This window comes from Coloeus monedula (assembly GCF_965178545.1).
Source record: "Coloeus monedula genome assembly, chromosome: 10".
NCBI classification, from domain to species: Eukaryota; Metazoa; Chordata; class Aves; order Passeriformes; family Corvidae; genus Coloeus; species Coloeus monedula.
Window position 1 is genome coordinate 23,908,383 of NC_138790.1, and position 144,179 is coordinate 24,052,561.

General features: G+C 41.9%; 1 protein-coding gene across 1 annotated transcript; it reads left to right on the forward strand.

Annotated features, from left to right (window-relative positions):
• Positions 1 to 24,880: 24,880 nt before the first annotated feature.
• Positions 24,881 to 65,894, forward strand: SI (sucrase-isomaltase; the record flags this gene model as incomplete). Its single annotated transcript, XM_082288251.1, has 47 exons — positions 24,881 to 25,001; positions 26,273 to 26,346; positions 30,463 to 30,583; positions 30,664 to 30,773; positions 31,439 to 31,590; positions 32,903 to 33,074; positions 34,398 to 34,497; positions 35,124 to 35,236; positions 35,769 to 35,894; positions 36,358 to 36,489; positions 36,647 to 36,766; positions 37,351 to 37,464; positions 37,690 to 37,774; positions 38,373 to 38,490; positions 38,865 to 39,036; positions 39,622 to 39,738; positions 40,193 to 40,347; positions 40,625 to 40,709; positions 41,452 to 41,508; positions 41,877 to 42,001; positions 42,366 to 42,454; positions 43,647 to 43,696; positions 45,001 to 45,171; positions 45,657 to 45,806; positions 47,059 to 47,265; positions 48,092 to 48,246; positions 49,233 to 49,401; positions 50,264 to 50,360; positions 50,772 to 50,884; positions 50,966 to 51,091; positions 51,812 to 51,940; positions 52,045 to 52,152; positions 52,250 to 52,312; positions 52,576 to 52,707; positions 53,299 to 53,383; positions 54,281 to 54,419; positions 57,696 to 57,829; positions 58,348 to 58,382; positions 58,474 to 58,590; positions 59,802 to 59,950; positions 60,452 to 60,536; positions 60,631 to 60,687; positions 61,316 to 61,440; positions 61,645 to 61,733; positions 62,985 to 63,034; positions 64,311 to 64,481; positions 65,832 to 65,894. 47 exons carry the CDS (start codon positions 24,881 to 24,883, stop codon positions 65,892 to 65,894), a joined length of 5,427 nt encoding a protein of 1,808 aa, XP_082144377.1.
• Between the last annotated feature and the right edge of the window lie 78,285 nt (positions 65,895 to 144,179).

The following is a 144,179-nucleotide window of genomic DNA, read 5'->3' on the forward strand; positions in this document are numbered from 1 at the left end:
CTGTGCTGCTCCTTCCAGGGACCTGTTCCCACTGCTGGTGATTGAAATGTGTGGTCAGGTCCTCTCTGTGGTGACCTTTGATGAGTCCCTTCATGTGGAGGAGCTGCAGCAACTGGAGATTTTGGTGGCAGCCATGGAATTAGGAGCTGTCCCAACAGGATCTTCCCTGGGATGTGAAGGCTGATAATGGTGCTGGCAATTTTGCTGCTGTCACTGAGGTGAGACGTGGGGAATTTATTGATTGGGAAAGAATTCTGGCACTCTGGGTACTCATTTTAAGAAAGCAAAGCAAACACCCCTAAAACTGTTGGACCAGATGATCTCCAGGTGTCCATTCCAACCCCTACGATTCCATGGAAAACCAAAATGTGTTCAGTCCTAGGGGATCACCAGGGAAGTACAAAGATGGGGCTTGTTTGAAAAACTGCCTTGTCAGAAAGGAGTCTCAGGCTTTTTAAATCCCTGTCCCAACCTGAGGACAATCCCATCTACTTAAATCCCTCTGGGCCCTTGCCATCAATGACAATATTCTCCTACCCTTTAAAGGGTTTTAAAGGTTCAGTGAGAGGTGGGTTAACTTAATAACCATGTTTTTACCAATTTGTGATCCAAGAATTTGAGAGAATGAGAATTCTCCTTGGAAAATGGGAAGGTTGTGTAACAATTTCTTCCCGTTTGGCCATATGATGGATTTTTCTCCTTTAAAGCTGTCCTGTATTTGTAGTAGAGGTACCAAAACTCTACCAAGCCACTATTTAACATGATTCAATACTTTACCCTCTGTTTTTCCCCATGTATTTAGGATTTCCCTTCAATCCTATTGGTTTCCCTATAAATTGTATTTTCTTCGTGCAACCTGCCTTTAATATGGACCTGACTTTGGCAACTTACACCTGGGGATTTTGAGTTTACAGCACAGGAATTAACAGTTTGTAATCTTTGTCTGACCCACACTCATCACAAAGACAGGGAGCTTGGAAATATTTGTGTTTCTCTTCCTGAGGTGCTGCTTATAGGTAAAGACATAAAATTGTTGCTGTATTTCTGCGTTCCTCACATGAATAGGCAGAACCAGTGGTTTCTGTGTCAAATGGTATCTTAAAAACCACAGGGACTAAATAAAACAGCCTATGGTTTGCTGTTTAATTTTAAAGAAGTTTAATTTTAAGGAAGTTTAATTTTAAAGATTGCAGTTTTTATCTGCTGCCTATCCATGGCCCCGAAGAGGGGAATGTGTTGGGTTTGGCTTTTCTTTCTCATGCAGAAAGAGGGAACTTCTGTCTTATCCTGAATAACACCTAAAACCCAATGAAAGGATATTGTGTTTTTTTTTTTTTTAATGAGAACTGGAATATGCAAAGAACCAAGGCAGGATCTTGGGTCTTTTCCTCTGTTTCCATGGAAGTCCCAAGCAGGACATGGCCCCCCAGAAAATATCACAGTCACAAAGCAAGTACAGAGCTGATCCTGTGTGAGATATGAATCTTCATCTCCATAAATCCTGATTAAATCTCCTTTGTGTTTTGGTTGTTTTTATCTTAAACTTGGGAAGAGGGACATCTGAGGAGTTCTGCTCAAGGGTTAGGTCTCACTGCCTTAATATCAGTTTCAGTGTCACTGGAATGAATGAAAATCTGGTCTATGCTTGGTTTTGATAAAGATGCAATTGACTCCTTTAGATGGGGATTTGCTCATTTTTATTCATTATGGTGAGTTTCTTTTTTTAAGTTGTTGTAAACTAAAGGGCTTCTCTGATATTTTGGCAGTTCTGCTGAAAGCAGATAGCAGTTGAAAGGGAAAAAAATATTTAGCCCTACATTTCCTGAAAAATTGCCCTTAAGGAATTTAAGCAGCATCCCAGGAGCATTTTACAAAAATGTCTCTTCAGATATTCGCGTAATATTTCATCGAGAGCAGTGTCACATAGAGCATAAAAACAACATTCTGAGTAATGGCAGGGCTGAAAGAAAGGATTCTGTAATGTCCTCCTCTTTCTAAAGGGATCTTGGTCCGTCTGCTCCAGAGGAATTTATCAGAGGCAGCAAGAAACCTCTACTACGAGGCTACACCAGGAGTAAAGCTGCTCCTCTGTGAATGTGTTAAATCCAGGGAGTTAGTAAAAGATGGAACCACGTTTTTAGGGAAGGATGGATAAGGAGCTCTGTCAGCTGTAGGGATAACCAAGTTCCCACAGAGCTGCTGCTTTGGCAATTTTAGGGGTATTTTTTAGGGTGCTTCTTGCATTCTGTGCACTATGAAAGTATTTGCTGTCACATACTGGCCAGGGACAGTAAAATACCAACTTTTGGTGGTTTAGTTTGTTTGTTTGGGGTTTTTTTAATTAAAAAAAATGCTCCTAGATGTTGTGCTTGGGAGGAAGCCTTGAAATGAGCATGGTCAGAATCGGTAAGGAGTTCTGAGGAATGTCTGTGTAAACCAGAAGCATCTTCAGGGCATTATTTCACATTTCAGGGTGTTAATCCTTCATCAGAGCGAGGCAAAGCTCAGGGGTTGCAGTGCAGGTTCAGTGGCGCGGGAGGGAGCGTGGGAACGGAGATGCCACACGGAGCTCTTGCATATCTACACTTTGGAAAATATTTAAGATCAGATCTGTTGTCAAAAGAAGACAAAAATCCTCTGCTTCAAAAAATAAATATTTCATTTGAAGATGAAGTCTGTTGTGAGGAGAAGACCAAAGCCAGTGACATATAAAGATTTCATGTTTCAATTATCGCTGAACTTCTTCCCTGGAAACTCTTTTTCCATGATAATCCTTCACCTTTTCTTCTTATGCATCTGACCTTTATTTTTAAAGTGCCTTTCAATCTGTTCATGTAAATATAAAAATTGGTAACTCCTTGTTCATTCCTTTCTCATAAATTTGATTGTCTTACAACTATTTCATAGAACAAATCCCAGAATGGTTGGGGTTGGAAGGGACCTTAAAACGCATCTTTTTCTGCCCCTTCCACTGTCCCAGGCTGCTCCAAGCCCCCTCCAACCTGGCCTTGGACACTTCCAGAAATCCAGGGACAGCCACAGCTTCTCTGGGCACAGGTATTCCACACTTTCTTAACTAAAAAGAGCCAATTTCTCTGAATTTAACTCCGTTTTATGAGGTTAAATGCCCTTAACCAAAAGCTAAAAGCAGTGGTAGCTGCCAGTGTGTGTATTGATCTGGCTGCTGAGATTAGTTTTAATTAGTTTGATTGCTGGTGCACAGTTCAGTGTTGATGGTTCTGGGTTGTTCTCTGAGCCAGCACAGCCCCTTTGGCTCAGCACTCCTTGCTCCACTCTGCCTCGCTAAAAAAAAGGGATTTGGGAAAACCATGAGGTTTTACAGCAGTTTAAGGCTGGAATCCATCTAAATATTCTCCCCTATTTCAATTGGGATTTCAGCAGCAATCAGTGCAGCTCTGGAGGCTGTTCCTTCTGCTTTCACTGAGCTGCACCTCTGGTGACATCTCAGGGGCTTGTGCACAGGATCTGTTCTCCCACCTCACAGATAAGACATTTACCCTGTTACCTCTGTCTTGCTTTCCCACGTGGCCTGACATCTTATCAGAGCTCCTTAGAGGTTATGGTAAATTCATTTTTAACAAATCAACAACCTCAGCAGAATATTACTCCTAAAAGAGGAGAAAAAATGCAAAAAAAGGCCCCCAACGTAATTTTGTTTCTTTTCAGGAATTTTAGTAACCTGTAAGAAACTCCATGGTTCATCTCAGGAGAAAATTGTTCTCTGTGTGTAAAGTGCTTTGCAAGGAATAAAGTACATTTCTCAGTGCTTGCCCACTGGTGTAATCGTGCTGTAATCTGTGCTGGGTGAATTGTCCTGAATTGGAGATTTATTTCACGTGGTCCTTAGAGAGTGTTTGGTCTAAACCCTGAGATTAGGGGGCACGATTTAAACTATGAACTATTTATAAATGTTGCTAATTTAATAAATTAGGGATGTAATTTACTGAGCTTTTAAAGCTGTCACTTATATTTTCCTTTTGCCAGTGGGGTTTCTCTAGGCCTGGATGGGCAAGAGGAATTTAGAGGGCTGGAGTTCACCCTGATCACCCTCTTCTGCCTGGTGACAGAAACATCTGTGTCCTCTTTAGATTTTAGCATCAGAACACCCCGATCAAGGATCAGGAGACTGTGGGAGCAGAAAAACTGTGTGGGAAAACCCCTATAACCATAAAATCCTGTATTGGTTCCTCAGAAACCACTTCCTTCCAGGGATGTGATACAGAGCACCTGCTTTACTTGTGTAATTCCATTCACACACAGGGGACTGAAGCAAAAAAGCTTGGAGGTGAAAATGGCAGAAAAATAAAAATTACTGCTTATACAAAGCAAACACCTTGGTGTTTTAGTAACACTGCCCATCCAGACCAAGATCTGCAGATTTTTTCCCGTTTCTGTAATGAGCAGGAGTTTCCCTGAGCAAAAAGCACAAGTGCAGATGATGCAAAGAGGCAAATGTGGGGGAGCGTGTCCATCTGAGCCCAGGGCACATCCCTGCACTTCACAGTTCCAAACAAACAATCCCCAAATTGTAAAGGAACTTCCCCTGTAAGTGACTCTGGATGTAAAACATTTAATGGACTTTGGCATTGAATTCTCTCATCCCCTTTAGGTTCTAATAAATAAATAAAAAAATAAATAAGCCAAACCCCCCAACCCACAGGTGCCCAAGTGCCCTCAGAGAGGGGAAGTGCCAGGATGAAGGTGCTCATTAAATCACCCAGGAATGATTACCTGCCACGGGGCTGGGCCACGTGGATTAGCAAGGCTTTGAGTTTAATTAATTAAGGGTTACTTTTTGCTCTTCTTAGCATTCTTTTCTTGCCTGGAATCCTCTGTAATGATTGATTTGCAATTATAGAGGGCACAGAAGATGGACTTGGCAGTCAGCAGTGCCTGACTGATGAAATAGGTACAGGGAGGTGGGTAAGACACCTGTGGGACCATGTTGAAACAATTCTCTGGGATATTGTCTCTGGAAAATTTTCCTTAGGCCTTTGTTTCATTTCATAAAAGTACATTGTGGTCTCTAGAGAAAAAAATTACAATGGTGCACCAAAGCCCTTAATTAGCCAGGTAATTAGAAAGCCTGTGAGCTTCCATCATTATTTGTCACACTTGAGCCCCCAAAAGAGAGTCACTCTAATTATCTGTGTGTTTATTTGTTTAAGGACCTCTTTAGACATAAAATTTTAGTGGTGCAGTCATGAGATGATGATTAATATTGCTATAATGAACAAATAATCATATATAATTATGTATTAATAACTATCTGCAGTTTTATCACCTGAAGTGATAAAAACCCTTAAAATTTGAAGTGTAAAACCCTCAAAATTAATGTCTGTTTGTGTAAAGTTGAGAAAAAGTTGTGCTACTCTCCCTGTGTGTCATGTCTGTTAAATGTCACAAATATCACACAAAAGTATGGCAAAAAAAGAGTTTCTACTTGAAACTACAGGAAGTGAGTGGATAAAATGATACTCCTTTGAAACTGTGTATGATGTCTATAAGCACCAAGGTATTTTGGCATCTCAAGGTAAGCAATTTTCTCTGCTTTCAGGAAAAGGCTGCGTTCCTGCAGATCCCTGTAAGCTCTGGGTTTAATGAAGCTGAAAATACCCTTCAAATCTAAGGATCAGCCTCATTGCAGTTGCTCCCTGCTTTAAATCTGCTTTAACTCACAATTGCATTCTATTTAGGAATGTTTCATTTAAAAAGTGATGGCTGATGGAAACTCAAGCCACTTCCAAGTCTGATGCCTTTGCCAAAGAGAAATAATCAAAATCTAAGAGGAAAATGAACATTATTAACTACAAAAAGAATGAAATTTAATATTTTGAATGTTCCCGTGAGTTGCGGGTGACCCTTTCCCAGGATATTTGATGTTGCTTAGGAAATACAAAGTGGTTCAAGCATTCTGGTGGACTTGGCTTCCTCGGGGGTGATTTATTTTATCACTAAGAAAGACATGACCAAAATACCATTATTCTGCTCAGCTGAAAGGAAATACCACATTTTAGTGGTGGTGTGGGCTGTGGAAAAGATCCCTGTGGATGTTTCCCACCATCCATCAGGAGGAGATGCCCACTGAAGCCTTTTTTGGCACCATCAGGGACCACAGGAGGAGTCACACCTGAAACTTCACTGGCCAAGCAAGTCCAGAGTCTGCTTTTCTGTCACAGCTTTCCCCAGTCCTTCACGTAGAAAAAAGGAGTGAAATTAAGCTTGGCTTAAATATTTAAAACCCTCATAATCTTTATTTGGAAGAGGAATTGTTTGTCTCTAGTGAACGGGGAAGGTAAAAGGTGCAAAATTAAATTAAGAGAAGAAAAGTTATTAATGGAATTGACTTTTGCTGTGTGTTCTGTGAACAACTGTAAAGGGGAACCTTGGTGTGGTCTGTTGGTACAGACACATTCACTCATCTGGACAGATACATACACACATCTCTGAATCTATTTTCAGCACCCACTTCCTACTCCTTAAAAGTTTAGCTGTTGCTTTATGCAGAATTTGCCCCTGGAGAGGTGGCAGCCTTCAGATGGAGTCTGCACCATGTTAAGGATCACATTATTGCTTAAAACTGAGCTCACCTAAGCTTGGTTTGCTCCAGAGCTGGCACACAGCCACAGTTTCTCTCCTCCTGAGGTGATGCCAGCAAAGGGCTCAAATCAGATCTTGTTCCTTTTCCCCAGCACACAAAAGCTGCCCCTGATTTGCAAAATCTGATGGAACAGATTATTTCTGGATTGCCTCCGCCTGCTCAGACCTCGGTGTGTAATCAGTGATTTGGAATTTGTACCTCTTACTTCCAGACACATTTTCTGGGATTTTTTTCCTGAGGGAAGGTTTTACCACTGGGTTGATGTGGGGTGAGGTGAGTGCTGTCTGATGGAGCTCCCAGGGGAGAGCTGTGGTTATATATGGAGTGAACATCATCAGGAGCTAAATTGTTAATTAATTAAGCATGAAAGAGGCAGATAGGTGCTTCTGCTGGTGAGCCATGGGGATTTATGACTCTTTAAGGTGTCCTTCCTGTATTTTGGTACCTGTCTCTCCCCCCAGAGCTGGCAAGGAGGGGTCACAGAGGAAGGTCTGTGCTGGAAGAACAGGAATAGGATAAAAATTGCTGTGCTCAGCCGCCTCCTCTGGAAAATGGATATTCCTGGCTCTGCTGGTGGACTCTCCACAGGACCCAGAGGCTCCTGTTCTTGTCTAGATCCAGCTGGAGTCAGGAAAATTGTGGTTCTAAATCAGCCCCGTGTGTGACTGCGCTAAACACACACATCCCACTCACCCCCACTCCTGCTCCTCGTGTCTCCTTCTACCTGCTCCTTGTTTTGAATATATTTTTATTTTCTTTGCAAATTTGATGGCTGTGGGGAATTCAGCTTGAGACACTAATTATGCACTGTCAGGATGTAATTACTAAAGAAGGCAGTGCAGAGCATGATTTGGTGAAACATCATGAAGTTAATTTGGTTTTCAGGACCAAAGTCTGAATTAGCTCACATTTTTCTCATGATAAACAAGGTCTGTTATAGAAATAATCACATTTATTTCCTGGCTTTGCTAAATATTCCACTTATAAACTGCCTCATCTTAACAATTACTGTGTTGAGGTTTGAAGATGATTTTAAGGGAATGGCTCCACTGAATGTAGACTCATTAAGATAAAATAACAGTGAACCAAGTTAGGCTGGTTGCAAACTGCTCATGTTCTGTTCCTTGTTCATTTGAACTGAATTTGCTTCTTCAGGAGAAAAAGCACAACTCTTGCAACAATTGTTAACAGCTCTAAGGGGTTTTATTGCTAATAATAGCAACAGAAAGGAATTAAAGAAAAATATTAGCAAGGAAATGAAAAAGCAGCAATATTTCCTTAGATTAGACATCAAAATTATTGCCTTGCAGGATGAATAGAAATATAGATTAGATGTAAAATCTAATCTATGGTGAAAGGGGATGGAAGCACCTCTCAAGTTCTCCTTGATGAGCACATTTATTCTCCAGAAATAGAGCTGCAATATCTGCCAGCTCTCCTGGAGATCCATCAGATCTGTTATCTATTTATTGGGGAAACTCTTGTTTTAATGGAAAATAAAGGAGAATAACGCCAGGAAAACCAGAACATATAAAACTGGGAAGTGTCAGGACTTAAATTTTTGTTGTTTGTTCTATTTTGAGGTGTTTCAAGTTCTACCCACGATATATTTTGAAATATTCCAGAGCAGATCCTGTTATTAGCTTTTAACCAGCTTGCCCGTTCCCTCCATTATTTTAGGCAATGGATAACTTATATGGAGCCCAGACTTTCTTCCTGTGTTTGGAAGATGACACTGGAGCCTCCTTTGGTGTTTTCCTGCAGTTTAAGGAATAAGAACAGCTACTCTGACTGAATTCTTGTTGCAATATTATCATGTAAAAATAATCAATGCTGCAATGTTATGTGCATGTTTGATTTATCATTCTGAAGAAGTGGCAGAGCTCCTGCAGACAGCTGTTCATGGAGAGGTTTTGGCCAACCATGCAGGTGCAAATCCAGGATCCCGATTTGTGCATTTTTACTTTTTCTCCAGTACAACTCACCCTCTTCTAAATACTTAACCAGTCCAATTTCTCTGGTTTATCCTCCAGATGTTAAAAATTACTTTTATCCTCACTCACAATTTTATTTTCACTTTTTCAAGGTCCAAGGCTCTGACTAAACCTCCATTAAAACAACCTTGGGATCCCAAACTTCTCCTCCCTGGATGTGGACATTGGAAATCTCAGCTTAGAATTCTGCACCCTGGAGGAGAAGATGCTGGTGAGGTTTTGTGCAGTCTCTTGATGTGACAACCACAGAAAATGCCAGAAAGCAACGCTCTCATACTCAAGAGGTGAAGTGGTGGCAATATTAGAAAATTAATTGGAAAGAAAAGAAAAAATAATGGGAAAACTTTGTGACTTTCAGCTGTTTAACTCCTTTTTCTTGTGGGCTACACCAATCATATCTCCCAGGAAAACTCCCAAGCCTCTGCTTTTGGGAATTTAGGGAAAGTTAGGGATGCTTTTAAGAAATAGAGCAGTGGTTCAGCTGATTACTGCTGCCATAAACACGGCAGGCCTTGGGTGGCCGCTGTGTGTGGGGGGGACAGCTCGAAGGGCTCCTTTGGCCTAAAATAACAAAGCCATTACTGCCCTCACTGCTGCTGCCAAACAGAGCAATAAAACATTTGATCAGTTCATAGCCTGCCCAAAACTTACAGGTTACGGTCTTTCCAGGGAAAACGTTTGCAGTTTACTTGTGGTGACGGGATTTGTCTTTTCAGACACAGACAAAAAATGCCAGATTGTTTGACCTCACTTTTGTATTTCTGTTTCCCAGTGTTGTGTTATTACCTCTCTTATGTTTTCATGGCATAGATGATGAGGATTATTTAGTACTATGGTATGAAAAAATCCTTATTTAGGGTATTTTAGAGGATTAACTTTGAGCTGTAGATCTACTTTTAAGATGGAATAACCGTATGATGAACAATTAGTACACGCTAAAAAAGCTTAGATCAGTAATTTTTTTTTTTTAAAACCAAGTGGAAAATTTGGGTTTTTGGAGAGTGACCTAAGGAAGAAAGGAGTGTAAGGGAGCTGTCAGTTCCTCAAAGAAATAATGGTGTGAGCAGAGCCACCTTCAGTTACTCTAACATACACTTAACCTTTGTAAATTCAGATATAATTTACATTCTTTGTTCCTATGGAAAGAGGATTTCTGGCCAGAAAATCTGTTCTTAAGGTTAGAGTGGAAAAGCAATGAACAATCTTTCCTCTTGACTTTGGTGGGCCTTTTCTGGAGAGCTCAATCTGTGCCAAATGTCACTACTCTGCAGAGATTTGGGTCAATTGAACACCAGGGGAGCAGAAAGTGCAGTTAAAGGTCTATAAAATGTATTATCTAAACCACAAGAGAAGAGAGAAAATACTTAAGAGAGTCTGACAATGTCAAATGTTCCAATGGCAAATAACCTCCCACATTGCCAATGAACAGGGAGAAAGGAAAAGCTTTAATTTGGTTTCTGTTAGGAAAGGGAAATCCTCTACCACAAGGGTTAGGATAATAAACTGTTAGTAGAGCTTACAACAATGAGATCTCCTCCAAATCATATCAGAAGTTGAGGAAAAAAATGATATTCTTTGAAAGATGGAAAGAAATATTGTTAGAATTATGAAAAAGTAGAATTGCATCTTCAGCTGCCCCTTCTGCCTCTCCCTGGCACCGTGGCCTGCAAGGCTCAGCCCCTTTGTGTCACCTTCACGGTCACTGAGGGACATTTTAAGTCAAACCAACTCCCCTGGATTGAGAGGAAATCCTTGAATTGCACAGAAATTTTTGGTTCATTTGTGAACTTAATTGTTTGTATCCACACCAAGGAGCTCTTTCCAAACCACAATCCCTGACGTGAAGTTCTTTAATGCCTGGTTTATTTATTAATATCCCACAGCTCTCAACATGTGGGAGCAATGTGGCCTGGGAGGGTTCTGAACCTCCGAGGTGCCTCCAACTAAATTATTCCATGTTCTTCTAGATAAAATGTCCATTTTGGGCCTTTACCATAGGAATGAAATCCAGAATTCTGTGCTGGCTGCTCCTGCACCAGCAGCAGCTGAACCTGATGAGCTGCTCTGGTTTTGGCGACACCAGGTGAATAAACAAGCATTCATTAGCAATTAAGCTGTGTGGAGCAAGCACAGATTCCTTTGGAGAACGAGGCAGGACTGAGGGGAAGCATCCAGAGGCGGAAGGCTGATGGATTAACCTACATCAGCTCATCCAACCACGGGACACCTCATGTGAGTGTTTCTGTTCAGCTCTAGCAGGACACTGAAATCATTTCGATCGTTTTGATCTCTGATAAATAGGATGGAATTCCCAGTGGGTGCTTTAAGGATAATTTGTGTGAATAAAGCCAATGGAGAGGTCTCATTTTATGTTGCCTGGATATCTAAGGGGGTTTGAGTACATCCCTTTATTATCCTTTCGCTAGCATTTATCTATAGACTAAAATAATTGAAATATTTCTCTGTCTTGCTTGACTTTATTTAAGTATGGGCATAAAGTACTAATTAGCAATTATTTATTAATGGTTTATTAAAGTATTTCTAGTCTCACTGTTGTACTCTGTTATTAAGAACAGTTTCTCAGGAATTTTCAGGAAGTTCTCTTTCAGTTTTTTATTTCTATGACTGATATGCCTTTGTTTGAAAAGATTTGCATCATCTTCTAAATAAGTAAATACTCTCTTCTTGTCACCTTGGAATTCCCAGAATATGTTATAAATGAATATTCCATGCCTGCATTCCTATGACCAAAACTTGCATTGGTTTATTTAAGATGCCTGAGTGATCTTTCTTTTTCCTCTGGTCTCTTTGGTTCTTCATTCCAGCTCCAGACAAGCAGGAAAAGAGTTTATTTTGAGTTCAGCAGTTTTAAAATCACTGATCCTGCACAGACACGATTTACAAGGTACATTTTAAAGTCAGTTCACCCAAGTCTGGTCCTAAAGAAACTCACTTCTCACCCAGCTGGGAAGGAATTCTTGGTGTTCCAGTTCTGAGGGCTTCATCCCTATCAATGTTCTGTTGGAAAAGTTTCTTTGCTGACTCACATTGTGAAATGAGGTGGCCCCGGTGCTGTTGCTCAGATCCTTTAATTTGGATGTAATTACTCCAAATTATCGAGCATTTCCCTGTCCTGACACATTCCAAGAGAGCGAGCTGCCTTTCTGGCAGAGGTGTCTGGGATGAGCCAGGCACTGAGGGTACCTCTGCATTGCCAAAGGAGATCCCAGAACTCAGATGTTCATTCCCAGGGCAGAGCAGAGAGCAGGGTTTGGATCAGCTGTTGCGAACAGTAATTGCTCAGCAAGAGTCTCATAATTACTGTAATTAATGTATAACATACGTATTGTTTCTAGGTGATGCTGGGCCTGCCTGGTTTGTTCCTAGGGTTGAATAATATTCCTGGTTTTCCTTTACACTTCACATCGAGTGAGAGAAAATGAAGATAATTGAGCCCTCCTGAAATTCCCATTATTGAAAAAACTCTGTTCCCTATTTGAAACAAATCAAGTACCGGTGGAAAGGGGGAGGGGTGACTTTTAAAATGCAAAGTGTGAGAGGAAAGCTTTACTTTTCAGCATTTCTTTTCCCAGTTCCAAGGCAAACGTCATTATCTGTCCCTCTGAATTGTCCCCAGCCTGCTTTAGATAACGCCCGATCTAATGATAATGGAGCTGGGCTGTTTCATTTACAGTTCAACGAGTGAGCAAGGCGCAGATTTTCTGTGCAGGTCTTAACAACTTTATTGCCCTGGGTAACTCCCAGGTTGCTGTAATGGAGTTATCAGGGCTGTTTGGATTTGTGAGAGGATGCTCCACTGGCAGCCTGCCAGCACAGCCCTGCCAGTCAAGGCAGGGCCGAAATTGCTGACAGGACAGGAGGGAATGTCTGATCCCTGTCAGCCCAATCTGATGGGATTTGGGCATTGCAAGAGGGAAATAATTTAACACTAAGAGAAATATTACCGTCTTTGCTGTGGACTATGTATGAACTGAAATGCAGTGAAAAACTTCCTCCTGTTTGCAGAGGTGCCGTAACAGAAATCACTGTGATAAATTACACAGCTTGTACAGATATCCTTGCACTTAAATTTTCAAGAAAAATGTGAGTTTTAAAAAAATGTCTCTATATCAGCTCCCAAGTTATTCTTTGCTGCCAGGTGAAGAAGCACTTGTGCAAATGAAGACACGTTGTAATAATAATTTATTCTGGTAGTAAACCTTCCAAGCAGGAAAGACCTTCTACATGCAAAACACATAAAACCCTGTAACTGAAAAGAGAACATCAATATTTTATGTAACCTGGTGTCACTTCATTTCTCCATCTGTGAGACACAGGAACTTCAGCATATCACCTTGATGCTGTTCTTTTGTAATGAGGTTTTTGCATGGCCAGAACTCTGAATGCAGGAACCATTTGGAGATAAGTTCAACCTTTCTAACATGAACAATTGCTTTCCATGGATATTTTGGTTCAATCCTAGAGCAGAGAGCTGCCACCTCAACAGCAAAACACTTGAGCTGTGCTCATCCCTGAGCAGGCCTACACGTGACATTCACTGCCTTCACTTCTGAAACTTTAGCTGCCACTTCCAAAGCATTATTGGCACAGAGAAAGCAAAGAGAGGCTGGAAGTGTTGGCTGGCACCTGACAAAGGAATAAAGGATCCTGGAAAAGTTACTATTTGTCCTGGAGGAAATAATTGTGGCACATTAGTCTGGTCTAATTGCTGCGGTAATTTAAATGACTTATGTATCTTTGCTGTAATTATGGTGTCACTAAAGCTGCAAATCCTATAGAAAAATAAGCAAATAGTGCCTTAGTGAAGCAGCAGCTTGGGCAACTATGGAGCTCTCATTGGAGAGAAGTGGGATTTAATCAGGGCAAGTTTCTGACTTGTTTTGTGTTTGGTTTTTGCTACAGTGATTCAGGGTGCAAGGGGATTGTTCCGAGGAAGTGGAGCAGAAGTGCATCCGCACCAGACAGAGAAAGGTGCTTGTATCCCTGCTGCAGCAACCAGGAAGCAGAAACTCCCATGAACTGAGTGATGTATTCAATCATTTGAGGAATGGAGTTAATTGTTGAATAGGCATTAGCTATGTGACCATCAGCACACCAAAGGGAGGCGAAGTGTAAGGAAATATTTTTCTTCCAGGTGTGAGGTTCAGTCTCTCTGGAGTATCACATAAATTAATGAGTTATCTCCTTACACTGATTTACCTTGAAGTTTTACTTGGTTTTATAGTGTTGCAATCAGATAATTTTTAAACTTTCAGACAGGAAGTGATATCTGTGACTTCTTCAGAGACTCCAAGTGTCAGCTGTGTCTTCCCTGGAAGTGTTTTACCCATATTCCAGGAATTGCAACCAGAAAGGAACAAGGGTGAGTCCCAGTTTCGATTTTATGCCCACAGAGGGGCAGCTCTGGGATTTGGACACTTGAAAGAAGTATGTTCTGACTTTGCTAAGACTGAATCAAATTCCTGCATATTTTCTCCTCTGGGCCATTTGGATTTCAATGAGCAGGGCTAAAATGGAGATTTTATGGCAAACATGCTTAAAGAAATAGAACTGACCTCGGTGCTCTCAGCCCTAATTGCCCATAATTACATAACAAATGAGAAAATGGGGCAGTGGAATAAGATGCTGGAGTGAGACTCAGGAATTTCTGTGCTTTGCACATTTGCCACCATCAGATATTGTAGTTCTGTTAAAAGGAAAAGGAAAGAATTGCCTGAATGGAGGCTAAGGACTGGAGTGGAGAAAGCTGTCAAACAAGATAACTGGGAAAATAAAAGAAAGGGAAACAGCACTTCTGTTCCAGGGAAAGCTTCAGGTCTAGCAGAGTGGAGCTATTTAGATGGCAAATATCTAATGGATTAAAGCCTCCTTTTGAGAGCCGGGTGCTTTATCTCAGAGCACACACCTTCCACAGGCCTGGGAAAGCCTCAAAATGCAGATTTGGGGTTATCATGGTGCTTCCAGTGTTAGCCACTTTGCCAAGGTGTTGTTCCATACCTTTCCTAAAGACTGGGAGCTCTCCTGCCGTCAGTCACTGGTGCCTCAGACCCTTGCTGCGAGGCCGGGACCAGGGGGCTGGTGGATGCTGCACAGGGGGACGTGTCACGCCTTGGGGACACCTTGCATTAAACGTTTTTGCAGCATTTCCCCACAGTTTTTATCAGCTTTTCCCTTTTTAGTTCCCTTCTTATTGTTTTTAGTGTTGCTTTCTCCATGACTGAAGAATAAATGAATGGAGGTGCTTAAATAATTTGTTGAACAGACATTTGGATTGTCTCAGTTCTAAACCTCTGCATGGATTTCCATCCTCATGGTTCGTGCCTGACCAGGGCAGCTCCCTGATCAAGGACTCCTAAAGGCAGCTGAAAGAAATGTATATGAGTGTGTTTATGGAAATCAACGTGTACAAGAATTGAGGAGGTGTCACTCCTATGGAGAATCTTCCAAATAGGAACAGAAGTGCTGAGGTGTTCAACCTTCCCAGTTTTCTGACAGAGGGAGAGCCCCAACCTCTTCTGTTGCTGGGATCTTCCTACCCTGCCTCTGAAATTCAGCATTCTGTTAAATCTCACCCAGAACTTTAGAACTGTTGTACAGAACCAAAACAACAACAACAAAAAAAGAGTTAAAAATGAAAAAGTGATGGAAGTTGATTTTTGGATGGGAAAAATTAGTTTAAAACTTGCTTGATCCTGAGTTTAACCCTTTTCTTTGGAGCATTCCCCTCATTCTAATTGCAATAATCACCAGGTAGTGATATTGATTTGCCAATATCTCAATTTTTTTGACTCAGACAGTAAAGCTCAAATGATGCAATTAAGTGCCTATTGTGTTATTGCTTCAGCCTGGTACAAATACCAGACAACCATTATATTTCAAATTAGGGGCATTACAATTTTTTCTAACAAAAAAGGATCAAAAATTCCTTCTATCCATGAGTCATCATTGTCACCAATTGTCCTTTGCTTTATTATTCTCCCATGTTTTAATGGCATTACGTAACTCTCTTCATCAAGTTTTTGGGACATTTATGTCTATCTCAGACATTTTTGTGCCACAATATTATTTTCTCTATCTTATTTTTCACCTCTATCTCCACCTGAGTGTTTGTGGCCAGTTCATTTTTGATGATCCTGTGGGTGATCCTTGTGGGTGAATAATAATTATTTCTGTCAATATTATCGCAGTGGTTCTGGCATTTATTTTTATTTTATCATTGGGATCACTTCCCATTCCTTTGGGATCTGTTCCACCAGCTTCAATTCTTCCAAACCACACAGAAAAATGTTTCATTTAAAAAGGTGCTTAATTTATAGTAAATTAGATCCAACAGCCTGTAACAGTACCCCTCCATCACTCCTTTCATTGGCTTTCACATTTCCTTTCCAATAAATCTGGATGTTATGGGAAGTTTTATATTGCTATGGTAATGACTTCATTCTCTTTAATTTATTGATTAATTTTTGTGTTAATTTGGGTTAATTATATGTGTATTATCAACTGCAGTGAAATCCTTTATGCAGCTCTAGTAAACTTTCTAGGCAGCACAAGGTCACTGTAGTAGTCCAGTGTTCCTTCCTTGGAGCACAGTTTTCCTGGAGTGAGTGCTGCTTTGGGAATTCTGTGGCGTTCATAAACGATTCCTTCCTTATCCATCTTTCCTTAAAAATGCAGTTCAATATTAGCTGTAAGGATAAATGTTTTCCAAGGCTCAGCAGAGCTCCTGCTGTTGAGTTGGGAATTTAAGGGGTATTTTGTGGGGGGTTTCTCACTGCTCACGGTGAAATTCATTACCAACACAGCTTTAGCATAATCCATAATTTTCCTGTCTGCCCAGGGATGGTGCAGGCACTCCTGTCTCCAAGCTTGGCTCCTGAACTCTTACCATCAAAGTTATCCTGCTCTTAGGGAAAAACGTTATCAGTGCTCCATGGCCACTCCTGCATCCTGTGGAAACACCAATTTTAGGCTGGAAAAATGCTGGGACTGAGGTTTTTCCCTTGGTTTGGCTGGTTCCCCGCTCCTGCATTTCCATTGTCTCCCCTCCCTTTTCCAGGAGTCTCTTCTGCTGATCTTGGGGACACCTCAGTGTCCATTTCTCTGCTGATCAAGACTGTTCAGTCCCCCCTGTGCGCCTTGGGGTCACTCAAGCTGTAAAATCATTTTTCTGCAGGCTGGACAGGGAGCTTTGCTCTCAAAGCTGCCTCATAAGAGCAGAGAATTGCCTGGTTCACGTAGATTTCTACCCCAGACTGATTCCCAAGGTATTTTCCTCTCTATTTCATGATATTAAGTAATGACAAGAGCTTGAGTCAAGAATTTCACTGTGGTGTTTAAAGGAGAGGAGTTTGGATGAGAGAGCAGCTGAGAGTGGAAATAAATGGGCACAAATGCTGGGAGATTTGTCGTGTGGAGAGGGTAAACACCTCCTAAGGACGAGGTAAATAAATTATCACAAGGTAAATATTAATGGGATAGAGCAATGCCAAAATTTCTGGTGACAGAGATATTAACCTCACATGAGCTTCAAGACATAAAATCTTCTGGTTAGTGAGTGATGGTGTTAACACCTCAGGGTGTCGAGGGAAGGGATCTCTGTGTCTTCCTTGAATGTGGAAAACTTGCTGATTTTGGAGCTGCTTTTTAAGAATTTTCAGCTTCTGTGCCTTGATGGGGTTTTTGTGTTTGTTGTGACAAAGTCAGCCCAGTAAAGCCTCCACACCTCCACACGGACCTTTGCATTGCTTGATGCTTCCACTCTAAACTCACCGGGGCTCAGAGCCTGCACAGGACCATCCAGTGGGCTGAAGAACAGGATCCCATTTTGTGATCTGGACATGTGCAAGAGGAGAAAGGAGCAGCAGCCTCCTGCTGAGCACAGCAGATCTTCAGAGAGGGGAAAACAACTGAGAGCCAGTCAATGCACCCAGATTTACACTGGGGAGGGCTGAGGGTTCTCTGGGGTGGGTGTAGGTGCAGCTCCCTCTGCACTGGTGTCTGCAGAAGGTGTGAGGAACAACACCCACACACCAACACTCACAGCCCTGCTGGCCCCCGAGGCTTTGTTCAAAGTCTGGCGCTGTCTGGTGCTTTCGTTCCCACTCCCACTTAAAATATCATTAAAAACCCCCAAACAAACAAATCATCCAGCTGCTCTGTTTGGAGAGAAAACCTTGGAACTGGTATGATCAGAATTGGCAAGGATTTGTGTAAGAAAGAGGCATCTAATGGCATGGTTTAACATTTTTTCATGAGGGATTGGAATCCTTCATCCCAGTGATACTAAAAAAGCCCTGGGTGCAGGTTTAGAGGTCACTAGAAGTTGAAATTCCGTGGAGGTGACAGTGACAATGAAGGTCATGTGTCTGTGAGCTTTGAGTGTCCCACACCTTGGATGGTGTCAGGATGAGCTGCTGGGTTCTGCCTCAGGAGTGTCCCTTGCCCAGACCAGCCCTCCCGGGCAGCACTCCCTGAATTACCACACAAAAACAGGTGTAAGGAAATCACTTTCTTGGCACTGATGTTGTTCACATCTCTCAGTTGTTATTACAAATATCTGAATATTAAACATGCTCCTGAAGCTCCTAAGCCTTTAATCCTTTTGTTTTCCTACAATAGCCATCTATTCTTTTTCATTGGTATGAAATGCAAAACTGAATAACATCCAGCAGTATCATGTCTAAATAAGCAAAAAGCTGGCGAGGAATCAAGAGATAATAAAGGTGGCTGTGCTTTGTTTCCTGCTCAGGAGCAGCAAGGAACACAGGAATTGGCTGGAGGACCATCTGCAGCAAGGACAGGGAAAGTCATGGGAGCAGCAGAAAAGCTCTGACAAAAAAACTGCAAAGGGTCAAAGCCCTGATTTCATTAAGCAGCTCCTTTCAGAATTATCTTTTCCTCTCTGCAAAATCTGTCATTGCAGCTTTTGTTCAAGAAAAACAGGAGAAAACTCAATGGAATAGGTTAGGAATGGTGGATAATGAAGTTAGGACTTAATAAGGTGCATTTTGAGTGTTATTTATTAACTGGAGTTTTTTATTCCCTTTAGGTTGTTGTCATTATTGCAGATCAGTAATTTCACCTTAAAATGCTTTCTTTTAATTATTATTATTACTGCAATTATCAACCTAGCTATTAACCTTCATTTAAAAATAATAACTAAAGTTCCTGCTCTTCCTGGTTGTAAAAATATGCATATTTACAAGCCAAGAAACTAAGAGTCCCCAATTTATTGTGGTGGGTTTTTTTCTTAACTAGCATTACAAAATCCATCAAAGGCTATTTTGGAACTGCCTGATGCACGTATGACTCAAGGAGTATGACTTTGGAGCTGGCAGGCTCCTGGGCTTCCTGGTGGTCTGTGCATATGTGTCTCCAAACTGGCACGAAGAGGTGGTTGTGTCAATATTTATTTTTTATTAGTGAGCCTTTGGGCAGCCTAAGTACAGAGGGGTGATTTAGGTTCTTAAATCCAAGACACTCGTTTGCCCATATTTGAATTATTGAAGAGTGTCTGCTTTAGTTAAGCACATCACACGTGAATTTATCCATTTCTAGAAGGCACGAAATTAATGACGTGCCTTGGGAGGTTTAAGAGTTCTCCCTGTTTTTAAGGAATCAAAGGAGAAGGAAAGACAGTCTTTTTAAAGGGATTTAAAACCTGATACAAGCTCTTTTAACCAGTTCTTCAGCTTTTCACCAATTAGGTTTCATAGGAAGCAATACCCATTTTTTTATTCAAAACTTTATTCAAATTTAACTTGAATATTAACCTTGATATGTCCCTGTTCAGAAAATGTCTCTGATGTTTCTAGGTCTGCTAGCAGGAGTGAAAATTCCTTTCTTCTGGTACATTCCAGGTAGGAAGGGACATGGAAAAAAAAATCACAAAAAGCTGAAGAAGTTGAGAGAAGAAAGATTTGAGAGTAAAACCTGAGGATCATTCCCAGCAAAAGGACCCCAAAACCAGCACCCGCAGAGGGCTTGGTCTGAAAAATCAGTGCATTGTGAATTCAGGTATTTGAGGAGGAAGGATAATTGCTAACGAATTAAATTTCTTTCTGCTTGTTTGGGTTTTTTTTTTTAGCTTTGCTGTGGTTGGTGTTTTCTTCCAACTTGCAAATGAAGAATTCCTTTCTCTCCGTTCTGCCCAAAGCAGAGCTGGGACGATGCAGCTGAGAGTCACTTTCAACTTGGTGCATTATCAGGAGCCAGCAATTAGCTGGAAGCAAACATTAATTGTCCTTTTCCCCTTCATTTCCAGGCAGTGAACTCTATCCTGGAGTGAGCATTGTCAGCTGCAAATGCCAGGTTCGAATCTCTTGCTTGTAGGACACTTTCCATTTTGGAATATCCCTGATGTTCTCCCAGTACACCTTACAAAAATCAAAAACAGCTGATAGATTTTGATTAATTAATAATGTCAGGCACATTTTGATATTTCCACATATTTATGCATGAGTGGCCAAAGGAAAAATATTCTTTTTTTTTAGTGCAATCTTGTAGTTTCTTTGTCAGCTGAGAAGGTAGATAATAAATATTGGCAATACATAAGACTTGGCTCTGCTAAGAGCTACCCTTGCTATCTTGAGCAGCAGCAGTTATTAATTTTCAGACATAATCAAGTGATTTATATTCATGATTATGGTTCAAACCATCCTGACACTTGTTCCTTCTACATCAGACACCTTCTCGCTTCGTGCTTTCTGTGTTCAGCAGCGATTAAAATAAGAATGAGAGGGTTTGGGGTTTTTTAGGAGTATTGTTACAATGTTTCTCCTCTGATTTCAGGTCTTACCCACTGAGTCATCACCTGAGCAGTGTGTTCTGCACTGACTTGCAGTAATTACTGTATTTTAGAGATTCCCAGCAAGTCATTTCCTCATTTGCATTGAGAACTGCAAAATTTATTCCTCTTTCTGTACCCCATAGATCCACTGGAATTCTTATATTTGTGATCATTCTCATGATCACTGATATCTAATTGTCGCTGGTGTATAATTTGACCTCATAAAAATTCATAAATAACACATAAAAATTCGATTTTAATTTTCATTACCTCTGCCATACTTTGTTGGATCAAAAGTGGTATTGGAACGAGGATAAAGATCATTGTTTAGCCGTAAAGAAACATATTTACTTTCAAAATATAGTTTCTGTGCAATGTTTATTTGCATTTCTTCCAGAAGAACTGCACATACTTTGAAAATGAACTTCAAATATGTTCTGCTTTCCCACTGCAATGAAATGACTCAGCTGAATTATTTCCCTGTTTGGTAAACAAAATCAAAATATTTTGGTTGTCAATTACTATAAAATGAAAACTGCTTTTGTCTGAGACGGAGCTCACAGCATCTGATCTTGAATTGTGATGTGCTTTGGGAAAATGACACAGCATGGGATGAATCCAAATTCATTCTCTCCAGAGTCTCATTGGGGGAAAATCTGTTTTCAATGCATTGGTGAGGCTTCACAGCTCCTTGTCTTGCTCAGTTGAATGTCTGGAGGAGACTCCAGGCCTCTGAAAACAGCTCAGCCTTTTTCCTTGCTTGGATGTGACCAGCGCTGCCCTGGAGAGCTCCCAGTTGGGAGAACTGGGATTGCAGGGTGGGTTCAGCCATGCAAACGTGGAATGTGGGAAGCAGGGGAGTGTGTTCCCACTGGGTCTGTGCCAGATGTCCTTCCATAATAGTAATTATGTTCCTGGCTGGACTGGTAACTGCAAACAGATTCTTACAGGAACGAAGGACTGAAATTTAACTGTCACTTATATTAAATATTTGATACCAAAGCAGTGAAAAAACACATCTTGTGAAACTGTAGAAAAAGTATAAAGTATTTCTATTTCCTAGCGTGGTCCCTTAGCTGAAACCCCAAATATTATCCCAGCTGACTGAATTAATACAACCAGCTCTGCTCACTCTGCCCAGCTCAGGAGCTTTGCAAGTTGTGTGTGATTTAATTAAAAATGGACCTGTTCAAAGCAAAGAGATAAATGTCTCTTCTTAAATGACCGCATTTTTAACAGTACCTAATTTCCTAGATTGCTTTCCTGTGCCATTCTCTCCAGCCTAGCCTGTACCCCTGGGCTTCTAGCAATTCTTCTTCCCAGCTTTTTGTCAGAAAGGAATCAGCTCGGAATTCCTGGGAACCAAAGCAGGAGCCAGCAGAGACCATGCTGCTCCAGCTCTTCTTTTAATGGAGTTCTCATTGTTTTTACGGCCTCTCAGTGTCCCTGACTGAGGAGCCTCCCCCGTCCCTCCTCCTTGGAGTTCAATATTACACCTTGCCCTGAAAGCCCCGTGCTCGATCTCCTTTGTGGAGTAATGAAAACGCACTCAGCTGGGAAACCTGCTGGGAAACCCTCCCTGGAGACCTTTGTGTTCCCTGCTTTTGTGCTCTGGAGTGGCAGGGAAAGTGTTCCCTGGGTGATGAATGACAGAGGTTTGTGGCACCACCAGTTCAGGGAAGCACTTAAGCAAATGGTTTTATTGATGGCAGGGAGATTGCTAAATGGAACCCACGGAATATGCTGTGCTGGGCCCAGAGCTTTCCTGGAACAGTTACGTGAAATAAATAAGCTTTGGAAAACAAATATCCATCAAACAACCCCCTCAGGCTTCCCTAACCATTATCAGCCTCATAATCAACACGAAACCATTATTTTTGTCTCAATAGACACTTACAAAGCAGAGTATTCAGCAATTTTTAGCAGTGTTTCCAGAGTTTACTTGGACATGGGGGGTGTTCCCATGGAAAGGAGGGCTGAGATTGGTTTGGAAACTCTGCCTGTTGTTTCCCTGAGTCTCTGGGAGTGGTGGCATTGATCTGAGGGGATGGATGGATGGATGATGGATGGATGGATGGATGGATGGATGGATGGATGGATGGATGGATGGATGGAAGGATGCAGGAGACCCCCAGTGCTCTGGATGTGCATTGATTTTCTATCCTTCAAGTGCTGACTGAGGAAAAGGGGCCCATCCTATCTGTGCTTCCTCAGGAAATATTCCAAATTTCTCATTCCTGGGCTCCACAGGCAGAGCTGAGGGAAGGAGAAATTGGGATAAATTCGTGAGCAGTACAAAAAAATACAAGTGGCCCTTCTCAGCCATTTCATTATTATTGAAAAATTACTTGTAAATGCTTCAATAATATGAATTGAAAGCTTGCTTTTGGAAAATAGGGATTTAATGTTAAAATCCCACCTATCATTTGTGAGAAAAAGACAAAACCCAGTTAGGTGTGAAGGATTCATATTAAGGTTATGATTGAAGCCTCTTTGCTATAAAATTTTAACATTTCTGTGTTAATCTTTCATCTTTTTCATCTGCTTTTGACATTTATTAGTAGTATCCCATGAAATCTGTTTATATTGATTTAAGATTCATATTTTATCATTAATTCCAATAAAAATTTTAATGGTCATAAATTTGATTCTCCCCTGCAATGAGTTCAGCAGCTCTTTCCCTCATTTGGGAAAGTTTAATGACTTCCTGTGGTGATTAAAGCAGAGATAATAGACAAAGAATCTGAGAGTTCCATGAAGGTTAAAGTACCAAAGATACAGAAAAAGAAGAGATTAAAAAAAAACCTAGTCATGCAACTGGATGAGCTGACTGGCATTTTATGGATGTTTATCTCTCCTTTGCAGAATCTGATGCTTCATATTAAACAAAATATTATTAATTAACCAGCCATTCCCCAGCTGCAATAATCCCAGTGTTCAGTCCAAAGAGTGTCTGCAATCTGCCTGTAATTCTGGCTGTGCCTGCCATTGGCCCAGGGCTTTGCAAACACAGCTGAGAACTGATAACAGCAGCTCATAAAACCCCTGGGTTGATGCTGGACTTCACAGTGAGGAGCAGCAGATGAAGGAACCACAGAAACTTTAAGGTATGGCATTTGTTTTATTGCTTCCAAGGTTCTGGAGATCTTTGCCTTGCTGGGGAGTGCTCATCACACAACAGAACTTAAATTTATAAATTATAAATACTTATTTCCAATGTTTAAGGGTTTGGAGGGAGACCATGTGAAGAAAGAACTGAAATTCAATGAGATAGGAGGCTTTCATGGCAAGAATTGGAATGAAATCAACTTTTCAGATAAATGACCATTAGGTTTTTTAACTTTTAGTATGGTAACATCTGGGGCAACACAGCAAGAGGGGGCTTTTGGCTTGGATAGAGGGAGGCTGATGGGTTAAAAATGGCACCAGGAGCATACAATGGCTTAAACTGTTATTTCACACACAGAATAGCTTATTCTGAAGTATTTTTCACTCCTGTGGGTCATCACTAAAACATATAAAAGTGTTCTGATGTGCCAGTGTTAATGCACGTGTGCTCCCACACTTTCTCAACTAAACAGAACCAATTTCTTTGTATTTGAGATTGTTTTATGAGGTTAAGTGCTCTTAACCACAAGTTAAATGCAGTGATAGCTGCCAGTGTGTGTATTGATCTGGCTGCTGAGATTAGTTTTAATTAGTTTTAATCAGTTTGATTGCTGGTGCACAGTTCAGTGGTGATGGTTCTGAGTTGTTCTTTTAGCCAGCACATCCCCCTTGACTCAGCACAATTTACTCACCAAAAAAATACAGAAGGAATTTGGGAAAAACCTCGTGTTTTCCACAGCTTTTTTAAGGCACTGACTCCAGTGACTTATTTCCCATATTTCAGCAGCAGCCACTGTGCCATGAGCTTGTACACAATCTGTTCTCCCACTGTACAAATGAGCAATGTGCCTCTGTCTTGCCTTCCCCACGTGTCCTGGCCACACCCCCAGAGTTTATTTGAGCTTTTCTCAGGTATATTTTTAGCAAATCACGTTCCTCCCTTGTAAGAAAGAACAGGCTTGTGATTGATCTAAGGGAAAAAAGAAAGAAAAGGAAAAAAAAAGGGGAAGAAGATTTAATTTCTTTTCTGTTTCAGGAATTTTAGTAACCTATAGGAAACTCCATGGTTACTCTCAGGAGTAAATTGTTCTGTTTAAGTGATTTACAAGAAGCAAAATACATTTCTCAGTGTAATAATTTCATAATCTGCACTGGGTGAATTATCCTGGGCTGGAGATTTATTGCACATGGTCTTTAAGAAGCATTTTATTTAAGCCTCAGGATTAGGTGGCCTGGCTTAAAACCTGAATAATTTACAATTGTTGCTAATTTAATAAATTGGAAATGTAATTTATAGCTGTTCCTTGTGTTTTGCTTTTACCAATGGCGGTTTTTCTGGATTTCTAGATGGGTAAGAAGTTCAGTGGGCTGGAGCTCACCCTGATCATCCTCTTCTCCGTGGTGGTAGTGATCCTCTGTGTCCTCATTGGGCTGCTGGCCACGGGACAATCCGGACTGAAATCTCCAGGTAAGTGCTTTCCATGGCTGCTGGAGGATCAAAAACCCTGAGTAGGATCTGCTCAGCTCTGACTCAGGGTCCCTGTTCTGTGCTTATCTTTAGCCATGGCCAGAACTTCCTATGGATGATACAATCAAAGTCACCAGCCATGAATGTAATAAATGGTGTGACTCAGGATTTAATGTCATGAAAAAGCTTTTATCTCTCCCTCCCATGACTGGGCTTTCTTTAGTAACGTAGAGCTCAGATAATTTCAGTTTTTCTTTTGAGTATAAAACAAGGTGACAGAGAACAAACAGTTTCTCTGATCCCTTCTTTTTGTGAAAGCAGCCAAATTGTGTGGAACATACATTGCAATCCTAAAATCCAACAGTGTTTCTTGCTAATTGATACATCAGAAACCCCTTGTGTTCCAGGGATGTGATGCAGAGCACCTGCTTTACTTCCAGCTCTGTTTTGTGTGAGTAATTCCATTCACACACAGGGGACTGAAGCAAAAAAGCTTGGAGGTGAAAATGGCAGAAAAATAAAAATTACTGCTTATACAGAGCAAACACCTCGGTGTTTTAGTAACACTGCCCATCCAGACCAAGATCTGCAGATTTTTTCCTGTTTCTGTCATGAGCAGGAGTTTCCCTGAGCAAAAAGCACAAGTGCAGATGATGCAAAGAGGCAAATGTGGGGGAGCGTGTCCATCTGAGCCCAGGGCACATCCCTGCACTTCACAGTCCTTGTCCCAGACATAAACAATGTTCCCAAATACATAAAGTAACCTTCAGTGCTCCCTTTACTCAGCTAAAGCTGCCCATGCTAAATTCAGTCCCACAAACCTGAAATCTCAAGGAGCATCTTAATGGAGCTTTGAGGTGCTTTTCCCTGATGCTCCCACAGCTCCTGGGGGAAACTGGGGCTCTGGGGAAGGAGTGTAAGAAAATAAAGTTCTTCCAATTTATAGTTTTGCACATATTTTCACATAAAGCAGAGCCTGTTGGCCCACAGGAGTCACTGAAAAGTGGACTAATGAAATAAAGTTATCAATATCACCCACATGCTCAAAAGCTTTGAGGTGAAGGTGTCACGTTTGAGATAGTTGTGCACCATGTTCCAAAGGTAAGAATAAGCCACAGAAGCAATGGTTTATTGTGATTTGAACCCATGTTGTTGTTAGGGGCTCCAGCTGGTGAGAGACAGCCAGCAGAAGTGCTGAGTTCAGAGGGAATCAAGTTATTCCTGCAGTTTAGGGATGCTGATAATAACCCATTCCTTTATTTCCCTGACAGACTTTTACCCACAATGTCAGAACATACCAGTAGCAGAGAGAATTGACTGCATCCCGGATCAATTGGCAACACAGGTCTGGAAACATTCTGGAAAATAATAGAAAACAGGTTTCATCCATGAAACCTCCTGTGTGTTTATGAAAATGTAATTTGTCTCTACTAGATCAGGTATTTTCTTAATATTTTTTAAATCTGTGATTTCCCCAACATCTGCAGGGGAGTTCAACTCCTCTACCACCACTTCAGCCCATGGACAGAGGGTCTGATTTGGGGAGAGGTGGAAACAAAATTGGTCGGACATCAAGCAGTTCAAAAAGTCACTCTTGGTTTTTAACAACTTTTTCTGAACAGTTTCATTTGGTGTGATGGTCAAAAACTGGCATTTATAATAATGCAGAAATGATGGGCTTTACTGAGATGTGCAAGTTTAGAATGTACAAGACGTGGTCAGAGTTTCCTTTCAGACCCAGTTTGGATCCCAGTGTCCTCCTCCCCTGGTTGGGGTGTCTGAGAGAGCAGAGTATGGAAAAGACCTTTTGGCTGAAGAATCTCTGAGATAAAATTCCCAGTGAAAAGCATCACCTGAGGCTGGATGAGGCTTGGAGCAACCTGGGATGGTGGAAGGTTCCCTGCCCATGGCAGGGGTAGAATGAGATGAGCTTTGAGGTCCCTTCCAACCCAAACCATTCCATGATTTTATGATGCTCTTTACTTTTCAGTGCTTCCACTTTGAGAACCTTTCCGTAATAGTTAGCCTGGAAACACTATTATTATTTTAATTATTATTATTATTATTATTCATCTTCATTATGGATTTTCTTGTTTTCTGGTGGATGCCTGACATCCTTCTTTGATTTGGGGACAGGCAGCTTAGGAGAAAAAAACCAGTGTGGGTTACTTCTGTCATTCACAGAGGTATAAAAATTGTTCACCAGCTGTCTGAACCTCTGAGGGACTTCCCATCTAATTCCAGAGCTGGCCGTTGTTAAAGCCTCTCATGCCACGGGTTCTGTTATAATTTGTAGTTCAATAAAGTCCTGCAGGGGACAGGTTAGGAAAAGTTCAAATCACAGCCTGTTCCTCGACTCCTCAGGTTCCTTCCCTGCCCCAGGAACAGGCACAGCACTGCAGGAGAAGCCATGCAGATCATTTAAATCTGTAATTGCTGCCTTTGAAGCAGTCACCCTGTGTTACGTGCTGCACCCCTCAAGCAGGGAGGGAACCCAGGGTGCTCTGCTTGCAGCTGCAAGGCTGAAGGCAGGAAAGAATTGAAAACAATCAAATCATAGCTCCCAGCAGAAGAGTAGGTGCAGATTGCAACACTGAGGGTGCCTGATCTGGAATTTGGGGTAAAAGGAATGATTCCCGAATATTAGTGAAGACCAGGCAGCAGATTTCACAGGATTCGAGATAAATATCACCTTCACTCTGTGCTGTGAGGTGCAGGGTCCCATCCCAGTGGTTCCCTTCACTCCTGTGTACATTTTTCCTGGAAGTGATTTGGGTGTGTCAGGCCACACAAATGCAGCAACCTGTGAAACCACAGGTACCTGCATCACTCTTCTGCAGTGGTTTGTATTAATGGTTTTCGGAATAAAGAGCAGCAGGGAAAATTAGGATTCACCTAAGCTGATCTGGAACGTTTAGTGTCTGCCTTGATTTCCTGAGTCACTGAAGATATCCAGGATGGAGCCAGAAAATGAGTAGGATTGCAGAAAATAGAAGAAAGAAAATGAAAGGGGGGGGGAAAAAAAAAAAGGAGGAAAGAAAGAAAAAAGAAGAGGAAGGGAGGAAAAAATTAAGAGAAAGGAAGAAAAGAAGAAAGAAAATAAACAGCTATTTTTCTATCTGATCATATGGTTGGTGAAGATAGAGATGCTGAAAGAAGGAAGGTATTTAGTAACTGTTCACTGCTGTGGAACATTGCCGGGAGGTCTGATCAGACAGGCAGAACACACCAGTAAAACATGAATTCCTCTGAGCAGAGCTCATGCAGGCCAGGCTGACACCTCTGCCAGCTCATGGAAAGGGGCATTGTTGGTTTGATTTTGGGTTTTGTGCTTTTCTTCCCAAACTACCCTGCTGGTAGAGGGCTGTGTGGATGCACAGAACAGCACATTTTAGTTCAGCACGTGGCCAAGCTCTTTGAGTCCTTGGTGCTCAGTTCATGCTGTGCCCCAGTGGAAACAGTTTCCTCATATCTAGGGCTGTTCCCAATTAAGCTTTGGCTTTCCTGGGTGTTGGCTTTCCTATTGTGCTGCTTTTACAGCTCACAGGCTGGGATCACATCTTTATTTGTAGCAGATGATTGCTTTTACAACAGGCTCCCCAGTGTCTCTGGTGAACTCTGCTCCTTTCTCTGTGCCAGGCCTAACCAATGCTGAACTCCTGTGTCTACTTCCTTGTGCAGAGAGCTCAATAGGCCACCAAAATAGAAATCTGCCTGGATAAGATCCAGCTGGAAAAATATCACTGGACTGTGAAGTAGCCGCTGAAAATGGCTGAGAAGTATTCATGAGAAATGGCTGGGGAAAAGAAAAAGGTGCTTAGGAAGCTGGGAATGTGGATGCTTGAACTGCCAGGTTCTAGGAAAATCAGTTCAAGTTATTCTGCTTTTTATGGCATGATCACTGGTCTAGGGAGGGATAAGAGGATGGAGGTAGCAACTGTTCTTTTATATTTAGGATATTCCCCTATATATGAAGGAAATGAAGTCAGGGAATGAAGCTGTGATCTCCGCAGCCTTGGAGGGCTTGGTGCTTCCTCTCCTTTGCAATAGTTTTTAAAGGGGAAATAAGGAGTTCTCCTGGTGGCCTCTGGGGAGGTGGGAAGTGAGCCTGGGTTTTTCCCAGCCTTACAAAGGGCTTACACTGCTTTGTGTATCAAAGGAGGGAAAATGCGTCCCTACATCTCTCCTCCAACCGTTTGTCACTTGGAACCTGATGGAAATGACAGCAAATGTTTTTCTGATGGGATAAATCCATTACAAACAGACACACATTTACCTGTTTGGTGAATCTGGGGTTTATTTTGGGTGATTCTGAGCCATTTCTCTGCTCGGTAAAACCACTATCAAATAAATGTGCAGACACTCCCCAAGGCGGTGGCTTTGTGAGCTCCCTCAGTGCTTCCTTCAGCACCTGCCTGATTGCTGGGCTGGAGCTGCCTTATCTTTTATCTGTTCAGAGCCTCTGAAAATAATTTGAGCTGCATTAACCAGGTTGGGCTCTCTAACCCCAAAACAAGGACAGCAGCAATGAAGCTTTTGGGTTGTGTCCACCTATTTCAAGCTGCAGAAAATTTTAGATATTTATCACAAACACCAAAAGCATTTGAGCACAATCAGATGAAGGCAGGAAGAGCTTCTGGTAGTGGACAGGTGGAAAGTGAGGTTTTGAAGGTGTCCCTGTTGGATTTGGATACCTGAGATCACTGATGGACATTGCCCTTCACCCTCAGTGAAAGTGGTTGTTCTACCACTGCCCTTTGCCCTAAGTAATGAATGGGGGTTTAAAGGAGAGAAACTTAGTGATAAATTGCCCAAACCTTATCTCCAAACATAAACCTCACACACAGAGCACGTGAACAAGTTAATTCCCAACAGCAAAGCAAGGGAATTTCAGCTTTATAGTGAATGGGAGTGTAAAGGTTGGTGCCACTACACTGAGAAAGAGGCTTGAAACAATAGGCTTATTTTTTTTTAAAAATTGATTTGTCTCAATTTGAGGTTTTGTAGAAACGATTGGAATATTTCTGATACTAAAAAAAATCACATTAAGATGTAGATATTATACACAGTGTTCAATTATGTATATATAAATATTTATTAGATATAAATTTCAGCCCCTCTCCAGGGCGTGACTTTTGGCCAGACTCTGCTGCATCTGTCACAGCTCAAATGGCTCAATAATTCTTTTGAAGTGTTCATTTTACCTGTGGATCTTGTGGTTTTCAGAATGTACATCTAATAAGCAAGTTTACTCTGAATCCAGAAAAAAATCCTCTTTTGTGAGTTCTGTGCCACTGAGTTCACTTACAGAGTTTTTCAAAGAAGGACTTGACCTGAGTGCAGAGATTGTGAAGGTTTCTGGTGTTTGGGGTGAAATGCACTCCGTGTGCACTTTAGCTGGTTTAGTATGGATTTATTTGTGTAAGCCCAGCTGATCTGTGCCCCTCCTGTCCTTGCTCAGAGCACCTGCTCCCTCCGTGGCTGCTGCTGGAGCCCCCAGAGCGACACCAGCGTGCCCTGGTGCTTCTTCTCCCCCAAACACGGCTACAAAGTGCAGGGCTCCCAGAAATCCACCCAGGCAGGTAAGCTCTGGGCTGGGTTCCCCCAGTTCCCAACCCCCTGATGTCCCATTGCACACAACACCTTGTGCTTGTCTCCCAAGGATTTGAGGCCACGTTGAAGAGGCTGCCATCCCCTTCCCTCTTCGGGAACGACATCCACACGGTGCTGCTCACGGGAGAGTATCAGACACCCAATCGCTTCCGATTCAAGGTCAGTGTGTGCCCTGTTCTGCTTCAAGGTCCATTTTCCCTGCAAGACGTGAGGTTGCCTGTGCAGGGAATGTAGGATTGATGCCTCTGGAGCACTCTCATGATTCCCACTGAAGCCCTTTTGTTGTCCTCCCTGCTGTTGCAGTGCCTCAGGTTAACAGGCACTTGGCATAGTGGCAATTCTGCTTGAAAAGTCACCGAGACCTTTGTAAAGCTCAGCTTTTCTATTATCTACCATTTGTCCTCATCCCAGGAAGATTTGGGGGATAAATGTATTTACTTACTTTTTATTTATGGCCCAGTCACATCTCTCAATCATTTTGACACACAACATCAGCTTTTCCAGATTTGTGTTTTCTCTGGAAAGCTCAGGACTCTGTGCCGTGGATGTGGGGTATCAGGGGTTTATGGGATTGAAAACCTTCTGTGGGAGACTTTGTGCTGTGGTGGGTTCCTGGTGAGCCACAGAAACACAGAGTCAAATATTCTGAGGAAAATGGCTGAAAGTGAGTTATTAAACTTAGAAGTGAATAGCAATAAAAGAAAGAGGAGACTGGGGTAAGGGTGGAAATACCTGAGTGAGAACTATGTGTAAATGCTGTAAAAGATTTGCATTAGGGATCAATTTGTGAAGGCCCAACACTTGTGTTTTGTAAAAATGTGCAGATCACTGACCCCAACTCACAAAGATTCGAGGTCCCTCACGAGCACGTGCGGCCGTTCACGGGGTCCGCGGCCACCGGCCTCAGCTACAAGGTGGAGCTGAAGCAGGAGCCCTTCGGCATCGTGGTGACCAGAGCGAGCAATGGCAAAGTGCTGTAAGTCGTGGTGGGGCTCCCTCGGGGCCACAGATGTCACTGGGGCTCTGTGAAAGCTGGGGATGCCACGTGTGAGGTGTCCTCTTGGACACAGAGTCTGCTTCTCTTCTTTTGGCTGATGGATGTCCCTCAAGGACTCTCGGGGCGCCTTTGGGAACAAAGTCTGTGAGCTCTGTCTGAAAGGTTTCAGGTGTGGCTCTCTGATCACTTTCCCCTAGCTACTTTGTCCTGTCAATTGGAGGATTTTTTATTATCTGAGGGACTCTTTGCCAATGCTTCAAACCACGTGGGAAAAGTCCTCATTGCACCTTTTGTCTCACCTGTGCTGAGGGCCTGAATCACCAAAACCAGGCTGCCCTTTAGACCTGTGATATCCAAGGACAGCTGGTTGTGCAAGGCTGTGTGTAAAATATTTAATGAAATTGAACATTGAATTCTCTCATCCCATTTACATTCTAAAACTAAATAAATAAACCAAACCTACTGACCCACAGGTGCCCAAGTGCCCTCAGAGAGGGGAAGTGCCAGGATGAAGGTGCTCATTAAATCACCCAGGAATGATTACCTGCCACGGGGCTGGGCCATGTGGATTAGCAAGGCTTTGAGTTTAATTAATTAAGGGTTACTTTTTGCTCTTCTTAGCATTCTTTTCTTGCCTGGAATCCTCTGTAATGATTGATTTGCAATTATAGAGGGCACAGAAGATGGACTTGGCAGTCAGCAGTGCCTGACTGATGAAACAGGTACAGGGAGGTGGGTAAGACACCTGTGGGACCATGTTGAAACAATTCTCTGGGATATTGTCTTTGGAAAATTTTCCTTAGGCCTTTGCTTAATTTCATCAATGTGTTTGCTTTTGGTTCTCTAAAAAAAATGACAGAGATGTTGGACTCTGAGTTTGAGGATCTCAAAGGAAGCTGTTGCTACCATGGGATAAGAGCAGCCCCTCAGAGATAAATCCCTGATAAATCTGTTTGCACAAGATCACTGATTTTCCCCCACCCTTAAACAGCCCACCAAAAGAGAGACCTCTTTATAAAAGGACAAGCAGGGACCAATGTGTTACGACAGTTCATTACCAAAATCGTGATTATTCTCATAAAGTCTGCGACCTTCCATCATCATTTTTTCCACCTGAGGCCCCAAAGGAGAGTTCTGATTCCAGCAACAGTTGGAAGAAAACTTGAAAGATCTGGGTGGAGACCTGACTCTGCCATCCAGCCCCAGCTAAAAGGAGCAGAAAGAGTTCTCACAACAATTCTTGGTAAAACTCTTCTTCTTTTTCCCCTTTTTTTTTGCATTTTTTCACCAGGTTTGACACAACCATTGGCCCCCTGCAGTACTCTGACCAGTTCCTGCAGCTCTCCATCAAACTGCCCAGCAGCAACATCTACGGCGTGGGGGAGCACGTGCACAAACAGTACAGGCACGATGTCAACTGGAAAACCTGGCCTATTTTCAGCAGGGACACTGGCCCCTCTGCAGTAAGTTTGGGGTTCTTTCCCCTTGTTCTTCGCAGTTCTGGAACCCAAACCTCTTGGGCAGTGAACACATTCTTGTGTCCACTGAGTTGGCCCTAAAGATCTTTCAGGCACTGTGTGTTGTTACCGAAAGCTCCGTGGTACCGATGGATGCTCCCTGATTTTTTTGTGTTGGTGTGCAGTGAAAAACCAATGGATAAACCTTAACAGATGAGTCTGCAGCTTCCAGTGATAATCAGAATAAATAACATACTAATAAATAACAATATGTCCTAATGCATTGCTGTGTGCAGGGTTCAGTTCACATGGCACAGGCTGATTCAGCAACATCCTTGAAGCTCAAATTATGGAAAAATTCTCCTTTTTTTGGTGTCTCTTTCCAAGACAAAATATGTCTGTCAGCTGTTACTTGTTTCTAGAGTTTTTCTGGCTGTCCCTGTATGAAACAATTTCTATGGCACCCATTTTTTATAACTGTTAAGATTACTTTCACCATTACATCAGCTTCATAAAGTAATTCCCTGCTTTGAGAGAGAACTTTTGTTCCACAACAGTGGGAACTGTACTGACAGAAACCTGAGGGTGAAATGACTGGATGTAGTTAATTAATAATCTGGAATTTGTACCCATTGCCTTGAGATTCCTTCTCACTCTTTCCTCTGGTTTGAAGATAGTTCTTAACTCAATGGCTCCACTGAATGTAGACTCATTAAGATAAAATAACAGTGAACCAAGTTAGGCTGGTTGCAAACTGCTCATGTTCTGTTCCTTGTTCATTTGAACTGAATTTGCTTCTTCAGGAGAAAAAGCACAACTCTTGCAACAATTGTTAACAGCTCTAAGGGGTTTTATTGCTAATAATAGCAACAGAAAGGAATTAAAGAAAAATATTAGCAAGGAAATGAAAAAGCAGCAATATTTCCTTAGATTAGACATCAAAATTATTGGCTTGCAGGATGAATAGAAATATAGATTAGATGTAAAATCTAATCTATGGTGAAAGGGGATGGAAGCACCTCTCAAGTTCTCCTTGATGAGCACATTTATTCTCCAGAAATAGAGCTGCAATATCTGCCAGCTCTCCTGGAGATCCATCAGATCTGTTATCTATTTATTGGGGAAACTCTTGTTTTAATGGAAAATAAAGGAGAATAACGCCAGGAAAAACCAGTACATATAAAACTGGGAAGTGTCAGGACTTAATTTTTTGTTGTTTGTTCTATTTTGAGATGTTTCAAGTTCTACCCACGATATATTTTGAAATATTCCAGAGCAGATCCTATTATTAGCTTTTAACCAGCTTGCCTGTTCCCTCCATTATTTTAGGCAATGGATAACTTATATGGAGCCCAGACTTTCTTCCTGTGTTTGGAAGATGACACTGGAGCCTCCTTTGGTGTTTTCCTGATGAACAGCAATGCCATGGGTAAGAAACCTTTCTCTGTGGCTCTGAGCAGTGCAGTTAAAATTCTTTTGAAATCTGTGAGACTGTGATCAAAACTGAGCTGATGTAGATGTCCCTTCTTAAAAACACCCCCAATATCTGAGGCATCATTACTCTGTGTTTAATAATATTTCACATACACAATACAAGCAGTGGGTAGCTCCCAGTTAACTGGAGGATTTTGATGGAAATCCGAGGGTCAGAAACTGATCCAAAATCTGTACAGGTCTGAACTGGAAGAAAGGGTTAAATTTGTAGTGAACAACACTTGGAAGTAAATGTCCTTTAGTCCCTTCTGATAAGCATATTTATATTTACAGAGCTCTGCATGTCTTGAGGCTGGAAAGTTGTACCCAAACTTAAAAGATAAAAGGTTGAACTGTTGGATTTCTTCTGATTCTCTTCTCTACAGCATGTAAAGGAATGGAAATAAGGGCATATAAAGAGTTGTCTGATTTCCCCCTCTTTGTTCAGTTAAAAGTTTGTGTTCCTTAGGCATTTTGTGGTTTTTACTTCAGTAAACTCTCTGATTATCAATTAGAAAATGGCAAAGTTATTTTAGAATTTCCTGTCCTTCAGAACTGTTTTTGTGCACTCTTGTCTGGCAGAGTTTGTGGTGCAGCCTGCTCCAGCTGTGACCTACAGAACCATCGGGGGCATCCTGGATTTCTACATCTTCCTGGGGGACACTCCAGAGCAAGTAGTCCAGGAGTACCTGAAGGTACCTTCACCTACTGGGATTATGCATTGAAAAGACTTTTTTTAAGTGCTTGGGATTTATTTCATAATATTTTATTTATAATATTTTTTCTCTGGGTGCTGGAGAGGCGACCATGCTCGAGGCGCAAGAGCTCCAACATTCATTAATCTGTAATTTACACCATAATCATTAGAGCTGCAGGTGGTCTCTAGAATAATTTATGTTTCCTTGCTCCTGTCATAAGGACAAATTCCTGTTCCTATGGCTATATAATGGGATAGAGAGTGTGTTTATAGGCTGTCTGGATTTTATGATCATAAGATATCACTGGGTGTCTTTAGGTTCCAGTGGCACTTTAAAGAACAGGCATTGTCCCAAAACACTGGTAATTCCTAAAATAAAGAAACAATGGGCAAAAATATTGTATTTTGAGTCGGGCTGCTCATTTAGTGTGCATTATTCGAGCGGATTTGGGGAATGTGGATGCAGGGAAAGGGGATGAGTTGACACAAGGTGTCCAACAGCACGTGGGAATTTTGCTGTCCCCTCGCAGCTCGTGGGACTGCCAGCACTGCCCTCCTACTGGAGCCTGGGATTCCAGCTCAGCCGCTATGGTTACAGCTCCCTGGATGAGGTGAAGGAAGTTGTGGAGAGGAACAGGGCCACCGGGCTGCCCTATGTGAGTATGGGATTAGGGAGGGACACAGAGATCCTGCCCCCGGTTCATTCTCCATCAGTTTGGATTAGGAAATGTGTGGTGTCAAATGTTTTTGTACATTTTGATGTTAGACCCATTACCAGAGCATGGGATGGGGGAGGGGTGAACTGCAGTAAGATTTATTCAAACACTTTACTGTAATAATTTGTCTTTTATTCTTTCCAACTCTATCCATTTTTCTTCTCATTGAACATTTTTTTTTTATTGTCTGTGGACAGGTATGGAACCATATATTGTTCTTAATTGACAGTCGTAGGCAAAGTACAATTAACTTTTAAAATTAGATTTTTAAGGGATATGAATCTGGTGTCTTCAATAGAATAAGAATACCCTGATATTAAGCTAATATTTGGGAAGAAAATGGACTAATAAAAATCTTTACCTAACACTTCTCCTGGAAAAGCTGAACTCCTTTCTCTTTCAGGATACCCAAGTCATTGACATTGATTATATGGAGGAAAGGAAAGATTTTACTTATGACAAAGTGAACTTCAAAAATCTCCCTGAATTTGCAGCTTATTTGCATGACTATGGACAAAAATATGTCATCATATTGGTAAGCATTTAATTACTCATTTTTTTCCCTTGTAAACACTTTCATTACAGTTATTTATTTATTATTATTCTTATTCTATGTAATTATTGCATGTATAGCCTGTAATAATTGATGGAATATCCTGATTTCTTTCTTTGTTGCTTTCTGATTTCTTTAGGATCCTGCCATTAGCACCCAAAATCTGGTTGATGGAAGTTCCTATGGAAGCTACGTCAGGGGGACGGAGAGAAAAGTCTGGATTAATGAATCAGATGGAGTAACAGCACTGCTTGGGGAGGTAATCGTGGTTCCACACACTGGGACCTGATCTGTTGTCCCTGTTAGGATTTAATTTAGCTCAGGGGACTTATCTACCAGTGACAGAAAAGTGTGTAAGGTCTCTTGTAGACGGAATGAATTCTCAAACTTTTTAAACTTTTTTTCCATTTTTTCCATTAAAACAGTATTTTTCATTAATCTTACATTCAAATTAATATTTTTTAAAATTTTAGGTTTTTAAAAGAAAAATAGAATTAAAATTGCAATTAAAATCACATTTGTTCACATTAGCCCTGCATTTTGTTTACATTAACACTAAAATTTTTTTACATTAAAGTGTGATTTGAAGGCTCAAAGGACATTTCATCAGCCAGCTCCTATTTATTTCCAGTAGCTACTGAAGATCCTGACCCCACATTATCCTTTTAATTTATGTTCTTAACTTCTATTGAGAATTTTCTCAGCTGTGTATGGTTCCTTACAAGAAAAAGAATTGAAAAACCCAAAGTTAGACTCCTCTTTTTGTGTCCAACCTGAGCAGATCCATAAACTCTTTTTATTCTTGCTCAAACTGTACTAATCATTTCCCTTTGAATATTCCAGGTGTGGCCAGGGGAAACTGTGTTCCCAGACTTCACCAACCCTGAATGCACGAGCTGGTGGGTGGACGAGTGCAAATTGTTCCATGACACGGTGCCCTATGATGGGCTCTGGATTGTGAGTAATTCACAATTTTCATTTCTATTTTTAAAATATTGATGATAGCAGATGTTTCTTGCATTAAGTTTTTATTAGATTGAAGGGTGTTTTTGATATCAGAAAGCAGATGTTGAAGAATAGCTACTAATAATTCCTTAAAGGATGACAGAATAGAATGGAAGACTCTTTTTAGAAAAAAGGAATTAAGGTAACTTTATTACATCCTGCATTTTTCCTTCCCAGGATATGAATGAAGTGTGCAATTTTGTTCAAGGCTCAAAAGGTGGTTGTGCACAGAATGAGTTAAACTACCCTCCTTACACGCCCCGTAAGTCCAGCTGCTTTTATCAGAACAATAAAATACCAAATAAAATTTTAACTGCCTTCAAGGATACAATGTGATTTTAGTGTAGTTCTTATGGGTGGGGTTTGGACATTCCTGTTGATGGAAAATATTGATCTGCTTGTATTTGTTTACTTCAGGTGTGGTTTATAGGACTGCCTCTTTTCTCTTGCCAAATAACTACTGGATATTTGTCATGGCATTAATTATGTCTGATGACGTAACGATCCTCTTGCACTGTCAGTAGTTTTTGAGATATTTGCAGAACTAAAACAGAGTTCATGGTTTGTATTAATAGTAGTTTAAGTAACCTTTGCCAGCGTGTTGTCAGGTGGTGATTCAGGAATTCAGAGCACAGTTCTCAGCTCCTCGCATGGGTGCAAAGCTCAGGAGTGGAGGTTTCACAGAGCAAAGATGAACCAAACCAACAGCCAAGAGCAGCATTTTGGGTCTGGAGTAATTAAACTGCCTGAGTGCAAAAATAAAGAGGAAAAAGGGGTTTAGATATCATAAGCATTAAAGATTGGAAATATTAATAATAAAAATTTACCTTAACAGTGCTATTTGTATTCCTTTCTTCAAGATATTCTTGACAGACTCATGTATTCCAAGACAATTTGCATGGACGCAGTGCAGAACTGGGGGAAGCAGTATGATGTCCACAATCTTTATGGCTATTCCATGATCTTATCCAGTAAAAAGTAAGGAAAGCATCCTAAAATCCTGCAGAAAGGTTTTGGAGCAGTGCATGACCTGCATTTTCCAAAGGACCACGAGACTTGACTCCTAAAGGAACGAGATTCCTGGAAAACGCTGCGTTATACTTGAGCCAATTTAGCCAAGGCAAAATCCAGAGCCTGGAGTTGGCAGGAAAAGCCACAAACTGGTTGTCAGAGCTGTGTAAAAAGATTATTTCAAATGAATATGTTGAACTTTGCTAAAATACAGCTGCAAAGAGGTCCCCATTCCTGGGATGAATAATCAGTGCAAATCAGTGTAAATCTGCTTCGTACAGAATTATCGATGTCCGAGTTGTTTTTTCCTCTGTGTAATTCCAGTCTCATTTCCTTTTCAGAGTCATTGAGGAAGTCTTTCCTGGAAAGAGAAGCTTCCTCATTTCGAGGTCTACTTTTGCGGGATCAGGAAAGCACTCAGGACACTGGCTGGGGGATAATGCAGCAACGTGGGATCACCTGAGATGGGCAATCCCTGGAATGCTGGAGTTTAACCTCTTTGGAATTCCTTATGTAGGACATCAGTTTGTGCCATCCTTTCAAAACAGATAACAGATTATCTGACCAAGCACTCTCTAAATAACCACTTACATTGTCACCTCAAAATGAACCCTTTTTAGGAATCTCCTTTGAACATTTCTTTTCAATTGTCGATTTTTGATTTCGGCCATTTATTTTCATTTTTGTGGCTGTGGTGACATAAATGTGGGTAACAAACTTATTCTCTTTCATATCCCAATCCACCTCTTATTTTAGTAATTTTTAAACACTAGTGAGGGATGTGAAACACTTCCTGGTTTTCTTATCATTTCAAATTAGAGACATCCATTTAGAAGGGAAACAGTCAAATTCCTTTTTATGGTTTAAATTTGAACGGCTTTGAAGCTTTTTTCCCGTTCTGTGCATATTATCGCCAAACAGGAAGGTAAAGATTTGGAAGAAGCAGAATGATGGGTGGTGTTAGCAGGGTGTCAGTTTAATTTTTTGGACAGCATAGCTGGATTTGGAAGGAGAAAGGTACAAATGTGTTGTAGATTTTGAGGTGCAGAACACTGTACACCCAATGAATTCTGGTTTTTTTTTAAATTTTGTTTAAAGATTGGAGCAGATATTTGTGGTTTCGGTGGCGACACCACAGAAGAACTTTGCAGACGATGGATGCAGGTGGGAGCATTTTACCCATTCTCCAGGAACCACAATGCTATAGATGCCATAGTAAGTTGTGCTTTCTGTTAAAAATTACTTTGTGTTACACATTTCCTTTAATATCACTTCTAATCATCACTCTCACTGAGTTTGAAAACAGAACTGTCTTTATGAAATCTGAGAGGGTTGCCTTTGTAAGGGTTAATTGAGAATACACTTTGGCAACAGTTTTATGAACATGGGTTGTTCCTACCACCAAGGAACACTGAGGTCTCTGTGAGCCACCAGGCTGACTCCTGGGAGCTCCTTGGCATCAACCTGACTGCCAGGATGAAATCTGGATTAACCCTGGTGGACAAGGAGGGATGGGCAGTGCAAGCAGCACAGAGGGACAGGACATCAGGTCACAGCACCAGTACAGAGCTGCCCTGCTGAACCCCAGCCTCTCTGAACCGGCTTTTCACACGCTTGGCGAAGTGTTTTTGAAAACTTGGAAATAATAATAGTGGATATTTGTTTCCAGCCTCAAGATCCAGCTGTATTTGGAGCCAACTCCTTGTTGGTGAACAGCTCCAAGCATTACCTGAACATTCGCTACACTTTGCTGCCCTACCTGTACACGCTGCTCTACAAAGCTCACACCCAAGGGAACACGGTCGTGAGGCCTCTGCTACACGAGTGAGTTTGGGAGTTTTATAACCAATGAGAAAATCTGACACATTTAATATGGTTAGGGGACTTTCTAAACCTCTATCCTGTGAAAATGCACATCAGGGTATCTGTAGACAACTTCCCAATTCATGAAATCCCATTCTGGTGTAATCAGGAGGGTGATTTTTATGTGACATCCTGTACTCGTGATGGAGGACAATCAGTACCCTGAAACCTTGGGATTGCTGCTGATATAAATCACAAAAAAAAACCAATTTCTTCTCTCTCCTTCACCTGTATCCAGGTTCTACTCTGATGAAATAACATGGAGCATCGACAGGCAGTTCCTGTGGGGCCCTGGGCTGCTGATTTCCCCTGTTCTTGAGCCGGTAGGTTTGGATGTTTTGGGATCTATTTTGTAACTATGGGCCATGTTGAGTCACGTTTCCCCCCTTCATTTATTGCTTCAGTGAGAGAGCCCACAGCACATTTTTATCCCTGCTGAAATGGAAAATCTTGTAGTTAAATCCCACTCCTGTTTTCCACTCCTCTAGGGAGTCAAAGACATCTGGTCTGATATTCTGGTTTACCTCTTCCTCACATCATCTCTGAACTTCCTTTGGAGTCAGCTTCTCTTGCTGCATTTCAGCTTCTCTGTGGTGCAACAAGAAAGCAAAAAGATTGTGGGTTATTCAGTAGCAGAATCTTGTAAATAATGATCTCTCCTGCCAGCAACACGTTTGCCATGGAGAAACAGAAAACATTTGTTAAATACAGAAAGGGAAAGCGAGAAATCTGAAAGGTGCCAGCCCCAAAAAAATGTGGAAATAGAGGAGATAGAGAGATTCTTGTGGATGTGATCTGGTTCACTGGCTTTGAAGCACTGTGACTTTGGGTGGCTTCCAATGAGCTGCCACTTTGCAGAGCAGTACTTCAGTTACAGCCCAGCAGCTTTGCAGAAATTGTGCTTGGATTGCCCTTCCTCCTGTCTGGGCACCATCCTAAACACCAGGAAAGCAAACAGCAAAGAGTAGAAGTATCAATGATTTTCTAACAGTGGACTTTAGCTTTGTGGGAAAATTGAGTTTATTTGATGAAGTTGAATAATGAGAGTTGTTTATTCACTTTTAGGGTGTGGAGTACACTCGTGTGTACTTTCCTGATGCAGTGTGGTACGAGTATGACACGGTAAGGAAATGCAGGCAATATTATGGGATATTACACCATTTTCTAAATAGGAATGGGATGAGCTAGGGTTGTCAGCCCTGCTTTGGGGACAGAGAGCCGAAGTAAAGCCTTTGGTGTTACTTGGGAGACAAGCGATGAAGGGTGGTGGGATAAGCACAAGAATTGGTGACTAAAGAAAGGGCTCAGATTATGACATTAAATCACAGTGATATGCAATTACTTTACCTTTATGTGCCCATTAGCCTATTGGTATTTACATAACTGAAGCTTTTTTTATAAGGAACAATCTGATGAAACTCAAGAGTGTTAAGAAAACACTCCCAGGAGTGGGTCATACAAAATTCCTGTTCTCTTTTCCATTCCATAAGGGCGAACCAGTCTTTATGAGGAAATTGTGGCACGATTTACAAACCCCAAAGGAAAAAATGGGGCTGCACCTGAGAGGAGGATACATTTTTCCTACTCAGCAACCAGGCAACACCACAGTGGCAAGGTAGGCTCCCAAACTGAAAATTTTATGCTTTCTTTTTTCCCCCACAACTGGGCTGAAGACTTTCAGGTTACAAATAAGCAGCAGCCCATTGTATTTAGGATTTTTCACCTTGAAATGTGGGAATTGCTGGGACAAACCTCCCTTCCACACCTTCAGGGATGAGTTGTGGGTTTATTTGCGTAGCAATTTGTAAACTCCCTGGGTATTTTAATCCATTTGCATGAAAATAAAAGGCAACCAAGGATTAAGCTACGGCAATTCTCCAAGGACTGTGACCCTGCTGGGTGTCACACTCTTACATGAACATGGAGGATGTAGTGAGGCTGTTTAAACGTTTGTTATACACATAAATCTCTTTCCACAGCCGCAAGAATCCAATGGGACTCATAATTGCCCTGGATATCAACAATACAGCTTCTGGGGATTTGTTCTGGGATGATGGAGAATCTACAGGTGAGCAGCCATCAATAGTGAAATAAATAAGATTAACAAAGATTTAGTCTGCTCAAATTTCAATGTCCCCACTGAACAGAAGATGCTGTAACACACTACTGCTACTTGCTCATAAATCAGGTTTGCATCACTTTTAAGTAGAAAACTGTGACTATTATTAATGTAAGATTAAAGTAGCAACTTAATATGACACAGGTGAAGAAAAAAGACACTAGGCTCTACTTTAAGGTCAAACCTCTGGTTTTCAGGAGAAATCTTTAGATTGTCAGGAGATGACAGAGTTTTCCCATGGAATTTAGGCAAACCACTGCCCATCCAGGGAGGTATCTGAATATCAACATTGGAAAACTTTGCGCATTCCACTCGCACAACTCCATCTTCTTGTGGGCTACACCAATCATATCTCCCAGGAAAACTCCCAAGCCTCTGCTTTTGGGAATTTAGGGAAAGTTAGGGATGCTTTTAAGAAATAGAGCAGTGGTTCAGCTGATTATTGCTGCCATAAACACAGCAGGCCTTGGGTGGCCGCTGTGCGTGGGGGGGACAGCTCGAAGGGCTCCTTTGGCCTAAAATAACAAAGCCATTACTGCCCTCACTGCTGCTGCCAAACAGAGCAATAAAACATTTGATCAGTTCATGGCCTGCCCAAAACTTATAGGTTGCAGTTTTCCAGGGGAACCATTTACAATTTGCTTGTGGTGACAGGATTTGTACACGGAAAAAACTGCCAGATTGACCACACTTTATATTTGTTTTTCCTGGTCATGTGTTATTTCCTCTCATATTGTTCCATGGCATTTATCATTATTATTATCATCATCACCACCATTATTTTTGCATGAGGAACCCTTATTTGGGGTACTTAAAAGGATTAGTTTTGACCCAAATTTTTATATTTAAGACAAACTGAGAAGAAATAACAGTAGAATAAAAATCATTGCATTTTAGAAGAGCTGATTTCAATGAGTTTTTGTGGAAAAAATTAGATCTCCTGGGAGACTGGCCAATGGAAAAAAGAAAAAGGGACATTTCAGTTCCTCAAAGAAACATTAGTAAATATTTGGGTTGCTTATTGCAGCTTTGAATCCAGTCCTGGTAATTAACAGTTTATTGGTCTCTAGCAGTGGCACAGCCCTATTTTATTTTTATTATTTTCTTCACTCCAAGTGTAACTTCTCCCTTTACCTTTTAGGTACAATTGAGAATAAAGCCTACATTTATTATGAGTTTAAAGTTTCCGATGTAAGTATTTGATTTTAAATGATCTTCTCTCAATTTTTGATTTTTATCCAGTGTCTTCCAAGAGCATTCTTTTCTCTCTTTTTTTCTCCTGTAAGATTTGCTGGAAAACAAAATATTTGCCAAAGCCAAGAGGAATCATGTTCAAAGTACTCTCATTTAACTGGGATGAGATCTGTTGTCTTTTTTCCTCCTAGTTAATACAAATATCTAAATAGCTCCTATCTGCTTTCACATTATAAACTCAGCAGCAATATTTACTGAACAAGAGAACTCTAAAGCATAAGAGGCATTTAAAATGGAGTAAAAAAGGAAAAGCATGGAGTGTTTGTGACTCTGAAGAGAGTGGGAATGTAAAAAATATATGTTTTTATACTGTGAAAATACAGCTGAATGTCTCCAAAGAGTGAGGAAAACCCACACCTTGTCTGGAGCCCCAGAAACTACATGAGGGTTAAGTTTTATTATGTTGATTATTTTAAGCTGAAAGTGCCTTTGCAGGGTTAATTGACATCAGGGTGGAGTCCTGAGAGTGTTTCTATCCAACATTGACAGCAACTATTGCATAACAAGGATTGCAAATAACATGATAACATATGTACAATAATAATAATGATAATAATAATAATAATCTCTGGTAAAGGTATTCATTCCTTTGCCATGATGAAAGAGCATAGAACAAGTGAGAGAATGCAGCAGAACATGAGTGAAGAGCATGAATGTTATTTTTTAAAATCATAATTAATCAAAGAATCATTGGTAGATAAGACACCCCGATCACTGTTGGAGTTTGAAACTCCTGTAGCCCAATCATCCCTTGACTGTGATGACATTGAATTAAAAATTAGCCTAAATGTTCCCATGGAGAGCAATAAGGAAGTTCTACTCACGTGTGACAGCCATGGTGCAGCTCCTCTGCTTGGACTCTTAATCTAAAAATAATTAATGACATGGACTAGGAAGTGGTATTTTTATATCAAGAGAAGTGAGTAAGAACCTTTGGTTGTTGGAACCCAGCAAGATCCCAGACAGGTGGAATTTATCTGCCCTGTCACAGACCCGCCCCAGCCTTTCCTTATTTCCCAAGCAAGGAGAAAAAGCTGAAAAACTAATCTGAAGATTATTGTCTATATGATAGAAAGCTTTATTGTGATAACAACAAGCAGGGTAATAATTAATGCATAAGAAAAAGGTATTGGCTTATTTATGCTCCAGTGTGAAAATCTTCACAGAAAAAAAATGGTTAAATCAGGAGGATTTTGGGCAGATTTTTACCATAAGAATATGACTACTATATTATTTTTCAGAATGTTCTACAAATGACTGCTACACACAGCAATTACACTGATCCAAACAACCTGAAATTTGAGGAAATCAAGATTCTGGGATTGTCCAAGGAAGTGACAGCAGTTTCTGTGTCTCAGAACAATGTTGTGCAAGATTATCCCCTTAATATCATCTATGATCCTGTGAGAAAGGTAAAGCAGTAACAGGAGAATGGAAAGTAAACATATATTTACAATTGCATCACCTTTATTTTATGCATTGCAAAGGACGGTGCTTAGTGCCAGTGTTGCTCCAATGAAATACAATGCGAGTTTTATTACAGAATAAAAGTACAATTGCATTCAACTCTGCCCCATAAAAGTGCACCTCAGTTATGCTCTCAGTGCAGCAGGCAGTTTAGTTATGCAGTTGTTCCTGGATTTATTCCTGCTTGCTTCCAAGGAAGCTGTGGGATTCATTCCATTTTTTTAGAATCTTAATTTTTTACATTTTATCTGTAAAAGTATCAGTTGTGTGCGTTTGCGAAAGTGAGACTGGACCAAATTTTACAAGATGGGATTTTGTGAATTTTCAAGTTTTAGGTGTATTATTCTTGAGGACCAGCACGTCTTCTGAGCAAAGGAAAGCTGGATGGGGTTTGACATTTAATAACTGCTTATTGTTTAATATTTATAAGGTTACTGCTATAAGAGGACTTCAGCTTGAACTGGGAAAATCTTACACAATCAACTGGACTCTTAATGTGAACGCCAATGAAAGGTTTGATTGTTATCTCAACTCCGATCCAACAAAAGAAAAATGTGAACAACTTGGCTGTACCTGGGAAGTAAGTTGTTATTTCTCTAAGCTAATTAGACAAAAATAAATAAATTCCAGAATAAAAGGTTTTCCTCTGTGGTTGTTACAGAATAAATGTAGTCTGGGAGATTTGTCAGGTTTGAATACAATGGGGGTACAGGCCTCAGCTGGCCTGTACTGGTGGATTTTATTTACCTCACCAGTTGGCAACCATGTAAATTCTCCTCCAAATCATATCAGAAGTTGAGGAAAAATGTGATATTTTTTGAAACATGGAAAGAAATAATGTTGGAGTTATGAAAAAGTAGAATTGCATCTTCAGCTGCCCCTTCTGCCTCTCCCTGGCACCGTGGCCTGCAAGGCTCAGCCCCTTTGTGTCACCTTCACTGTCACTGAGGGACATTTTAAGTCAAACCAACTCCCCTGGATCTCAGTTTGAGAGGAAATCCTTGAATTGGACAGAAATTTTGGTTCATTTGTGAACTTAATTGTTTGTATCCACACCAAGGAGCTCTTTCCAAACCACAGTCCCTGACATGAAGTTCTTTAACACGTGGTTTTATTATTAATTATTAGTAAACATGTCCTGGTAGGGTTGAACTTCAGAGGTGCCTCCAACTAAATTATTCCATGTTCTTCTAAATCTCAAATGTCCATTTTGGGCCTTTCCCATAGGAATGAAGCTCAGAATTCTGTGCTGGCTGCTCCTGCACCAGCACCTGCTGAAGTGGGTGATGAACTGCTCTGGTTTTGTTGCACTATTAAAAGAATTTTTTGTAATTTTGGACTTTTGGAAATGTCAGGAGATATCAGAAGAGCAGGATGTAATTTTCACTGGATATATTAAGGATAATTTGTGTGAATAAAGCCAGTGGAAAGATCTGCTCTGATGTTGCCTGAGTATGAAATGGGTTTTAGGCACATCCCCTTGAAGGCAACCAGAGAGCAATGGGATAAAAAGGGAGGAAGCTTTAGGAATTTCCACAAGCCAAGATTAAACCATGTTGAGGAATTGACCTGAAGATCACAGAGATGGGGAAATGAAATCCATCCTCACTGCATGAGGATTCAGTTTCCTGACTGAACTATTTGTACAGCCTTCGCTGGATATCTGCTTCAGTGTAGAGATTATTCTGTATTATTTTATTATTCAGGATTCCATTAATCTTCCCCCAAATTCTACATTTGACAGAGATCTGATAAAAACAGGATTCCACACTAATACCTAATAAAAAATCCAGCTGGCTCACTAACCTGAAACTCCTTTCTGTTTGCACCAGGAGACACCAGATTCGAGTGTTCCTGCCTGCTATTACAGCTCCAACAATCCTTACTCTGTCAAGAGCCTAAATTATTCCTCCACTGGAATCGTAGCCACCCTCAGCTTGGACAGTGCCACGGTCAGAGCTAACGAGAATGCCACGGCCCCAGTCAGCAACCTGCTCCTGGAGGTGAAATATCATCTCAACAACATGCTGCAGTTCAAGGTAATGCCATCCCAGAACCCCTAGAATGTTTCATTTATGGAAATTCAAAGGGCTTTTTATAGCCAAATTTATACTTCACAGACTGTAGCAGCCTTGTGTAAATATGCTTCTCCTTCTAACCAATTATTATTACTCTTAGCTTGCATCTTTTTGCATCCTAGAATCCTAGCACTCCATTTTACAAAGAAATCACATGAATCAAAGGTGTAATGTCAGTGTGTAGATGTCATGTCAACCAGGAACTTTGAAAATATTTTGTTAATATGCAGGTAAACGTCTCTGTAAGCACTATCATGACTCTACAACTTATTTTTACATCCATTATTCTAAATCATTCTAAAATATTCTGTACACTGGTTAACTGTAATTTATTGCCATGAGTTTAATAATATTGAGCCAAGTGGTCAGACATCAAAAACGAACTTCTTTCCACTTTCAGAATACATTAAATACATTAAATTGCATTAAAAATAAATATATTTTTAATGTTTTTTCAGAAAACATTAAAAAGGATCTCTAAAAGTTGAGTAAAAGATGAACCAGAAAATTATTTTATTACACTTGCAAAGTATATGCATCTATATTTTAAATATAAGTTTATACTTTAAATTAATATAGATAATTGTACAAGCTGCTCCTGATCCAAAATAAATCTTTAAGGTTTGTTGGTTGGGATTTTTTTCCCCAACAAAATCCTGTGAAGGAACTGATTCAAGAAATATGCATTTGAAAGAAAATACTCATCACAGCAAGAGTTTTTAAACTGGTATCAGGTTCAGATTTCAGACAACTGACTTGCTGAAATAACCTGATTTTTGCTTCACAGATCTCTGATTCCCAAAGCCCACGATATGAGGTTCCAGTGCCCCTGAACCTGCCCAGCTCCCCCACGAGCACGAGCCAGGACCGGCTCTATGAGGTCACAATCCAGATCAAACCCTTTGGGATCCAAATCCGCCGCAAAAGCACGGGGACAGTCATGTAAGCCACTGCCCCTTTATCTCATCTCTCCTTGTTTTGGTAGCTCTTTTCAAGCCAAACCTTTTTTCTGTGCATGTGTTGGAGTGAGGAGCACTGGCAGCTCTGAAGGCTGTTCCTCATGCACTTCCCAAGTTTCTGGCAGGCACAATGATTTTCTACACTTCCTAAAATGTTCCTTAGGGTGACCACAGCACTGATCATTAAGGGTTGGCCATTTGGGTCAGTTTTGGGAAATGGTTAGGAAAAAAAATTGAAGGAAGTAGTGTCCCAACTACCTTGAGATGGATTTTGGTAATATGATACACAAGTCTAGCATGAGCTGCATTTTCTTCCTTGATTAAGTCGGAGCTAGAAAACAGAGAACAGTTGAATGTGTTTTTTAGTCAAAAAACCGATTTTTAAAAATTTCTTAAAGTACTCAAAACTTAATTGCGAGTTGAGTTGCCTTTTGCCAACCAGAATAATAATTCAGCCTGCAACTGAATCTCCTGGAACAATGGAATTCTCTGGCAGAGCCCACCAGGCTGCAGTTTGGTTTCTAACTGGAAAGATGCTGATTTATAATAAATGTGACCTGTGAATGGAATTTCAGTGTAATCTGCACAGAAAGTTCAGTGAACTGTATAAAGCACTTTATTTACTCTATTCCATGTATCTCCAGTGCTCAGTCTGAGAGGAAAATAGGATTGCAGTGTCCTGAAATGCATTTTCTCACTAAATTGCCAAAATATGATGCAACTTGCAGTGCTTGATGCCTGTGTGTAATTCCTCTCTGAGAGACACAGAGGACTTCGTGTCCCTAAACTCTTCAGCAGTTATTAGACACCCCCATTTCGTGTGCTTTAAGTTTTCTTGATAACCGCAACACTCTTAGCCCACTTTTACTGATTTCCAGAGAAAAAGAGTGGCCTAAAACAAAGTGTCTGCCACAAACACAGCACTGAGCACACTCTATTCTTATTTTCCCTTTCCTCTTCCCGTTCCAGCTGGGATTCAGGCCTGCCCACCTTCACCTTCAGCGACATGTTCATTCAGATTTCCACCCGCTTGGCATCCCAGTACATCTATGGATTCGGAGAAGCTGAGCAGCCCACATTCCGACACAACATGAGCTGGCACACCTTCGGAATGTTCACCAGGGACCAGCCTCCAACTGTAAGTAGGCAAAGAAGAAGAAAATGCGATGTTTTGGACCAATGGAGTGCAGAAATATTTGGCAGGACTTTAAAATCCACTAAGTATCTGCTGGTACTGGGCATTGGCTCTGGCTGTATTTATCATCACTTATAATTTAGATGGTGTCTCCATGGCAAAAGCCTTCTGTAAACCCATTATTTGTGATCTGCAAGAGCAATGTGAAGAGTTCAGGTCCTCAGTCAGATGTTGGAAGGTGACGAATGGCTTAGGAGTAACAGCACGTTCCTCCTTTTCTTATTCCTCTCAGCTCATTGTTTTGAAAATTAGACATGAGTCAGAACAATTCCTATTGCTTGGGGATTAATTTAGTACTTACAGGGGTAAAGCAGAAATCTTACCTCTATTTATTTATCTTATTTCCTACAAGATAGCAAATTTCCAATTATCAGGGAATGGCCAATGAAATAGCAGCAGCTAATTATAGCTCTAACTTCCAGTTCAGGTTTTGAATATATTTTGAGATAATAAAATATAACAGAATGCCACCAGTACCTCCTGAGCACGTAGACACTTGGTCCTGTTTGCAAAGCAGGGAAGGTTTTGTCCTGAGGAAGCACCTTCTCATCAGTGAAATTTACGTGCAGCAATACCTTTGCTTTCCTTCCTGCCTGAGCAGTCTGGATGAGACTGACAAATTGTGGAGTTCAAAGTGACCTTCTGCAGATCTGTTTTGCGGTTAGGTAGGGTTTAGGTGTATAAATTTCAGGTTTATTTGCTATGTTTGGTAATTGTCTCGTCTTTTATTGAATTTATTACTAAATGTTAATAAACAAATGTTTGCACTGTTTCCCCAGTAAAATGTATTTTATTTTATTCGCAGTACAACATGAACTCCTATGGTTATCAGCCATTTTATATGGCTCTTGAAGAAGATGGCAATGCCCACGGTGTTCTCTTGCTTAACAGCAATGCGATGGGTAAGAAACCCTTCACTTTATTTCATAAAATCATGAAATGGTTTTGGTTGGAAGGGGCATTAAAGCTCATCCTGTTCCACCCCCCTGCAGGGACACCTTCCACTGCCCCAGGTTGCTCCAAGCCCCATCCAACCTGGCCTTAGACACTTCCAGGGATCCAGGGGCAGCCATAGCTTCTCTGGGCAACCTCAGGGCCTCATCCCCCCCCTCCCCAGGGAACAATTTCTTCCCAACATCCCATTTAAACCTCCTCTCTGTCAGTTTGAAGCCTTTCCCTCTTTTCCAGTCCCTCCAGACCTTTGTAAATTGTCTCTCTCCATCCTCCTCCGTGTGTTCCTTTTTTACAGTCAGTGTTTTGCACTAGTGGCAAATCCAGGCATCCTTTTCTCCTTTCCTTCCCTCCATTTCCAGATGTGACTTTGCAGCCCACCCCTGCCCTGACCTACCGCACCATCGGAGGAATTCTCGACTTCTACATGGTCTTGGGCCCAACTCCTGAACTCGTGGTTCAAGAATACACTGAAGTAGGAGCCTGACTACTGCTGGGCTTGGGGGGGAGTTGGTTTGGTTCCTCTTCACCTCTTCACCACAAACCTCCTTTTCAGCTGATTGGCCGCCCAGTCATGCCACCCTACTGGTCCTTGGGATTCCAGCTGTGCCGCTACGGATACGTGAACGACTCGGAGATCGCCCAGCTGGTGGAGGAAATGAAGGCAGCTCAGATTCCCTATGTACGTTGGGAGCAAATAACATTTGAGCTTTTTGGCTTTGTAGCATTGACTAGAACCATTTAAACGCTAAACCAGAAACCAACCAAAAAAACCCCACTGGGGTAGAGAAGAGCAGGTTTAGTTCCACAGACTCTGGGCTGTGTTAAAAGTTGCTTAATTTTCTTTATCATTCACACCAAAGAATGACAGGAAGGAGCCGTGATCGAGAAGAAAAACAAGCAGGGAAAAAATGAAGCAATCATTTCAGTGCTGTAATGCTCCTGGTCAGATCAGCTGTGATTTGGCCCAGGTTGTTGTTGGGATAGTTGGAATAGCACAGAGATCTAACAGAATTATGCTATAAATTGAATGTGTCTTCATTTTAAATATAATAATATCAGTGTTTCAAGGTAGAACAAAGGTTTCCATTGTTTCCTTATAGTGATGGAAATATAGGTGCAATTTCTGTGTACACACATCCGGACAAACCCAGTTTTTTCCTCTATCATCATGTATCAATTCCTACCCTCAGATCAGATGCAGCAGTGAAAGGTTTATTTTGCTTTGGACTTGATGATAGATGTGTAATATTCATTTAACAACTGCATCCTGATGTTACCACTGCTTCCAGTTTTACACATCAAAAGTTCTGTATTTTACTTACTTTGGCAGATTTTCAATATTTGGCAAAAAAAGGGAAAAAAACCATTTAAAATTAATTGGGTTTTTTTTGAACTGCAGGATGTCCAGTATGCAGATATTGACTACATGGACAGGCAAATGGACTTCACCATTAGCCCACGCTTTGCTGGATTACCGGCTCTGGTCGACAAAATCAAAGCAGAAGGAATGAGATTTATCATTATCCTGGTCAGTTTGGAACATTGCTTTCAAATTTCAATACAGCCTCACAAAATGGAGGATATATTCAACTTGAGTTTTGAGCATAAGGATAAAAGTGTTTTTAATTGTAGGATCCAGCCATTTCTGGGAATGAAACCGATTATCCTACCTTCTCCAGAGGTGTGGACAATGATGTCTTCATAAAATGGCCTGGTACCGATGAAATTTTATATTCCAAGGTACTGTGCAGGGAGGAGTATTGAAACCTGTGTGTTGTTGATGCTCAGTTTGGATTCAGTGTGGTTGGAGTATTTGAAATATTCTTTGTCCTGCTAGGTCTGGCCATTTCTTCCCAATGTCCAAGTCAACGAGTCACTACCTGAACAAACACAAATACAGGTAAACATTGACATGGTTTGGTTCTGGACTCAAATATAGACATTAATGAATGGAATTAATTAATGAAAATAGCAGCAAACTCATTGATAAATCTCATGGAAAAATAAGTTGCAGAAACTGGCTAAATCATCCTAAGAGCCAAAAAAAAACCCACCACCAATTATTTTTTGTCTTTTTTTAAATTTTTGTTTAAAAATTCCAGAATTTAACTATGGGATGTCTTTAGTCCCCTTATCTGACTTGTTTTCCTTCTGTTTTTACAGCTCTACGGAGCACATGTTGCTTTCCCAGACTTCTTCCGCAATTCCACGGTGGAGTGGTGGAAGAAGGAAATTCTAGAGGCCTACAGCAACCCCAACGCCTCGAGAAGCCTCAAGTTTGATGGCCTGTGGATTGTAAGTGTAGAAATCGGGTTTCTGGATTGTTTTTCTCTGCCAGACATTGGTGGAGAGGGCTCCAATTCCCAATATCTGCACTGCTCTGGCAGAAGTATCCCATATTAAATTCTCATTAAGGAAATGTTGGACTTGATGATCTTGAAAGAAAGACTCGCTGAATCACAGAATGGTTTGGATTGGAAGAGATCTTAAAAATCTTCTATTCCCACACCTCCCACTATCCCAGGGTGCTCCAAGCCCCAATGTCCAGCCTGGCCTTGGGCACTGCCAGGGATCCAGGGGCAGCCACAGCTGCTCTGGGCACCCTGTGCCAGGGCCTGCCCACCCTCACAGGGAGCAATTCCTTCTCAATATCCCATCTAATCTTGCCCTCCTTCAGCTCAAGGCCATTCCCCCTTTTTCTTTTTCTGTCACTCCATGCCCTCATGCCCTTTCCTGCCTTTTTGTCAGCCCCTTTATGGAACATGGGATGTCCAGCTGAGACAGCAGCTGCAGGGGCTCCTGAGGAACCCTGCAACGCTGCTTATGTGTAATTCAGAATTTATGGTGTTCTGTAGCAGACTATGGGGTTTTTCTCTGTGTTTTTAGGACATGAATGAACCAGCAGCTTTTGTGAATGGTTCCGTGAATGGCTGTAGGAATGACCTCCTAAATAATCCTCCCTACGTGCCTCGTAAGTCTGATCCCTCCTTAGAACAGTTTTAGGTTTTTCTGGTTCCTACGTAAATTCTTACCAGGTAGATGGGGCCTAAAAGCCTAAATAAAGATGGGTTTATAAACCCACAGCTCCTCACTGAATGTGGCCCTTTATTTCTGAGATTATGGGCACACTGCAAGCCCAGACACTTCAGCAGGAGCAGGAGCTGTGCAGCACTTTGTAAAAATAAAGTTCTTTCCAGCTCCTCGCTGCATATGGATTTTGATCCCTATTTTGTGTCTAAGTGCTTTGCTTGAGGCATGGCAGAGAATTGAGCTCTCTGTTTTGCGGTTTTCTCAGATGAATAATGCAATTAATTAAAAATTTAGAAAATATCCATGTGTCTCCTTTCATTACCATTTATGTGAGCAGTCAAATGCTTGAAATGCTTCGGTTTCTTAGCTCGGCTTTCCTGAAGTGCTGTACTAATTAGGAATTATTTATTAATGGTTTATTAGCATATCTCGCTGCTTACTGTTGTATTCAGGTTTCATGAGTGATTTCTCAGGAATTTCCAGGAAATTAATATTCAGACACAGATCATACCCCCACCACACCCATTTTTCTGTTTATGTGGTTGGTGTGACAGTGTTTAAAAAGATTTGAAATATTTTCTGATCTACTCTGATTATTCTTTGAGCCTCTGTAGTAAGAGCATCTGTAACTGAACTATTAAAACATTCACAGACCCAGATACCTGCAGAGGAATATTGGAAATAGTCCATTTTGGAGAAGACATTTTTATAGTTATAAATAAGTGACAGTATAAAGAGACTGAATGCCTAACAGATTAGGAAAATTAAGGAAAAGTAACTCAAATGATTAGTACATGCCTATTGAGAATAATAAATATGTTTCTTCCCTTTCCACAAGATTTGGGATACAGGTCAGAAGGATTATCCTACAAAACTATGTGCATGGAAGCTCAACAATACCTCGCAGATGGGACCCCAGTCAGACACTACGATGTCCACAGCCTTTATGGATGGTCCCAAGCCAAACCCACGCTGGAGTAAGTGCTTTGCATATTCCATGCTGTCTCCAAAATGTGTTCCAAATGGATATTCCATGTCTACATTCCTACAGCCAAAACTGTCAGTGGTTTATTTCAGATGCCTGAGTGATCTTTCTCTTCACTCTGATTAATTTGGTTCTTCAATCCAGCTCCAAGTGGAGTTGGATGCTCCAAGGACTGGGCAGCTCCTGGAGTTATTCCAGTCAGGGATCTCCCTGTGGTGAAGGAAGGGAGGTGGGACCAGAGCTTCAGGAGAAGGTGAAGGGGGGTCTGTGTAGGGCTGAGCTGGAGCTGTGCTTCCATGGTTCCCCTGCAATAAATCTCTTCCGCACATAATTACTGTAATTAAAACACCATGTACTTACTGTTTTTAGGTGTTGCTGGGACTGCCTGGTTTACTCCAGGTTGGTTCTGGTTTTCCTCACACTTCACATCCAGTGAGGGAAAATGAAGGGAGTTTTTCAATCATGTGAATTTCAGACGGGCTCGATTATGTTCTCTATTTAAAATGCAGTGAAAAGGGGGAGGGGTGACTTTTAAAATGCAAAGTGTGAGAGGAAAGCTTTACTTTTCAGCATTTCTTTTCCCAGTTCCAAGGCAAACGTCATTATCTGTCCCTCTGAATTGTCCCCAGCCTGCTTTAGATAACGCCCGATCTAATGATAATGGAGCTGGGCTGTTTCATTTACAGTTCAACGAGTGAGCAAGGTGCAGATTTTCTGTGCAGGTCCTAACGACCTTAAAGCCCTGGGTAACTTTGATATTACCATAAAGAGAGAAAATATCAGGGCTGTTTGGATTTGTGAGAGGATGCTCCACTGGCAGCCTGCCAGCACAGCCCTGCCAGTCAAGGCAGGGCCGAAATTGCTGACAGGACAGGAGGGGATGTCTGATCCCTGTGCTGTCAGCTGGATGTCACGGGATTTGTGCATCACAAAATGTGGTGGGTTGGAACCTGGCTGAGCTCCAGGTGCCACCAAAGCCCCTCCAGCTCTCCCCTCCTCAGCTGGGAAGAGGAGAGAAAATATAAAGAAAGATTCATGGATTGAGACAAGGACAGCGAGAGATCACTCCCCAGTTACTGCCACAGGTGAAGCAACTCAGTTGTGGGGACCAGTTTAATTTATAACCAATCAAATCAGAGAGGATCATGACAATGAAAACTAAATCTCAATTCCCCCCATCTTCACTTCTTTCCTAATTCATTTCTTGTTCTACCTGCTCCCCAGCAGAGGCAGAGGGGACATGGAGCAGGGGCTGCAGTCAGTTCATCTCACGCTGTCCCTCTCCTCCCCACTCTTCCTCTCCCCAGGGGTCCACAGCTTCCTGCCAGGATCCAGCTCTGGCACAGGCATCCCACAGGATCACAACCTCCTTTGGAGCCTCCTCCTGCTCCGGTGTGGGCTCCTCCAGGAGCTGCAGGTGGATCTCTGCTCCCCCATGGAACATCCTGGGGAAATCCCAACTCTGGAGCCTGGAGCATCTCCTGGCCCTCCTGCACTGACCTGGGATCTGTAGGGCTGCTGCTCCCACATACCCTCACCCCTCTCTCCAGCTCCAGTTGCTGTTGGGAGCAATGTTTCCCTTTCTTATTCCTGTTATCCCGAAGTCACTCAGTGCTGCTGATGGGCTCAGCCATGGGCAGGTCCCTCTTGGCTCCATCAGAAATGAGGAAGCTCCAGGAAGTTTCTCACTGGAGCCACCCCTGCAGCCCCCCCATTGCCAAAACCTTGCTGTGCAAACTCAGTGGAATAGAAAATAGTTTGATAGGAAAAGGAACATTGCCATCATTTCTGTGCTTTAAGTATGAACTGAAATATTCTCCTCTCTTTTGCAAGGCACTGCAACAGAAATCACTACAATAAATCTCTCAGTTCCCACAGATATTCTCACACTGGAAATTTATAGGAAATGTTATCTACAAAATATATATACACATATATTTCAGTCCCAAACTTATTTTTTGGCAGTAACTGAAGGGGTAGTTGTGAAACTGAAGAAATGTAATAATTTATTTTGATACTAAACCATCCAAACAGAAAGATTATTTGCACACAAAACTCACCAAAGACTGTTACTGAAAAGTGAACATCAGTATTTTATGTAACCTGGTGTCATTTCAGTTCTCCATCCTTAAAACACAGAAACTTCAGGATATTTCCTTGATGCTGTTCTTTTGTAATGAGGTTTTTGCATGGCCAAAACCCTTATTAGTGAACACAGGAACTGTTTGGAGGTTAATTCAGCCTTTGTGATCTGAATAATTGATTTTCATGGATAGAGCTATGGAGCTCTAGGCCTGAGCCTCCAGTCCCAGAACACTCAGGTTGTGCTCATCCCTGAGCAGGTCTACACATGACATTCACTGCCTTCACCTTTGAAATTTTGTCTGCCACTTCCAAAGCATTATTGGCACAGGGAAAGCAAAGGGAGAATGAAAATGTTGGGCAGTGTGTTGCAAAGGAATAAAGGATCCTGGAAAAGTTACTGTTTGTCCTGGAGGAAATAATTGTGGCACATTAGTCTGATCTAATTGCTGTGGTAATTTAAGTGACTTGTGTATCTTTGCTGTAATTATGGTGTCACTAAAGCTGCAAATCCTATAGAAAAATAAGCAAATAGTGCCTTAGTGAAGCAGCAGCTTGGGCAATTAAGGTGGAGCTCTCGCTGGAAGAGCAGTGGGATTTAATCAGGGCGATTTTCTGACTAATATTCCTATTGATATCTTGTCACCTTGGTCTTTCTCAAGGGAGTATAAATCCCTGACTCTTTTTTTTTTTTTTTCTTTTATTCCAGTACCTTTTAGTCAACTAAACTTACACTGAGACGTCCAGTAATCCTGCTACCTCTGTTTTCACTCCTTTGGTTTGATTTTTGCTGAATTATTTTCAACAGTTGCTTCAAATTTTCAGGTACTTTAACAAAGGAATGATGTGCCCCGGAACACATTGTGGAGCCCTTGGAAAATGTGCTTAGAAAAGCTTTGCTATGTTCCTATTTTCCCATACAGGAGTGAGCCTGAGCTGGAAAAATGTATTTTAATCCTTCTTTGTTTGCCAGTTCTCTTTGCAGCTGCAGCTTGGCCAACACTGCTGGGATTGCGTGTGGATCATACTGAATTGCCATAAAAAGCACGAATGGATTGGATGTATATAATGCAGCCCTTCCCTATGATAATATAAACCCACAGATTTCTTTTCAGAGGCCCTTATGCAATAAATTCTCCTGCAGTAGTTCTCCTGTAACTCGTTTCTCTGTCTGTTTTCCATCCAGGGCTTTGCAGAACGCCACCAAGGAGCGCGGGATCGTCATCACCCGCTCCACGTACCCCAGCAGCGGGCGGTGGTCAGGGCACTGGCTGGGGGACAACACGGCAGCCTGGGATCAGCTGTCCAAATCTGTGATTGGTACGTGGCAGGAAAAGGGTCTGCATTCCTGGGATCACCGAGTCATGGAATGGTTTGGGTTGGGAGGGACCTTAAAGCCCATCCAGTTCCACCCCTGCCATGGCAGGGACACCTTGAACTGTCCCAGGCTGCTCCAAGCTTTATCCAGCCTGGTTTTACTTCACTTCCTTGCTTTCTGTATTCCTGTGATTTTAGATGTAAAAAATTGGCTCAGCAACCAGAATTTGTGGTCAATTCCTATTTTTCCTTTTTCTTCTTACACCTTTCTGTGCCAGGTGCTGGGAACTCCTTTAATTCCCGTGGGACCAGACTCCTCCATGCACTGTGTCCTGCCACTCACTTTTTTCTTTGCTCCTGTCCACCCACATCCCTGCCGTAGGAAAACACCACACATTCGAGAAATTGTGGGGCTTTTGTTTGTTGTTTTCTCTTTTGATTCAGCAGTGCAATAAACATTTTCTGTGTAACCATCATGTGAAAAAACCTAGCCACTAACACCGATTTATTTCTCTTTTCAGGCATGCTGGAGTTCAGTCTCTTTGGAATATCTTACGTAAGCTAATGAGTTATTAACTTCTATTTAATTACCCTGATGCTGGACATGGTAATACAGTTTCCCATTTGGGTTATTCTGAAAATTTCAGACAGGAGCTGATATCTGTGGCTTCTTCAATGACGCAGAGTACGAGATGTGCCTCCGCTGGATGCAGCTGGGTGCATTTTACCCGTATTCAAGGAATCACAATCAGAAAGGAACAAAGGTGAGTGGCAGTATTTTAATAGCTGTTAACGCCTGGGCCCTTGCAACACCCAGGAAAAACCAGCCAGAACAACCCACAACTGGCCTGGCACAACTACTCCCCACATTTCAATTAAAATGGAGAAGAAAAGAACACTTTTGGCTCTTTATCAAGTGAAAATTGTCATTTTTTCTATGCTGGCTCTGCTACAAGCCTCCCCATCACCTGAGAGGTTTTGTGCCCACAGAAGGGCAGCTCTTAGATTTGGACACTTGAAGGAAGTATGTTCTGACTTTGCTCAGACTGAATCAAACTCTACATATTTTTCTCCTCTGGGCCATTTGGATTTCAATGTGCTACAGCAGAGCTAAAGTGGTGATTTTATGGCAAAAACTTCAAGGGGCACAACCGACCTCGGTGCTCTCAGCCCTAATTGCCCATAATTACACAACAAATGAGAAAATGGGGCAGTGGAATAAGATGCTGGAGTGAGACTCAGGAATTTCTGTGCTTTGCACATTTGCCACCATCAGATATTGTAGTTCTGTTAAAAGGAAAAGGAAAGAATTGCCTGAATGGAGGCTAAGGACTGGAGTGGAGAAAGCTGTCAAACAAGATAACTGGGAAAATAAAAGAAAGGGAAACAGCACTTCTGTTCCAGGGAAAGCTTCAGGTCTAGCAGAGTGGAGCTATTTAGATGGCAAATATCTAATGGATTAAAGCCTCCTTTTGAGAGCCGGGTGCTTTATCTCAGAGCACACACCTTCCACAGGCCTGGGAAAGCCTCAAAATGCAGATTTGGGGTTATCATGGTGCTTCCAGTGTTAGCCACTTTGCCAAGGTGTTGTTCCATACCTGTCCTAAAGACTGGGAGCTCTCCTGCCGTCAGTCACTGGTGCCTCAGACCCTCGCTGCGAGGCCGGGACCAGGGGGCTGGTGGATGCTGCACAGGGGGACGTGTCACGCCTTGGGGACACCTTGCATTAAACGTTTTTGCAGCATTTCCCCACAGTTTTTATCAGCTTTCCTCCTTTCCGTTGCCATCTTGGGGCTGACAGTGACAGCCACTGTTTTCACTCTCTCCTGAGCTGAAGAATAAATAACTGAAGATGCTCTGCTTCAGAGGCGAAATCTCCTTGGTTTGTTTTGCTACATTGATTTGGGTTTGGTTTTTTTTCTTAGCTTTCCCAGGCAGTCCAATCCAGCTTCTCTAACACTCTCTTCTCCTCCAGAGGCAAGATCCTGCTGCCTGGAATGCCACATTCCACAACATTTCCAGGAACGTGCTGAACATCAGATACACCCTGTTGCCTTATCTCTACACCTTAATGCATGACGCCCACGCCCACGGCAGCACCGTGATCCGCCCCCTTCTCCACGAGTAAGCGCAGTTCCCCTGCTCTCCTGACCAGGAATTCCCTTTAAAACTCTTCTAGTTGTGACCCCCTAACAACAGAGTTTACAGCATTTTCCCCTTCAATTATAAACATAAGTCTTGGCTGGGAAAAACAGAGGTTTTTGCATGTGGTGATTTACTTTTTTCCAAGAAACTCAGAAAAAAAGTGGCTTAAATTAGAAAATCTGTCCCAGGTTGTCCAAGTTGTTATTATTGTAATAATAAACATAAGACCTTCAGAGTTTTGTTGTCTCAGCATACTGAAAAGCAAAAGCGAAGAAATGGAAAGAAATCTAAAGTACTAACTTGCATTTCTCTAATGAGTTTCACTTTGTGCATTCCTGGCAACCATTAATTGATCTCTGAATTATTAACAGCAGTAACGAGTCAATAGATATTAGAAAGAGTGGGTTCAATTACTGACAGAAGGGTCTTCAAGGAGGAACACTTTGGGAAAGTTCAGCTCTCGTTGTCTCATCCTGACAGGTTTGTGGAGGACAGAAAAACGTGGGATATCGACCAGCAGTTCCTCTGGGGTCCTGCCCTGCTCATCAGCCCCGTGATGCAACCGGTGAGCACCAATTTAAGCACCAATTATTAAAGTCATTTAATTTAAGCTTCACTTTTTGATTTGAGGTGCCTAAAATGTGTGTGTTTAATTGCAGGATGCTCGAAGTGTGGAGGCTTATTTCCCCAATGCCCGCTGGTATGATTACTACACAGTAAGTCATCCTATAAAAATTATATTTTAAAACTTATATTTTAATTTATATCTTCTGTCTTTCCACAGTGCTGAGTGTGGCAGGGAGGTGGGAACACTCTCCTGCCTCATTTGCATTTAATAAAAGTTCATAGAAACATAAAATCTACTCAGCTGATTAAAAAAATACTAAAAATCCTCGATTCCTTTATAATAATGTATAATAACATGACCAGAGTTACAGTAAATGAAAAGGTGAAGTAATACCTTTATCTTAGAGCTCTTTTCACTTTTTGTAACCCTTGAACAAGACACAGAAGGTTTTGTAACGGAATGCTCTGATAAAGAAAAAAACAAACCAGGTTTAGCTGCATAATTTTTCCCAGAATATAATAAAAGATTTGGTAACAGGAAGAGCAGGATCAAAACTCCCTTCATTAATCACAGGTTTGCGTTTCACTGCTTGGCCCCTTTGGTTCAGCTGCTGTCACCCACGGTCAGGCCAGGCTTTTATAGGGCCAAAATTTCGGGGTTCCTCTTGTTACTAGTTACTCCTGCAGTAACAACTCCTAATTAACCTGTCTAGAGAAATATTATCACTGCATTCTGAAGGAAAACTCTGTAAAAGATTCAATTTTTTTTGTACACAGGAGGCAGATACTGGCTTTAGGGGACAGCTCCAAACTTTACAAGCTGCTTTGGATCATATCAACCTGCATATCCGAGGTGGATACATCCTGCCTTGGCAGACACCTGCTAATACAACTGCTTTCAGGTAGGAAGAAGTGAAAATTTTAAATTTATCTTTTTTGGGGTTTTGGTTTTTTTTCCTAATGGTCTCCTTTAACAGTATGGGATGGGAAGATGGCTGTGGGAGGTCGGCTGGGTGGTACACAAGATTTCTGTAAAGAAATTGCCATTTGGGAAGTATGGAATGAGATTAGCTGAGGAAATTGAGGGAAAATTGTGATTTCCACAGCCGGAAGAACGCGATGGGACTCACGGTGGCCCTGGATGATGCTCTGTTTGCAGAAGGACACCTTTATTGGGATGATGGGGTTCGCATTGGTACGTCCAGGGTTTCTTACCTCCCTAAAACCCTTTACTTTTTGCTGTGGGAATGGCTGGATCCTGCCAAGAGAGGCTCTATCCTTGGAGATATTCAAAGACCAAATTCAAGCAGACAAAGCCAAACCTGAGGATGTGAATTAGAGAGAGATGAAACAAACTGTGGGTTGTCCAGGAGGAGGAGAGGGGAAGGGAGAGACTCAGCCACAGCCACCCCATTTCTGGGGGACAGATCTGAACCTGCCCTCAGAGGCAAAACCAGAATTAAACCTGCAGATCAGCATTACAGAAACATGATTCTTCCTGATTTGAGCCACACAACGCTGTGATTTATAGAATTAATATGTTGTATAAATGAAATCATGCCCTGGGCCTGAGGCAACGCAGATAACAAAGTTCCATCCCCAGTCCTATGGGAGCCATGACCATCGATCATGTGAGAACTTTCACTGATTTCCTCAACATGGCTAAATTTAAATTGTCTGCAGGTAAGGGATGATGCTGAGATGTCATTTTTCCTCCCCTCCCAGAGTGCTTTGCCCTCATAATGATGACGAGCTCTGGCCTGAGATTCCCATCAGGAAGGCAGGAAATGTGATGTGGAGGGAGTTTGCAGGAGACTGGGGGTGGATCTGGAGGTGCTTCACACACGCTGTCAGCACTGGAATCCAGAGACGATGGCGATGTTTCGGGAATCTGATGATAAATGGGATTTACATGGATTACAAGGAGCATCTCACAGGCACCACTTGAGGCAGGAGCCTCAATGCCCAGATGCCAGCACTGCTCTGAGGGCAGGCATAGCTGAATTATAGGGCTGGGAAAATAAAAACAGCCATTTCAGACAGGCAGCAGCCTCTGTCATGGTCAGGTGTCACCTGTAATTGGGCAGTGAGTGGAGGGGGATGTGGGAAATGACTCTTCAGTGAGAAACAGGAACATTTTTCTCCTCATCTAAACTCCCCTGATCTTCCTAGTGCTGCTTCTTTGTCTGCTTTTATATCTTGCCTCTAAAATGTTCTCCTTTTGTCCTCATTTAAACTTGAAACACACTGAAAATATTTTATGTCTAACAGCATTTATCTTCTGGAAATGCACGGCTTCTCTTTATTTACATACAAATACATCCCTTATATTTGTAAGTTGTCCATGGACACAATCCTTGAGCTGAAATTTCAATAATGTGTTAAATAAGGTGGATAGAAAAGGCATTTGATTCCTTTTAATTCTTTTATTCTTTCTTTACAACAGATGCATATGAAGATGGTGTTTACCTGCTAACATCATTTACTGCTAATCAGGTAATCACATTAGCTTATATGTATTTAATAGGCACTTTTGGGTGATTTTATTGTATTTTTAACTGTGGGTATTTTAATTTGGGTCTTCCTAATGTCTACATATCCCAACCTTACATTAAACTGTGCTCACAGTTGATTAGGCTACAAGAAATGTGATTAAACTGTGTTAAGAATGAGCTTAGGAATGATCCTGGAGTGTATTGTTAAGTACAATTGTCAGATTTCACTTCTTATCATAACCATCGAATATCTGCAAATAAATTAGGCTCTAATTATAGGGAGTTTTGCTTTAAAAGAAAAGCTCTTTATATTGTAGCAGAAAACACACTTTCTTATTTCGTTACTTTCCAGTGTGCTTCTAATTTTATCCACACTGTTCTTTCTTCACCTTTAATTCTGTCTTTGTCAAATAAAAGGGTGTTAATTGCTAAGGCAGGGAGTTTGTTTTGCTAACACTCAGTATTTGCAGTTGTAAGGAGATTATAAAATAAATGCACCTTTCCCTGCTCCTACAAAAACTTGGTAAGGAAAAGCTTAATTAAAGAGGTCTTGAATCAACCAACAATGAAAAACACTCACCCTCTGAGCCCTAAATACGTGGGATTGTGTCACAGCACATTTGTGTGGGATCTGGGTACATCCTGAAGAAATCCATAATCCCCTTAAAATCTCAGTAACGGCACGAGAGGGGGCCTGTGAGTGCTGAGGGAGGCGATGGGGAGGAAGGAGCTGTTCTGGGAGGGCAAAAAGGAGAAGGATTAGAGCCTGGAGCTGCTCCCACAGAAGCTGGAAAGTGAGACAGGGGCAGGGAAGGAGGGGTTTGTCCTGCAGCACTTGCTGCCCATCCAGGGGTTGAGAATTTCTCGTTGCTTCACTCCTCACATCAATCAGCTGAGTGGCAATTAAGGACCTGCAAAGCCCAGGATTTGGCCAGGTTAACAAAGTGGAGGAAAGCTTTCAGTGTTGGAAAAATAAATCACAACACACATGTAATTAGGAAAAAAACTTGAACAAAAAACCTGGAGTGAGGACAGCAAATGGAAAACTCAAGTGGATTTCATGGAATTCCAGAATGGTTTGGATTGGGAGGGACCTTAAAAATAATCTCATTCCAATCCCTGCCATGGGCAGGGACACCTTCCACCATCCCAGGCTGCTCCAAGCCCCAGTGTCCAACCTGGCCTTGGGCACTGCCAGGGATCCAGGGGCAGCCACAGATGCTCTGGATTTGTCCCAGTCTAATCCCAATCGCTGATATTTTCCCTCTTCCTTTCAGACTGTTTTGGATATCAGAGTTATACATCAGAATTACACTGATCCAAACAACCTGATGTTTACTGACATCAAAGTCCTGGGGGTGCCCACCAGTGTCCAGCAGGTGACAGTGTCTCAGAATGGGCAGACAATCCCACCATCCCACAAGTTTGACTATGACAACGACAAGAAGGTGAGATCTGCTTGAAGGGTTAAAAAAGGTTTCCCACCTGCGTTTGTGCTCTGAAACCTGTGGAGATTCAGCTGTAATACCATATTTAAAATAGTTATCTATTTAGCATATTTAAATATTTATGTATCTACCTATTTATCTATTTAGCATATCTAAAAGATTTCTATATTTACCACATTTAAGATATTTCTATATTTAGCGTATTTAAAAATATTTATATATTTAGCACATTTAAAATATTAATATATTTAGCACATTTAAAATATTAATATATTTAGCATATTTAAATTATTTCTGTATTTAGCACATTTAAAATATTTACATATTTACCATATATAAAATATACCATGTTTCAGAAAGATGCACAAGCTGCCATCAGGTAATGATTCTTTAATACAATTTAATGCATAGAAAATATTGTGTTTGCTAGAGCTTTCAAGCCCAGCAGTCCCTGTTGAGGAACCCAAACTGCTTCTGGAAAAGTGGATTTTGTTCCCTAACAGCTTCCCTGCAACCTGGAGCTGTGACAGGAGGCAAAGCATCTCTGAGTATATTCCTGGTCTCTGCGTGACCCCGTTGTTGTCGTTCTTGTCTGACAACATTTCCCTCTCCCAGCCCTGTTTGCCTCCCACCATTTCCTGCTCTGTCCTGTCCCATTTTGGCTCTGGGCACTGCAGCACTCAGTTCCCACCCGGGCAAGGCAAATCCCACTTTTTCTAAGGTTATTGGGAAACCTTTGGCCAACTTCAGAGCACCAGGATTTCCATCTCTGTGGGTTGTGTCTGTCCAGGGATTCACCCTCTCCCGTCTCCCCAAACAATGAGAGTTAGCAACCTCTTGTTACTGGGATGTTCCTATCCTTCCTTTGGGATTCAGCCTTCTCTCATGTTCTAGTTTGTCCTCTCTTTCAGTGCAAAATCAGAATATAGAATTTTTGTACGCAACAACAACAAAAAAAAAGGGGGTTAAAAATATAAAAGAGAATGGAAATGTTTCATTCTGCTGTTGACTTTCTGATGGAAAAAAAAATTCATAGGCACTGCTGAATTACAGTGTATTCTGAGTTTGGCTGCCTTTAAAAAATTCCTTAATTTTTAAAGTAAAAGGAACCTGACTTCTAAAAGAGCCTGTGAATGAAGGAAGGGATCAGAGAGTCATGGTCAGACTCCCAAATCTGTGCCGGTTAAACTGTTTGGAGTGATAAAAACACAAATGGAAAAAAAAAAAAAAAAAGAGGAATCAATTCCTGTAGGTTAAAATGAGCAGCCAATATCTCCCTGGAGCACAGAAAACACCGTGGATCTTCAGGGCTGAACTCCTAAATGCGCATTTTGTGTGTTTTATTCTCAGCTCCTGACAATCAGCAATCTCCAGCTGCAACTGGGCCAGAACTACACCCTGCAATGGAGCTGAAATGGAAAATAACATCAGCCACACCACTGGGTTTTCTCAGACTTGCAAAACCTCTTTCAATTTTTCCCTTAAAACCACACCAGCACAGCCAGTTTGTACCCAGGTATTTTGTGTACAAAGCAGTCACATGCCAGTGGTGACACTTTAGGAGAACTTCATCTTTCAAAGCTGAGAACTGAAGGGAAAACTCTTTTTTTTCACAGTAAAATTCCTGTCTGACTTAGTATCTAATACATTTTGTGAAAAAAGATGCAGCTGTTGTTACCTAAGTGGAGTTAAAGGCATTATTTTGTCCATATCTAAATTCCATCCTAATTTTAATTACACCCATGCAAGTTACTACTATGGAGAAGAATTGAAGTAAAAGCAAATGTTTACAGATGACTGATTTAGCATGAAATAATATTTAAAGTTTTTGATCTACAAAATACTCAAATACTTGAAAAAATCATTTGAAGTTGAGGGGGTTTTGTACAACTTCAGCCACATCTTTGTGTTTCCCATGTTTGAACCTGAAGTTGTAAAATTAAACCCGAGGTTTCAAGGTTAATTAACAAGTGTTGGTCTCTGTGTGTTTATTTCACGGAAGGAAATGTTGTTGTTGTGTTTTTACCATAATAACAATTAATGTTAAAGCCTCCTTTTATCCCAAGAGTGCAGCACGTGAACTAAAGAGACTGGGAAAACATATTTACAATTAAATTTGAGGAGAAGAAATGGCTGTTGGAGGTAGTGGTGATCTCCAGGGGCTGTGCTTTACATTCATTAAAAGGATTCCTCCTTGCTTTAAAATTTTGGGGTAAAAAACTCAATAGCCAACATCTCCTAGGTGGCTTAGTGCAATCATAGGGGTGAATTTATTGAAACTTTGCTGTGAAATGGTAACGAAATTGGCAAAGAAAATGATCATTTAGGAGTAATTTTATATTTCATATTTTGACAAATAAAACTTCCCTGTTTCTCCAGCTGCAAGCAGATGTGAGGATGTGTCCTTTTGCTGCAGCAAGGGCTGAGCTTTCACCTTATGTCCCACACTTTGCACCCTCTCATCTGACATAGGAGATATTAGAGACAACAAAAAGGCTTCCAAAAAACAAATTTGTCCTTATTCATTTGAGGAACCTCATTTTTGTCTTTGAGAGGCTTCCAAAAAAATAATTTCTTCTTATTTATTTGGGGAACCTCCTTGTCTGCTTTTCAGCTTGGAGAGGCCCAGCACCTCTCCTGAATCCCAAGTTTCAGCCCCAGGGGATGGTTTTACTGAGGGCCCAGGATAACAATTCCTGAGAAACTCGCCCAGGTTGAGAAATCCCAGCTTCAAACTCACTTGGCCACCCCGGGGTCACTCCCTGCAGAGCCTCTCCCATCCCGCATTCCCTCAGCCACTCTGGATCCAGCCGTGTCCCATTGCAGGAAATCCCACAAAAACCCAGTTTCCAACAGAATTAAACACCCTGCTTGTGCTGAGATGGGATTTTTTAACTCTCACTCTCCTCGGAGTTTGACTTTCCAGCACTTAACTTGTAAAATAACAACACCCAGAGGTTTGACACTGACACTGAACCGTGCCATAAATCGAGTCTCTCCTGATGGGAGAGAATTTTCTAAAAGTCCTTGCAAGGAGTTTCAAAGATAAAACGAGACTTTTCCTTGAGTTTCAATGCTTCCAGATAGTTGTTTGTTAAGTCTTACTAGAGGAACAGAGCCACTAGTGTGACCCAGGTACAGCACAGAGCACAGAAAGCAGGAGTGAAGTCTAATTATCAAGATTTACACAGCCTTTTAAAGATATTTTAACCAATAGTTACTAAAAACGTACATTATTTTTACTTTCTTACCAATTATTCAGTAACACAACCAGGAGCTGCGGAATTTTCTATCCACTCATTCCAAACTTCTTTTACTGCAGAATATGGAGTGGTAGAAGAAGGAAAAGAATGTTTAGAGAACAACAATGCTCCATTTTGATATTTTTTACTCTTATCTATTTACTATAAAGAGAAGCCCAAAGCCTCTAAATTTTTTACCCTGTAACAATCTTACCTAGTAGTCTATCACCTAATTCACACCACTGTATTTTCTAGCTGTTGTCTGACTGTTGGTAATTTTTTCCAAGGTTTGAAGCTATACCAGTGGTGTCCAGGGGGGTAAAAACCCTTAAAAACAGGCAGAGAAATATTCCCGGCACTCTGGGTTCCTACAGACACAATCCTGCTGCACACCCCACCGGAAAATCCCCACTGAAGGCACAAAGCCTTGCCTGAAAGACACAAAGTTCTGCACTGGAAATCTTCTTTTCTGAGCTTTAGTTTTTGGAACCATTGGAATTTTGTTGGAACTCTTGCAGTCTGAGAGCAGCTGAAGAGAAGTACCCGCTTAGGGCAGCTCAGAGGGAAAGCACCACAAACCAGGGTGGGGAGGAAACGATGGAAAAGCAGCTCTCATTTCCCATCAGTGTCATTCCAAAGGGTTCCCAAGTGCTGCCTGCACTGAAAGGCTCCTCCTGGGTACAAACTGTGGGAGTGAGGGGCTGGGGTGGAGCAGCTGTGTGGAACAGGAGCAGACATTGTGCTAAAGAGACACTGATGGCCCTGGCATTACAGTTCCACTCATGGAAAAGATAAAACCTTGTCACGCTCGGCTGTGCTTGTGTTAATGAAGCTGCCACACATGCACAGATAATTGGGTTTTTCCTTGGAGCTGGAAGGAGCAGCTGGATGGCAACATCTGGCAGCACGGCTGGAGCGTGGTGGGCTGGGAAAAGAGGGCTGGGCACCTTTGGGGATCCTTCTCCTTCCTTTTCCTTCCCTCCTTTTATACAAAAAGCTCACTTTTGTGATTGTTTTTCTGGTCAGTTGAGGAACTTTGGGGTTTTTTTCAGCTAAACCAGGAAATCTTTGATAAATGATGAAGAGTTTGGAAGTTCCTCTTTACATTTGCTGGAAATACCAATCTCCTGTGACTCCAAGGATTAAGCCAAGCTTGGCAGTGCTTTCAATTACCAACACAAATATATTGCAATATGAATTTTTAAATTATGATTATTTGCAACTGAAATGTTAAAAATTAATCCAATGCAATGCACTTCAAATTAGCCCACATGGAAAGCTGAAGTGTTTAAATACACATGGGGTGTGTGCTATATATAAATATATAATTCACAAGTGCATGGTTAAGTGGACACACTTAAACACACACTATGTCTATTACTTAAATTATTAATATTTAAATTGTATTATTTAAAGTACGGGTTTTTTTCCTTTTATTATATGGTTGCTCTCACATTCAGAGTCCTTCTAGTTGAATGTTTAATGCATATGAGGCATTATGCACATTACAATAATTATGGCATAAGAGATTCAGAAATGCTCCCTGACCAGTGGGTCCCTTTTTAATCATCTCAGGAGACCTTTCCTTCCCCTGATACAAACCCTACACTCAGGGTCAGCCCAGAAAGCAGCTGATACTGAAATATTCCAGCTCTTTTTAAAAATGGATAAAATTTGCATTGAGTACCGGGTGTAGGAGCTGCAAATAAAAATGACATGCAAGCAGGATGTCCAAAAAGTACCTGCTAAAAACATTATTTGCCATTAACTGAGTCTTGAAAGTGCCCAGGGATGGAGGAGAGCGAGGAATCCAATCTGGAGCAGGCCCTCCAGATCTGTGGTTTTCTTTGCCAGCATGGGAACAGCTGGGAGAATCTGCTGTGGAAAAGAGAAAATATCCAACATCTTTGTGGATTTGGATATCCAAACCAGTTCATCAGGACACAGGGACTGGAATTAAATCATGTATGTCCAGGAATTGAGGTAAGAGCTTCCAATGCCCTGTATCCATGGAGAAAAATTCTCCTCAGATCTGGCTTTTGTAGAATCATGGAATGGTTTGGGTTGGGAGGGACCTTCAAGCCCGTCCCATCCCACCCCCTGCCATGGGCAGGGACACCTTCCACTGTCCCAGGCTGCTCCAAGCCCCAATGTCCAACCTGGCCTTGGGATCTTGGTTTTCATAGTCGGATAAAGTCTAGGACTGGGGAGTTTGGGAGTTGGGTTGAATCCAAAAGAGCTGCTGCCTAAAAATGACAGAATTTGCAGATTTGTGTTATTTTTTCCTACATTTGAATGTACTGGTGAGTGACAAACTGATGTGTTTCAACAAAGCCAGCAAAGAGAAACCTGCAAAGAGCTGGGTTCTGCTTCAAGTCCAACTTCTTGTTATTGCTTTCACTAATAGATTTAATTCCACTGGTTATTATTTTTAACAGATTAAAGAGAAATTAAAAGCAGCTCTTGTAAGTATTTACACTTTCAGATAAATATTTAATAAATGTTCTCTGTTGTGACACTTCCTCTCCTCAGAACAGCACAACTCTGGACAAACAACAACAGCCACAGAAGCTCCTCTTTCTCCTGTTTTGATCCACACAATTCCTCTTTCCCTCATATTCACTAATGACAGAAAACAGAATTTCCTGCTCTGCATATCCAACCTCTCCAATCACTCTTTGCTCTCCAGTTCCAGTGCTGGGATGCTGGGAAGGGCATTTTGTTGTTTTCCATGCAGGCAGGTCCTGCTTCCTCCACAAGTTTCCAGCTCACTCCTTTCATGAAATCCCTCTCCCCATTGAACTCCTGGCCCCCTCAGATCTCTCTTTCCCATTTTTCCACCACCTTCGGCTCTGTTCAGCGCTCTGAGCCATGACCAGCCTGGAGAAAATGCTTTTCTAGGCTCTGCTATTCCATCTCTACCTTAGAACAGGAAATATTTCCATGCCACCTCTGCTTGTTACAATCCTAAATGGATCTCATCGGTTCTGCCCTCTACCCTTAATAACCAGAAACATTTTGGAGTGAAAATGGAGATATCCCATCCTTTGGAGAGCCTAATCCCTTCCCACAGATCTTTCCAAGCAATAAAAACAAAGTTTGCCTGACTTTGAGAACTTCTCCACAGCACAAAAGCTTTTTCCAAGGGTTTTAATTGAAGCCAAGCCCCTATTTAGGTTATGACGTCCTATATTTAACTTGAATGGAATCATTTCTTTTCTTGTATTTAACCTTTGATCAGCTGCCTACCTTTGAACTCTGGATATCGACCTCCTCCTTGTCATCCTTGTCCCACTTCTCCTGTAGCTCTTGCATAACCTCAGAAATCAAAATCAAATTCTCTCTTTGCTGAAATAACTTTTATTGTTTTTCTTCACAGGCACAGCTTCACTTTGTTCTTTTGTTTCTTAATGTAACCACCACGAAGATCTGGAACACAATAACGAAGATGTTTGTACAGTTTTAAATAAAATTCAGCACAGGGGGAGTGTGTGGTTGAACAACAACAGTAATTAAAGAAAATACAGCATAAATGAAAAAATAACATGTTAAAAATCCTGTCGTGGTCTGAATTTTGCTTTTTTTAATATGGCTTAGAATGTTCTAAACTGTATCATTACCTCCTTTCAGGTTCTTGTATTCAACGATTTGTTGCTTCAGAGTGATGCAGGTAAAAATCTTCCTTATTAATATTTGCTTCCAAATGAATTCCAAAGAGAGAAGTGAATTTCTGCATTCAGAGAGCACAGACAAACACATTCCCATCAATCCCCTTGTCCCCCAAATAGTTTCAAACTACCCAGATCTAAGTGATTTATAACTCCTGTGGCACTTGCAGGCTTGGGGCATATTCAAAGGTGGTTTTGTCCCTTTTTTCCTTTTTTTTCGGAAATATCCTTTCATCCCACATCCCACCCCACTTCTTCCTCTGTCATATCCCAGATGGAAATTATTTCCTTACCTAGGGACACAGAGCAATAAATCAAAACTGGTTTTAGTAGGACCAGCTCAAAGCAGACCCTGAGCTGGTCTTACTGAGTAACAGCACCTCTGCATTTCCTCAGCATTTCCTGGGTCTGGTTTTTCCCACAGGGTTTATGCCAGGCAGGTCACCACTGAAATCTCTGGAATTACATGGATAAACCTACCACAAGAGAATTCCCACATCTTCTCCAGCCTGATTATTCTGACTGTTTCTCAGAGTTTGCCGTTTCTCCTCTGAACCCTGGGAACTTTGTTCAGCCCAACATTCCCACTACTGGGCATAACTTAAGCCCTTCTTGTGCTGACTTCCCACAAGCTGAAATTTTGGATATTTCTTCACACATTTTTATGTTTTCCTGCCTTTCAAGAAGTGAGTGTTGCCACCAGGCTGTCACTGGCAGTGTCCCACACATGGCCAGAGCCTTTCCGAGTCCCTTCCAACTCCAGATATTCCATGATTTAAACACTGAGTACCTGGAGAATAGAACCATTCATTAATATCTTAAGAGAAGAATTTTGGGTCAGGCTTTTTTGCCTCTCACAATGCATTTTAATGCACTTCTTATGGAGTCTTCCATTAGGGCTCTGCAGAGGTAGTTCAGATTCTCCTTTTATTCAGCATTTCCTCGCAAGGGAATAACAGAAGCTGGAATTCTCCACCTCCTGCAAGATAATCCTGTGAGATTTTTGTATTTATTGCTTCTGGATGTCAGACAGGGAATTCACTTCCCACCATACCATAAAGCTGATTTATGAGAATACAAATGCATATATGGGTCAAAATGAAGTGATTTTTTTTCTTAAGTAAAGGGGGCACAAAACTAAAAGAAGCTTTTTAAATAATGACAACATAATGAAAATGTCAAATTTCAGGTTCTATATTTCCAACATGCAAAGTTCCATGTTGGGGAATGAATCAGAACATTTTTTTGTTGTTATTCTGGTGTAGGAACAGCACCTGAGAGAGGAAATACTTTCAGCTGCTGGAAATGTGGCTTTCACACTCATCTATAGCATCAGCCTATAGAGGATGTGTTTGTTATGATAAATATTTACACATGCAGACTCCCATTTCCACATCCTGCAGAACTGATTACACCAAAGGAAAATATTTGGTTCCTTGACAAAAAATCCCACTTTTCACTTTTCCTTCCTCTTCCTTTTCTCTCCTTTCTTTTCTTTTTATATTAAAAAATAATGCATGCTGTACATTATATAAAATATAATATATTGTAATATGAATTCCTGCATCTTTGAAGAATATAATTTTCATACTATGGAGACTCTGTAAAAAGTCACCATGTCCAGAGATTGTTTTTATTCGGATTTGTTTTTAGGATATTCCTGTTTCCTCTACATGCCCTTTATTCACATATGTTCACCTGTGTAGAATTAGAAGCAGCCTGCTTCCTTCATTTTTTTGAGATAACTCTAAATAACAATGAAAATCCATAAATAACATGGAAATCCACACCTAGAAATAAAATAAATAAGTAGCACACCTGCAGTAGCAAGGTTAAAATGTTACATTCTGAATATTTGGGCAATTATCTTCAAGAATGAGAACAAAATAAATACTTAATTTTCCTGGAGCATGATACTTTATAATTTTCTTGAATATTAAAAAATAAACCCTTAAAACCTTCAGTTGTTTTCAGTATCCTGTAAAAGTAAAGGTAGCAGCTGTGGGGTTATCACAAAACGAGTATGAGAGCACCTTCAGGTGCACACCAGAGGTAGCACTGAGTATGTGCTGCTGCTGCTGCAAATGTGATTGTGCTGCAGCAAATCCACAGAATTTTCCACCCAAACAGCAGCAGGAAATGTTTTACACGAAGAGAAAAAGCCACGTCAGTCCCTCAGCCCCTTCACTGCAAGGATCACTCTTCTGCTCTTATTTGCTTTGTGGGTACCTTACCAATATTTAATTTGAACAGGACCATGGAACACAACGAGCCCTGAGCACAAGGTGACCCAGGGGTGTCACTTGCAGGGACAATGAAAGGGTTTAGTGCCATCCTACTGAAGAGCAGGGACAGGAAAATGTGGAAAAGACTTTTAAAATGTCAGGTCCAACCATGACCTGGCACCACCACCACACTCCCACTGAACCACATCCTCCAGTGCCACATCCACACTTTTTCTGAACAATGCCAGGGACAGGGCCTGAACAGTTCCAGGGACTCCACCACAGCCCTGAGCAGCCCCTTCCAATGCTTTACAACCCTTTCCATGAAGGAATTTCCCCAATATCCACCCTGAGCCTGCCCTGGCCCAGCCTGAGGCCGTTCCCTCTCCTCCTGTCCCTGTTCCCTGGCAGCAGAGCCCGACCCCCCCGGCTGCCCCCTCCTGTCAGGGACTTGTGCAGAGCCACAAGGTCCCCCCTGAGCCTCCTTTGCTCCAGCCTGAGCCCCTTTCCCAGCTCCCTCAGCCGCTCCTGGGGCTCCAGCCCCTTCCCCAGCCCTGTTCCCTTCCCTGGACACGCTCCAACACAAGAAGAGAGATGAGGAGGGACAGCCCAGGTGGAGCCTCCCAAAATCCCCAACTCTACATCCCTGAATCCCAAGGGCACCCTGTATCCCTGAATCCCTGCAGCTCCTCAGCAGCTGGGAGGGATGAGGCTGGGAAAGTGCATCCCTAAGGCCACGAGCAGGGGAGCAGCACCAAGAGCCGCAAATGAGCAGAAAAAAAGTTTGCTTGTAGTATGAGAAAAACCTAAAAACTGGGGAAACTTCTCTTTTCTTTTTTTTCCTTCTTTTTTAAATGCTAAGCCACAGATTTTAACAACAAGAGGAGAAAAAAAAAAAAAAGAGAACACTGTTGTCGAAACCAAAGAATTTCAACTTCCCAGCCTTCTTTATTGTTGTCAACTTCAGAAATTCCCGAAGCCTAACAACATCACTTCAAAAGCACTTGGTCTAAACGAACACCAGATAATGAAAGAACATCCTTTAAGAATATTTCCAGAGACATAAAAACCCCCAGCAAGCTTCCACAAGCGACACTTTGACAAACGATGCTCCCAAAAAACCAAAAAAAATCTGGGCATGGAACTGAAGCTGCTGGCGAGAGTGACACTTTCCCTCCTGCTAATTGACAACTTGAGAAACAAAGCCACGAAAGGAGGCACATTCTGCTGTTCCTCTGGTGCCTCGAGCCTGTCAGGGAGCTGGGAATCAGCTCCAGTTTGATCTGAGGCAGCGCACAGAGCCGAGCGGGGCAGCAGGAGGGATCTGTCTGCTAGGGCTGGCACAAAGTGCTGTGAGAGGCAACCAAGGTGTGCTTGAAGGCCCAGTAGAGCAGCCAGGGAGGCTGAAAAGGCAGAAATTGCAATATTTTTAGTGCTCTGTGGTTTCTTATTTAACAGCTTAGCAGGGCTGAATGCATTAGAGACAAGCGTGGAATAAATTCAGGGTGGGAAGTTGGGAGGGTGAGGTGGAGGCATCACTCAGCCACTCAAAGAACCCTGGATTCAGGACAGTGTAATTTAGAGCTAAACCACCTCCAGGGGTTTTGTTTGGAGAAAAATCCAGAAATTTTGGCTAAAAAAATGTGTTCAAGGCCAGGCTGGATGGAGTTCTGAGCAACCTGGAAGGTGTCCCTGTCCATGGCAGGGGTGGAATGAGAGGAGCTTCAAGGTCCCTCCCAGCCCAAACCATTCCAGGATGCTGTGATTCTGCTGACTCGTTGGTTTTAAATCTATCCCAAACTGGTTTTAGTAATAAATCCTAGACTTTCTCCTAAAAGTGGGGATTTTCCTTTTCTCTCAGCATTGTGCCATCAGTAATTATTTGATATATCGTTTGCTTGTTACAGAGCCCTCTCTGTATATATTATCTATAAATCTATTTATATATCTATATATTCCACTATTATAGCTGCCAAAAGTTTTGGCTTGTGCAAATGACACAAAATCTGAAAAATACTGGGCATTTTATTAACCCCTTTTTTAACTCATTCCCTATGCAATCATGAAACAGCCTCGGGCTCTATACTGGACATTTCAGCTGCAAGTATTACAAACCACATTGAAAGGAATTTAGGATTTAACATTCTCCTACCAGCTATTTTTATCAGGATCAGAGATCCTCTAGAATCCAGATTAGATGCTCTGCTGCTTTGTTTCCCTTTAACTCAGCAATAACCCTGTGTCTATCTGTATCAAGAGGGCTCTTAAAATTGTACCTTCACATGCAAGAACACTGCTCTGGTGGCTTCTTTCCCCCCCATTTTTATTTCTCTCTTCCATAAAAACCAATCCTCCATGAAGTTATCACCACTGAGGACAATAACAGGAAACAAAATGCACTGATGGAGATTTTAGTGCCGAGTTTCATGCTACAACCCACCCTTATGGCTTGGTTAGAGGGACAATAAAATCTGCCTTCTTTAGGGGAAAGCTGACACCTTCTTTTGGTCTCTGCCATCTCCAAAGGCCATGGCTGGCCTGAAGAGTTTGGATGATTTTGCCATGAGAATAATGAGAAACTTGAAGGCAAAAAGCCACCAGATATTATATTTTGCATCAAAAAATGCTGCATGGAGCATTCAGGTTTGTTATTTGGAACAGTGATCATGCAACTTAGCAAATTATAAAAAATAATGACAAGCACATGCCAAGTTTGGGGCATTTCCTCTGCAGGCTCAGCTGTGCTGTGTTTTATTCCACTTTGCAGAGGATTTTGCTTGGTCTCCTGCAGAAAGATTAGCATCAAATATTAATAGTTTTTTCCCTATGCAGAGTCAGAAGATGGGAAGTGTTTGACTGTTTTCCATCATTCTAACAAACTGCTCTGAAAGGAAAGAATTATGGAGTGTCTGAGGTGGGGAAAACTTTGCAGTGACAGTCAAAAAAATGGGTCTCAATTCTGAAAATCACAACAGAGAGAAGTCCACAGGACTGAGGAGGGAATGCTGGGGCTCCCCCGGTACAAATGCACCCTGTCAATCTTTGTGTCTTCCTAAATACCTGAACACTCCAGACATTTTTTTTCACCAGTTCCACCCATTTCAGAGTTCTGTGGGAGGCAGTTAGCAGTAATGAAAGCTCACCTGAGGTCTGAGCACGTTGTTTTGAAACGCCACCCACAGAAATTCGTGTAGATCTCAGACAACGGAGGGGAACACAAACCTGTCCTTCAAAAAGAAGATGGGCAGAGCCTATTGTGCACCAGGAACTTGTTTGCCTTCACTGCAAAGTCCAAATGTTGCTCTTTTAGCAGGAATTACTGACTTTGAGAAGGTGAACAAATCAGGTACAGACTCATTTCTCTTAACACGGACAGGAAGGAACTCAGCCTGCAGATCCACCTGGAATTCTGGGGTTAATTCTGTGTCACCTCTAGGTCTCATCACCTCTTTCCTATTTTGGATGCATCCAAAGGCAACCAGAACAAAGTTCAAACAGGTCTAATTTCTCATAAATGTGCATTTCCTTCCTGAAAAGCTTTTAAACAAGAGCTGACTGCAGGAAAAAAGAGACAAAGGCTCCGTTAAAAATGAACCTGTTCCTTCCATAATACTTTCGATCAAATTAATGATTTATTGAGTGCAAGTATTGCTGCTATCAGGCTTCCACAGCACTTCCAAAAAGAAGTGGATGGCTGGAAAAAAACCTGTGGAGAATTATTGCTCACACAGACGTGGTGGAACAGAGTTAAAGCTCTTGCCAGCGATGAGAGCAATAAAATCTGACTAAGATAATGCAACAAACATAATGGTTTGCTTTGCATCTTAAATAGATAATGAAGCAACCAGAGGCAATAAATCCAGCAGTTCCTGCACTCCAGGCTCCATAAATAACAGCTCAGAGCAGTAGGATTTACAGTGCTAATAAAATTAACAGATGACCGAATTCCGGCGCTTTCACTCACCCCGCCGGTGATGTTCTCCCCGTGACGCTGGGGGGGCCGCTCCCAGGAGAAAGGCAGCAGCAAACTTCGGGATAGTGGAGCCAAATCGGAGCTAAAATGCTCTTTTGTGGATGGGAAGAGGTGATCTTTAGGAATCGTGAGTCAACTATTTCCACAGCAGGTCCCTTGGGAGCTTTCCTTCTCCCTCCGCAGCTCCAACCCACAAGAGAAGGCTCCAGGCACTTTTCCCTGTCCTGATCCACACCAGCCCCTTCAACCTCGATGATTCAGTGATTTATTCCATGTTTCTGCTGGGGTGACCCTTTCTGGGGCTCCACTCACCTCATTTGAGCTGCTCACACAGCTTCAAACTGAACAGAGCACCCCAGCTTCTCCAGCTGCGAGAAATCAGCCCGAATTAGAGCGCATTCACTTATCCTGATTAAGGAATGTGGCTCAGGAGGGGAGAGGAAGCAGAAGGGTTGCCCAGAAGTTGCAGAGACCTCATTATTCCAAGTATTCCAGGCCAGGTTGGATGGGGCTTGGAGCAGCCTGGGCTCATGGAAGGTGTCCCTGCCTATGGGGCTGGAGGATCTTTAAGATCCCTTCCAACCCAAGCCCTTTTGGGATTCAGTCTGGAGAGGGATGAGCTCTCCCAACGACGGGGTGGAGATAAACAATCACCCAACAGCAGCTGCTGAGGCTTAGGCTGAAATGAAACAATCTTGTACCTAAATGTTCCCTTTCTATTCCCACCAAGAAAATCCGCTTGACATAATTTAATTACACCTATGAGGACATTACACCTCAGCAGAGGCAGGGAGTTCAGAGAGCGCCGTGTCAGAGCTGATGACATTATCTGAGCCACTTTTGATGGGATTAATGTTGTTTCAGGGAGCTGAGGAGAATTTTGCTGCACGAGATAGAACAGCAATGGAACAACAGGTCCAGAGGGTGAGCAAGGCTCTTCCAAGCAGCGGCAGATAATTATGGAATGTAATTATCCTTGGAGTTTCTCAGGGAAAAGAGCAAGGCCTGATAAACATTTTAGCACATTCTTGCTGTTAGGAGGGAAAGAAAGAAAGGGAAAAAAAAAAAAAAAAAAAGGACATTTCAAGGAAATTAAAAACCTAAGGCAGCAGGTTTTGCAGGGAGGGATTGAATCCTGAATGCTGGGATTTGGCAGGTCATTTAAATACGTGAAAATGTTATTTAATTCATGCAACCTAAAACTGTACAAATAAAAGCAAATTCAGAGGGAAAAGGATTCTCTTAGAGATGAAGGATGGGGATTTTAAAATCTAGAACGAATCAGTGGCTAAACCTGACACAGATCCCCCCTCTCCTTGCTGGTGGCTTCTCCCCATCCCTCAAATCCATCCCATTCCAGCACCAGTAATATGGAGTGGAACCAATCTGGGTGCAATTTTCCAAACTTCTCATATTATTCTGAACAAAATGATATAAAAAAACCCATGAGGGAAAGGAGCAGAGCTAAAGAATCCTATTTATTATCTTTCCCTTTACCTTTACACTAAAGTGTGACGCTGAGCAGCTCACACTGGCATTGCCCAAATGGATTTAAAATTCCTTTCCTATTATTAATTGTGAAAAAGAAAAGAATAATAAAGATTGTGGCTATGACTGCCAAAATCACCAAACAAAGGGGATAAAGCAGCAAAAATTTTGTCCACTCCTTACAATTCACTTTGAAATACATTTTTTGCACATAGCAAAGATTAAATAATACAAACAAAGTTCTCCCTCTCTGTGCTCTCCATTTCTACACACACAAAAAAAAAATGGGATGGGCTTTCCTGAGGACCCTGAAAGAAAAAAAAAAAACAAAACAAAACAAAACCAAAACCTGTAAAGGAAAATATTTTAAGGGAAATAATTTTTTAACAACTATTTTAAAATATTTTTCAATATTATTTTTAAAAAACTATTGATAAGAGTTGAATTCCAGAAATTCATTCATTCACATTGCAAGATGTGGTCTGGAATTCTAAAATTCTGCTCCTTGGAGTCATTCCAGCACTGCCTCTCCACTTTATCCTTCTCCAGTGTAGGACAGGTACTGTGGGGCCAGAAATGTGTGATGCTGCAGAAACAGCTGTGCTACAAAACCTGCAAATCTGGAGCTGCCTGGACGGGCATCCCTCGCCTTTTGTCACTTCAAATCACCATTTCCATGGGTGGTTCGGCATGGTCAGGGCTATTTTGATGAACCTGCTCCTGACAGAATTTTGCATATCTGGAAAAGAATCCCAGCAGATCAAAATCTCGCAACGCAGTCAAGGGCAGATTAAAAACGTGCTTTGTGAGGCTCATCAGGAGTGACTGGGGACGCATCCAAGGGTGCATTTTTGTCACTTGGTGTCCCCCTTAACAATAAAACCCTGTGAGCTGTCAACGTGTCAAGGTGTTTTGAGTTCACAACGAGCAAGGGAAGGCAAAACCTCATGCAAGGACACAAGAATAGAAATGCTGCCAGAGAAAAGATAACTCTGGCTTACCGAACATTTCTCAACATTTACTCAGATCAAGCCTCTAAAAATAAAGATGTCTGCCTTTCCCTCTAAATTAGCCTCAGCCAGGGATTCTTGTCAGATACATACATTATATAAAGCCCAAAAGGTTCTTAAAAATAGAAATAAATAAACCAGAAAATAGGAAGCCAGCAAATCTCTTGCTCTGAAAGGCGAGATTGGCTTTCATACACATAAATACAAATGAGTCTTTTATCCTGGCGTGTGTAGCCTTAATTAGAGCTGGATGTACAGGATTTTCCAGACACTACAGAGGATGTGTCAATACAGATCACAAAGTACATCTGAATGGGTGCACAAAACCCCTGGGTGCAGCAATTCCTGCTGCAGAACAAATATTTGTTCCATATTTATACTTGTTGTTCTTAAAAACAAATTAAAAACCGAAAATCAAGCAATTCTGCACTGAGTAGTTAACTGAGAGATCATTTAAAATGAGTAACTTCTCTAGATGGCAATATTTTTTTTCCTATAAATTTATTTATTCTACTTAAAATAAATTTGAAGCCTGTTTGGCTTTGTGCAGCATCCAACTGGAATAATTTTTACCATCCTGGTAGATTTACACCCCCTGGTACATTCATATCCTCATTATCCATGGAGCTGGTTGGTTCTTTTGTCCTGAGAAACCTCATGTACAAATTGAAAATCCTGGACTGATCTCCATGGGAATGGCAGAGGGGAAAGGGAGAAGAAGAGGAGAAAAAGGCAGAAGAAGAGAGGAAAAAAAGGCAGAGGGATTGCTGCAGGATTTGGTTTCAGAACTGCATCCTTTCAGGAAGGAAATCTCCAGCAAAGGAAAAATTTGGGAGCAAAATATCCTGGAAAGTTATTGGAAATTTTTGGAAATCCAGCAGGTTTTGTGCATTATTAAACACAATCACCTCCCACACTGATGACGGGAATGAAGAGTATTTTCTGAACGCTCAAAAATTTTCAGAGATCTCACCAAAAAACCTTCAAATTTAAAGCTTTAACGAATTTAAAGTCTAAACCCAGGAGGAAGCCAATTCATGAGCAGTGAACACGAAGATTTAGCAGCTTAGATATATTTAGATAATCCAAACACCTATTTAAAGATCTGATCCATTAATAGCAGTATTTGTGATCTCACGAACTTCTGAGCTGTTCCCTCTGGGCGGGATGGGATTCTTAACCCTGCTGAACAGGGACAAAATGCAGGTGTAAGAACATATTTGTGGAAAAATGCAGATTGAGGTCACCAGAACTATTTATATCTAATTCACAGGATTGTCTCATCTGAGGGGGGAAAAGTTTTGAGCAGACATCAAAGGGCAATTCTTTTGTTTCAGCATTTCAAAGCAGAATTGTTGCTATTTTTTACTTCCCATGTTTCATCTCAAAGTACTCCTTTCTTAAAGAGTAAAACATGAAGAGGTTTTTAAGATTTTTGTTTTGTTACAGGAGCTAATGAAAATAGTTTAGACTGACAGAAAACAAGCCAGGAGCTGTCTCAGGCATTTTGGGCTCACCTGGCAAAGCAAGCAGCACTTAATGATTCATTTCAGAACTTCCCAAGCCAATTAAAATTATAAAATAAGAACTATAACATGAAAATATGAAAACTATAAAATATTATAAAATACTGCACATCACTTGGTAAGTAAAACACACTTAAATGGTCATAAATTATTATAATATATGTGAGCCCAGGCCTCAAATTATATTTTTAATAAAGTTTTGGGTTAATTTTCTTATTTCATCATTTCTTTCTTATATTTTCTTAATTTTCTTTCTGTTTGTGCAGTTAATATCAAATAAGTGACCAGGAATCCATGCAAACACCTGCTGGTTTATGCTGACACTTCAGTTTCTGGTATCAGGCATGCATATTAAAATTATATCTCTATTATACTTCAATATTTATTATGCACCTTCTATTTTGTATACTCATGTTAAACATTAAAATACATATTTGCTATGCATATTTATTTGTATATAACTACAGACACCTCACACCAACATCTTCAGAGAAAAGCACTGAAGTGTGGAGAGTAAATCTGCATTTTTGAAGTTCCTGCTCACTTCTCTGCCATGGCCACAGAGATGAAGGCGGCACAGTTTGGGAGATGAAATGGGGTTTTTTCTTTCTTTTGGAGATCTTTTCTCTTTTTAAGATTCCCTGACCTATTTGCTCAGGAATTTGCTGTTTGCTGGGAAGGAGCTGCCTGCCTGTCTGGCTCAAACAAAGCCAGCTTGATCACAGCTGCTGTTCCCAGGCAGGCAGCTCACAAGGAACACCATTCCTGAGCACCTTCCTTGGAGGTAAAACCCCAGCACTCTCTGCTTTTAAGCCACACACCACAAAGCCAAGAATATTTGGGAATTCTGCTCCTGTGCTCAGCTGCCCCAGCCCTGGGGCTCAGCACGGGAAGGACGTGGAGCTGCTGGAGCAAATTCAGAGGAGGCACCAGGATGATCCGAGGGATGGAGCAAATTCCAGGGTGGTAGGAATGCTTTGCAAACCTAAAATGAAATAAAAATCGAGTTTATTGAGTGCACTCCAGAAGAAAAATTAAGGAACAGCCTCAAAGACTGTAAGAGTCACTCTTGTACGTGAATTAGACCCTAAATAAGGAACTGGGTTTCTACAGCAGGACAAAGCCCCAAACCAAACGTGAGGTATGGAGAGTTCCTTAAAGCTCACTGGGAGAAGCAGCACTTCAAACCTAACAGAAAGGAAATAAAACCAAATTTCTCAGTTGTGTTTACACGGAGGAGGAGAAACAGGCCAGCAGGAGACTGCTCCTTTAGGATGAGGCTTCAGGAAGCCACCAGCTTCTCCAGTCAATCCTGCAAGAGCTCACAATCCCAATTCCATCCCAGAATCTTCCCATTGTGATGCTACTCTGATTCAATTTCTTGAGTCAAGGGGACAGGTTTCTCTGAGGATCTCACAAAGACCATTTTTAAATTTTTTTAAATTTCTTAATTTTTTTAATTTCTTAATTTTTTTTTTTTCTGAGGATCTCACAAAGACCATTTTTTAAATGCAGATGACAGAGCTGAAAGCCAAAAAATCAGGAATCAAAGAGGCTGGATTGTACAGAGTGTAGTGTGCATGCACATACGTGTGTGTATATGGAATATCACACTTCAGCTCTCTCCCAAATGCTGTGAGAACCAAAATAATTACAGTTCACCACTTTAATTAAAAGACTCCCTGTTTGCTTCTTTTCAATCCTTTTTTAACTGTTGAGGGAAAAGTGGAGCATCTGATGTAGTCAACACTTAAATTTAGGCAGTTCTGGAAATTTCAAGAATATATTTGACTTTGTGCTTTTTATGTTTTCTGTAACTTTCTCCAAGACTGGTAAGGAAAATCTGGCCCATGGGATTGCACAGAAACCATTTCCTGAAGGCTCCTGCTCTGCTGGCCGGGCAGTAAATCCCACTCCTGCAGAACTACAAGGAATTTTTCCTTTTCCAAGACCCACCCAGGAAAGCCAGTTGAATTTTTTTACTTCAAAAACTCAGCCCACTCAACTTTTGGACTTCTCTCAGAGATGCAGGGTGATGCCACAACTCATCCAGAAGCCTATTTGGATTTAGGAAATGAATTTTCTTGGGCTGTCCTCAAATCCAGGCCATCCACATTAGGCTTATGGGGTATCTGCTCAGGGGAAAGCACACAATTCTATTTACCACACAGGTTATTCCTCTTGCAAAGCAAAAGGAGAGAGAAACAAACAGAAACTGTCTGAAAGAAATGTCTTTATAGCCACAGTCACCTGCAACATATTCCTATAATTTAAAAAATAAAAGGAACTGGGAGATTTCCTGTCAGGATTCACTGCTGCCAGGGGCTGTCACCAGTTCCAATGGAATCATGCCACATGCAAAGGAAATTTAGGGAAAGAGCATTTGGGAGGCATTTCTAGTCATGTTAAATACACTAAAAGCTGAGTTTCAAAGGCCTGGAGGTCCCTGAGGAGATTTTTAAAGAACTGGACCCCACTTTGTTCGGGGCCTGGCCTAAGCCCCACACCTTTAGGATTCCTACCACATCATTCCTTTATTATCCAGTGGGAAATGGCCTCCAGTTGTGCCAGGAAAGGTTCAGGTTGGATATTAGGAAAGATTTCCTCCCTGAAGGAGTGACCAAGCACTGGGACAGGCTGCCCAGGGCAGGGCTGGAGTCACCACCCTGAGGGTGCCCAAAAATGAGTGAAAGTGGCACTTTGGGATATGTTTTAGTGGGCAGGGTGGGATTCAGTTGAAAGTTGGACTGGATCATCTCAGAGGTCTTTTCCAACCTTGACAACTTCATGGTTCTTTCCCATTCAAATTAAGAACAATGAAATAACCTCAGTGACACGTTTAGGGATCCCCACATCCCATATGGACTGAGTGTCCTCAGGGAACATCAGCACAGCTCTGGAGTGCTGTGCAGAGCCAGCCAGAACAAAATAGGAAAGAAGTCCTGGATTTTACTTACTTTGAAACAAACCAAGCCTTGCAACATCACAAATATTATCAGAGAAGTGTAAGGACTGGGGCTTGGGACTGAAGCTTTTGACAGCACAGATTTATTTGCAAATTCAAACAACCCTATTGGTTTTTTTTCCCATTTAAATTTGTTGTTTCCCTCTTGGTTCCTAACAGAGACATCTCCCCTTAAACAAAAAGAGAAAATATGCATAAATATCACATTTGAAAAATGTAATAAAAACTCATTTGCCACCTTTCCCCCCAAAAGCAGCAAACCATTTGCACAGCAATGCCCAGGCCATGCTTCCCCTCCCCACAGGCTCTGACACTACAGAAGCACAAAGAACAGGCCAAAAATCAGTCCCTACTTCCATGACATCCCCTGATTTCAGCTGAGAGCAATTTCCCTGAGATGGATTTCCCCAGCTGGGAATACTCAGCACCAGTTCTCCTCATTGTCCTGGACATTTCTCCCCCTAAACCATTCCTTTCCTCTGAGGACAGGAGTAAATAGCACAATTTGTTCCCACAGAAGACTGGCTGCTCCTGAAATGTGAAGAAGCTCGTGGCAAATGGGCAGAATGTTAGGAATAAATAAGAAAAACGGGGCAGCAGAAATGAATCTCCCACAATGACTTTTCTCATCCGTTTAAAATGGGAAAGGGCCTTTGCTGGGCTCACAGGAATCCAGACACAGCAGATTTGCAAGTTGCAGGGGAAAATAATGGGTTATCTGCTGTTTGAAATATAAACTGGAAAGCAAAATGTAAAGACAGAGGCTCCCACAAACAGGCAGCAATTTAAGGAAATTGTATCAGCCAGGGGACAGGAGATGTTTGCTATAGCCATTTAAACAATAAATTGCTTTAAATTTCTAAGTGAACCAATGAAACACTAAATTTTACCCCATTTTTTCAGGAAGCTGCTGCTGCACCCCAGCAGGCATTAAATAATACACATTGTGCTTGATTTTACAAAACAGTTTAATCTCAGTGCCACTTTGTGTCTGAAACTCCATCTGCCCAGAGATTCACCTTTGCCAGGTGATATTTCGTGCTCTCCCCCCGCCTACAGCAGAGTTTTCCCTCTGCAGATTAATCTGAGGCTCTTCAGATGCTCAGGAGAGTTAAATGAAAGTGGTAAGCCATGACTTTGAGCTGAGTCTCTCTTGCTGCTCCTCAAATTTCCAGAAGATTCCGTGCAAGTGAGGTGACAAAGCTGTCCCAGCCAGATTTCAGTGGGAATTCCCTGAGCAAAAGCAGAAGAGATCTCACTGGTCTGAATTCCTTGTGAATTTTCGGACCACACAGTGACCTAGGACAGCTTTTCCCAGAAGAATTTCATCCTTGCTGGGACGACACAAAGACGAGTTTCCATCACCACAGCAACCACCAGAGAGAAGATGAATTAAACAAACAAAACTTGGGTTGGAAACACTTTCTGAAGTATTTCAGGATTTCAGCCTTTAGGAGGTGGCTCGGATAGGAACACAAATCTCTGATCTAAGTGAATGCCTTATCCAAAAGGGTCTTTAATTCTGGTTTTTCCTATCTTTTCAGGCCAGAGAGGAATTTCAAGAAACTTTCACAACCAAATGTGTCCAAAGAAGGTCGCTCAGAACTGTTTTATTTCAGTAACAAAAGTCCATGAGTTTGTTGAATAATTTCTTATTTGTTCTCCTCAACATTTCACTTCCTAATCAGCATTTTCATTCCCGGACTGACAAGCTGATTGATTGTTTTTGTTATCTGTCTCAGAGCTTCATCACTGAATTTTGAAGTGAACTTATAGGGTGAATAAATTCAAAAGATGAAGTGGTTGAAATTAGAAATGTTCAGATTTAGGACCACATTACAAAACTTCAGCTTCTTCTGTAACTTTAAACCATTACAATGGTGCTGAAGTGCCAGGACTTGTATTTTGTAGAGCACAGCAAGGCCCAAGTGGCATTAAACAGAACCTATTTGAATTTCCAAAGCATTTCACACCCACATTAAATGCCTGAGCAACTCTGCTCCTTCCTTTTATCTCCAAGAAGAGTTAAACTGAGATTTTTTTTTTGCGTAAGAGGCAGAAACAAGTGACTGGAAACATGATTCTGTGTTGGTGAGGGTGAGTCCCCACCCCTCTGGAGATGGAAGGTGATATGGCAGAAGTCAGGAACTGCTTCTGTCTGGATCCCCCTGAGCACAGACACATCCAGGAATTCACTCCATAAACTTAGAGGATGACCCAGTTAATTTTTCTGGTTAAGCGCGTGCCTGGCACCAGCTCCAGAAAATCTTTGTCATGGGAAAAGAAATGTCCCATCACCACTGCAGCTTTCCAAAGTGCTCTGAGATGGAGCCTTGTCACTAACAGAGTTTTGCAATCCTCCAGCATGGCAACACCCAAGATTTTCTTACCTCTGCATATGAAAATGTTGCTTTTCCAGAGTTTTATAGACAATAAAATGTTGGGACCAGCACTGGTGATCCACGGGTGATCTATGATCAGGTGAAGGCACAGAGCAATAAACAGGGGGTTCACTTACAGTCAGAAACCTGGACAGCAGCACCTCAAGGAAACCCTCAGAGAAATCTGGGAAGAGATGGAGCAGGAATGAAGGCAAACACTGGCTCTCTAAACGAGAATAAATTCAGTTTTCGAGATGCTGTGGGCAGAGCGAGACAGGATCCAATCAGCCTACCAAAAATACTTCATTTACCTCTCTGCCAAGCATTAAAACTGGTGAGAAGAGAGCAAAAGCAGCTCTGCAATGGGATCATGGCAGAAGATGTGGGGTAAGTGAGGCTGGAAGAGGCGGAAGCTCGAATGGGCCATTTCCACACCAAAAACCCCAGTGAAGCAGAGTTTGGTGGTGGTTCAGCTCGGTTGAATCACTGAAACCATCCAGAGATGGCTTTAAGCATCTAATTTTACCAGCCCAACACACCAAAATTTCCCACAAAACCACCAGGAAAGGCTGGTGTCACACTCAGCCTTGGGGCTGGGCTCTCTCCCCCCTCCAAAGCCAGAGGTGCTGCTGTTCTGATACCATCGATTCCTGTTAGTCCCACACAGATGTTAGCACCAAAACATTACCAGAATCATTATGTTATAAAGAATCAGCTAAAATACCTCTGGCCAGAGGAAAGAGGAAATCAGGTTGTTGGAACAAGGCAGAACCCCTTTCATATGAGAGTGCTTTTCCACCAAACAAAAAGCACTGAACAGAGGCTGTGTCAGACAACTGCAAGATGAGCTAAACTTCACAACAGATTTCTCCCTGCAAGAATAAAATCTCTGTCCACACAGAATGTCTGTAGTGTTTCACATTAACTCAGAGCACTCAGATCTAACAAACATGGCAAGCTCAGAAATAGGTGCCTGTAAACTTTAATCTCCTTTCTAGAGTTCTGTTTTTATTAGCAGGCTGTGGCTTTCCCAAGCTGTGTAGCCAAACAGGAATGGATTTTATCCAGGACTTTTCCCCAGGAATGCATGCTGCAAATGCTTTAATTCAAATGTCAGGGAGGGAGAGGATTGCACCTGAGCAATAGTCAAAGGCTGGGACAATATGTCAGTGGAGATACTTCCTTAATGCCAGTACAAAGCCTATGGAACTACCCACAGCTGAGAATCACCAAAAGCAGCTTTAATAAACTGAAAACTCTGTTAGAAGGTGTTCACAAAATGCATTAAATTTCTCTGTGAGTTACTCAGCAGAGTGAGGGAATCTGCTGTTGATGGAGTTGTTGAAAACAGCTATTTTGAAACCCCAGCCAACACTCAGGCTCCATGCAAAGCCTCTGCTACAGAGAATTTCTGTCTTGAGCATTAATTTTCATGCCTGAGAAATAGTGTTGCATATTTTCTCCTCATTTAGCACACCTGAGAACAATGAACGCCGAGAAAGGAACTGGATGCTTTGTAAGTTCACCCGAGGTGATGAACACCTCAACTCCGCTGCAACAATAGGACACGTCTGACCTGCACCCCTGAAAGGAGTGATGAGCAGACATGCACATCTTCCTTAATTACCTCTCCTTTTAATGTGGCAAAAAATGGGTGGTAACTTGAGGGAGAAGCACTCAGTCAGTCAAACCACAGAGCAGTGGAAAGGTCAGATCCTCACAGCCCAAACATCATGAATTACAAGAAATATAAAGCATTAAAATTCCAAATGCCTGCTGACAGAGGCTTTAATGAGAATGCAAAAAGAGCCAGCAATCTGTCCTCATGACAAAAATTGTAATGAGAATGTTCTCCTCTAAGTCTCTTCAGTGAGGGAAAAGTGTTTCTGTGCCAGGACCGTGAAGGACTCAGCTCCTGTTTGCACACTACACAGTTCAGGAAACTCACGTGAACGACTGATTCGTCCTTTCCCCATTCCAAAATAAATACTGGGAGGTCTGGCCTGGCTTCCAACTGCCCTCAGCCACCAGTCCTGACTCCCACTGGGTTTGTAGAACATCCCAGTTCTGGGCAAGGAGCAGTTGGAAAAGATGCAGGAACAATGACAAATAAGAGCTAAGCCAGCCTAGATCAATGGTAAGGCTTGAACCCCCCATTAAATCACTGCTAGCGAGGCCAGCAGAGGGACATGGTGCTATTTTTCCTCTGGAACGCTCCAAAACCCCTTGGAAGAAGATCCCAGAGCTCAGCCTCAGCCCTTCCCAGGCACCAGAGATGGGCTGTGCAGGGAGCGTGGCTCTGTTGGCTCTGTCCTGCTCCACTCACCACCCCAAAGGCACCCAAGTGACTCCTGCAGCCTCCATGAGCTCCAAGAAGTTCCAGAGTCCCAGCCTGATGATTTCCACTCCATGTGAAAGGCGTTTCTGTGCTGATGTCCCTCAAACACGCTCAGGAGAGCAGCAGCTCCCGAGTGTGAAAGTGTCACACTCTGCTCCTGGCTCCCCTACGGTGCCTTTCATCAAGGACTTAAGAGTAAGTTTGGCTTTTTCTAAGAACAAGAAAACAGATTTTTTGGGGGCTTTTGGTTTGGATTTCTTTGTGCTTTTGTTTGGTTTTTGGTTTTTTTTTTTTTTTTTTTTTTGTCCCTTTTGCTTTGGTTTTTCTTTGGTATTTTTAAAAATCGCTCACAAACCATTACCAGCTTTTGGCAAGAGGCAGATCAAAAACATGCTTTGCTCCAAGGTGATTACACCTTTAATAACCACATCATTACCACCATGAGCGGAAATAACAAGTCCCCCTTTCCATCTTTGAAAAATAATCAGGATATCGTGGTGTTCTACCACTGCACTCCCTCCTTTTTCCCCCTCTCCCCCTGCCTCCAGCCCCACAGGAAGCAATCATTTCTATGCAAATACTGGGTAATAGAAATGTAACTTCTCCATACCCTGCTTTTCCTTGGGGAAGCCAATCTGCTGGCTCTGGATACACAGAAAGCACCGAGCTGCAGAACTTATCTGATATTAATGGTTTCTGCATCATTTACATATTCATGGCTCGCTTCCTGTGCACACTTTATTGTGGAGGAGCAGTCACCACCTCATTTCCAATATTCCCAGGAATAATGAGAGGTGACTGCTGCAAACCCTACCCCTGCAGGTTCAGCTCAGAAACCACTCAGAAAACCTCTTTTAAAGCTCCTGGCAGGTGGGAGAGAGGAACATTTAGTGGAAAAGTGCTCCAAATTCCCTGTTCTCGACGGGCTGAAGCCCTCAGTGACCATTTTGGGCTAAAACACGAGGAACTGGCCTGCTCACAGGTAGCACGAGGTCACTTTGCTTGTCCCCTCCTCCTCAGGAGTGGAAACACGGCAGGTATGGAAAATTATGGACAGGGATGGCCAGCAGAGAGGGTTTCTGTCATCTCCATCACTCTGCAAAGCAGCTTGGCTCCTTGAGTAGGGAAAATCCTGCTGCTGAGGCAAATATCCCCCACCAGCAGGACAGGCTGCCAGGTGTAGGCCCAAAAGTCCTATTTTTTTCCTATTTTGTCCCTTTTTTTCGTGATCCAAAAGGTCCCACTGGGGCTCTCGCCATGGGAAGGAAGAAGAGGCTCTGCCCAGCACCACACAAAGCCTTCAGTGCTCCTCCTGAATGCACAAGCCAGGCTGGATTCATTTCAGCCCAGCCATTAAAAATCTGTCTGTCTTCCTAAAAAAATTAAACTTCCTGGGAAAATGATAAACAGGGTGGAAATTTATTTATGAGAACCTTTGGATTAATACACAGGGTGCTGATCTCAGCACGCTCTCCAGAGTGTCAGACTTTAAAACTGAGCTGTGCTTTGCAGCTTTTTCGTATCTCTGCCCAAATACCACAAGCAAATAAATAAATAAACAGCCAGAACCCTCTGTGTAAGAACAAATGTCTCAATCATTACTCCCAGGGAGCTTCTACACATCCTACAGTCACACACGTGCCTTGATCTCCTCTCATTTTCAAAGGTCAGCAAGAAGCAGCTCCAAAAGTTTCAAGAGCTTCAAGAGAAGAAGCTCCAGGGGTTTTGTCTCTCTAAACACCACTGGCACTGCAAATCCTCTCACTGAAAAATTCTCTCCTGTGAGGGTGGGGAGGCCCTGGAATAGAATTCCCAGAGAAGCTGTGGGTGTCCCTGGATCCCTGGAATATCCAAGGCCAGGATGGAGCTTGGAGCAGCCTGGGACAGTGGAAGGTGTCCCTGCCTGTGGCAGGGGTGGAATGGGATGAGCTTTAAGGTCCCTTCCAACCCAAACCATTCTGGGATTGTGGGATTCTGCGATCCGAGATAAAATACAGGTAGACAACAGAAACTTATGGCAGAGTCTGAGCACCAAGGGTGTACTAAAAGTAAAAGGCATGGTGAATTGTTAAGCCAGCAATTAAAGAATAATATCCTTCACCTTTTAAGATAATGAATACAAGGTAGAAAAAAAATTTTTTTGTCTGAAAAATAACTTTTTCTTCAAGCAAGAACTGTCCAAAGGCATTTACACAGGAATTCCTGCTTCCTGTAGCTTCTATATGAAAACTGATAACTGCACTGAAGAAGTTAAAAAATGGCTCCTAAATTAACTCCTAAAGAGCTACCGAAATCTTCATATTAAATTTAGCAGATGTTTTTTTCTTTCTTTTCATCAAAGCCCTTGGCTGTACTTCACCTGAACTTGCTCATCTCTCTCATCTGCTCTGTGGGGAGTGAAATGAAACCCAACTCATTGTTTGGGGCTGATGCAGTGCCTCAGCCTCCCTCACCAGGCTCACATTGCCATTAATAACTCAGACCTTCCTCTAACGAAAGATCAAATTTTCAAAAGAGAAAACAAAGAAGTAAAAAAAAAAAAAAGAAAAAAAATCAATGCAGAGGTGTCATTATCTGAGGAAACAAATAGGAAAAAAATCCCTTTTTGCAAATCAAGTAGAAATGAAGTGAAGCAATGCCTGAGTCAGCAATTTGCAGCCAACCTCCCTCCTCCCTTAGCGGCTTCTGGCTCCACAGGTGTCTCCTGGTTTTTATTATTTCTGTCTTCACTCTTTGGTTTGGGTTCACTTTTTGTTCATTTTTGGTGCCTGATGTGCTAAGTCGGCAAATTCTCCCATCGACCTGGATCTGCCACTTGTCCTGCAGCTGGAGAACCTCAGCCCCTTTTTTTGGGAAGAGCTGTGACCCCTGCTTGGTGCTGCAGCTGGGCCCAGCCCCTCATTCTGGCTGGGAAGCGCTGAGCCCTGCTCCAGCTGCGTTTGGAATGGCTGCCAGTGTACTCTGCTCACCTTGTGGGAATTCAGGAACATCAGCCTAATTAAAATTGTTGTTGTATTTGTTTTGCCAGGCTCTCCCTTTTATCTGCACCAGAGTGGTTTTGCCTCCTCACTTCAAGAAGCGTCTGTGGGTGGAAACAGTGAGTGATAGATTCAAATAATGAGGCTCTAAATGACTACAAAAGACTTTACATGGCTGTGAATCATCCATCTCCAGTGCTGCATTATTCAGAAATTAATGCAACCCTATAAATGAATAATGATTTAAATGTACTTTTAAAAATTGTTAATGCTCCAGCACTTTTTCCTTCTCTACATAATCAGAAAATTGATTATGACTACGACTAGACCTATGTTCTTAATTTAACTTATGTAATGGGGATGTAAAAAAGGCTTTGCAACAACAGTGGAAATGGAAAGATTTCCAGGAGACTGGAAATGGGTTTCTAACCTTCAGAATTCCCTAGCCAAACTCAGCTGATTTCACGGGAATTAACACCAAAAAAAGCCTCCTGGAAGGCTGTAGGATCTATAGAAAACTGAATTATTGCCAAGGCTGAGGAAAAAGATCCAAAATACATTGGAATATATGTCAAATAATAAGGATAAGGATCATAAGGATAATACGAGTCCAGAAGGTGTTTTGCTCATTATTTGTTTCCTCACATTACTCTTTCTTTTTTAAAAAGCAAGTTATTAGGAGAATCCTGAAGCCAGGAGATGTGTGAACAGTAGAAACAACACAAACTGATTCCCAAGTATTTGTCTGAGGATGATTCCCATGTATGAGGATGATTCCCATCAGCATTATCTGATGAAAAACAGAGGGTGAACACAACTCAGCGGGGTTTATAAAAGGATCTGTTCTCCAGAGCAGCTGTGGCTGCCCCTGGATCCCTGGCAGTGCCCAAGGCCAGGGTGGAAGGGGCTTGGAGCAGCCTGGGACAGTGGGAGGTGTCCCTGCCCATGGAAGATGGGTGGCACTTGAGGATTTTAAGGTCCCTTCCAAACCAAACCTTTCTGGGATTTTAAGATTTCACTTCTCACTCTGGGTTTTCATTTTCAGCAATAAGGATTCCTCCATCTCTCTTTGAAACCACCTTAGTAAGAGACTCCAAACTGGTTGAGGCAGGGAGTTCACACACAAGCCACAGAGAATGGTTATTTATCCTTCACAAATCAAGGATGATGTGACATCTTTGGTCCTACCCTATTAATTCTATTAAAATCACCAGAATTATTCTGGTTTTAAGAGGGTGGAGGATGTGAAATTAGAACTGGGGCTGTGCTTTTTTACTGAACCCTATCAGAGCAACACATCAGCTCTTCTTTAGACACGTTTCAAAATAGATATTATGTAAATTATTAAATGCTTTTCTCCTCAAGTCACACTGGGAATTTTTCAGGACCAGAGATGAGAAATTGTTCTGTTCACACAAAAGCAAATGATATGTTACAACCCTCTCCACCAGACGACAGTTGAACAGGGTTTTCTCTTGTGCAACAATAAAATTATAATGGATCCGTTATTTAGTGTTCCACTGAAGGCAGACACTTCAAAGACTCTTCAGCCCCAGAAGATGGTTTCAATAAAGTCATCCCCCACCAGGAATGGTTTATATTCTGCAGGTCTCCATTAAATAATCATAAATTATTGATGCCATAAAGGACACGGACTGTGCTGAGGCTACAGCCACAGACGTCCCCTCATTAAAACCTTGTAAAAATCACTGCCACTCGAGCTGCAGGACTGAGTTTGTCTCAAAGCCTCAGTGAAATATTGCCACCGACCCAGCAAACCCCTGCTCTTTCCAATTACTTGGGGTTTGATAAACTCCCCACTTCCATTCCCACTTCATCCTGCTGATAAACTGGGAGCTCCACATTTCTGCCCGCACCTCATTTACCAGGCTGAAAACACTCCCTGTCTTAGTTCCTCCTTGATTGAAGGGCTGCAGGAACACTGGGAATGTGATCCCTCGGGATGGGAGCACCCATGCAACGGGAATAATTTCAGGAATAACCTGGCACTCACCCAGCCCTGCTGACTCTTCCAGTTCTGGACTGACAGGTCCTGCTCTGTGTCGTATTTAATCCTACAAGTGAGGTTTTGACGCTATTCAGGCACACAAATAATGACCAAACCTGCTCCTTTCTCTATTAAATCCAAGAAATATTTCCAAATCTTAAACTTGACTGCTTGTATTGAGTCAGACAAAACTTCTTAAGTTTAATTTAATCATGTCCAGATTAAATTTCTCAAAGGTGGTGAGGAAGAGAGGTTAAATTTTCAATTTTTTTATAGCTTTAAAGGCAGACAGATCTGTGACTCAAGCCTCCCCCCTTAGAAACTAAAAATCTGGATCTTTTTCCCCCCATACAAGAAGGCAAATCTTGATCTCAATGATAAATATCGGCCAGCTAATGAAAAACAAGTGTCTCGCCTCAATATTGGAGAGGATCTCTGGTGTCTGCTCTCCCAGCTGAGACAGATAAACCAATACCACCAAACTCATGGTGCCTGCAATTTTCTAACTGATTCAGTTTCGATAGTTGTACCTTCTTTTCTCCCCACAATGTTTCTTTGTCTGTTTTTTTAATTTTCAGCAGTAATTTCTGATTCTCTTGAGTGGGCTCATTCATTAGGAAAATAGCAAATTCCTACCACGTATAGGAATTGTCTGGAGTTTAGTTCCAAAACCAAAATGGAAACTGATTCGATTCTCTTGGTATTCAGTATCAAGGAATTCAGTAAAAAAATCCAAAATACTTCATATCTCCCAAATCCACGTGCATTTTGTGTCTTAAATTAAGTCAGTACATGAATTAAACTAGGGGATGTTCCGTTTTACACAATTAACTTTAAAGAGTTGTATTTAAAAGAGATCAAATCTTGCTCTCCTGAGTTTTCAGGATAAATGGGAATGTGGTTATTAATTTATAAACTCCCTCAGGAAGAGACATGAGCAATAAACAGCAGATCCAGCTCACTGAGTGCCTCCTGGACAGCCACACCAATGGAATGGAACTGTCCTGACCTTCCTCACTGAAAGCTGCCAACCTTAAAATAACTTTGTGTTCTTAGGTCTGCAGATCTGATCTCCAAAGGTGCAGGGAATGTTTTAGCTGAGCCCTGTACCATTAAACAGGGATTGCCACGAGTCATAAATTATTCTCTTTTCAATGCTCAAGACTGACAGAGGTGCCAACTTTTCAATTTAATTAGGAAAATTCTCTGTAAGAGACGTATTTTAGTCAAGTTCTGTTCTCTCAGCTTCACCTCAGGTTTCATCCTTTCTATCAGCTAAACAAATACTCTCAACTTGTTCTCTCAGAAATCATCTCACGTAGACAAAACAAATTATTTCATGTTGCATACTTATATTTATCTTGAAAGGTGCCTTCAAATCCTTCTCTGGCTGGCTGGGACACCCATTGTTTTCCTGAGTTTCCTAAAGGAAAAAATTCCCAAAGCAGAGAAGTTAAAGGATATCAACCGCCATCCTCAGCCGCTTCACCTTCCACCTCAATTCCCCAAATTCTGCCACTACATTTCACTCACAGAATGAAATCATCTGTGGAAAAGCTGCTCCAAACAGGGGCAGAGAATTCCATCAGGGAGGAGGAACAAATAAATTCATTACATTGAGGGTTTAAAGCAATAAATCCTATAGATAATTCCTGTACTAATCACAGGTTTTGACATGAAACAGAAATTATCTTCCCCTTGGAAGGATTCAGACATTAAACTTTGATTACTCCTTCTCTGCATTTTTCTCCAGCCACTGAGAAGTCCCTGGATCCTTATGCAAGTTACACTCTTAACTATGGATTTACTCCCATTGATTTGTAATAGTGTAACTGAGGAGAAATACATCAACTTGATGAAAATGACCTGTTTTTATTGACTTTGTCTGGAATGAATTTTCCTGCAGCTGAACAAAAAGCACATTTGTACAACCTGAACTCCTCCCGCAGTGCAGAATCAGAAGCAGCACGATGGACAAATAACTTTGAACTTAACAAGCTCTGTCTGTTCTAATCTCAGCCACAGCTGCTAAAATGATGTTCCCCAAATTATTTCTGCCCAGTTCCAATGTAGTTATTGCTGTTACAGCAACGTCCACGCCATACACAATAAAGTAAATTAGAACACTATTTAAAAATTATTAACCTTGCAGTTCTGGTTACTCCTGGAGAGTGATCTTAGTGAGTTATGGAACAGGCAGGGCCCTGGATTCTTAAATTTGAAAAGTGGCGCTTAAGATTAGTTCCAAGAATTGAAAAAAATCAGAACCCCCCCCACAAGTTTTTAACACAGGAAAATGTCATAATATATAATTGATAATCTAGAATTCTATGAAAGGCTGTAAAGAACTTAACAACAAGCACACACAAATGCTATTGCTTTTCCTGTCTGTGTGAACTTACACATAATGATTTCATTTCCAGGAACTGGACTTATCCCTGAATTCCCCATTCCTTGGTTTTTCATAATTTTTTTTTTCTTTAACTGAGTAGCATGAGTTTTCTAAAACTTAGTGAGTGGACATGACATTTAAATTATGATTTATTATATTCCTGAATGACACAAGCATTACTTCCACAAAGATTGAATGAAATGTTTGCCATGCTGAGTAAGAGTTTAGCCAGGTTATCAGTGCATTTTCTAGGACCTATAAATTTTGGTGAGATTCTTTTGTGACATGTAGGTAATTCTGCACATTTTAAACACAATTAGCTGACTGATTATGCAGTCATGAGAAACCAATAAAAACAGGACCTTATAAAAATCCTTTTGTTGAAGAAATGAATGAAATTCCTCAGAATAAAGAATGTCCAACACTGAGGCAGTGACCTGGAATAGGCTGGGTTGGAAGGGATCTTAAGGATCATCCAGTGCCACCCCTGCCCTGGGCAGGGACACCTCCCACTATCCCAGGCTGCTCCAAGCTCCTTCCCTCCATGAACCAAACTGACATTAATTATTCTGATATTTTGGAGCTCAGGGGCCATCCAGACCCAAATCTGAGGGCTCCATAAAATCCAGGAACTTTCCCAGGGAATGCTGCACTGTGGGGAGCCCAGAGAAAAGAGAGGGCACCTACACTCGTCCCCTATTCATGAGCCAGGTGACCTCAAATCCTACTCTGCCAGTTAAGCACAACTGTTTCCCAGAGGTTTATAAAACAATAGGTTTTGTAAAAATAAAAGTGTGGTTCTCTCACCCAAATCCTTGATGTGACTCCCACCAATTTTCTCTTAGTCAAAAACATTTTCTTGCTAACGCTGTTTTCCTTTTGGCAGATTGCAAGATTGCTCTGTGACTGTTTTTATTCTCCCAGGCCTATGAATTACCCTGAAGAGCCTCCTCTTTATTTCACTTTTTTTTGGATCTTCTTTATTTTATGGGATCAGGGTTTATCAAGCTCATAACCACGTCCCCGTGCTTTTCCCCATCGAAATGCAGCAGTAAAAGATGCAAAGAAAAACCAAAACTGTTTCAATTTTCTAAAGCCAGGGGGTGAGGTGAAAGAGAAAGCAGGTTTTGAACAATCTTGTCCTAATAACTATTGATCCTACTGGGGAATTTCTGCAGCAAGCAGCACGAAACTGCCAAAATATGCAGCAGAAAGGGATTATAGGCGTACGAAGAGATAACATAATCTCCACATAAATCAGTTAAATAGTCAATCAAGCACAAGACACAAATCCAGAGGAATTCTGGCTTCAGCAGCTCCACTGCTCACACAACTCCCTGGATTTCTTTAATGGTGCTTTAATCTTGTTAAGATTTCAGAGGCAAAGCAGTGACGAGACTGAGCCTGAATCTATTCCTGCTTCTGCATCATTAAGCAAGTCCAGAGTGCATTAATTACATCTGATCACCCCACTCAAGGCAATGAGGCCACGCAAGGTGCGAGTCAGGGGCTGCAGAACATTTATTACTGATGACAGGGCACCAGAACGAGAACTCTCTGACTTTCAGATCCAAGTGTGAGCTAAAGATCTGAGTCTGAATTAGCAGAGCTGGGTTTAGTGAAATAACTCCTTTAATCCACACAGCTGCTGCATGTGAAGGGGAAAAATGGAATACTGGGTGCTGAGACGTGATTTTCATTTTTCCAGAGCCATTCCTGGGTGTGACACTACAATTTCACCTCAATTCCTGTCCTCAGGGTGAAAAGAGAATCCTGGGCAGGATCCCAGGAGCCCAAATCCACCTGGAGGATGATCCACGAAGTTCCTTCTGGATAGGAGAGGCCCCAGAGACGTTTCTGTCACTACACCCCACTCTCAGAACCCAAACCTCAGGGGTAACTTCTGCTCTCCCCATCTCTGCACAGCTCCTAGTGGAATTCACATTTTTTAGCATAAATGGACTGTATTAAATGAAATTTAACTAATGGCCTGGGCTAGAATTTGCATTAACACTGTCACTGCACACAGACCACACGAGGTGGCCCTCGAACAGTGACGTCTCTATTTCATAACCCCTGAGATGCACCCATCTAATTCTCTTCTCTGTCAAGACTGGAAAGTAGGTAAGAAAAATTATGATAAAGCAATTTTGTCAGGGTGCCCTGACCTCTATTACAGGGAGAGATTTCAGGGTGGTTGATGCTGGCAGAGTTCACAGAGCAATTTATCCACCCAGCTGTCCTCACCTGGATCCAGCCCCGTGCTGCCCACGAGGATCTCCACAATTTGGGGGTTGTTCAGTTCACAGCTGCAGCCCCACTTCAATATAAGGATATTCTGTGCAAAACAAAATATTCTGGCTTTAGCAAGTTCCTGTGTCAGTATCTGTCACCCAGTAAAAGATGTGACACTCACCAGTCCTTCCATCCAAACCATCTCAATTTATACAGAAAATCTACCTAAATTTCGATAATCCCTGTGTATTCTGCCAAACCTTTTTTTAAAATACTGACAGCATTTTTCTCAGCAATTAGAAAACCTCTATGAAAAAAGCTCTTTTTTTTCCAGCAGTGTTACCGAATTAACAGATCCTTTTCCTTTCTTCCTCCCCATCTCTGCCAGAAATTAATTTTAACATGCAGAGCTCGTTGAACATATTTAGCACGAGTACCTGAAGTGGATTTTAATATTTTCAGTATTCCTAAAATATCTCCTATGAAAAACACGTAGCTAGAGGAACACATTAGCATGTGCTGCAAGGATTTTTAGGTTGATTTTTCAGGGAGGCATCACTACAGATCATCTTTGTTAGGATGGATCATGAAAACCTTTGGAATTCTGCTCCAGAGGAGACCTCACACCACATCCCCTGGCACTGGCTCTGTGCAACACCCCCCAGGCCTCCCAAACGTCACATTCCCTTTGCAGAACTGATGATTTGTTATTTTTATACACCTCAGGAACGATTTGGGGGAAGAATTACAATTATCCCCCTGTTCAATGCCCTAATTCAGATGGAAACAGCCAGGTTTGGATTCTCCAAGATCCTGCGCATCCCCATGTGGCCATCCCAGTTTTACAACTCTGAATTGTACAGGGAAGTCTGTAAAACTGGTGTGAGAGCAGTGGGAAAGAACCCCAAATGCAGGGTTTATTTTACACACACGAGCAGTCTCACGTGGAGGTGGGACAGGAGGAATGGAAAGAACCTTTCCCAAATCCATGGTTTTTCACAAACACGAGCGGTCTCCTTTGGGAGGTGGGACAAGAGGAACAGAAAGATCCTTCCCTGCCTCACAGAGGCTGGGATGTGGAGCTGCTGGGATGAATTAAATGGCAGGGGTTTTATAAATGCTGGAGCCACAGGTAAGAAAAGCTCCTCAGGAGGACTGACAGGATATCCACGTTATTGCTCACTGCAATTCCAACTACTCCAAGACTTTTCCACCTCTTCAAATGTCAGGCACTTGGAAGAACCCCACTGATGTCAAGAGTCCTCCTCCCATTTAGAAATTTAAGCATAACACAGGCCTAAACCTGAGATAAATCATCCATCAAACAGATTTCTCTTCTTCACGGCCCAAGGTTTGTGCCAAGAATTTTTAATCTGCAGAAAAACTGTGCCAGTCCTTGATACTGGGACTAAATATCGAAAAGAAGTTATTTCTGGCACTAATTCCAGCTCTGTGTGTGTTTTAAGCCTGAACTCTTAATGCAAACACAATTTTAACTCACCAAGCACGGGGGTTTCACTCATTGTCACAGAACTGTTCAATGTTGGCACATTTTAAATCTCCTGCACACCAGAACTGTATAAAATTAAAAATGTCGATTTTAACTAGGAGTAGATAAAACTAGAACTGGCTGGGGAATAAAAAGATCTGCTTAAAACTAAGTGGCCTAATTCCTAAAACTAAGCTGCCTGATATTTACGACATGGAGCTACAGATGATTTCATGAATAAAAAAGAATTAATTGTCACAGAATAATAAATATTGTGGTTAAATCCATCATGTCCCTGCATTCCCATCAGGATTGCTGAGCATGGAGCAGGACAGAGCCCTCCAGCAGCTGGTCCTTGTGCAGTGCTGATATCTACACCAGATTAAAAGCCTCCAGCTCTACCATTCCGTGATTCCACGATCCTATGAAACACTGATCTTGTGTCCTTGTAATTGTTTAAAATAAATTTATTCTCACTGATTTCCCTGTGAAGTTGTTTCCACATTTACAACTGAAACAGAATTAAAAAACAGAAGTGAAAATACAACTGTGCCATGATTTGGGCTTAACTGATCTTGACTGTGTGTTAGCATGGTGCAAGGTTCAGTGAGTATTTAGAGTTTGCCCTGAAACGGAGAAAATTGGATTTTTTTCCCTTAGGCTAAAAGTTTTATTTATGGACGGCTGGCAAAAAAAAAAAAAAATTAACTGAAGTTCAGTGGTTTTTGTGAACGTGCTCTCAGTGCCTCCTCTCTTCAAAAAATAACATTTTTAAAAAAGCATTAATTAGTTAAACCTCCATAAACAACCCAGGTGCACCTCGCTGCAGGTGTCTAAATAGGTGTTAATGACAACATTCCAGGATGTTCTGGGGAAATCAGTATTTTCAAAGCAGAAATTGCCATTTTTATGCCAAAATTAATGAATCCACAGCTCCAGAGAGGTCAGGATGCCGTTTGTGGTGTACTGTGCAAGAAATCATTTCTCAGGGCACTCCTCCACACTGAACTGGAGCATTGGTCCAGCTATTAATAGAATATTTATATATGTATGAGCAAGAGCACAGACTGGGATTAAAGGAACCAGTGCTGGAGTCAGGAGAACAAGAGAACTAAAATAAATATTATTTAAGCATTTGTTGCAACAAGGAAGATGAAACAAAGCCAAGTCCCTCCAATGGAGTTTTTTCCACGCCTTGCTCCCCAGGCAAGGCAAAAGAGCTTTGGAAGAATAATTTCATTTCCAGTGTTGTCCTGTCCCCCTGTGTCAGGATTCCCAGTGGCCACTTGGATTTTAAACATTCCTCCCTTTTAAAAACACCCTCCAAACTTTCTGTAAATAAAGCACTTTCTTTCCCTTTCCCCAGGCGTATTTCCCTGAGGTTTCCCAGCTCTAATTATTATGAGCAATATCTTCCCTCTCTCCTGCTACATTGCTTGAAAATATAACCAAAAAAAAGACCTGTTTTGGAAGTTTCTTTGAACTTCCTAAGTCAATGATTTCTTACATAACTGCAATAAAAACCTCTGGGAAAGAACCTCTGCCGAGCTCTGTGTCAGCAATTTCAGCTGATTACAGATGGCTTTCTCCCCTCTCCACAGAACTGTTCAATGAATTAAAACTCAGGATTGGATCATTTCAGAGCTGACAGCAGCCAGAGATTTTCCTGGGAGTTTTTAATCCAAGATTGGGAGCTAATGTAGGAAAGGGCTTTAATGAGGGAGGGGATTCTTCAGCAGAGCTGAGTTCAGCCCTTTCAGAGGGACCTCAGCTCCACAAAACATCTCCCATCAGCAGAGCTGCCACAGACGGCCACCACCCCGGGAGGCAAAGAGTTAAATGCTCCATATTTCCATGTTTTCAGGTGGCTGGGAGGAGTTTTGAGTATTTATGACCAGGAAAACCTCCAGGAGCAGCTGCTAGAAGGCAGCAGATTGCCTAATTCAAGACCTCAACTACTGGATGTATCCTCATGTGTTGGGTTTAATTCCTTATCCCTTTTCCAGCCAATTCTCCTCACACTTAAAGCAGGAAGGATTCTCTGTCCTCCCTTCACTCTTAGTGCTCCCTGTTACAAGAACAGTTCCCAAAAAAACCTATTTATATCCCTACAGAGCCTCCCTTTGCTGCTAAGAGTTTGATTGGACTAAGAACTGAAAATAAAAATAAAATAAAACAAAATAAAATAAAATAAAATAAAATAATAGAATAGAATAAAATAAAATAAAATAATAAAATAAAAAATAGAATAAAATAGAATAAAATAAAATAATAATAGAAGAAAATAGAAAATAGAATAAAATAGAATTAAAGTAAAATAAAATACAATGAAATAAAATAGAAATAAAATAAAATACAACTTTTCATTTCCTTCTATCCATCTCTACAAAAGAAGCCCAAACTGTTTCCCACAGAAATCTGCCTTCTAGGGTAATTAAAAAAAAAAAAAAAATTAAGAAAGAAACAGAAAGCGATGACAGAAAAAGAGGGCAAAAATCCTGTACTGACATCTTACAATGGGAATTGAAACCCTCTGCCTTTTACACCAAATCTGATGGCCAACAACAGCACAAAAGACAAAGTTTTGAGGGTTTAATGTAAGGTTTTGGACTCTCTCGGCCTGACTTTTGCAGGACACTTCCTGCCCAAAGGTTTTGGACAAATTGGTGAAGATTTCATCTATGTGGGGTTTTTTAAGAGAAATGCTTTTATAAAACATCAATTTACTGCTGGCTGAAGACAGAGGAAATCTGGCATGTTTAGGGTGACCTTATGTTTTTAGGACTTTCATTATTGTTTCTTTGCACTTGTGACATTTGTGGACCTGAAGGAACAAACCAGAAGTTCCAGGCAGAAAGATTTTGGTCCCTACCCTACCCTGGCATCATCCACACCCAAAACAATGCTCTTTTTCCTTTTCAGGGTCATTAAAACCAAATTCACCCCCATAAACTCATTTTCTCCCCACAGCAGCCACACATGCAGCATCACAGGATACACAGAACAGATGCAGCACCACTGCTGGCACTACAGCCCTAAACTAAAAAAGCAAATTAAAGGTGTGTTCCCTGATTTACAGGAACGGGAGGTGATGGATTTAACTGAGGGTGGTGGTTTTGATTTGTAGGAAACAACCCTGAGTGCTGCAGAGCTGCAGGGGACTGGGAAACCTTTGTGTCCTGCAGAAATTCCCCATGCTCACCAAGGGATTTTAGGGAAAATCAAGCCAGACTTAGGGATCTAAGTCCGAAAAGTGTTGGAATTGAAAAAAGGCCTGGTAGCTCCTGCAGGGGGAGGAATTGCAGTCCAAACCAATGTGGTTGATAAGAGCAAGCTCCGTTTATCAGCAATCCAGCGGCACTTATACAGCATACCAGCTTGTTAGCTCTTAAGTGGCTTAAAACTTATCAAAGCACATTTCTGCTTCTACCTAATTGGACTTACACTGGCAAGCTTCTACAGTTATGATTAAAAGAATTCAGAGTTCACCTCCCTTCTCTCCGGGTCTTATCTGCACAGCTGTACATCTTCAAACTCCCTTCTTTGTTTCTCAGGCTTGGTTCTCACACAAGAATTTTCTCATGGAAAGTCTTTCTCACACAGGCCTTTTGCTTGCAGGCTCTTGCTACAGTTCTTTTATTGATCCCATAATTCTATCAATAATCCATGTCCCTGATCCTCTGCCCAAATCCCAACAGAAAAGAGGTAAAGCAGAGAACTCACTACCCGCCACTCGCTCAGGGGCCCGCAGATCTGCTCTGTTCCGCGCAGCTCCTCTCCCAGGAACTCTTCAATCTGTTGCACTCGCAGTACCAGGAGGGAAACATTAGTCATAGGTAGCCCAGTGCCATCTGTTCCCAGGCTGGAAGTGAACAGCCACCACAAGCCCTCCCCTGTTTGCCTTCTGGAGGAGGCTCCACGGAGGGGAAGGCTGAGCTGCAGGAGTTGGTGAAGGTTCTGCCACCCCCACTGGGAAACTCTGCTTATTCTGCGCTTCACAGCAGCCCTCGTTCGTGATTGATTGTTGTTTAATTCTATTTTGCATTTAATTCTGCTTCGTTTTGCCAGAAAAAATGGAAACTCAATGCCAAAAGGAAGAATAGGTTGATATCTCCTCTCCTTTCGAGGCTGGTCCCATCAGCTCAGCTTCATTCAAGGCACAGCTCTGAGGACTTTGGCCTCTACCCAAAAAAAATCCCCTCCTGACCACGGTGAATTTGAATGTGGCAAAAAAGTAAAGTTGTTTTTTACTGTCTGGTGTCTTCCAACTGCCCCCAAACACCACTAATTATCCACCAGGAACCGTGTGGAAACACACTTAACACCTTCTTAATTCTAGTCCTTGCTTCCACTACTGTCCTTTTGCAATTTCAGTGCTAGAACCTCACCTCCAGGTAAAGCAATTAATAAATAATTCAGGAAATAATCCTACAACACCCATAAAAGCCTTTTTTTTTTTTTTTTTTTTGCATCTCTAGGCAAAGTTATGCAACAGCAGCAGAACAATAGGCCAAATCCTGATATTATTGCAAGCAGATAAATGAAAGTAAACAAATAAATCCATAACCATTAACATTTTCATTACTTACATCCTGAACACCGTGATAACAACCAGATAAAAAGCACAGCAGAGATTTCTTTAGCCCTGGCATTATGAGCTGCAAATATTGCCACAGTAAGTCAACAAGCAAAGTTTTTATGGCTAAAGATGTAATTAAAAAAGAAAACATCCCATTCACCCAGGAAAACCTGAGCTGGTTTGAAACAGAACATCTTGGTTTGAATCTGCACTCCAGAATCCAAGAGGAAGCTCCTATCATGAAAACCTCACAAATTTAGTTTGTCTATTTCTTATTATTCCACAGTGGAAAAACAGATTAATTTGAGCTAAAGAGAGCACAATTATTTGTGAAATAGTAGCCCCAAAAAAAATCCCCAGCACCTCAGGACTATCAGGTGTAGGATGAAACAGAAAGTTGAAGCAACGTAAATTTTTTGGCAGTTGCTCAACATTTCCTGACTAAAATACTGCCCTACTTTCCAACATTTTTGCAAAGCTGGTGTAACTCCATCTAGTAATCCAGACAGAATTTCCAAAAACTCATGGCTTAGATGAAATATCCTTTTTAGAAGATTCTCAAATACCAAGGAAGTCTTTATGGCATTTAATATTTCTCCTAGTTAACTGGGACATCACTGGAACTTAATCCAGTGTGCTACAGTCACAGTTAGGGGCAGACTCAGTACTAAGAAGATTCTCTTAGGTCTGTTTTTTTTTTCTCATTTCGTGGCATCTTTTACACCCTCTGTTAGTAGAGACCTCGGAATTAAAGCCAACAAATCTCCTTTAGGGTACTGAAGGGAGGGCTTTGCTTGGTAAAAACAAGGTAGGGCAAGAAAATTAAGAGAGGGAAATAAAGTTTTATAAAGTTTCCCTAATTAGCTGATGTTTCTAAATGGTTTCTACCATTCCAGCTGATTTTATCATGGCCTGAGAATACCTATTTAGACATAACTGCATTATGCTGCAGCGACAGAATTGCATTGATTGCACATCAGGGACAGAATTCAGGCCCGTGTGAGGGGCCGAGATAAAGAGAGAAATTGCTTTACTTATTGAACGTTTACTGCAATAATTAGTATTGAAAAGATCCCATGGAAAGCTGTGTCAGCAAACATCTATCACCTCTCCAGAAAAATGCCTGAAAATTGGGATGATCTGGTGCTCAACCTGTACCTGCATCACTGCAGCCATTCATTTTTTCCATGGGAAGTGGCAGCTGAGTGCCCAGTTCTAAAATGTTGCTTTTTTTGTATTAAAAATAGCACTGCAAACATTATTTTTGTATCGGTTCCTTGCCAGCCTGGGCAGAGCTGCTTCCCCACGATCCCTGCTGGGATAACTCTTTGCTGGATCTCTCCCTGCTGGGGAATGTTGTGGTTATTTCTCACTTTGTATCAGATTCTGCTCCTTCACCTCCCCTTTTTGAGCTGCTTCTGGCTCTTTCTGCTGCCCCTCTGCTCTGCCCTGCTGAGGCACATCTGGAACATCACTTTTAATTCCAGGCTCCACAGTTCAGGAAGGACAAGGAGCTGCTGGAGAGGGTCCAGAGGAGGGCACAGAGATGATCTGGGGTCTGGAGCATCTCTGAGGAAGAGAGACTGTGGGAGCTGGGCCTGATTTTCCTGGAGAAGGGAAGGCTGAGAGGGGATCCCACCAATCCACATAAATATCTCTAAGGAATGTCAAGAGGATGGTGCCAGGCTCTTTTCAGTGGTGTCCAGCAGCAGGATGAGGAGCAGCAGCCATAAATTAAAAGACAACAAGTTCCACCTCATCATGAGGAAGAACTCTCCGTGGATGGGGACAGAGCACTGGAACAGCTGCCCAGGGAGGCTGTGGAGGCTCCCTCTGTGGGGACTTTCCAAACCTGGACTCATTCCTGTGTCACCTGCTCCAGGAGACCCTGCCTTGGCAGGGAGTTGGACTGGATGATCTCCAGAGAGCCCTCCCAACCCAAATTATTCCAAGATTGTGGCCAGCACCTATCCATGAGGATGCTGCATGCCCAGCCCCTCTCTCAGGGCCCTTCCCTGCCCGTGGAGAGCCCAGAGCAGTGCTCAGGAAAGGGCTGCTCCAGCAGCACCACGCTGCTGGAAAGGAGTGGGCTGCAAGGGAAAGAACCCTGCTGGAAAAGGATCTAAGAATAACACCCGTGCACAAAGACTCATGAAAATACATGAAGGATTTCCCCTGGTATCCATTCAGCCCCAGATTGTGTTTACCTCGCTGAGATATGGAGCTGATTATTCATCAGCAGGATCCCATCAGGAGCAGAAGTCTCTGTTTCCACCCGTGGAAATGATCTTAAGATCAAATCAGCATATTTTATTATTGTTGTGACACCAACCCACCCTCCCCAGGTACATGTAAACACCTGGTTTTTTGTTCCACTGGAACAGCTCGCTGGGTGGCCTCCTCCCAAAATAATGAGGAACAAAGGTGCTCCCAGAGATTTGTGTAAAAAACAACTCATCCATCCGAGGAACAGAACAGAACAGCCTCTCTGCACACCTGTAATAAAAGCTGCATGGCTGTTTTGATAGCACTGAGTCCCTAATCAAATAAAAGGCAGCTTGCATCATTAAACAGCAGCATCCTGAGAGGCACTGATAGAACATCTTCACCCTCTGTTCAACCCTGGCTGATACAAACAGAACTTCACACAGTATCAAACAGGAGCTCAGCCTGCCCAGCATTCAACCTGAAAAGATCCACGAGCCTGAGAAACTCCTTCAAAGCTAAGACAAAAATCAATAATTTTGGGATTTATCACAGTGAAAGAATCCTTTCCATACTAATGACAAAACCAAAAGCTGCAGCTTTATAAAGCCACTGAGGTCCAGCCTAAACCATTCCTTTACAGTGACCCAAAACCCAGATGAGTCTGGAGCAGCAGAGTTGTGACAGTGCAGGTCTATAAACACAGGAGGGGTTTAGGGGATTCTGAGGCTTCAAAAGGAGTTTGAGCAGCTCATCGAGGAACTGAAATTCATAAATCTAGAGTGCCCTGAAATTCAGACAGGTGCCACTGCCCCACAGAGAGCACTTGCCTCTTCTGATAACCCTGAAAGCCAACACTCCAACCGCTCCCTATCCTGAACTGTCTCACCAATTAACATAATTGAGCTTAACTTCTGAGACACTCCTCTGGATGAAATTAGCTCTGCTGTTGCTGCTGCCTCAGGGATGTTTGCCTGGCTCTGCCAGTCTCCAGTGAAGCAGCACCTTTACCCACTGTCAGTAAAACCATTCCCCTTCTCTCATACTCCGGTTTAGAAACCTTTCTTCCTCAATATTCACTCAAAATGCTTCTTCTGGAACACTCCTCACCCTCTTGCCTTGCTGCCTATTTTTACCCATCTGACAGCTGCCCTGCAACTTCCCTGAGATGTGGCAGCCCTGGGAATGTGCATCCAAGACAGGAAACACCTTCTGCCCACTGCCCCCCGTGCACTCCCCTCTCCCTGTGTGCACACGCATGGATTCACAGCCTGCAGACTGGAAACAGAGCAGATCTTGGGATGTGAAGCATCTCCTTGTATTCAGACTGAGGAAAAGATTTCATTGTTGCCCTTCCAGATCGTTTGAAGAGCTCCAGCATGACCAAGTTCCCAACATCTCCTGTATCTGGGAGAACAAAGCTCATTAAATTCTCGATGCTGTCACTTCCAACTCCAAAACATGCACAAAGCAGAGAATTTTCTGTTTGGACAGGAACATCAACTCCATGATCTGCCATAAATGTTTTTTTCCCCATAAAATCTGGGATTTTTTTTTAATCACACGTTTGTATCCAAATGCAAATTGGTTATTACACCCGCTGTCAGCCTAATACTAAAATCAAATAAATAAAGGAGGATTTTTTTACTCTGGAGCAGTGTAAACTGCAGACTTGAAAATATTCTCCATCAATCAGGTAATAAAAACTTTCCCCTTCCTACAGCTATTTAGATTTTCTGGGAATGACAGTTATTGGTAATTGAGTAAAGCTGCTAAAGAAGAAAATGAGGAGTTGCTTTTGATGGATAGCGAGGACCTTTCAGTGCCCAGTTATCTGAATCCTGAGTGTAAAAATGACAATGCATCACCCAAACCATAAACCTCCATCAGACACTAAACCAGAATTAAGTCTTCAGCCCAGTTTCCAACTGGCTAATCCCATTTATTCCATTCTTTGTTTTGTTCCTTAAGCAGCTGCTAGGCCATGGAAGTTCATTATGACTTGCCCTGTGATTACTCTAAGTTTTCTTAATAGGCACCTGAGCTTTTTAAAACCCCAAATGAATGATAAGTATCACTTCTTTATCTGTCATTTTGCTGACACCCTGGAGGAAAGAAAATTTTCCTTTTGGGACTGCTGCAATCTATCCTTGGAATATCATTCTCATTAATATTCTATAGTTATTTTTCAGTTAATTTACTAAATACTGAGGTAAGAGCCATTGGTTCATAACTGCTGAGCTCAACCACAGTGTTTTAAAAATACAGAAGGCATCATTTTCCCTCTTGTTGCCCAGATTTTATCAACAGGATTTTAACAAAATATTTTACCTTCAAGAAAGTTATTTTTAAAATAAAAAAGTTATTTAAAAAATACTTTTAACAAAATATTTTCACTTCAGAAAATTCCTCCTTTGGCTTTTGGAGATGTTTGGTGAGGGAGTTGCCTCCATTTCAGGGAATCCATTTCAGTAATGCCCCCATTTGCCTTCTGTGGTTTAAATCTATGGAATCCCTTGGTGTGCCACCAGCTCAGAGCACAGGCAGCAGCCCCAGATTCCTAGGAAGCGATTCTGACAAAATGATGCAAAATAGATTATCTGCATCTTTAATCAATAGTTTAAATGCATATGGAGCATTGAAACATGGTGTTTACTGCACTGTCCCTTGTGGAGCATAATTATGTTTTCTATACATGAAAGCAATTTAATTTGTTTGCATCAAGAGAGACACTCATGTAATATTCAAAATAATGTGCACAATGATCCAGACAGGATTTAATTTTTTTTAACAATTCTGTACTAAACAACACAAGCCTTTATTGCTTCAGCAGACTATCTGCAGCCAGCATCAAAACAGAAAAGCAGAAGTGAGCTCAAGCAGAAATGAGAGATGATTTGATTAAACCCTGTGTTATTCCACTCTTCCTCTGGACTCAATCTGCTCATTTCAGTGGGGTTAAATAAATCAAATGAATGACAAATTAACTTTATTTGTCTCTCCCATGCTCTAAGCACAGGATTTGAACTCCTCCTGACCTAAAAGTGCATCTTTAAAGATGGAACTGATTGTGTCTGCCCCAAAACAGGGTAAGTTTTGCTGCCTTTGTGGACAATTTATAGAAGTGCTACCTTTGGTAAGGTTTGGGTACATGTGGGACACAGAAATCAAACACCAGACATCCACCTTCCACTCCTTGTCCTCATGGTTGCCACAGCGGTTCTGAGCCTCAGATCTGCAGCAAAGAGGTGACACCAAAACCAAACCTGACAGAATCAAAGAATCCTGGAACATGCTGGGTTGGAAGGGACCCCAAAGGATGATCCAGCCCAACTCCTGGCCCTGCACAGGCACCCCAACAATCCCACCCTGTCCCAACGCTCCTGGAGCTCTGGCAGCCTCGGGGCCGTGCCCATTCCCTGGGGAGCCTGGGCAGTGCCCAGCACCCTCTGGGAGAAGAACCTTTCCCTGAGATCCACCCGAACCTCCCCTACTGGATGGTTCTAATGGAATTAAGACTGTGTTTGGGGCTGTTTTTTAATGATCTTCCTGTCAATTTGTTTAATAATAAAGTATAAATAGAGAATTAAAATATCTTACGGTCACATAATTGCCAAGAAAAGCAGAATTCAGTGCTGAACTCTCCTCCCTGGTCCTTCTCCACACCTCAGTGTCCCTGCTGCAGGACAGGCACTGCTGCCATCCCCTTCTTCCCGTCTCTGGAGTCAGGTATGGAAAACCAAGACTAAAAACAGCCACTCTCTTTGTGGAATTTTGGTAACAGAGCTCTACCATGACTAAGTGATCAGTTTTGACGTGTGATGCAAATCTGAAGTTAAAAGTATCGTTTTCCTTTAAAGTTAATTATGAATCATTAGGGAAGACTGAAATAAAATTTTCTGTGACGTTCCTTGCAGCTTTCCCGAGCGAATATGGAAAACAAAAATCACTTCAGAGGGCTGCTTCAAGGTAGCAGACACTTGGTAACTTTGGGGTTTATTTAAAGCAGTCTCGTGTCTAAATCCTGTGGTTTTGCGGTTGCATCTGGAAGTGCCACGATTAACAGATGAAAATCACCTCAGAGACACAACTGGAGTGCATTAAAGTGAACAGGTACATGGACAGACATTCACGAGTGTGCTGAAATGTGATCCTCGCATTGAAAAAGCACTGCTCAGTCACCACAAACCAGAAGAGAAACAGGAACACTGGGTACTTCTTGGGAAATTTCAATTCAGCTGCTTTCTGAGCTCCATGCTCTCCTTGGGCTGCAGAGAGAATTAGCAGCTGAAGCTGCAGAAATTCCATTGTTTTATTTTCACATGGAGATTATTGTTCTCCTCCTCTCCCTTTTAAGTCACTCCAGAAAGAAAGCTGTTCTAACACAACCAGAGGCTGTTTTGCTGGGGAATTTTTAAAGATGAAGCACAAGAAGGCAGAAATAGCAACATATTCTTCCCTCTCTTTTCTCAGCACCGTGCCTCGATCTCTGAGGAATTCTTCTGCCCTCAACCCTACCCCCTAATGCTTGAACATTCCACTTAAATCTCACTGTGGATGGAGAGGAGGGAACTGAGAGAACAAGGGGAAGAGAAGTCAAAGGGATTTAAACTGCCAGGAACACACCAAAGGCAGGAATTGATCTGTGTCTGTACACTCAGGGTGACACCTGTGACATCCTGAGCCACAAATATCACAGAGACCAAGATTTCAGGGATTTCAGGGATTAGAGGCAGGTAAATAATTCATGAGCACGGCCACAAATGCAGGGGATGGATGGTGGTGACAGTGACGGACGCTGCCCCAAAGCCCAGCTGAGTGCGAGCCCTCCCCACGTGAGCTCCCTGTCCCTGCAGGGCTGGGCATTGCTCCCAAAATATTCCTGGGAGAAGGCAATGGGATCATGGATGGGACAGTGCACACACACAGCTGGGAGCTCACAGAAGCAAATCCACTGCTAAAGGAGCGCCCTGCCAAGCCCTGAGTGGCCTGAAACACAAAATAGGATTTTACAGAAGTTTCGCTACATCGTGTTCTACCACCTCCTTTTTCTCTGGAGTAAATTACCTGCAAAGATGGTATCAAAGAATTTCTGGGCACTGTACTGAAGAGGAATAATGGCAATTTCATAGTGATTTCACAGGATTAAGCATGCACCACACAAGAAAATTATCACAGCAAAATCCCATTTGTTACTTCTCCAACACTGAATTTTACCTCTCTTTGGCTGGCAATTAGTTATCACAAAGGTTTCATCAAAGACTCAGTTTCTTTAAATGTAGCACAGTCAGAGTTAGATTTAACCAATAATTAAGCAAATTGGACTTGGCTTAGTACACAGGAAATGATAATTCATAAACATAATGAATTAGCAACTTGAATATTCACACACTGCTTGAGATATTTTTTAGGACTGATAATATTTAAATGTGCCATAAGAAAATAAAAGTGTTTTGCAAGTCTATTCGAATGATAAATTCATTTACCTGCATGAAGAGAGGGTAACTGCTGTTCAAATAAGGGGAGATTGACCTGAAAGAGAGAAATGTAAATGGGGAAGCATTTCAAAATCCCAGCATGAAAGGATGACGCAGAACCTTTCCAACAGAAGAAAAAACATCATGGATACAGTGAGAAGGAAAAGAGAAATCCCTAAAAAAACAGGGAAATTACAGACAGATTTGGGCCTTGCAGACCGTAGAGAGCGAATAGTAAAACTGAAAAGAATATTTTAAATAAAAATGATGTAGAGAATGCTCAGCAGTGTTTGGCTGGTTGCAGTTACAACCTTTGCAAAGAGAGTGAGCAGCCTCAAAATGAAGCTCTCAAGCACTGTTCAGTCAATTCCAACCCTGCTCTGCACGAAGAGAAGTCAAAAATTGAGGTGGAACTTTGAAATCTGTGAGACTTTTCCCAGAAGGAATGAGAGGTGGAAACACAGAGTGGCTGCCTGCGGTGTTCAGTCAGGAAGGGTGTCAGGGTCTGAGCTGCTGCCCCACCCTCAAGTGAAGGAACATGATATCCAGAAGGGAAATGTGAGGCCTGGAAACCTCTCCTGAAGATGGACACTGGCACCTGTCCTACAAACTCAGTCAGTCCAACACCGTGACAGTGTTTTGATGGAAGGCAGAAAAGCACAGGTGGAAGATTGCCCAGGGAAGCTGTGGCTGTCCCTGGATCCCTGGCAGTGTCCAAGGCCAGGTTCACGATGCTTGGAACAGCCTGGGACAGTGGGAGATGTCCCTGCCCATGGCAGGAGGGTTGAAAAGAAATGATCTTTCAGACCCCTTCCAACCCAAACCATTCTGGGATTCCCAGAGTTGCAATTTCTCCCACCTCTCATCTTTTATTTGATGCTGCAAACCAGTGGTTGGACCAGGACTGAGGAAATAGAGGGCTCAGATTCCATGACTCCCTCAACCACAGGAAGTTTAAAAGATTATGCCCCAAAACCCCAAAGTCTCCACAGCCACTGAATCCCATCCACAGGCCCCAAACCAAACTCAGAATCCTCCCACACCAGGAACTTGCTGACCAAGCAAACCATAATAATTCCCTTACTTAGGTGAGTATTCCCTTTCTGGGGTAATCCTGATGATGAAATCTTACCTGTGTTTTCCAAGTGAAATGAAAGAACAGTCAGTGTCATTAAAATCTGAAGAAAATCAACATCCAAAGCCATGAAACTCAAGCTGTGGACTCCTGGCCTTCTGTTTCTTTCCTTGACCTTTCAGCAGCAGCAAAAGTGCTGTGTCATGAACTTCATGCTCACCTGATAAAATCTTTCCATTTGTTTATTTTTAAATTGTTCATCTTTCACTGCATTCACTGCACTTCACCCTCTCATGTGTTAAACACTCCATGCTATTTATTCATCAGATGTCACCCCAGAGCTTCTCTGTGCTGTTGTCACCCTTCTCTTTGTGTTTGGAATATAAACTGCGACTGATGCATTTTGGGGCCAGCAATTTTTGACCTGAACACTTCAATCGCACCTTAGCTCTGCTTTAGGTGCCAGATTTTTCTATTGACTGGAAATATATTGAATTGTGTTCCACAGAGTGTTCACTCAGTCACTGAGGAGGGGCCTTCTGTAGAAAAACCCCAGAAATATTTAATTACCACCTCCATGAAGAGGGTTTGGTCTGCTCTGGTTTTGCTGCTCCTGCCTTTGGAGCTGCTAAGTTGGAAGTGTGTTTGCTCAATAAATATGAAACCAGGCTGATCATTATGGAGTTCTGCTATTTCAGAGCAATTCATCCCCATTTTCTCTTTGATTTCTCCTCTTTCTTCAGTAGATTGGTTTTTAGCTGAATGAGCCTGAGTTGTCATTTGGAGTTTCGCTGCTACACCTTTGATTCATGTGATAAAACAGCAAATGCAGCCGAGAGCATCAAGAACTGTCTGTGGAAATGCTGATTTACTGTTGCACTGCTTTGTTCTGAAAAAGATACTGAAATAATGAATCTGTGGCACAGAAAAAAATATCCCTGGACTGGATTTTCCAAATATTAAAGCTTGCTTTACAACATAGTTAATGAATTTTCATCTTCGAGTACATGGACACATAGGACACCTTTATAAATAGTTAAATTCCAAGCTACTGCTGGACAATGTCTAATAAATGAGGATAAATAAACAGGATGTTGTGTCTGTACTTTCCTGGACAAATACTTTGCAAGGAAATGAGCACTGTTAACTAAATTCCTGTTATTTGCCATTAAAACTATGAACTGAATTTTGGGCATTCTCTAAAATAAATAAACTAAATTAGGGCATTCTTAAGAAAATAACATATTAATCAGTATGCACATTGTGTGTTATGGTCATCTATTATAACATAAAAAATAGAATTATGCTATTCATCCTCAGTGCATAAGAGCTACTAAATTAAAGCCTCCATACATCAAACTTTAACAGCAGTGAGACAAAAATGAATTGTGCTGTGGCACAAAGTCACACCTCATGGTCACTCCACTGCATTTCCCATTCAGTCGAAGGGTAAAATTAATTAAGATGGCATTAGATACACAGCAAATACATGAAAAAATAAGTGGCCTGAGCAGATTTCATTAAGTTCTAATGTGGTTTAAAATTGGTTTAATAGGTAAGTTCATGACACAGCACTTTTGCTACTGCTGAAAGGTCAAGGAAAGAAACAGAAGGCCAGGAGTCCACAGCTTGAGTTTCATGGCTTTGGATGTTGATTTTCTTCAGATTTTAATGACACTGACTGTTCTTTCATTTCACTTGGAAAACACAGGTAAGATTTCATCATCAGGATTACCCCAGAAAGGGAATACTCACCTAAGTAAGGGAATTATTATGGTTTGCTTGGTCAGCAAGTTCCTGGTGTGGGAGGATTCTGAGTCAAGGCAACAGCAAGCACGGAAAGGAGAGGGAGAGTCCCCAGTGTGAGTCCATGTCCTGGACACCTATAAAAGGGGAATTCAAATGTGCCACTGGATCACCTCAAAGGTGCTCAACACAGCAACACTGAGAGTTTTATTCCAGGAATATCCTCTTCGCCTCAGAATCACAAATAAACATTTTGAATTTTCCAGGCTAAAAATAACTTACTGAAATATCAGAGCTATTCAAATTCCACTCTGATGGTCTGAGGGCTGTTTTCCACAAAAAATTTAATGCCTGGGTGTAAGAACTCGAACTGGTACTGACAGCAATACCAGTTACATGCACATCTCATGTCTTGCCACTGGAATCCATAAAAAGCATGGAGATAAAGGCTTTATTAGCTGACAGAGACTCACTGTTTTGCAAATCTTCTTACACCACTGTAAAAAACCTCCACAAATATCTGCCAACAACGGGTGGCACCTGTGGGATCCTGTATTTACACACTGGAATGGCTGAGCACTGGGGCACACCGTGTCTTTTTTTTTCAGTCCGTGCTCTGCAGCAATAAAACACTGAGGGCCTGTGAATTGTCCAAGGAAATCCTTCCTGTTCCATGCAATCACTGAGCAGCCCTCTCCATTTTACACGGCATTAGCTTCTCTTTTTATACACTGCTGTCTCCTCCACACTGGGGTGTAAGCAGACAGGGAAAAAAGGAACAAAGTACCCTCATAAAATAAGATTGCCAAGGGATGCCAAAAAGCTGTTTTCTCCTAAATGTGGATCGTCACTCAAGTGACTCTGGGACTCCAGAATTTACACAGCCAAAATCTGGCTCTACACAAGCATTAAAAACCAAGTTATAACCACTTGGAAAAGCTGAAAAGTTTGGGTTTTTTGAAGTTTCAAAGTCACCAGCACTGAGTCAGAGCATCACTGCAGAGAGGGACAGGGACCGAGCAAGTGGCAGCAGCAGCACGAGGGGGAGGCAGACAAAAAACACCCTGGCAGATGCGGGAACTCAGCTTTGATGTCAAACAAACTCGTGTTTGAGGCTTCTCTTTTCCCTGCCAGTCCCTTGGACTGCCTGGATTTCAGGGGGGTTGAAAGCCTCAACAAAGCTGAGCTGAAGATATTTTAGGAGGAGGCTGGGATTGTTCCCACCACCCCCAGGAATCGCAGTTTTATCGCTGCTGAGTCTTTGATCAACTTGTTGCCTAAACTTGGAGCAATTTGTCATTGATTTGTCATTCCTTTCCTGCCTGGAGATGCAGAGAATCTTGGAGAGAGTGAGTTAGCAGCTTGTCAAAACTGTGACTGATGAACAAGAGTGCCTGCAAGAGGCTCCTTTTGCTTGGCAGCTTTGCTGCTGTCGGGTGACTCCAGAGGTGTCCTGTTCCCCTCACTTCCTTCCTTTCCTGTGCACAAAGGAATAGGGACAGACCTGGATGGAGCAAGGCAGCCCAGGGAGATACTTGTGGGTTCTGCCTCTGCTTTATGGATGAAATTTTAACCTAAGCTATACCTGTGATTCACTTTCTCAGGCTGAAGTTACAGGTGCCCCCAGTAAAGAAGAAAATCAGCAACTAAACCTACCAAAATTACACAGAAAGAATCTTGGGAAGCAAAAGCAGCTGGACAGCATCCGTGGCTGGGAGAAGAAACTGGTAACCAGCCTCAAGAAGCTGAAGCAGAAGCTGGAAACAGTGGAAAACTGACAGAGAAGGGTCAGAGAATGAAGCTTTTCACCATCAGCTTTTTGAAGTAGAAAAACAGCATCTCTCCTGAAGTTCAGAAAGCTCACTAATGCACAGCAATTTATTTTGGGATCTTAAAATCAAACGTGGAATAGAGCTGCCAAAATCCTGCTTTATCCAACATTGCTGTATTTGAGCCGTTTCTCTGGATTTTGTCTCTGCTTCTATTTTATGTCACAGGATAGATCCTGACAATGGGAAAAATTAACCCAAATAAATTCACTGTGTAGTCACTTACCTGTTATTTTGCCAAAAAACAAGTGGTTCAGTCTGTTCATGAGATGCTGAGTCAACTTTCTGTTCAAAAAGGAATTGAAGATGCCAAGCACAGCTATTAAACAGAGGCATCATAAATGAGAAAGGTCAAAACAGGCTCCTTCCTTAGGCTTCCAACAAGTTCTTTATGATCACTGACTTTTAATGCCTCTTCAAGAACCAGGAATTTTCTGAACTGGTAAAGAAATGGCATGTTTTGTCAAAACAATAAAGAGAAAAACAGGATGACAAAGTAATTCTATAATTATCAGTCTGACAATGATCCCAAGCCAAGGAATGGAACAACCGAGGCAGGGCTCATTAAGCACAGAACTAAAAAAATGTAATTAACACCAATCAAACTCAGGTTTATAGAGATTAGATCGTTGCCCAGCTAATGAGGTTTTTCTTTGTAAGATTAGGGGTTGATTAATGAAAGGTGAAAACATAAGAAACATTTAGTTTGGGTCCTGGATGGTTCATTTCAAAGAGTTAGGAATGAACATGGTGGAAAATGGGATGAGCTGGACTGTGTCCCAAAATTAAAACCGTGGAATGTGTTGGGATGGGATTGTCCAGGGTTCATGTCTGAGAGGGTTTCTGTGGGTCATCACCTCACACAAGGCACTTTGAACCAACACTGTACAACCAGCCAGAGCCAGAAGGAAATCCACAGGCACATTCCTAACCTGGTAAGAGGTAGTTTATTAAATCCCAATAAATTGATCAACAACAATGTTTGCCAATACTCATTTGCTCTCTCTTCCCTAAGATCCCTCCAGTTTATCTCCTACCCCATCCCAGTTTGAGGGATGCATCCCCATGTTTATCCTTCATGCTCACCTGATAAAATCTTTCCATTTGTTTATTTTTAAATTGTTTATCTTTCACTGCGTTCACTGCACTTCACCCTCTCACGTGTTAAACACTCCGTGCTATTTATTCATCAGATGTCACCCCAGAGCTTCTCTGTGCTGTTGTCACCCTTCTCTTTTTCCCCACAGATCCCATTCTTCCAACCAGTTCCATCAGCATCCTCTCATTTTTCTTCAGAGGGCCAGAGAAAACATCAAATAAGAGCAGTTCTGAGATTGATTCTTCAGAAATTCCATATTTGAGTCACAGAATTCCTTGCAGTGCAAATCAAAACAAACTTAAAAGCCTACCAGAAACTACGTGGTGAACAAGATGGAAAATGTATTATTCAGGCCAGCTGAAAGAGATAAGATCCAATTTTTGGACACTGGGATAGAAAAATATACTTAAAACCAAAGATACTTTTTAAAACAGTGACCAGAATTGATCATGATGTTTCAGTGATTATTTAAAGCTAGAAATATTCTAATCCAGACAATGTATTCTAAATGGCCTAAATTAATTTTTAACATAAAGCTAAAGCCATGGCTGCTGGATTGTATGGTAACAATAGGGCTTTTTCATGTTTTATGATCTATTTTGAGTCTCAAGTTGATTGAAGAGGCAAAATTCCTGATGGAGTGAGAATACACCTCCTCCCCTGTGAATACAAACCTTGAATATGGATGTTCACACACACTCCTCAGCATTCCCACATTTTTCTGCCTTTTGCTCTTCCATACAGTTATCTACAGCTCAGAGTGAATGATTAATTTTGGATTTGCCCTCTAATATTCCTTCTGATGCTGCATTAAGTGATCTAAGGATGCTAATCCCTTAGTGCTCCATAGTTTGGGCCTTTTGGGCTGTCCTAAGCACACACCCCACCAAAATCTGGGCTTTTTTCTCTGCTGTAAGAATTCTTTGGATAAATCTGAGCAGAGCACAGAAAAGCATTTACAGGACTCTTTTCAGAAAAGTTATGGCTTGAGTTAGAGCTGTACAGGAGCATCACCTTTGGTAATTAGACTTCAGGACTTCTGTAAGCACAGATGATGAAATCAGTAACATCCATAAATCAGAACCCAAAAAAGTGGGAAATTCCACGTGGTGTCTCACATCCATCACCATTTCACTTTGCTTGCTCTTTCCTAGCACAGAACAGTGTTTTGTGAGAAGTAACAGGTCATTCTGGAGCAGAAATTCCATTGGGATCTTTACCTCTTGGGTGCTGTTGGTGTAACTCCTTGTGGTGTTTCCCTGCTGGAGAGTGGGTGAATCTCAACATGGTGGTCAGTGTCAAAGGCTGGACTTGCTCCCCTTAAAGGTCTTTTCCAACCTAAATGATTCCACGATTCTCCAAGTCAGCACCTTTTCCCATCCTGTGGCATGAAACAGGAAGGAAAGACAAACTACAGAGGAACAGTTCAAATACTGCAAACTTTGGATAAAAAGAGATTCCATATTTGCTTTTAAGGTGCCAAAAACTTACTCCAGACAGAGAGATTGAAGACAACTTGCAGGCAGCAGAAAGTCAATAAAAAGATTTTCATAAAAATATTTTATAAATTTTTTATTAAAATTAATATTATAAAAAAAATGAGATTTATTTTCTAAAGTTCTTGTGCTCCTTTCCACCTTTTTTTTTTCCCCTGAACTTTAAGACAGGATAAAAGAGGCCATGGACACAGGCAGGCAACCCAGTGCAGCCAGAAGTGCAGGAGAAGACAAGAATCCTTCCCACTTTATTATGAAATAAAAGTGGAGCAATGAATCATCCCAGCACAGACAAATCATCCAAAATATCTTAAAACAGGCACTGAGTGACTGCTGCAACATCACCTGTCAGTCAGTCAAAAGAATGCAGGGCTGAGTGAGCGCAGGGCCAACTGGAAACCCTTGGCTTCAGGGAAAAAATAGGATTTTGGAAATTCCTTTATTTCATTTCCTCAATCCTTAATTTTTAGCCCATTTGGGAAAGCAGAGGCCAACATTCCCAGATTTCCCAGGTCATGAAGCCAATGAGGACAACTCAGAGGGCACCACTGCCCCAGCAGAAGCAGAATCACGTGCAAAGAACTTCCCACAAATTAATTCCTGTGCGAAGGACTTCCCACAAATTAATTCCCACTTGGAAAAAACCCACATATTTTAAGAATAGCAATTATTCCCCTCTATAAGAATATTCACCTTTTTTTTCTCCTATGGCCACTGGCTTCATCCCTGTGAAGACTTCTCTGTAAATAAATAGAGTTTCTACCAAGGAGAACACTCTGTAAATATAGAACATAAAAATACCATATACTATATAAAAGGGGTAGATATACTATATAAAAACACTGTATAAAAAGGATTTTTTTTTCTTCAAAAGGACTTCTGGCAGGTATTTGTGGCTGAAAGTACCACCCATAGCTCTTGTCTTGATTTCACAACTGTTCAGATAACCCAGCTGTAAATATTTTCGTGTTAAACTCTTTTTGGAGGAAAAACATTCATTTAAGCCTTATTTTCTTTTTTTTTTTCCCTATTTGTCATAATAAGTTTATCCTGTAAATCCCAATTATTTTCCCACATCAGAGCTTTTACTTAGAATCATAAAATTATGGAATCATAACATTATAGAATCAAGTCCAACCTTTAAGAAATATTTGTATATATTCATATACATTTGTATATAAACACAAAGCTTTAACAGGGAAGACACAAATATATGCCATAATCTGTAAAAACCCTGCAATGATAATCATAACTTTCGAAATGTTGGATCTGGGATTATTTTTTGGAATTAAAATTATTGAGCCGAACTTTTTTTTTCCCCAATTCAAAATACAGAAGCTGAAGAGAAGAACACACTTCCTGTTTTGAAACACTTGCATCAAATCATGAATTGAATGTGTAAGAAAAACAACCTCTTCCCTCAGCTTAAAAAATGAGGTCACTAATATTTAAAAATACGACTTTTCCTACAGGTTTTACCCATCGTGGCTTAACCCTGAAATCTGGGAGGAATTTGCCATCTGTTTCCTCTCACGTCACACCCTGAGTCAAACTTCTGCAGTCCCGGGGCTTTCTTTTGGCAGATGATGCACAAAAAGTGGGTAAAAATTAAAAAAATCCCTTCTGAACTCGACTGCCAACAATGCCTGTAACTTGTGCTCTTTCCCAGGGCTAAATCATATTTATAAAATATGTGCTATGTGAGGTGCCATCAACTATTTATTAATATTTTGCTGACTCAGAGAGCTTCTGACAGAGCCATCAGTGGAACCCCAGCTGAAGACGACGTTTCAACACAGCCATGGCAACTGAAGACCAGAAATAATTTGGAGCAAAGTGAACTTTGCATCTTTTTAATCTCTGAAGGAGCTTCTGACAGCGGAGCTGCCTGCGAGCCCTGCTCTGGAGCTGGCTCAGCAGGGCTGGGAGCAGGGCAGAGCTGTCACCGCGTCTCAGGAGGTGCCAGCAGGGCACCAGGCTGGCTGTGAGGTGGTCCTGACCTGCCCCTCTGGCTGTCTGAGCATCCTTTCACTTCCAAACATCTCAAAGCTCCAATCCCTGCATGGATGCAGCTCCCCGGGCCACCTCCATGGGGTCTGGGCTGATTTCAGCCAAGAAAGACTCACCACAACTTCTTTGTGTTCCCACAGAATAATCGAACTCAAGTATCCAGGACTCCCTTATAACAATTTTGTTTTAAACTTGGGAGTTTTTCTGCAGGTTAGAATATCCTTTTCATCCCAGAGTTTTCCTCCTTTTCTGCACTCGAGTTCTGTATCACACCGACCACCCAGTTCCAAGGGGTGCTTTCATCCGCTTCCAACACAGCCTCCACTTTCCCTTCCCCCAGCCCATCCCCTCCCTCAATAATGACACCTCCAGTGGCACCCAGACATGTCAAATGTCCTGGAGAACAATGAAAACAGCTCCACCCCAGCTTCCAAATCGCCTTCTTCATCCTGTTAAAAGAAATCCCTACATAATTTACATTTCAATTGTGGTTTGCTGTTATTTTCAGCCCAAAGCAGGCCCTTGCCACCATCTGTAGGGGATGGATTCTTGGTCATGAGGTGTCTGCTGGCTTTGTTCCCTCCTCTGTTCCTCAGGTCTTGTTTCTCCTCACACTCTGCTCCGGCTCTTGCGAGTCTCAGGGTGGCACTGCACTTTCTGGAAGTTTATCTGTGAAAAAAGCAGATTTTTCTCCCTTTCCTGTTTCTTTATTCCTCGTTCCAATTTGCCTTTGCATTAGGAGGAGCTCTCAGCACGAAGGGCAGGGTGGTTGATTTGTTTCTAGCTCTGGAATTACTCTGAAAACACAAACCCACTTTGCCCTGAACGCTCAGCACCTTTGGCAGAGGCCAATTTTAATGTCTGTGCCCCCGTGGAGTGTCAGAAAAAAAGGGTCCGTGGACTCCTGCAGGGGGAGGAATTGCAGTCCAACCAATGTGGTTGATAAGAGCAAGCTCCGTTTATCAGCAATCCAGCGGCACTTATACAGCATACCAGCTTGTTAGCTCTTAAGTGGCTTAAAACTTATCAAAGCACATTTCTGCTTCTACCTAATTGGACTTACACTGGCAAGCTTCTACAGTTATGATTAAAAGAATTCAGAGTTCAGCCTCCCTTCTCTCCCGGTCAGCACATCTTATCTGCACAGCTGCATCGCTTCAAACTCCCTTCTTTGTTTCCCAGGCCTGTTTCTCACACAGGGATTTTTCTCACACAGTTTTTCTCACACCAACCTTTACTTGCAGGCCTATTGCTTGTATAGTTCTTTTATTGATCTCATAATTCTATCAGTGATCCATGCCCCTGATCCTCTAACCATATGCCAACAGTGGAGCCTGCAAAGGACGGATTTGGAACACCCTGCTGTAACAGGCCGAGTGCACAGCCGGGAAACGCGCTCCTGACGTGTCTCTCAAACCCCTTTAAACTCACCTGTCACTTAGCACATGATCCAGCCCAGAGCTGGTCCCCATGGGCAGCCAGGACACAGGATGCTATCCTGGAACATTTCAGCCCAACCTTATAAAACTGCTGAATTGGATGCAGTGCTCTCAGCTCTGCAAGGGTCTAAAAGGACATTTATTTGAAAAGCAGAACTGAGGTCGCCCTCCCTGGGGTAGTTCGGGTCTGCATCCCCTCAGCTCCCTTGGGTCTGTGGGAGGAGGGCACTGGGTGCCAGGGTTGTTTCCTTCCTTCCCAGCCTGTGGCACTGAGAGGTTCCAGCTCTTCAGAGGGGAGCAGTGCAGGGAGATCCTGCAGGTGCCATGAGGCACCTCCTGGCACGGGCTCGGATAGGGGAAGGTTCTCACAGAGACATCACAGAATCCCAGCTTTGGGATGGAAGGGACATTAAAAATCAACTCACTCCAACCCCCCTGCCATGGGCAGGGACACCTCCCACTGTCCCAGGCTGCTCCCAGCCCCTTCCAGCCTGGCCTTGGGCACTGCCAGGGATCCAGGGGCAGCCACAGCTGCTCTGGGCACCCTGTGCCAGGGCCTGCCCACCCTCACAGGGAACAATTCCTTCCCAATATCCCATCCATCCCTGCCCTCTGGCAGTGGAAGCCATTCCCTATGTCCTGTCCCTTGTCCCCAGTCCCTCTCCAGCTCTCCTGGAGCCCCTTTAGGCACTGGAAGGGGCTCTGAGCTCTCCCTGGATGCTTTTCTTTCTCCCTTTCCTGCTGTGGGATCAGTCAGGACACTCCAGTCTCCTGCGCTGCCAGTGCAGACCAGCATTCCCAAGGCACAGACACATCCCAATGCTCTCTGGGTGGGAAAGGCAGGAGATGTGAACCCTTCCCACGAACCACTCTGTTCTATTTACACATTTTCTTACAGGTTCTTTGTTTTCCAGCCTTGGCCTGGGCTGCTCTGTGATGGATGAGGCTCAGGAAGCTGCTGGAAGCATTCAGGGATCGAGCTGGGCGTTCATTTATACTTTCCTAGCTTAAAACCAAGGTCTTCACACAGATTTGGGGTTTTTAAACCCCCCACCACCACCTCAGCAAGAAGGAACCAGAACAATTTAATCACCAGCACAAGAAACAGGACAAATTTTAGGAGGATTTATGAATAAAGCCACACATCACTCACATCCTAAGGACTGCATGGAGCAGCAATCCCACAATGCAGCATTCACCAGCCAAAGCCTAAATTTGGGAGCATAATTAAATGATTCTGTTAATTACAAGTGCTCTACAATTATTTTTATATCTATAAAATATCCATTTATAAATATCTCTACACCTACCCATGCACACTGACAAAGGTTCCTTCTCCTTTCAGAAAGGCACTCATTAGTATTTAGAAACAGATCCTTTCCACCTTTACTGTTGGCCTTAAAATTGATCAAGGGAGGACACAAAAAAATCTGAATTTTATTTGGAAGTAAAAAGGTCTTAGAAGCTCGTATACAAAAGCTATAAAAATCCCTAATTAAAACCCCAGAGACCCCAGAGATCTCTGAAAAGCACTTATCTTCTCAGAAGGTAGAGCTTTGTTCCCAGTGTATCTGTGTTCATAAACTGAAAATAGGTGAGCACACTTCTGGCTGTATAAATTATTGCCTAATATCCCACGCAACATGTACAGATACATCTCATTACAAAGGGGGCTTTTTCCCCATTTTTAAGAATCATTTCCTGGCTCTCCAAAGAGGAATTTTCAATGTTACCTTCTTTGCAAACAGAAATATTTCCTGCATGCAGGATATGCTTCATGGTGGCAAAGGATATCGGTATTTTTTCCATCTGTTTACCACACCGGCTTTGAAACCAAATTAGTTGAAAATTCAATAAATAAAATTACAGGTGAGAAAATCAAAGCAAAAAGAGAACTGCTTTAAACAAAGGGAAAAATCACAGCCTCCTGTTTTCCGTGGAGATGCCAATCTCCTCCTACATCACAAGGACTTTGGAACTCCATTTCTATGGATGCTGGTGGGAAGTCAGCTCATTTCTCCCGTGTATTAAAGAGAATAATTTATTTTCCACAAGAAAAAATTGTCAGAGCATATGCAAATATCGACTCCAAATCAACCCATTCTATTAAAATTCTCATTTGTGAATAAGGTAAATGTTGCATAGCACGCAGTCAACAGCTTTTGTATAAGCAAAATGCAGGAAAAACAGGTTCCAAATGATCATTACTTCATTCCATTCTGCCTTTTCTAGGATGGCAGCACAAGAAATTAGGTATTTTTCTCCAAGATGTGTATTTTGCCCTTATTTCCTTTACTGGCACGTCAGGCTACACCGATTTCCTCATCTCTTTGTTTCTTCAGAACTTTAGAACCAGATTTAATGAATTCATTTCTGCCAAACCCTGCCAGCTTCCTTTTCACTCCATTCCTCCAAAGGCCAGCAGATACGAACTAAAACAGAAAGCAAAAACATGATTTAACTGAGATGTTTGTCTGGCACTTCTCTGAGGGGGGTTGAGGGGTTTTTTTGCTTGTTTGGTATAGAGATGCTGCTTGGCAGCTCATCCCCATTCCTGGAGGTTTCCAAGATTCAACCAGCCAAGGATCTATGCTTATGATGGTCCAGGAAGTGTTCAGGGAGCAGGATGGGTTCACTGACTCAGCATTTCCATAATCAGCACTCCCATCATCTGTTTTAATTTACACAACTGTAACAAGATTACTACTGAAAATGAAAATATCTGAATTTCTAGACTTTGCACTATAACAGTTGGAATGGTGGGGTTTAGCTGAACAATTAAAATGAAGATCCAGTCCCTCCTGACTGAATTCTCAGAATTTTTGAAGTTAAATTTCATCACCAGCACTTCATTTCCAAGCCCACATCCCCCAGCAGCTCTGGGTTCGCTGCTGATTTTCTCAGCGCCTCAGGCACAGGCTGTCCCATTCCCAATCCCATTCCTAAACTGGGAATCTGGTCCCACACAGGCTGACCTGCAGATGGGAATGGGAGGTTTGGATTGCAGGAAATCATGTTTAGACTAAGAAATTATCATCAAAAGATTTGCACCAACCCAAGTTTTTAGTGCTTTGCCTAATTTACTTTCCAAGCAGCAGCCTGGCTACATTTATATTTCTGGGCTTGGGAAAAAAAGGAAAAAGAGGTTAAGTTAAGATCTGTGTTGACTGTGCAATATTATTTCAGCATTCCCCTTGGTAATACCTGCTGGAACTCTTTGTTCAGAGAGGAGCCAGCAGGAATATCCAGCAGGAATATCCAGCAGGAATATCCAGCAGGAGCTCGGGGGTGAATTTGCAATCGCTGCCGCTCGTGAGGCAGAATTTTAAGTGCTGCTCCAGGTGTGTCCTCCCTGCAGGAGCTGCAGCTCCATCCAGCCCCACACACAGGAATTTCCAGAAAATACCTGATGGCAATAGCTGGAGGGATCAAAAATGCTGATATCTGGGGGTTTGTGTCGTGTAATTCCATCCTAATTAAGCAGCGACCCTTTAGGCTGGTTCTGAAGGGTGCAAACAGCTGAAGCTCTCAATAAAGCAGTGAAAACGAATTCAGAAGTCCACAGTTAGGAAAAAAAATGTTGAACTCAAAAGGCAAACTTGACTAAATACTGCAAATCCACCCAGCCCTTCCTGTGTAATCATACAGGTAAAAAAACTCTTGTATTTATTCGGACTAATTTACTTTTAAACTCTACATTGTAAATGTGGACTGAACCTTCACTCTGGGAATTATTTTTCCATATAACACCAACATTTTAAAGAATTTTTTTTTTTTTCACACAACACTAGAAGCAAAGTTTGAAACAATCAATGTGTGAAAGTTCATTTTTAGCTCCCGTTGCCAGCTGGGTAAAAGTTCTCTTCCCAAAGCCCTTTGGTAAATCCTCGCCTTTGCCACCACAGGAGGCTGCACCATTTGCATCCCTCAAGAAGTGAGACAGCCACCAGCATTATTAATGGCTTTTCCCTCAGCCAAATTTACAAATTGTCACAGAAGTTACACTTATTTTGCATGAGACTCCAAGCAAGTGAGCTGTGCACTTTTTAAGATGCTCAAAATCCAATTTTACACTTGTCTTAATCGCTCCAAATCAGTTCATCGCACGTTGGAGCTGCCATCTGCTCAGCCATTTATCAAATTCCCACCCAGAAACTCCTTTTGCTGCTGCTGTTCACGCACAGGGTGCTGTGTGTGCAAGGAATTCACACTTAACTCCACCAGGATGGAATCCTTATCCCAAAAACCCAAATCCTGCAGCGGCCCAGGGAGGTCTCAGCTATCCCAGGCAGTGGTGACGTGCCCAGAGTGGCTTCACAAATGTTGGGATCAGTGACAGTGATGTTGTATCACACCCTCTAATGGCAAAAAATTCCCTAAAAACTGCCTAAATTCCTACTAATCCTCTTTTTCCTTATCAACCCTTTTTAAAAAATTCTTATTAACTTTCTTTTTTCACCTATCACAAATCATCCCCCAACCCAAGGCCAGGGATTGACGTGGCTGGCACTGAAATCTGGACGAAGTTGCCACCTCTCTAAGCTTTGGAAGTTCACACTGGAATTAAAGAAGCTATGGGCCTGAACATCAGGCCAGATGTTCAGGGCAGAGGAAACCACACCAGGCAGGCGTTTATACCAAACCATCCAAAATATGTGCATTTATAAACGCCTGGTTTCTAAGAATGGGGAAGTTCTTACCAGAATTGAAATGGCAGGAGATCACAATTCTATTAATCAGGGGAAAATTATTTAAAAATCACCTTTTAAAAAAGGTAAATACTGTGTTACTGTTCAAATTAACTTTTTTACACACTTAAAAATATTTCTGTAGTAGAGAGAAGAAAAAGCAAAGTAAGAGCCAATTTTATCTTCTGGATCTGCTCTGCTACCAGATATTAAGACATAAAATTCATTAATCTTTTCAGAAAGTCAAGCATTGCCTTTGAGGATAAATCTACTCACTTTTTTTTTGCCTGGTTTAGGATTAGGAAATGGGTTTGCTTCCATGGCAGGAGTTTGGAACAATGAAACAGCAAAATGAATGTTCATTTTAAACATATTTAGGCCCAAATTAGACACTGACCAGTAAAACAAAGAAGGAAAACTCAGACTTTTTTAGTCAAGTGTCTGCATGAAGTAATAGGTTTGTGTACATTTGGCCTATATTTTAAATTTAGCAATGATTTTACCATGGTCACTTACCCTCATATGAGGGCACATCTCTGCATCCAGGCCAATTTTGTTTCCTAAAATATTACTACGATTAAGGCTTCATTCTTCTTTTTTTTTTTTTTCCCCATCCAAAGTCTTTGGATTCTAGGTACCAAATTAAAATGCTTGACTAAAATGGGACAGCAGCTAAAAATGGCCAATTTATCCCTAATTTAGTACTTAGCAGGGTTACACTCATCTCACCCTGTTACTGCTGGACTGCTTTGGTTCACAGCACATTCCCCATTCCGCTGCTCTCTCCTGACTCCTGAGGTTTTGTCCTGAGCTATTTCCAGAGGTTCAAAAACTGGGAAGCACAAGGACAAAAATGCAGGAATGATTAGAGAGGCTCATGTCATTAACTGGACATTTGCAGAGCAATTCAAATAATTGCACCTTAAAGAAGGCCAAAGCTAAAAATACAAATGCCTGGCTGCTGAAGGGCACTGCTGGCTTCAACTTCCCCCCAAAAAAATTATAAAATAGCCATGAGGATCAGAAACCCACAAAGAATTTCATGGAGTTCTAGGACCAAACCTTTATTATTTGCCTGCTGACTAAAGTGCTAAAGGATCTGTCTGATAAACTACAAAATGCATTGAAATTCGGGAATTTAACAAAAGAAAAAGATGCAGAAGGTGAGAAAATACCCATGGGTCAGTGAGGGAACCTAGGAACACAATTTGTACCCGAACTTTTGGGGCTGGGCAGGACCAGTAGGGAATATTCCTGCTTTGATCACTCCACTTAAATCTTTGACACTTGTAGAAAACATTATGAACACCCCTAAAATGGGTTTTATCTACGCAAACACATAAATAAAGACTTGAAAATACTTTTTAAGGAGGCAGCAGGCTCAGAATGTTGTGACACATCTTTGTGCCGGGCTTTTTTTTTTTTTTTTTCAATGGTGAATTGGTATTTTAGATTCAAAATTCTGTTGTTAACATGTTTCAGAACTTTACAGGGAAGTGAGAAACTGGAACTGATCCTTTCAGAATGGATTTTCCACAAGGTAACATCAGCAGAGCTACCTGGACTTTTAAATTTAGGAATTATAATGTATAGAGGTGAACCATAAAGACAGGAGAAGTGAAGGCAAAGGAAATCCCCCTTAGTTGTTTAAAAAGGCTGAAAAAAAAGATAATTAATGGGACATCTCATATGGAAACGAGTTAATGGGTATAATAAATTGAATTTGAAAAAATTCAAGTTGTAACATATTGACACAGCTCAAAAACCCCTGTCCAGATGATTTTCCACCCAGTAACAAACTGAAAGCCAGAGATTCTCTCTCTGAGGAACCCCATTAGTGCCCTGCTGAAACAAATCTGAATTTAATTCCGACTCTGTGGGTAACAAGGCTGTCTGCTTCCCTCTCTTACTGCCACGCCATAAAAACCCAGGAATTAGATTTAGCTCCCTGCTTTCTCAACAGACTGCCAACACCTGATACATTTTTATTATCCTTTCTGGGGTTTATTATTGTTCCAGACAGAATTTCCTGAAACTTTGGGGTTTGGTGAAATAATAACAGGCAAAACTCAACATATACTCTTCTCCAACCATATGGCAATTTTTGGTTTTCCCCACAAAATCACTTTTCTATTTGTCAACCCCACATTATTTAGTCAGTGAGGACCAAAGGTGCTACAAACCAACAATGCCCCAAATTTTAAGTGTGATTTAAATGTGAGGGAGCAACGTAGCCCAGACCCAGGAGAAATCAGACAGAGATTTGATTTCCTTCTCCTCATTCCATGGGCATGAATCCCTGCCTGTCCCTGCTGCTGTTTCATTTCCAACTGCACTGCCCTCAAGATAGATCTGAAGAAGCAGGTGGAAGTCATTCCAAATGTACTTTTGTTAAAAAAAACCCCAAAAAACAGATAAACAATGCTGGAGTTAGCCCCAAAAGGAGAATTTTAGCGTGAAAGCAAGTTGCTAAATGAGAACTGAAATTCAACACCCAAAATCATGTAGCTTTAGCCTTTTACCTTTCTCACTGGTGTAGCAAAGAATCCCAAAATTAAATTTTCTTTGGACACTTCCATGAATCTGAAACACTTCTGTTTTGCCTAACTCTTACCTAAAAATAATAATAATCATATGTGCAAGCAAGAAAGTTGACTGTATTAAGATTAGAGAAATATTCAGGTGGAATAACAAAGCATCAAAATATCTGTGCTGATTATCTGAGAGCCTCTGCCCACGCTGCAGCTCAGGGCTCTAAAGCAGCATTTCTAACACAAGTGCCAAGAGTTTCAGTGACTTTCTCCCTGCAATGCTATGAAAAAAAATGCCCAAGATTTTCAGGATAAATCAGAGCTAAATTAACAGTAAACACAGGTCCATCAGAAATATGACATCTTACAAGGTGGAGGAGATTTTTAAGCACTGGAAAGGCATCATCACAGGAATATGAAAGGCAGAAGATTTTAAAAGCACTGAGTAAAACAAGCCTTAACCTCTCTTCCCAATCCCATTCAATTACAACTTTGTCCCAGAAAAAAAATGTGTCTAAGTCCCGAGAGTGAAGAGCGATAGATGCACTACTGAAGAGGAATGAAAAGAAAAGAGAGGCCGATAAGCATCTTAAAAAATGAACCACTGAATTTCATGGAATCCCACAATGGTTTGCTTTGGAAGGGACCTAAAATATCATCTAATTCCAAGTTCCACACCATGATTTAAGGGATTAAAATCCTCTCCCCCTCCAAAAAGCAAAAAAGGGAACAGCAAAGCAGCCAAGCTCCATTTGGGATCCATTACTGCAGAACTCATTCTGCTGAGCAGAGCTGTTCCTCGCCTCTGCCTGGCCCCATTCCTCACATCCATCAATCCCCAAGAATCTCCAACATCCAGCTCAGCCCAGGCATTCACACAATTTATACCAAATCTCTGGCTGATGAAAAGGAGCCCCCAGATCCTCCTCTCCTCTCAACAGCCTGGAATGGTCACGCATCTGCTTTGGTGCCTGATCGGTCTCACTCCGACCTCTTCCTGCCCAGGACATCCCCAGCTCCCTCCTGTGGGGTTATGAGGCACAAATCCTCATAAACTGTTCAAGCAGATCTATAAAGATATAAAAAATGTGATACCACCTGCTCCCATTTCATTTAACACTTACCTGCATCGTCTTTACCTCAGAGGTGACTGACTGATCACGTCCCAAATGGGATCCCACATTTCAGGAGTTGAACTGCAGATTTTTTTTCCTCAGAGTCAACAGGACTGAGAAATGAATTTATAAACCAGTGAATCCCCACAGCACTCAAAATCTGTGCGGCTCAGTGGACTCTCATTTCAGGAACCATTTTATTCCCTTATTATTTTGGGAAGATGCAACTGGAGGAAGAGCAATGTTCACACCAAATTCCCAGTCTAACAGCACACATTGCTCTACTCCTTCACCTCAAATTGAAATTATTTGGTGATTTTACCAGACTCTCTGAAGGCTTCTACACCAGCTTTTTTTAGTGGAAATAAAGCTCCTCTCCTCTTCAAGGGAAGCAGATAACCTCTGGCATTCATTCCCTCCATGACCAGCTTTCCCCCTCTTTTAAATGAACAGCCTGTACTATAAAAGAGGGCTATAAAATGTTGACTACAAAACAGCAAACAAATGGTTTGGCTTGGCTGTGGAACACTTGCAACACTTTCTACTCAAATAAAAAGCTGTGATTCTACCATGGCTACCTCCACTGTGGTTTCTATTGAATTAAAATCTGGCTCCGAATTGCAAATCCTATTTGCAGGCAGGCAGGATTCATGCAAACAAAATTGAGATGATAATTGAGAGAGAGTTCTTGAATAAATGCTGTATTTGTCCTAGACAACACCCCTCTGTCGTTCCCATTCTGCTTGTGGAAAGGGAGGATTATTTCCTGAACATTTAGATTGTGCTGAATGTGAACGCTCACGTGGGCACATACACAGAGAGAGAATCCCTCACCAGGAATTGTTTCTCGTTATTAAGAGACTATGGAGAGTCAAAATTTCATTCTAAAAAGATTCCTTACTAAAGCACAGACGTGCATGAGCCACACAAAATTATTGGTAGAGAACAGCAGGTACTGCTTGCCTCAATCCGTGTTCTCCTTGCACGGCTGAAATGGAAAGACATGCAAAAACATCTCTTTTTAAACCCCAAATTGTGGAGTTATTGCCCCAAATGTCCTGTGAATTGCCATTAATAGAGCCAGGCTGCAGTTTGGAGCTGGCAGATATGGGAGAAGCACCTCCAGCTTCCTCCCTCACTCCCAAAGAACATTTAGATATTGGTATTTAGTGAAATCTATGACAAACCCAGTTCAGCTTCCTTAACTCACACCAACCAAGCTTTGTTTCACCTACTCACTACATTCTGTCATTTTTAAGAATCAGGATCCATCTTCTGAAGCGGAGCCTCCCATTTTCCACCACCCCAGGTCTGACTCTTGTGGTTTGATCAGTCCAGAGGAATGAGATAAAGCAAAATAAACTGCCAGAACAAAACCCCTGACTTCTTTACAGTGCCCATCCTATTGCAGTGATGGAGAATATAAATCAGTGTGGTCTACTGCTCACAAAGTGGCAGCAACCTCAGGAAAAAATGGAAAAGGAAACAAAACTAAAATGTAGCTGCCAAAATGGAGTCACTCAACGTGGTCTTGCGTTGGTTTCAAAGTGTTTCTCTTCATGCTTGCAGTGATTCACACTGCTGCTGAATATTTTGTATCTTATTTAGATAAAAAGACACATGTACGCCCTTCCTAAGGTGAATTTAGCTAGGGTGGCATGAAGGGCAGTAGTTTGAAAATGTTCTTGATAGTTAGAAATGGAAGGGAATGAGTTTCCACATCCACAGCTGTGGGGTGAAGGATGCTGAGGCTTCCCTGAAGGAGCTGCTGCAAGAACGAAGAGCAGCTCATGCCGAATCTCTCTGTATGAACTGAACTGTCACCTGGAAAGTTGTTTATAAATAATTACAGATCTTTAAGAGTTTTCCTGTTCACAAAAAATGGGATTCACGTTCCGGGCTTGCGGGATTCCGTATCCAGGGAAGGAACTTTTGATCTTGCTCAGCAGAGCCTCACACCAGGTTCCTCCATCCACCCAGTCACAGGGATGGGCAAACTGGTGGGGAAAAGGGGCCTGGAGGCAGAAACTGAACTTCTGAAGGCTGAAAACACTGACAGAGTTGATGCCTGAGGTATCCACACAGCTTCATCTAGCCCTATGCTGAAAGTTGGAAGATAAGCTAATAAAAAACCAAAAGTCTGAGGCAGAAAGTGAAGCTTCCATGAGGCTGGGAATGTGTAAATCCCCGATATCAAGCCATGGGAAATGTCTGTATTCTTTGGGAAAACCAAGTTTTCCAGTCTATAATAAACTCCCATTTTTAGGCTAAGAATTAAAGGCCTAGTTTCACCCCAGTGTGCCTTCAGAGGGCAAATGCAGAAATAAAACAAGTTCTGTCCTAAAGATTTCATGCATTTAGGCATTTTATACCTCAACGAATTGCAAACAATTAAACAGGAGCCCAGAACCTGCAGGCAGTTTGTAATTTAACATGCTCTGAGGTCTTGGCGAGACTGGATCATTATTCAGTAAAATAATACCCCCAGAAGTGGTAAATACACTCTCAACCACAGAAGTAAGTTATCTCCCTGGCTGTTTCTTAAGAGCAGCAGCGCTCCTGCAAACCATCAGATCTTTCTGTGATTAGATAAAGCAATCCCAGCAGGGAACCGAGAGGCACAAGAGATGTGAAATCAAAATTAAACAAAAGCAGGGACAAAGGGGGAGCTTGTGTCGAGCCCATAACACAGAGCAAAATAAAACACATGAGCTAATGTAGCACCTTTGAAATGCAGGGAATATGGTGATAAGAATATGGTGATAAGATTCAAGTGAAAGACCTGGGAAATCTCTCATACCAAGTCATATCTGAGCCATTTATCTCACAATCAAGGCTGGCAAAATCTTTTGCTTCGCCCCGAGACAAAAAGCATTAAGTGAGGTTTCTAAGAGCTGCTTAGCTGGAGACCTGGCCAGTGTGGAAGAGGCTGTTAAGTCAAGATTACAATAAGCTGGGCTTCAAACTGTGTGAAATCAGAGGAGGTGATCAAAGCATTGATTCCAGAAAGAATCCACAGGAAGAAATTCCTCTCCACAGAAAGAAATTCCACGGAGATCCCTGGCGTGTGTACGGAGAAGAAGCAGGATCTGCCCCATGGCCACGAAACCATTGATTCCCAAACATCTGCTCCAAAATAAACATTCTGCATCCAAAAAGTGGTCCTAACACTCCTGTTTTTAACTGGGAGACTGATCCCTGTGGAATGCCAGCAGATCAGGTTCCCTGCTCAGCCCACTGCCATGGGATCAGTGCAGCACCACCAAGGGCATCTCCTGGCTGATTTTGTGTCATATTAAAATATTATTACCCCCCATTATCAACGTGACAGGTTTAAAATGGGAAGACAAATCCAGCTCTCAAATTTATCCCTCCAACCACAGGATTCAGAGAGAACTTTTCATTTATTAAAAAAAAAAAAAAAAAAAAAACCAGACCAAACTCAGTGTCATTAATCTAGAGGAAAACCTAACCAGGAGGATGAGCACAGCGAAATCATAAAGCACAAAAATCTTTCAGGAGAAATCACAGAGCAGGAAAACAGCAGAATAATGGTATTGAACAGAGGCTTGTATTTGAAAGTGTAAATAATAATGTTTATCTTGGGATTGGTTTTCAATTTAAGCCCAGTCCTGTCACGCTGTTTGCTATGTATTTAGCCTTCAGTATGAATTGTAGGTAATAATGAGTTTGGATTAAATGAAGAATTTGGGAATGCTCTGCACTACTGAGCACTCCACTGATCCTGAGTCTCCACTAACAAAAAAAAAATCAAATTAAAAAGCTGTAGCTACACTCTGGTTAACACCAAAACGGAACTTTTTGGCTCTTAGAGATAATCTTAATGCTGAACTAGCTAATTAACTTGAGCTGTGTTTTAAATCAGCCAGGCTGGGTATTAAAGTGGACAGTAAATGTAAGAACTGGCATGCAACACTCTCCAAGTGGACCCTCACACTGCTCTGCACAATGGAGTTACAACTTAGCAGTTACAGCAAACACTGACAAACCTACAATGGAATTTGGGCCTTAACACTCCTAATTTATTTTTATTATCCCATAACAATCCAGGCTTTCTCATCAATAGTAACTTTCCCTATATTTTAGTGGGTAATAGAGAGGACTTTTTTTCTTTTTTAACATCTGCAATGAGTGTTCTGAGTTTCCTTAGTGATATTTAACAGTCTCTTCATCAGTTTAATGTCTTTTCTACTTATGCTTTCGGCGAAATATGTTGGGCTTTTCCACCCCAGGGCTTGGGATGCTGCGGAACAGTTTATTTCAAGGAAATACAGTATCTGCCCATAAGTGCCATGTTTTCCAGTCCCTCCTTCCTCCTGCATTTCCTCCATGTGAAATGATGCAAAAGCTTTGTTTGGTTCTCTGTTCTTCCTGCCCTCGAGCCTCTCGGAAGGAATTGAGGTAAAACATCTCGATGTCAGGGGTTTTCTGCTGCCCTCTTCCAAAAATTCCTATCAGATTTTAGAGGAATTGTTTTGTATTGGTGCTTAAAATTGTGGTTACTTAGCTGAGCTGTTTATTGTGTAAATTTATTTTGCCCCCACAAGTATATGATCACAGTTTGCTAATATATATGAAAAAGACTATTAATTTTTTCCATTCCCATGCTACTGCTTTTTAATGCACTGCTTCATGCACAGCCTCCTTTATGGGAAACAATAAACAAGGAGCATCCTTGAGTAGAAATTCCAGACATCAAATGATCACTCACCACTCTGAAAATTCATCTTGTGTGAAAACTGCTCTTTCCCCCAGTATTTGCAGTAATTGAGCTGAGGGTATCAACATCCTAATAGTGGCCAAATGTTACATTCTGGGTAAATAAAATGTGATTGTTCCCTAACGTTTCACATCCTTAGGTTTAATGTTTCTAAAACCTGTATCAAATCATGAATTTAAAATTCAGAAAGCTGGAACTAAAATGGATGGGCAGAGGAAATCCAAATCAGGCAGGACTAGAAAGGAGTGACCAGACTTGGGTGTCTCTGTTTCAACTCCCAAACCCCAAGGGTCAAACTCCAAGCAGACAAAACCTAAGGACCCAAATGAGCTGTAAATGCACTCGACTTCCTGGTGAAAGTGGGGTGGTTTTCTGCCTGGAAAATCCAGGGAAACTTTGCTGCTCCTCCTCCACGTGCCCTCTGTTCTGTCAGTGGGATTATAACTTCTGAGGAAGCTCCAACCTGAGTTCCTGAGGACTGTAATCAGTTCTAATCCTCAGAGCTCCTGAGGATTTATCCCCATTGCCAGCATCGCTTCTCTGCCCCCTCTGCAGTTTGAATCTCTGTAGAAAATAAACTCCCTGGAAAGCAGCTCTAGCTCAGCACTACAAAGCGTTTTCTGCCCTTTTGACACAGAGTTCTTCACGCTCACCCTGAAACTCCTGCAAGTTGTTGTAAGCCCTCAGAAACAGGAAAGAAGAAGTGTATCTGCAAGAACAAATAATGGGATGGGCTAATGGGTAAGAGGAGCAGCTTTTAGACATGAAAGGTCCTCGAACCTTGAGCTGAAAGCCCAGCTCCGCTCTGTTTATGCCCATGGCAAGTGCTGGGATAAAAAAGTGAGATCAGCAACAACTGTAAAGCACTTCAGCTGATCACACCTGTAACACCAAATACACTTAAAAACTCAGTGTGAACAAAGAGAAGGTTGCAGTCCTCTTCTGCTCCTTGTAGGGCTCACAGAAGGATTAATTTCTGCCTTTGGTGCTCTAGGGCAGCTGGCAATGGGGGTGACTGCAGTGACACAGTGAAGGCAGAAATAACTCACATCCTTGTCAAGGGGAGAGCCAAAAACAAAAGGAAAAAAAAATGTAACCCAAATGGTGCAGGGGGTGGAATGGAAACCGAAATCCTGCTTTTATTCAGAGAATTATAGAATGGCCTGGGTTGGAAGGGACCTGAAAGCCCATCCCATTCCACCCCCTGCCATGGGCAGGGACACCTCCCACTAGCCCAGGTTGCTCCAAGCCCCATCCAGCCTGGCCTTGGACCTCACTACACCCCCAATCCTCCCCTCAATTCCTTTTATTTTCCTCTCCCCATCAAATTAATTTCCCTATTTATGCGCAGAATTTTCCCTGACATTTGCAAACAACCGAGTCCAGGGCGTGGAAGGGAGCACATTCCAGATGCAGAGATAAAAAGGGAAATGCTGCTGTGGGGACACAGCTCAGCCTGCCCACGGTTAAAAATCCCAATTCTTCCCGAGCACAGCCTGTCTCCCTCTAAAAATACTGCTCCATTATAACATAAACCAAACCACAAGCACTTTTGTTTGCTTGTTTGCTGCTTTTTAAAAGTGTATTATCCTTTTTTTTCCCCCCTTTGAAAATCCTTTTTTGTACAGATAATAAAATTTAAGTGCTGCTCCATTAAAACTTCAGGTCACATTCCCTTCACCACACCTTTCTGCATTAGGAAGGAACAGATAAATTTTTTATCTTTTATTTTTAATGAAGATTAAAGAACAAGTTCTGCTTGGCTTGCCTTGGCTCCCCATACATTTTAATGTATATTGATTTGTATAAATGTCTCATTTAGAGCATATTTTTGTGAGTATTAATGGGCCTTGGACAGGTAAGATTATTCCTCCTGTCCCACTGCCAATCTCTTTGGTCAAAGTTGAAGAACACATTACTTTGTTCTGAGACAAAAAGGAAGACAAAGAGATGGGAATATCAAAGCATTGATGTCCCAGCAGGAACAGATGCTGTGGGCACTGGAACCAGCTCAAAACTCCACCTTGGATTGACTACAAGGGGGAATCTGGGCTTATTTTTGCTCAGCATTTTCCATTTTTTTCCCATTGATTTTCATGAATTCTGGGTTGATTTTATGAGGAAAGGGATTTATGAAGGTGAGCTGGAATCTACAAGACTTCTCCTACTTTCCAGATGGATGGATGAAGTCAGGCTGCCTTTTGTTATATGGTTACGTGTAGAATGTGTAAACGAGGAAAATTGCATTTCACGTCTTCAACTGCAGCTCTAAAATTACTTCTTAACCCCCCCCCCCATCATAAAAATGATACATCATCAACTAAATAATGGAATAACACAATGCCAAACATTTGCCAGGCTGCTTTGTTCTGCCACCCAACCTCATTCAGACACTGAAGTTTTGTCATGTCCCACAAGTGGAAATCTAAAGTATAAACTATAACATGACCTTTCCTGAAATCTAAATAAAGCCCAGAACTTTTGGTAAGTTATCAAACCCTTCTCTTACAGTTTAATGACAGAAGGAAAAAAAAAATCAAAATAAACCACCTAATCCAGGTCACACCACTGCCTCTCTGGTTACTCTTTACTCATACTAAACCATTTCCTGCTTCTTCTTCTCTTGAGCCTCCACCTTTTAATTCACACTCATTATCAAATAAATACATTTCAACAATGACTTCATTAAGTCCCACAGTCCTGTCCACCATGGATATAACTTCCAGGAGACTGACCCTTTTGAAAACTGTGATTGATATTTCTCCAGTATTTACAGTTGCCATGAAAGCTGAAGGTTTTCTTTGCTGATCAAGATGTATTTTCATCTTTCACCTCAGACTACAAGGTCTTCAGCACAAAATAGGGAGATCAAGGCCCAAAGGGAATGCCAAACAGCCCCTCTTTGTTTCTCCAGTGGATGAAAACCAGCAACTCCTTCAGATTTGCCTGAACTCCTCTGGGGATTTTGCTGCTCACAAATAAAACTGGACAAAGTTTTCTGAAGCAGTCATCCTCCTCTCCCAGAAAGATTCAAACCCATTAATGCTGCAGCAAATACTTCCTGGCCCATCAAGTGCCATCATGTCTGTGACCACAGTGAAATCATTTAATGGACAAATTGTCCATCTGCAACCTGAGCCGTGTCTTTTGTTTCACTTTTCAGCCCTGCAACACAATTACAAACCAATTCTGCTCCTTTCCCGGACCTCTCGCCTTTCTAAAAGGGACATCAGGGTCCATATCCTTAATGAGTGTCTCCTGAAAGGCACCTTTCCATCTCTGGGAGCAGCAGATGCAGAGCAGGAGCACGGGGTGTGGGAGTACAAATGCAGGACAAGCCTGTCCTACACTGTCCTGGAAAGTAGAGAGAAAATCAAGGAAACAGAGATGTGGCAACACTGGAATTTTCCAAAGTGTAAAGAAGTCAAAATTAGATCAGTAATGAGAACAGAAGGTTTGGAAATTTTTCATCTGCAGTGAGAAAAGTAACAAAGAAACTTAACTGAATGTCATCATAAATAAGACTTTTCTGAGCTCACCAACTTGTCTCACAATTGGATGTTTCTCTGACACATCAATCCTTCTTTGTTCCCTGTTCTCCTGTACACATCCCACCACCAAAGGGTTGGAAAAAACACAGTAAACCACTCACAGACTTCAGGTTGGCATTATTAGCCCATGATTTTTGATCCTTTATCTTTCACAATACTGGCAAATCAAAAGTAAGTCATTAAAAGAGGTGTAAAACCCACACATGAAGTAGTTAATGGGTGAGATTCTTCTGCTGGACCACAGAAAAGCTACAACATTGTTTTAATCTGTTTACGACAAGGAAAAAAAGATGTAGCACACACATTTCTTTGGCTCATATCTCTAAAGGCTGGTAATTCAGTGTATTAATGTGATTGCCACCTGGAGAGTCAAAGGATACAAAGGAAAACAAGGCTTTGGGGGAAAGCATCCTTTCAACCATATGGAAGGGTGACAAAGAGCCGGCCCTCTCCTGGAAATGGTGACAACATTTCGTTTGTGAGTAGAAGAAGCAAATTTCTTACGTTTAATCCTTGGTGGTACAAAGACAAAAAAGTGTTCACTGATGGTAATGACAAAGGTAAAGGTCAGCTCAGCTTTGGGGAGCAGTCCAGTCAAGCAAAGCCTGGGAACATATGCCTAATTCCAAGTATAATTGACTAAAGTGGCTAAAATTGAGCACCTGCTTAAGTGCTTTGATGGCTTCGTGCCTAATGAAATATTAATCACAAATGGCAGCGAGCCATTCCACCAAGAAGGTCTTATTTATCCTGAATTGATTTATATAATAATTAAGGTCTAGATAATCAGCCATAGTAGGAAGCCTGTCAGTGCTCTCACTTGAATCAGCACATTTCAGCAGTGCTGAACCTACAGAGAAACATTCCTGGTTCTAATTAACCTTGTCAGGGGTTGTATTTCGGAAAGGAGCCTGCACAGCCGTGGTACCACCCCAGCCACTGCTGTGCCTTGAGCCTTGACTCTTAAAACTTCCAGTAACTCTTCTATACATCTCTTTTTCCAAGAGAAAGGAGGAATTTGGGCAAGACTGTGCCTGTGCCTTCTTTAAAATATTATATAAGTCAAGGTGCTAACAGCTTTAATAAATGTGGTGAACTGTTACAATGACAGGCAATAGCAAAAATGATATTTTTGTCACAAGATCAGTGTCACAAAGTGAGGGTAACTTGATAGACTCTTCCCTCTTTTTAGAAGGAAATCTAAAATAGAATAATGGCAACTTTAAATTTTCCCTACATTTTCCCAAAGCAAATGAAATACCTTAAAATTAGCACCAAACCAAAGAGATCAGAATAGAAAATGCACTCTTTTTTTTTTTTTTTTTCCTAATCTTTCTTTACTCAGTAATACAACAATTTCTACTTCCACTGAATCAGATTAAAACGGGGCTGACTGCTCTGGGTTCTTGGTTTATCAGATTCCAATTAAAGGAGGCTGATGTTTTCCAAGGTATTTTAACAAGTCAAAAATATTTTTTTAATTAGGTCTGAACATCTTGCAAATAAAATATTGCACTACAACCCAATCAAATCAAATCAATATTTGTCAAATGCCATTTGGCATTTCCCACCAAATGGGGACAGTTCTGCTGCCTGGGTTGGTTTCAGATGCATGGAACCACTGCCTGCCAAAGGCAGGACTGAGGAGAACTTGTACATGTGCTGTATTTTCAATAATTTACTCATCCATCTCAATCTGGCAGAACATTTTCATTTAAAAAGATGGGAGTTTGGACAATGTAACCTTATTAAAATAAGTTTTCACTGAGCCGCAAAAAAGAAAAATTAAACTCCTGCCTAAGGACAATTGTTGATGTTTCTGTTTTCGAGTGCTGGTCTGTTTAGAAAAGGGAACAATTTTGGAAGAATACCTGCTTTTAATCACACTCCCACAGCAAACACCATCTCAGGGGAGGAGCAGTTGCATTTCCATAATGGGGTACAAGTGCCCTGGGCTCTGTGCAGTAACTCCAGCCCAGACAACGATGTGGATCTGCTGAAGCAGCTGTCGAGCCCTGACCAGCCAGGCCCAGCTCCATGCTGGGCTGGGCTGGGAATGCTGGGCCCAGGTGCACAGTGCCCAGTGCAGGAGCTCCTGAATGGAAAATTTCCAGTTGGACTCGACAGTGATTCCTAACAGATGAGACAAATCCAAGGAACACCTGTTAGCTTTGGGAAGAAGGAAAAAAAATTGGCACCATAATGTGGGATGAATCACCAGAATATGAAGGCAGGAACAGCATTAAAGGGAAAGAATGGATTTGCTTTCAGATCTGCGAGCGACACAAGAATATTTAATATTTGTCACATTCTTTCTAGTGGGACGGTGACTCATTCAGATCAGGATCCTTTCATAGTTCAGCTTCGACTAAATTACAAAGGGAGCTCTCAAACAAAGAGCACATTAAAGATGGGTTTGAAGAAGACAATGCTCCAAAGGAGCTCTGAGCCACGCACGCTCCCTCAGACAATGTCAGGCCAGAATAAATAGAACTCACAACGAGGAGTTACTGGGCTGCTTGTGGCAGCTCTTAACCAGAACGCCCTGGAGTTTAAAGGCACCCACTCCAGACATGGAAGTGAACTCCTGCAATGGGGAATACAGAGCAGGCCCAGGTCAGGCAGGATGGGGGTGAGCACTTCCCTGGAGAGAGGATGGGAGGCCCAGGACAGTAAGAACAGGAGGGAGCTCTGTGCTGGGAAGGCCCTCACAGGGTCTGTTCCAATGTCCCAGATGCACAGGTCAAATACAAGAAGTATGGAAGGAGGTTTCACTTGGTACCTTTTCCTTACCATGGCTAAAATCAAGACATTTCAAGCTCAGGGAAAGCTTTCAAATCCAAGAAAATCTTGTTTCTGACTACCCTAGCACCCTGAACCATAAAGACAAACCCTGCAGAATTATAAAAATCAAGACTATCTTCAAGTTATGAGTCAGATTTTGTCTTAATTTCCACCACAGATGTAACTGGTTATTCCAAGTTAAGATCCTTGCTTTACAAGCACTGCTATTATTCAGGCACTGTGTTACCTGAGGAGGAACACGAATCACAGTGCAGACATCCAGCTGTGGGGCAGCTCCTGACCTACTTCAGATCATCTCTGTCATGTTTCAGGGCTTTCGAACATCACCCAGAACGAAACAGGTTACAAAGAAATGGGCTGGGAAACATTTAAGATTGCTGCAGAATCAATTGAGTGTGAATGAGAAGCCTTTCGGGATATCTGTCTGTGCTGAGGTGGAATTCCTGCTTTGATTTTCAAAACTCCTTCTCACACAAGTGGGTTAATGAAGACCATCAATAGAAAGGTCAAAATACCTTGGGCACCTTTTGGCAGAGATCCTGGAAAGGTTAATGGATGAAATGGAAATACACCTCCAACCGGCCACGTGTCTGCTATGCTCCCACAACACCTGTGTTTGGAGGGAACAATTCCCTGCATGTGCTGGCTGGAGAGCTTGTGGGAAGCTGGTTCGGATAATATCATCGTTAGCAAAGGGGGAAATAAGCTCAATAATAATGTCATGTAGGTCATCAATCGCCTTGGCCTCCAGAATATCGGCAGAGAACCCTGACAAGGAAAGAGAACGGGGATTATTTTAGGAAGTCAATGAACTGTGGACAACATATGTCTGCAGAAATGATGTTATTGCAGGATTTCAAACGCTAACGCCTCAGAAAAATTAGATACACTGGAACACTGGGTGGGCAAACCAGCAGGGACAGGGATTGAGCAGTGCTGCCACCACACAGCTCCCATCACACCCCAACTCAGCCAACTTGGAAAACTACTCTGCTTCCCAAGGAGGAATTCTATTCATTTTTTTATTATGCCTTTCTTTAGGAATGCTGGGATAACAACTGTATAAGGCAGAAACAGTTGGTTTGCCCTGGATTAGTTTTCCCCTGATGTTCAAACCTCTTTCCTTGGCTCTGTTGGGGTAAAATGAGCACAGAACTGTCACTGTCCCATCACAATTTCCTCCTGAAATAAGGGACACAGTGGCATTTACCTGAGTGGAATGATCAATTATGGAAGTTCCTCCCTCCCTCAGTCACTTGCTTCCTCCCTGAGCCAGGTTTCTGTTGCCAGTGCCATTTTCCTGGTGGTTTGCACACTCCCTGTCCCTGCCCACGGCAGGAGCTGCAGCCCCGCGCTCCCTTCCCGCTTCCCACAACTCCAGATGTTCCCATTAT